Below are 144,179 nucleotides of genomic sequence, written 5' to 3' on the forward strand. Positions count from 1 at the left end.
ACAGCACCCGCGTATGTACGCCCCGTACCCCCCACCCCAGCCCCGTACTTGGACGCACCGTACCCCATCACCATACCCCAGCATCGCATATGTACGAATCGTACAACACCATTGCACATGTGAACACGACAACAACATAGCCATGGACGCACCTTACCTACGCGAAAAAGACTCGTACTGAACCAGGACACTGTAAAACAGCACAAGGACCGTCAATTCAACTCGCACAACACCACAAAACACGTCTTCAGGACAAAAAACAACTAAAAGACTGACCTGGCACATCCAAACAGGCAAACAGAGGCCCAAACTCACAACCACCTCTTATAACACACCCATCAAAAGTTCAAACACAGCCACACCCACAAATGGACCAATAAAAAGGGCCCACAAACACAAACCATGACCCTTTGCAACAGACCCACTGCTGGCAGACATCACACACAAACAACTGCACCCATACACCTTAACTCACACACCTTCACACAACCTCCTTCACACAGACCCCCTCTACACATACACACACACCTACACATTCACACCCACACACCCACAACCATGCCCACAGACAAGAATCCAAAGTTCACAACGGAGGAGCTGGACATCCTTGTCAATGAAATCATCAGAGTCGAGCCACAGCTATTTGGAACATTGGTCAGACAGACCAGCATATCCCAAAAAACTAGCCTGTGGCAGAGGATCGTCGATCGGGTGAATGCTGTTGCGCCCATCAGAAGGACCAGGAATGAATGTCAAGCCAGGTGTTACGATCTGCGCAGGGCAGTCAAGCGCAAAATGAATGAGGAATACGCCCAGAGTAACATCACAGAAGGTGGGCTGCCCCGCAGACCGGTACATTACCATCCCTCGGAGGAGAAGGTGATGGCCCTGCTTCCGCCGGTGGGAGTACACGGAGTCGCAGGAGTTCGAGAGCCTGGTGAGTACACAAACAACTCACGTAACATGGGGGAATGGCATCCACACCCCAACTACAACAATTGCACTCACCTACCCCCAAGCCCTCTACTGACACAACCACACTCTAAACAACGCTCAGGCCACTAACATGAGTATGCTCCATTTACAAAGCAAGGCCATGCCATGTCCCAGCCTACACAAACCACAAACCCAAGACAGGATGTCCGGGATGCTGGGAGGGTGGGGATCACTAAACATATTGTACAACTCAGAAACAGATACCATTGCCCTCAGCCCATATGGCCCAGGTACATACACATGCACCATGCGCAATGCACAGGGACTGGCAACGTACTGACAAGGTAGCTGACACTGGGCCCTGCTGTAGGCAGCACAAGGCCTTCCTGTGGCAACTGCAAAATCGAACACAAACACAACCAGCTCAGATATCTAGGACAGGAACTCACACTCCGTGTTCTTTGCCGCCCGCACTGCCAGCCTGCAATTCCTGACAGGGGACTCCAATCTCCATAGACCTACGCACAGAGGAGGCGCCAACATTTCAATCTCGCGCCAGGAGGCGCATAAAAGGGGGCTGGGGCTCCCGCAGCGCAGGAGTCCGTGTTTGTTTGTTCTTTGTCACCCGCACCACCAGCCTACAATTCTGGACAGGGGACTCCAATCCCCATAGACCTACGCGCTGGGGAGGCACCAACACTTCAATCACCCGCCAGGAGGCGCATAAAAGGGGGCCGGGGGTCCTGCAGCGCGGGATGCCCACGGGCATACCCGGGTGAAGACCGGGCCAAGGGTGGGCCCGTCTGCGCCCGTCAACGGCAGGAAGAGGCAGGGCAGGGCCACCCCCCTTGGTTTCATTCTATTGTGACTGACCTAACGGGTAAGCCTCCTGACTTAATGATTTTGTATTGGCTTATCACTCTGAAATGATATACATTCATTTACCTTGAAAGATCTATTGCAGCCATCTGGCCATAACTGCATTTGAATATACTGAACAGAAGAGGGGGAAAAACTCAGAGTGAGACTATTAGATGGTCTGGCCCTACGTCTTTCTCTCTTTTTCTTTTTCTTATTTCCTTAATTGTATTCCTTTCTTTCTAATGTACGAACAATTGGGAATTTTTAAGCCCAAATTTGCCAAGATCAAGGGTCTGACTGTGACGTTCAATTCGCACGTGACCACCACAGATTCGGCTGTTTATAATCAGATCACAACACAAAGCCCTATGGAGACTCAGAGAACTGTATAAGCAACTGTCACTCAAGTCCCTTTAGATGTAACAACGACGCCACCACCCCTAGAAGTCCCACCTATAAAAGCTGCACGCAGAGGGGTGCTGTAAAGTCTCTTGGGCTAACGTGAGGACCCTGTGCCTAGCCAGTGAACACTCTGAACTCGGCTTCTCTGTCTCTGCCCGCGCCTCCCTCCCGCGCCGCTTTTGGCATCCTCGTGCCCGCTGTGTGGAGGGAGACTACAACTCCCAGGCTCCCTTACTCCCTAGTACCGGAAGCTGTCATCTACCACCCGCGCCTGGAGGCGCTATAAAAATCTTTCGATCTTCAGCGGAGCGGGTGCTATAAAGTCTCTTGGGCTAACGAGAGGACCCTGTGACTACCCAGTAAACACTCTGAACTCGGCTTCTCTGTCTCTGCCCGCGTCTCCCTCCCGCCGCCGCGTTTGGCATCCTCGCAGCCGCTGTGTGAAGGGAGACTACAACTCCCAGGCTCCCTTGCTCCCTAGTACAGGAAGCTGTCATCTACCATCCGCGCCTGGAGGCGCTATTAAAATCTTTCAATCTTCCGCGTCGCGGGCATGTGCGCGGGCAGCGCCGGGCTAAGCCTGGACAAAGGGCGGGCCGTCTGTGGCCTTCCGGGGCAGGACGTGGCTGGGCTGGGCCACCCTACTAACTGACTCATTGTTGATCCCGACGGCAGGCGGGTCACTATCACGGCTCACTGTGAGTGCCTTCTATCTACCTGGTTATAGTTCTCCTACATATGATTGGACATTTTGTCTTCGTATAGCTGTCTGATCCTATAGTTTGTTCCGCAACATACGGAAAGACTAAGTCTAAGTCTACGTCTGTGCTATTACAATCATTCTCTTTGGGATCATGACCCCACATATCACCAAACCCAGAAAATCAATGGTGGGCAGCTCAGTGAGGGGGACATTGGATCTTTTCATAACTAGAGCTGCATCAGCGTTGGAGCACGAAATAGCCATTACAGAACGTCGTCTCTCTTCCGAACTTCTCTTTAGGAAAAGCTCTTCACTGGGCAATATTCAAAGGGCAACTACCCCATCTCCCGATCAAAAGAAAAAAATAGGTCAAACAGCTGCCCTTAGCATCTCTACAGACTCACAGGATTTAATTTCCCTAACCAAAAGGAATGCAGAAGACCTGCACTCAAACCCTTTATCTGAAGATATTAGTGTCAATCAGACTTCAATTATACTTACAGATGACCCTAATCCTGTAGCATCTTATAATATTCGGGAGGGTTCCGTACAGAAAAATAAAAGGAAGCGAAATAGGGTCAACCAGGCTGGGCGGCCCGCTAAAGTATCTAAAACTAATAATATTCCTTCAACTATTTCCAAACATGGGATAGGGAAGACCACAATAGATAGCCCTCCAATTTCGTCAAAATCTTTGAATTAATTAACAGGTTTGATGGAATTATTAGTGAAATCTTTGATATTGCCCCTCCTGGAGAGGGTAAAAAGAATGTCAGCTCAATTAGAGACTATGGAACAAACTCTTAAAATCAACACAGAAGTGATCAGGGCTTCCACTCAAATCAGAGATCCAATAATAACGGACACTAAACTTCCCCAAGAACGATTAGGCGATAAAATAATAAACCAACATTCCTCAGTAGAGAAAGAAGTATTTCCAATAACTCCTCACACTCATAATAACTCTAGTACTACTTCTAGAGAAGAGCGAGAGCTTGGTAAAGATAGGATTCTCACCGAACAGGAAATACCACATAAACCTATATTCAGGCCTCTCCCAACTAGCAATATGACAAAGGGTAAGGAGAAAATGATAGACCTCCCCCCGGAAGCAGCGCCTTACGTGCTGGTACTGACAGGGGTACCGGAATTAAAAGGTTCAAGGATCGAGGGACACCAAGAACTAAAGAATAAAGTGATCTATTGGTTAAGTTGCAATAGACCTCTGCCGGCGCATATCGACAGTGAAATTCTTAATGTTAGGAGACTATGGTGGCTGGGACATAGACCCAAGGACATAAGAGGTGATCTCATTATTATTAATTTTAGAGATAGAAATGTGGTCAGACATATGGGCGATTGGCCTAGAGAGAATGGAGGAGATGTAATTTCTACCCGAGATGTAACATACTTCTATCCTCATTCCATGTTGTCAAATTCTTCTAGAGCCTGCCCTCGACTTGGCTGTATCAGAGAACTACCTGGTTATAGTCTCTCCTTATCGAATAGATATTCCGCTCTATCTGGACTGGAAGGTGTGGATTGACTCTCCACCCAGGTCCGCGGGGCAAATCAGGATGACATCCAACTATTCCAAAAAATAGAAACTGGTTTACCTAATGATAAATGTCCCGTAGCCCAGCTGGGCGGAAATCACCCAGTATTATCAACGTCCTTGAAAGATCTGACAGTTTGTCCTGAACTGTCCTATGAAACCCTAGAACCACTAGAAGTCATTACATTAAATATTCCAGGATTTTTTTTTACCTCACTTAGGGCCATATGTAGGTAATGTTTATTTACCGATTCTTAAATACCGAATTTTACCGAATCGGTATTTAAGAATCGGTAAGTTATATGTAGGTCAACAATCGGTGAACATTACCGATTCGGTAAAATTCGGTAAACATGAATCGGAATTTACCGATTCGGTAAATACCGAGGTGGTATTTACCGAATCGGTAAATACCGAATCGGTAAATACCGACTCGGGAGTTCAAAAACACATGACTTGAATCAGCCAATCCTGTGCTACCTAAACCCCACCCAACCAGGAAGTGGCCACACCCAGGCAGGTGCACACAATCAGCAGACTCTGGTGAGGCTGGGAGTGCTGAGGAGAGGAACAGAGCAACAGCCTGATTCAGCCCTGGAAAGTGCAACAATGGCCAGCCAGGACACAGAGAGGGAAGGAGGGGAGAGGAAGCGAAAGCTGAAATTCAGCCAAAAGGAGCTGCAAGTACTGGTGGAGGAGGTCGTGAAACAGCACCAGAAGCTATTTGGCAAACAGTCACAGCAAGTGCCTGAGTCAGAGAAACGCAAGATCTGGCTTGGAATCCAGGCACAAGTGAATGCGATGGGAGTGACACACCGGGACATCGATGTCCTCAAGAAGCGGTGGTACGACATACGTATCATCACGAAGAGGAAGGTGGCAGATTTAAAAAAAGAGGCCAGCCAGACAGGCGGTGGACGCAACAGGGCACCAGCCCTGACAGACCTGGAGGAGCTAGTGGAGACCACCATTGAGGCAGAAAGCATCGTGGGGATTGGGGACGCTGACAGCTCCGGCAGAGGCACCTCCAAACAAGGTAAGACGCTTGCACAGCAATGTGCCGCCCCCCCTACCCCTATCCCAACTCCCCAAATGTGCAATTAGAATCCCACTCCAGTACAGGTGTCAGTGAATGCTAGCAATGCATCATGGGAGATGTAGTCCCTGCAAGCCCAAACATAATACGATTAGCACAGATTAACAGGGCATGTGACACACAGTGGTGAGAAGCTGCCAGAGGACATCGAGATACTGTTTAGAAAATGTACTGTCATGTCAGCAAATCAATGCTTCAGGTACACTTAGCTGATGTTGCTTTTCTGTCCACAGGCACTACTGCGCACAGAACAGCCCATGACAAGGGAGAGAGGGCACAACACACACACAGCGCCGAGAAGGCCACCACCAGCACTGGCCAGGGACCGGCACCACAGGCAGTCACACCACCCCAGCCAGCATCGCCGCTCCAGCCAGCATCCCCACTCCTGCAGGTGTCACCACCATCTTCACCACCTGCATTGCACAGGTTGAGGAGGCGTCCTGCTGCCAGGTTGGATGTGACAGACTCATCGTCTGAAGACTCAAGGGGGGCGGAAAGGTCCACTGTACCCCAGGATGTAACCCATGCCAGTGTGCCTTCCGACTCAGAGGGAGCAGACACAGTTGGCAGACGGCGCCGCAGGGCTCGGCCGCAGAGTCCACCTCCCCTTGGGCAGGGCCATGGAGTGTTCTCAGGGCTTGAGGGCACCATGGTGAAAATACAACGCATCCAGGCAAGGGCAATGGTGTCCGTACAGCGCCAAATGCGTGGCCTCAATAATACTTTTGGAAACATTGACAAGGGCATCAGCGCCATGGCAGGGGGCATGGCTGAGATGGCAGCGGGCATGCGGGACATGTCCCAATCCATCATGCTGCTGTGCTCAAAGTACGATGAGGACAGGGCAGCACGGCGCAGGGGACATCAGAGAAAGGATCTGACCTCAAGGGCAGTGAACCGGCTGGCGACTGCCACATCGCTGTTCTGCAGGCGCTCTGTGGCGATGCAGGAGGGCCTTGCACACTGCAGCACAGATGTGTCCAGGGGGATGGTCAGGGTCACGAGTGCACTAGAAGTGCTGCTCACCAGCCAGTCTGCAACAACTGGCGCTTTGGATGCTGGTGACACAGAAGACACGACCAGCAGGAGCAGCATAACCCCCCCTGTCCCACACACTCGTCGGAGCAACAGGCGTCAAGGTGGTGCCACTGGTACCCCAGCCAGTGAGGACGCTCCCTCAATTCCATCCCGCACTGGTGCGCGTGGGCGCAAACATTAAAGCGTCAGGCAAAACAATGACACCATTGGGTGAAGTAACCCTTAACTGACAGAATTTTATTTCTCATTGTTGTTGGAATAGGTTTCCCTTTGTGTCGTGGCGTAGTGCTGCCTGATTAAACTACGTTATGGCATCCGACTACTGGCTGTGTCCCCTTACTCATTCAGAAATAGTTGCATGTGATCTCTGCCCGTCTCACTCTCCCATCTGTTGCTGTTGGCACTCCTGCTGCGTTGGCCTCTGCCTGTGCAGACTCATCATCATTGTCCTCAATATATGTCATTTCGACCTCTGTGCCTCTCTTCGTGGCAAGGTTGTGCAGCATTGCACACGTGGCAATTATCTTGCAGCAGAGGATGGGTGTGTACTGGCGTGCACCTCCGCTCTTATGGAGGCAGCGACACCTGCTCTTCAATAGTCCAAACGTGCGCTCCACCACATTGCGTGTGGATTTGTGTGCCACATTATATCGTCTCTCACTGTGGGTTGATGGGTGTAGGTAGGGAGTGAGGATGAATGACCGCACGGCATATGCACTGTCCCCTAGGTGAGTAAAAGGGAGACATCAGTCACATGCCTCAATACACTATGATTTGCACTGAGTACTATGGAGCGTCACTGTTACTTACCTAGCAGGTATCCTTCTCCAAAATCTCCCGCAAGCAGTCGTGTGTAGATCCCACTGTTCTGGAAGATGTAGGAGTCATGGGTGCTCCCAGGGAATTTGGCAACAATATCAGTGATGATGTTCCCTGCATCGCAGATTACCTGCACATTGATGGAGTGGGTGGACTTTCTGTTTCTGTAGATGTGCTCAGTGGCAGCTGGTGGGCAGATTGGGATGTGTGTGCCATCTATACAGCCAATGACATGGGGGAACTGTGCCATGTGATAAAAGTCAGTTTTAGTTTTCTGCAGTTCAGCCTGTGTGTTTGGGAAGCTGATGTAGTGGTGCATTCTCTGCATCATGGCATCCAGGAACTTCCTGAAGAAACGGGACAGGCAACTCTGGGATACACCGCCCACCGCAGCTATCACCCCCTGGTAACTGCCAGATGCAAGTAGGTGTAGGCTGCAGAGAACCTGCACATGTGGTGGTATGGCATGCGCCCTTCTTGTTGGCTGGTCCAGGAGTGGGTGCAGGTCCCTTATCAGGTCCATGATGGTTTGGGGGTGTAGCCTGTACCTTTCATGTATCTCAGCGTCAGTCAGTTGAAAAAGTGTGATTTGCTGTCTGTAGATGCGTTCCTCCCGTCTCCATATCCTCAGTCCTGCTGCCTGTAGACGTAGCCGCCTTGCAATGACATACAGAGCGGCCATGTTGTCCACGCTGTTGCATTTTGGGATTGCTGATATGCACTGTTGATGCTTACCACCTGCTTTCTATCAGTGTTAATTACCGACTCTTAATTACCGATTTTCATGGATTTCTTAATTACCGAATTTACCTACATATCTTTTTCCGTTTTACCACTTCATATTTACCACTTCATATTTACCGAATCGGAAAATATATATTCGGTAAATTTGAAGCGGTATTTTAGAATTCGGTAAATATGAATCGGTATTTACCGATTCATATTTACCGAATATGGGTTTTTGGCCTCCTACATCTCAACTATCTAAATACCGGTCGGTAACGGGTTTTTTACCGAATTTCGGCCGTTACCGACCGGTATTTCGCTACCTACATGAGGCCCTTAGACCTTTGAAAGTTTTAACACAAAACCAGCTCAAAAGTCAGACAGAGTAAAAATTGCCTAAATTAAGACTACCAATAACATAACTTTTCTGGAATATAGCAGGTTTATCCCAAAAATAGAAAATGGTGCTGGCCCAACACTTTTTAAACACTCAAATATAATCTGCCTCCAGGAGACATGGATTACCAATCCAATACATTTTGTAGGTTATAAAACCTACTTTTCATCCGCAGTCCCTACACCCTCTGGCAGAGCAAAGGGTGGTTTAATTATCTACATTACAAACCTATTAGGAAATGTTGAAATAACTTCGGTTACTCTTGACGTACATTTCCAAATATTGAGTATCCGCTTTGCTAAAGGGGAATTGGTTCTCCTGGTTAACTTTTATAACAACTTAAAGGAGCCTTAATTAGTGGTGGCTTTGCGACAGATTTCCCTTCATTTAACAACATTGACAAAGGCATCCTCTATGGGTGCAACCATCATTTGGGGTGGGGATTTTAATCAACATCTCTGCAAAATAAATAACGGGTTATTCTGCGGGTTAACAGATGAACAAGATGAACCAATCCTCCATTTCTCGCATACTGGTGTGGGTGCTACTTTAAATGAAATGCTAATCGAAATGGATCTTGTAATTGCCAATAAAAGGAATCCTAAAATCGATTGGCCGGATGCAACCTTTATAGGCAGAGAAAGTCATTCTATTATTGACTTTATCTTAATATCAAACACCGTGGGCAATCGGGTAAAGGAATTTGACACGCATATCACTGTAATAAGTGACCATTGCGCTTTGACCATATCATTTATTCCATTATATGATTACCAAATCCAAACTCTACCCAGTGTACTAAGACAAAACTCCTTTTACCTGGATAAACTTAATGGATATTCCCTGAAATGGGAAAAGGTGGATTTGGCAGAAATGCTAAGTAGACTAATGAAAGAGGTCCCTTATGACATTGAAAAATGTCTTGATTTGCATACTACCGATCGCGAACTTTTGGTACATTTTGGGGTGATCCTGAAAGCAACTAATAATGCTTTGTTTGTGAAATAAAAAAAAATTACTCAGTCAAAAAAACCAGGCTGGTTCAATCACAGATGTATGGTAGCACTTTCTAAATTAAAAAAAGCATTGCAAAAAACAGACAGAGTGCCTGAGGAAATAATAATTTTGAGGAGAGAATATAATTCAGCCTTAAAAGAAAGAAAAACTGAACTAAAGCTGGATTTATGGGAGCAACTCCAGAAAAGCATTAAAAATAAAAATAGCTCTGCTTTCTGGACCATAGTCAAATCTCCCTTTCTTTGTAATTCGAAAGACTCTCCAATTATTGAGGTGGCAATTGACGCGGGGGCTTGGGTAGACCATTTCTCAAAGATCTTTGTAAATAATTCCGCGGAAGGGGATAGCCATGATCCCGTAGCCTTAACAACTTTAGGAACATCCTATCCCCTAAATATTGGCGTAACCATGGAAGAAGTGGTATTAGCACTAAAAGCTAGTAAAAATGGAAAGGCTCAGGGCCCGGATCGGGTCCCAATAGACCTATTTAAATCAAATATAGGATTTTGGGCCCCAATCTTGACAAGAGTACTTAATGCGGCATGTGGCGTGGGATTAATTGATTCATTGTCTTAAACAATCATGGTCCCCATCTTTAAGAAAGGAGACCGTCAAGATGTAACATGCTACCGACCAATTTCATTATTGGATTCGGTGGGCAAAATGGCGGGGAGGATTATCTTGGAACGCCTCCAGGGCTGGGCTGAGGATGGACACATTTTATCGGATATCCAGTTTGGGTTCCGGGAGGGGCTTGGGACAGTTGATCAGGCCTTAAACCTGACATTATTGTTGGGAAAATACTCATCCGCAAAAGGAGGCAATGTCTACATGGTGTACGTGGACTTGTCTGCAGCCTTCGACTGTATCAGACATACAAAATTATGGTCCATATTACGAGATATGGGAGTAGACATAGCACTATTAGATTTCCTACGTGAATTGTATTCCAATGCCTCAGCTGGGGTAAGGTTTGGGGTTAACGGAGAATTAACCGCGTCATTCGCCGTGGAGAGAGGAGTGAGACAGGGTTGTGTCCTGGCCCCCTTTCTTTTTACGCTCTATACTAATGGCCTGGAGAGAGCCATGCTGAAGGGGAGTCAGGACCTCCCACATGTAAAAGATCGACAGATTCCGGCCCTACTCTACGCTGATGACGCGGTGATATTGGCCAGAACCCCGATTGAGCTACAACAGGCATTGAATAGATATTCTGATTTTATGGGCACTTTAGATTTATGAATAAATATAAAAAAAAACATTTGTTATGACTTCTGGCCCTAGTAAAAAAAGGATGAAGGATATTTTTATGAATCAAGAGAAACTTGCCACCACAGCTCAATATCCTTATCTGGGAATCATCATTGATCACAACTTACTATGGAAACCAGCTATTGAATCCAGAAAGCTTCAGTTCGTACGAACTACAAAGGCCATTGTTAATTTTGCTATAAAGTTGGGAAAGAGACCCACTGTGGAACTTTTAAAAATATATATAGTTAAATGTCAATCTGTAGCTCTATATGGGGCCGGATTATGGGGACATGTAAAAACAAACTCATTACAAATGATAGAGAATGCTTTCTAAGGGTGGGCGTAGTTCGCGAAGTAGCACTTCGCGAAGCTACGCAAAGTGAAGTTCGCACTACGCGAGCTACGCGTAGCACTTCGCGAACTGCGTAGTAACATGTTCGCACTGTGCAAGATGTTGTTTTCAATGATTGCACAGTGCGGACAAGCAACCGGCACTGTGCAATCATTGAAAATGGCATCTTGCACAGTGCAAGCTGTAGTTTTCTGCTGCTCGAGTAGATTTTTACTCGAGCGGCAGCTTTCTCAACGCGAACTGGTAGTTTCTCATCGCGAGCGGTCGCGAGCATACGCGACCCCTCGCAATGAGAAACCTGACCTCCTCGCGTTGGGAATCTCGCCGGGAGGTTTATTTTCCATGCTCGCGATCGCCAACTTGATGTTGCTGATCGCGAACAAGGAAAAAGGCTCCCCGGGATGTCATTTTGCTTGCTCGCGGTCGCCAACTTGACGTTGAGGACCGCGAGCAAGCAAAAAATGACCGCAGCACTACGCAACACTACGCTACGCGTGTTCGCACTGTGCTACGTGCAGTTCGCGTAGTGCGAAGTAGCGCGAACTTCGCAAACTACGCGAGCGTAGCGTAGTGCTTCGCCCAGGCCTAATGCTTTCCTGAAATCCCTCTTATCCCTCCCTTTGAGTGCATCGAATTTCGTATGTCACTTGGAACTGGGGATTGTTCACATTTCAGATCTAGCTAGAATCCAACCTCTTTTACTTTGGCACCGTATATGGTCATCAGATAAGAATACATTCACACAACTAATCATCCAAGACTGTATGGAGCTGGATTCAGTAACCAAGATTGGATGGTTAACCTATATAAGATCTTTCCTAACTGATCTAGGTTTGGAAAATTAATACCTGGTTCCAACCTCGATCAGATCGCTATCTAGGAAAACATTGAAAAAGGTATCCCTTAGCCATCTTGAAGAACTACGGATGGCGAATGAAATGTCGAAACTAACTGTACAACAAAGTATGGCTGTCCAAACTACTTTTGGTATTCAGCCATATCTAACCTATGATTTTACTACCTTTGAAAGATTCCTTCTGGTTAGATTTAGGTTGAATATGTTCCATCGTTTGGTAGCCTTCCCAACAAATAACAACTGGGAAAAGGTCTTATCTTGCTGTCCCTGCGATAACACTTCTAGACAGGCAACAATCCATACAGTTTTCTTTTGCCAATTCTACAGGGACCACAGGAAAAAATGGTTAATACCGTTTCTAAAATTTATGGGATTTAGAAGGTGCCGTCCAGCATTATTGGCCCTACAGCAATTGGATGAGGAATGGATAGCAAGGTTTATTGTCAAGTTTCTGAAATGTATTTTCCGACACCGATTGAACCTGTAAAACCTAACCTATAGACCTGAAAAAATTACAGACCCTTTAGAGTATTACAGCAGCCATTTTTTAACTTATTTTATTCTTTTTAATGTCTTTTTATAAATTGTTGTTAAAATTACCATGATATTTACTTGTAGAAATATGAGATGTATTTTTATGTATCTGCTTTTATGGTTTTTATACTGACAAAAACCGAATAAAGTTTTTCATTCATTCATTCATTCACTCACTGACATGGCAGCATGAGCCATGGGGGGACAGATACATCACCTGGGAGACCAACTGCCAAATCACACTACACCCACCAGCAGGCACCGTCAATCAATCAACAATCGATCAGGGTACTTTTAAGGCGCGCTACTTACCTGTGAGGGTCTCAAGGCGCTGAGGGGGGGGGGTTCCAATACTGCTCGAAGAGACAGGTCTTGAGGAGTCATCAGAAGGCAAGTAGGTCTTGGGACAGTCGTAGGTGGGTTGGGAGGGTGTTCCAGCTCCTGGAGGCGAGGTAGGAGAAGGATCTGCTGCAGGCGGGCGTACGTTGGATGAGGGGGACAGCTGCGAGGGCGAGGATGCCGGAGCGGAGCTGGCGGGTGGGGTGTAGAAGCTGAGTCTGATGTGCAGGTAGGCTTGTCCAGCGGTGTGGAGTGCCTTGTGTGCATGGCTGAGGAGCCTACAGGTGATCCTCTTGTCGATGTGGACCCAGTGCAGGTCTCTCAGGAGGGGGATGATGTGGATGTGGTGGGGGGCGTTGACGATCACTTGTGCCGAGGCGTTGCAGAAGCGTAGTAGCCGCCGTTGGTGTGTGGATGGGAGTCCTGCGTAGAGTGCAGTGGCGTAGTCCAGTCAGCTGCTGACGAGGGCCTATGTCACTGCTCTACTTGTTTAAGTCGGGATCCACCAGTAGATCCGGCGGAGCGTGCGTAGGGTGTCGTAGCAGGAGGAGGAGATGCCGTTGGCCTGCTTGGACATGGAGAGGGAGGATGCGAGGATCAATCCTAGGTTGCGTGCGTGTTTGGTGGGTGTTGGTGATGTCCCCAGAGCGATTGGCCACCAGGAGTCATCCCAGGGTGAGGGTGTGGGTCCCAGGATGAGGACCTCCGTCTTGTCCGAGTTCAGTTTCAGATGGCCACTCCGCATCCAGTCGTCCATGGCCCTCAGACCCTCATCGATGTTTGTCTTGGCAGTGTGAGGGTCCTTAGTGAGGGAGAGGATGAGCTGGGTGTCGTCGGCATAGGAGATGTCTTAGAGGTTGTTGTGGCGGGCCACTTGTGTGAGGGGGGCCATGTGGATGTTGAACAGCGTCGGGCTGAGTGATGATCACTCACCCCTCACAGAAGCACACACCCCCGGGGCAGCCAAGGGAGTCACACACTCTCACAATGGACATGTGACACAACAAGATCAAGCCTCAGCCAAAAAAGCATCCAAGGGCAAATGCGACATGTCAAATCAGTCCCCTGCAACATACCAATCCACAAGTGAACATTGTTGTGAATGCTAGGCACATACAACTACCTGGAGGAACTGTGGCAACCAGAACATGTATGAAACATGGATGTCGCATGAAACAGCATTAACATTGTCTCTCTCTCACACACAGGGTAACGTCATGGATCTCCCCCATTGGGGGGGAACAATCACAGGCCCAGTCTCAGCAGGAAGATGATCCCACCGGTAGCGACGACTCTCAGCACTCTGTGGATGACCCCAACCAACCTGGACCCTCTGGTGGCCCAGCCCCTGCAGCACCTGCGTCAGGTACATCTGTGCCAACCACCACCCCCATTCTTGCCGCATCCCAGGAGACACCCAGGAGCCCTGCCCGCACAGAACAACTGAGCCAGTCTGACCTGGAGGGACAAGGTTCTCCGGCCACCCAGGAGGAGGCAGACAACCATGCAAATGCCATCCCTCAGGGGTAAGGTAGACCCGATGTGCCCACAACGGCAGGCCACGCTCGTGTGGGCAGGGGTGGTGGGAGTGGAGGCAGGCAGAGGCGCAAACCTGACCAGCCAGCTGAGGGAACCGGTATGTCACACATATGCCACATCTTGGAGACATACCGGCGTGACACCAGGGGCATCAGCCAGGTAGTGGGGACCCTCAACGAGATTAAGAACCAGCAGGCCGATCAACACGCCAGTCAACAACAACACCAAGGACGGATGGAGTCAAGACTGGCTGAGCTCCTGGCGGTGCAAACGGACATGAGCCGTTCACTCCATCGGATCGCCGACAACATAGGCAACCCTCCCGGTGCCACCAGGCGAAGACCAGCACCAGCCACAGGGAGGGAGGAGGAGGAGGATTCGTCCGACGGAGCGTCCCAAGCATCGTCAAGGCCTGCATCTGAGGGTCCCGCAAGGAAGGTGGGTCGTCCACGGAAAACACCGTGAGAGGCAGCGGACCATCCACATCTCCTAGGTCATCTGGCCTGGCCCTCTGGCGCAACAGCAGCACCTCATCCAATGATATTCTGTGCCACATGGACTTGCTGGTCACAGTCTGACCAATGATGACCAACACTGTGGTCTGGACTCAGATGACTCCAACTGACAAGGATGCCATCTCCCCCTGTGAACTTTGGATTCCATGCACACTGTATAGCACCTATTTGTCCACACTAAACAGGCCGCCCCACCGAGAATGAATCTCTTTTTCTACAATTACATGTTGCATTCATTTTGCATGAGTGCACAACCTACGTGTGGGGAAATGTCAAACTATGCATGACTGTTGAACTAACTCCAGCGATACATACCCTGGAATCTGAGTCTGGGACAGGACACACATGGGTCACAATGTATCATACTATACAGACATGGAGCACAATACTCATCCGTGATGGCCTCAAGCTGCTGAGGGGGCGCATGCATTACTGTGCGGACAGACTAATTGGGAAGAGTATCCTGAAGGTGTAGGGGTCATAGCTCATGTGGATGTTGCCAGGGAGGGAGTAGCAGGTATGTCTTGCCAGGTGGGAGAACTATGTACTGCATGCTGGAGTACGGTGGATGTGAAGACTGGTGGCCAGGGCAAGGTTGGATGCATGGAGTTGGCACAACAGGGTCTCGGATGACAGACGGCCAAGGTTGGTGTGGGGTCTTGGGTTGTGTCCTGCCTCCTGAGTGTGGGTGAGGAGTCTGAAGGTTATCCTGCAGCACACAGTGATACATTGCAGCTATCTCTGGTGGACGGTGATGTGGCTGGGGCGCAGGATGTTGAAGCTGAGGTGTGCACATGCAGCCTGGATGTGGACTGGTTTCCCGGGTGTTAGGATGTACTTGCTCCGTAGAGGGCGGGGCAGTAGTTGACACGGCTGGTGTCGTGCTCCTGGGGCATGGTCTGTCTTTCCCTGGAGTGGATCTATCTGTGGATCATGTGCATCATGCAGAGGGTGTTGCACCCTGAGGTACATATGCTGGTGATGGCAAATGTGAGTGACAAATCCATGATGCACACCATCTTGTGTGCGTGGCCACTGGGTGCATGTGCAGGGCTCTTGCGGGTGGGACACAAGCAGTTGACCCACCTGTAAGGGGACAATCCTCAGATGATTACCTCAGTCCTGTACAAGTTCAGCCTCAGGTGGCTGATGTGCAGCCATCCATCAATGGATCTCATGCCTTCTTGAATGTTGGAACTGCCAATGGCTGCGTCTTTGGTGAGGGTGAGGAGCACCTGGCTGTCAATGGCATATGAGCTGATGAAGAGGTGCTGTGTGCATGTGATGCCGGTGAGGGGGACCTGGACACATTGAGGATTGACACGCTGAGAGATGATACCTGGGCCATGTGCCAGATTATGCCACTATACTACATGCTGAAGGCTTGAGTCCCACTCCCATGACCTTGCTGGTGTACGGAGCTGGTGGGGAGTAGGAGGGACATTACCTGGTTGGTGTGACAGGGCCTGGAAGGCAGGGCAGCGCTGTGTAGGCAGTTGGAGTTGCACAATCATCATGCAAAGGTGTCGTGTGTGCGCCTAGGGTATGCCTGAGAGCAGGCGGTAGCTCCTTGGATGGACAATGCTTGGAGGGTGGCTGCAACATCAGACTGTAGTGTGATGTGGGTCATGTAAGGACATGAGGTTCGTGCAATGTGCACGTTGCATGCGCTGAGGGTCCAGCCTTTGGCACCGCATGGGCGCAACAGTGGCACAGACAAGCTGACGCCAGCCAAATGAATGGGTGGAGAGAGGAAGGGAGGAGCATCTTTGAGGTGTGTGTGTTGCTGAATCTGTAAACTCTCTGTGCCCCCGCTGCAGGGGCTGCAGCAGCAGGTGGCATGACCTGGAAACTATGCCACTAGTTGCACACAAAGACAAGGATGTCAGAAAGGACTACTGCAACAGGCGTATATGTAAAGGAGGAGTGTCCAGTTTCCCATGGCACACACAGAGACAATGGATGCACAATCCCCAAAGATGACTGACACCGGATCATTAAACTGAAGGACAAGCTGTGCACAAGATACACACCCTCAGCAGGTGTTGACGGTCTTTTGTGGCAACCAACATGCCCAAATACATACACAACCATGGACATCATGCACAATGGATATTCAAATCCCTGAAGAACTGCATGCATGTTGCTAAACTACACATAGACTCATATGCCCAATCTTTGACAACTATGCCAGAGATGCCGCATGCAAAGTGGCAAGAGACCAGCATTGACAGATATGAGGCACCTTGGAGGGTGAGGTACACCTTTATTACTCAGGTTCATACCTAGGGAAATGCATCAATATGAACAGACTCACAGGTCATTTTGCAGAACATGTGGGACCTACACTGGACACCCCTTCACAACACAGATGCTGTAAATCCATTGAACTGGCACACAAGGGAAGGGTGTGAGCCAAACACCCCCTGCTACACACGGAGGGGCTGCAATTCCCCATTCATCCTCTAATGGGGATGTCCCACAGTATGTCCACCCGTAGCATCCCGTATGTTTCAGAGGGAAGTTGTACACACATTGATGCTTTCATCAGAATCCACAGTACCATCACAGATCACTGCTACGAAGGGTGACTATCAATACATGGGAGTCATGCAACATGCCATGTGCCCCATGGTCAGTCGACATGTATGTATAGTTACACAACATGCACAGGAGCAGTGCCCACACATTACAAACACCTACCAACACCAAAATGCCGTGCAGCAATCCTTAACCAAATAGACTTTTCCCCATTTCCGTGCATGGGACGCTGATTCAGCAAACGTTGCAATACTCATGAGAAATAGCGGGAGGCCAACGATAACAAGAGCAGACAGCATGCAAAACTACCTGGGGATGACAGACACACAAGAAGTCAGGGAAGAGATTGTCATCCGCATGCATGGTCATTTACTCTACAGGAATAAGTGTGTCACCATGCTATATTAAAATTGAGTGTCTAAGCTAAAATGTGTGGAAGGACATCATCACTCGAGTGACACATCTGAACACACATCTAAGTCACTTAGCATACAGTCAGCTGGACACACACATTGCAACACATGCCACACAAGGCTCCAGGCGTGCACACTCAGACCCATGGACTCACCATTATGAGAAGAAGTTGCGTATGAGCTGACTCCGGATGCCGTCCTCCTCCTCCTCCTCATCGTCACTTGCCTCGTGACCAAGCCCTTCATCCTCCACGGGTGGATGTTCCTGCTCATCTGGATCCAGGATGAGTGGCACAGCCTTCTCCACTGCCATGTTGTGCAGCATGCAGCACACGAGGAAGATCTTGCAGGCCTTCACCGGTGCATATGGGAGGGACCCGCCTGTCTTGTGAAGGCACCGGAATCTGCTCTTCAGGAGGCCAAACGTCCTCTCAATCACTCACGTTGTCTGCCCATGTGCATTGTTGTAACGGTGATCTGCAGCTGTTCTGGGGTTGCGGAGGGGCGTCATCAGCCATGGCATGTTGGGATAGCCAGAGTCCCCTACATGGAAACATCATGTAAAGAAGTGGGTCAGGAGATGCCGTAAAATACAAAAATAGCACGAAACAAAGGACAAACAGAGTATACCCACCAACAAGACATGCTCGTTCGTTGTGCAGCCCCAGCATCATTTCTGGCACCCTGCTACGCCTCATGATGTAGGCATCGTGTGCTGACCCTGGAAAAAGTGCACAGACATGGGAAATCAGCATGTTAGCAAGACACACCACAAGGGCATTTATAGAGTGGTAATGTTTACGGTTGTGATAGGCGACCTCCTGTGCCTGTGGTGGTACCAAAGCCACATGTGTCCCATCAAAAGACCCAATTACATGGGGCATCCCTCCCAGGGCATAGAACTCACCCTTGACACCTGTCAACTGCTCACGAGTTGGAAAATGGATGAATTCATCCAGGTGCTCCAACATGGCTTCTAAAAAATCATGCAGGACACGGCTGAACATGGTCTGTGACATGCCACCCACATCAGCTATGGTGAATTGAAACGTACCGGTGGCAAAAAAATGTAGGGCTGCCATCACCTTCATCTTGGGGGTCAGCGCAGTAGGATACCTGTGTCGCGGTTGGAGGTGTTGTTCAAGCTTTGCGGTCAAGTTCTCAATCAACTGTTGCGAGAAGCGGTAACGTCTTATGCAGTCACGTTCCCTCATGGCAGCCAAGTCTGGCATTGGCCGGGGGAGAGGCGGTGCGCTGCAGAAAATTGGAAGGAATAACGAAGAGTGAGTACCTAACAACATCAATGTCAATGAACTGAGCACATTCTCAACTGCTACTACACATCTGCTAAATACAGAGTCAGGTCTGTGCTATACATCCAGGACACGTATGCCAGCCAGGTGATACTCCTACGACAAGCCAGCTACACCCGTTGATAGTCAAGTTCTACATGACATGGCCCGAAACTAGTTGTGGGCCAGTGTAAGTGAACAGCCAGAGACATCACAGGAGTGACATACATCCACATATCTGCATTTGAAGGATGTCATCTGATATAGACTGCTGGCGGCAATCTAGACGCACAGGTCACATGTCATTGTAAATGTACAGATCATACACATAGCGATGAAAGGGTACATGTGAAAAACGAAAACATAGATATGGATACGGCGCAGATATGTCCTCATGTCAATAAATTATCTTTGAAGCATCCAGACACACGTAACGTGTGAATCCACATGTGGCATGGTGTGCGAATATGTGTGCCATGCCAATCTACACCCAGACACATGCTGGATGCAGCAACAGAAGATGCAGTTGACAGAACAACAACAGCAAGCTCATGGGAACACATGACACACACAGGACATAGTCACATCGGGGCACGCTGGTACTTAGATGTCAGGTGTTAGTGTCCCTGTCCCTGGCATCAGGGGACATTTGCGGGTGTTGGTGACTGTGCCATACCAGTGATGCAGCGCTTGACACGTTTGTACTACATGCACACATGTGCAAAGTGGGAAGGGGAAGTGTGCCACATACTGCCCCATCACACATGACATGTGTACACAGGTCATCACACATCTATTGTGCTAAAACATGAGGAGACATGTGCCACATCATTGCCTGACACACCTAGGCCCTGCACATGAAGGACTGCAATGACTATGACTTGATGTACAGCCGTGCACGAGTCTGACACCTCCATTCCATTCGTGTGCGCCTCCTATCACCTATGTAAGCTGTGAAACGCACCGTACACACGCTCTGGGGGCGTGTGAATGGTCCATATCATCACATTGGTGTTCCCGCCGGAGTAAGGGTGTGTGTACGGACCGTACACACGTACGTGTACTACGAGTGTGTACACGTACGTGTACGAGCAGTGTGTACACGTACGTGTACTACCAGTGTGTACACGTACGTGGACTATGGTCGTACACGTATGTGTACGACCAGTGTGTACACCTACGTGTACTACCAGTGTGTACACCTACGTGGACTACGTTCGTACACGTACGTGTAAGACCAGTGTGTACACGTACGTGTACACACTGGTAGTACACGTACGTGTACACACTGCTCGTACACGTACGTGTACACACTCGTAGTACACGTACGTGTACGACCAGTGTGTACACGTACGTGTACGAGCAGTGTGTACATGTACGGGTACGACCAGTGGGTACACGTACATGTACGACCAGTGTGTACACGTACGTGGACTACGGTCGTACACATACGTGTACGACCAGTGTACACGTATGTGTAGGACCAGTGTGTACACCTACGTGTACGACCAGTGTGTACACCTACGTGTACACACTGGTCGTACACATATGTGTACACACTGGTTGTACACGTATGTGCACACACTACTCTTACACGTACGTGTACGAGCTGTGTTTACACGTACATGGACTACCAGTGTGTACACGTACGTGTACTACCAGTGTGTACACGTATGTGGACTACGGTCGTACACGTACGTGTACGACCAGTGTGAACACGCACGTGTACACACTGGTAGTACACGTACGTGTACACACTGGTCGTACACGTATGTGTACACACTGCTCGTACATGTACGTGTGCAAGCAGTGTGTACATGTACGTGGACTACCAGTGTGTACACGTATGTGGACTACCAGTGTGTACACGTACGTGTGCTACCAGTGTGTACACGTACGTGGACTACGGTCGTACACGTACGTGTACGACCAGTGTGTACACGTACAAATACACACTGGTAGTACATGTACGTGTACACACTGGTCATACACGTACGTGTACACAATGCTCGTACACGTGCGTGTATGACCAGTGTGTACACGTACGTGGACTACCAGTGTGTACATGTATGTGTACGACCAGTGTGTACACGTACGTGGACTACGGTCATACACATTCGTGTACGACCAGTGTGTACAACTACGTGTACATACTGGTCGTACACGTACGTGTACACACTGCTCGTACACGTATGTGTATGAGCAGTGTGTACACGTACGTGGACTACCAATGTGTACACCTACATGTACTACCAGTGTGTACACCTACGTGGACTACGGTCATACACGTACGTGTACGACCAGTGTGTACACATATGTGTACACACTAGTAGTACACTTTTGTGTACACACTGGTCATACATGTACGTGTACACACTGCTCAAACACGTACATGTACGACCAGTGTGTACATGTACGTGGACTACCAGTGTGTACCACCTACATGTACTACCAGTGTGTACACCTACGTGGACTACGGTCATACACGTACCTGTACGACCAGTGTGTACACGTACATGTACACACTGCTCGTACACGTACCTGTACACACTGCTCGTACACGTATGTGTACGACCAGTGTGTACACATACGTGGACTACCAGTGTGTACACGTACGGGTACGACCAGTGTGTACACGTACATATACGACCAGTGTGTACACGTACGTGGACTACGGTCGTACACATACGTGTACGACCAGTGTACTCATATGTGTACGACCAGTGTGTACACCTACGTGTACACACTGGTCGTACACGTACGTGTACACACTGGTCTTACACGTACGTGTACACACTGGTCGTACACGTATGTGCACACACTGCTCGTACACATACATGTACGAGCAGTGTGTACACGTACATGGACTACCAGTGTGTACACGTACATGTACTACCAGTGTGTACACGTACGTGGACTACGGTAATACACGTACGTGTACACACTGGTCGTGCACGTACGTGTACACACTGCTCGTACCTGTACGTGTACGAGCAGTGTGTACACATACGTGGACTACCAGTGTGTACACGTATGTGTGCTACCAGTGTGTACACGTACGTGGACTACGGTCATACACGTATGTGTACGACCAGTGTGTACACGTACGAGTACACACTGGTAGTACACGTACGTGTACACACTGGTCGTACACGTACGTGTACACAATGCTCGTACATGTACGTGTTCGACCAGTGTGTACAACTACGTGTACACACTGGTTGTACACGTACGTTTACACACTGCTCGTACACGTACGTGTACGACCAGTGTGTACATGTAGGTGGACTACCAGTGTGTACCACCTACGTGTACCACCAGTGTGTACACCTACGTGGACTATGGTCATCCACGTACGTGTACACACTGCTCGTACACGTATGTGTATAACCAGTGTGTACACATACGTGGACTACCAGTGTGTACATGTACGTGTACAACCAGTGTGTACACGTAGGTGTACGCACTGGTCGTACACGTACGTGTACGACCGTAGTCCACATACGTGTACACACTGGTTGTACACGTAGGTGTACACACTGGTCGTACATGTACGTGTACACACTGGTAGTACACGTACGTGTACACAGTGGTAGTCCACGTACGTGTACACACTGGTCGTACACGTACGTGTACACACTGGTCGTACACGTATGTGCACAAACTACTCGTACACGTACGTGTACGAGCAGTGTGTACACGTACATGGACTACCAGTGTGTACACGTATGTGTACTACCAGTGTGTACACGTATGTGGACTACGGTCGTACACGTACGTGTACGACCAGTGTGAACACGCACGTGTACACACTGGTCGTACACGTACGTGTACACACTGCTCGTACATGTACGTGTACAAGCAGTGTGTACATGTACGTGGACTACCAGTGTGTACACGTACGTGTGCTACCAGTGTGTACACGTACGTGGACTACGGTCGTACACGTACGTGTACGACCAGTGTGTACACGTACGAATACACACTGGTAGTACATGTACGTGTACACACTGGTCATACACGTACGTGTACACAATGCTCGTACACGTGCGTGTATGACCAGTGTGTACAGATACGTGGACTACCAGTGTGTACATGTATGTGTACGACCAGTGTGTACACGTACGTGGACTACGGTCATACACATTCGTGTACGACCAGTGTGTACAACTACGTGTACACACTGGTCGTACATGTACGTGTACACACTGCTCGTACACGTATGTGTATGAGCAGTGTGTACACGTACGTGGACTACCAGTGTGTACACATACATGTACTACCAGTGTGTACACCTACGTGGATTACGGTCGTACACGTACGTGTACGACCAGTGTGTACACATACGTGTACACACTGGTAGTACACGTTTGTGTACACACTGGTCATACATGTACGTGTACACACTGCTCAAACATGTACATGTACGACCAGTGTGTACATGTACGTGGACTACCAGTGTGTACCACCTACATGTACTACCAGTGTGTACACCTACGTGGACTACGGTCATACACGTACCTGTACGACCAGTGTGTACATGTACATGTACACACTGCTCGTACACATACGTGTACACACTGCTCGTACACGTATGTGTACGACCAGTGTGTACACATACATGGACTACCAGTGTGTACATGTACGGGTACGACCAGTGTGTACACGTACATGTATGACCAGTGTGTACACGTACGTGGACTACGGTCATACACATACGTGTACGACCAGTGTACTCATATGTGTACGACCAGTGTGTACACCTATGTGTACACACTGGTCGTACACGTACGTGTACACACTGGTCTTACACGTACGTGTACACACTGGTCATACACGTATGTGCACACACTGCTCGTACACGTACATGTACGAGCAGTGTGTACACGTACATGGACTACCAGTGTGTACACGTACGTGTACTACCAGTGTGTACACGTACGTGGACTACGGTCATACACGTACGTGTACACACTGGTCGTACACGTATGTGTACACACTGCTCGTACATGTACGTGTACGAGCAGTGTGTACACATACGTGGACTACCAGTGTGTACACGTATGTGTGCTACCAGTGTGTACACGTACGTGGACTACGGTCATACACGTATGTGTACGACCAGTGTGTACACGTACGAGTACACACTGGTAGTACACGTACGTGTACACACTGGTCGTACACGTACGTGTACACAATGCTCGTACATGTACGTGTATGACCAGTGTGTACACGTACGTGGACTACTGTCATACACATACGTGTTCGACCAGTGTGTACAACTATGTGTACACACTGGTTGTACACGTACGTGTATACACTGCTCGTACACGTACGTGTACGACCAGTGTGTACATGTAGGTGGAATACCAGTGTGTACCACCTACGTGTACTACCAGTGTGTACACCTACATGGACTATGGTCATACACGTACGTGTACGACCAGTGTGTACACGTACGTGTACACACTGCTCATACACGTACGTGTACACACTGCTCGTACACGTATGTGTACAAACAGTGTGTACACATACGTGGACTACCAGTGTGTACATGTACGTGTACAACCAGTGTGTACACGTAGGTGTACGCACTGGTCGTACACGTACGTGTACGACTGTAGTCCACATACGTGTACACACTGGTTGTACACGTAGGTGTACACACTGGTCGTACACGTATGTGTACACACTGGTAGTACACGTACGTGTACACAGTGGTAGTCCACGTACGTGTACACACTGGTCGTACACGTACGTGTCAAACGCAATGTGCAACTGGTGCGGTAGGAGTACGTGTGAAATGCACCGTACCTGTGTGTGGATAGCTAAATTACATAGGGACACATGAGGGACAAGTATTAGGGCCTAAATGCATGCTGGTTGTCATGGATACCGATTTTCAAGTTCAAATTTTCAATCATGTGGCCTGGAATAGGCAGTTGGCAACTAAATACAATGTTGCAAAGTGGTTGTTGACTTCACATCATGCTCAAATTTTGAACCATGCAAAGGCCCTCACTGGGGTATGTTTAAAGGGATTGGAGGAAACGTAGGATGCAAATGAGACAAACCAATCACTCTGTACTCCTGTAAATGAAACAGCCCAGCAAGGCAGATATAAGTCAGTCAGAACCCATGAGAGGGCACTTGCCTGCACTACGTTTCACTCGACACCACTGCTGCTGCTTGTGCTTCCTCTGGCACCATGTCAGGGTCTGTGGAGAGGGCCCAGCCTTTCACCCATGAGGAGAATGAGGCATTGCTTGATGTCATCCTCCCACAGTACCCCAGCCTGTATGGGAGACCAGGGGAGCAGGTGAGTGCTGACTCCACTAGCTTTGACTGTGCACCTTTTTTGTGAGTGTCACTTCTGGCATTGTGTCCAGGTGTGACAGACATGCAATGTTGTTTAGCGTGAGTCCCAGGGGGGGAATGGCTTATGTCTCCCATGCAGAGCATGATGTAGTTCCTGTGTGCACTCCTCACTTGCATTGTGCTTACTGTGACATTCACTGCATAGTGCATGGCACATTCAGCCTGCCCAATCCTTATGCCAATTTTTGTCCTATTGTCCAGAGGTGATTCCCTGCCCCCCCCCGGTGTGACAGGTGACTGTACCCACAGATGTGTATGAGTTGAGTGGAGCTGTGGTGAGAGTGTCCAAATGATGTGTACGCCCCCTGGACATTGATGTGTGTGAATGTTCCTTGTCATGTGGGTGAGTGTCTATGTGGAGTGTTGCACCTCAGCTGCATGGAGGAGGCAACAGCTCCACACATCTGATGTGAGAAGTAAGCCATGCAGAGTGTCTGACTTGCTGAGCTAGCACCACACCTGTGACACCCCACAGGCAAGTGGCACATGTGCAGAGTGAGGTTTGTATCTGCTGTTGCCAATGGCAGGTGATTGATCTGTGCCTCTGTGTGTCTGTGTACTCTGCTGAGGTTGCGTCAGTGGCCTGGGGCATGTGACTGCTTAGAGGTGCTGTCCATCAGCCTGGTGTTGCATGTGATGCACAGTGGGTGCCATGATCAGGGAGTGTGTTGCACCCCTCATGCCACCTGTGTACTTTCAATGCCATGTAGTGCATTGGGGCTTCCACATAGGCTAATGTCCCTATGACAAAGGTGCTATTTGTTGCCAGCATACTATGCCCCGTTCAACATATCAAAGATGTTCAAATGTGTGTCTCTGTGACATGGAGCAGGTGTAGTGATGTTGTCTCACTTTGTCATCCTCACAGGTAACTGCCTACGCCAAGGGGGATATATGGAAGCGGGCCGTCAGGGCCGTGAGATCTGGGGAGGGTCGCAGTCGGCGCCTCGCCCAGGTGAGGAAACGCTGGCAGGACATCCGGTGCTGGACCCGGAGGATCGCCCGGTGGCAGCTGAAAGACTCACATCCACACAAGCACGGCGGGGGCTGACGACTGACCCAACAGATGAAGCGTGTCCTGGCGGTGGTCTTCCCTGACTTGGATAGGCGGTTACAGGAGTTGCAGCAGCAGGAAGGGGGTAGGTACATGTGTGTTTGTTATGTGTCACCAGCTTTTGGAAGTGCTCAGTCACCTGGATACACAGCGAGGGTTAATTTGTGCAGTGCATATCCTGTTCCCCACAGTCAAACGTTGCTGTTCCTCCTCCCTTCCCCTAAATGACATGTGTTCCCTGGTCTGTGTGTAATCACTATTGCACATGGTCATCTAGGCTGCCATTTAATCCAAGTGCACATTGCTTTCTGCATCATGGGGGGGGGGTCTGAGACATGTGTTGTTACCTTGCCTGTACCCTGTCCTGTTCAGTCATTTGGGGGTCCATATTAGTTGGCAATGATACTGAGTCTCAACATAGGAGTGTGATTTTTCAAATGAACAGACTTGCAGCATGCATGACCGATGTTGTGGCCTCAGACATGATGTGCATGAGTGGGAGGTATGCATAGTGCTGGGACAGAAGCTCATGTTACAGTCAGATAATTCCAGGACCATGGAGCAGTGTTCCCACTACAGTACCCTAAGCTACCCTTGCATCGGATTCATGTGTGTCATCCAACACTGTGCCCATTCTTTGTGTGTTCAGCATAGTTTGGCCTCTGTGGCATAGTTCCCTGCCCTCATTTGTATTTATCTAAAGTGTGCTACATGTGCCCATTGTACAGGCTGACCCCATTTTGCTTGTGCATCCTCACACTGGGCAGTGCCTGTGTGTCTATGTACAACTATCTGTTGATGGTTTTTGGTCACAAATATGTGTTGGCAGCCTCACGAGGTGATGTGGAGTACATTTAGGAATTCTTGATGCACATTTGAGTAAACCCAGATTAGGAGGTGTCACTTCAGGATCAGTCTCAATCACATTGTCTCAGGTATAGGGGTTTGTGCGGGCAAGGCCTACATGTCCAAACCTTATGTCTCCTTGCGGGTCTGACCTGTGTGTGATAATTGTCTGGACAGACACTCAACATGCAGTGACCCAGTCATGTTGTGCTGGGTTTAATGTTTGTGCTTTGCAGCATGTGTCAAAAATGTAAATACATGGCTCATGCTCATCCATTTTTGCCACCAGGGTGTGGGTGAGATGCTACGTAGTTTGGCCTGTGTGTGCTGACATCTGTGTGGACATTCTTGCTTGCCATGAGGGTGTCTCCTCGGTGCAGGTGCTCCTTATCCCGACACATTGCAGGCACATTAGCTAATGCATTGTCCTGTGTTTGGACATGTGTGCCACTCCACATGACAGGCAGTGGGTCAGATGTGTTTCCAACTGTATCATCATGGTGCGGATGTCCATGTGACAGGTGGCATGATTCAAGTTTTTAGTCAATAAGTATTGTACTTTGGCACTCACTACACTTGTCAACATGTCTCAATTTTTCATATGCTTCTTTTTGGAAGTTGGCTGTGAAGGACAATAATATGCCTGCATGACAGATGTCTCCCAGGGAAGTGCAAATTAAAGTACTTTTACACTTTCCGTGGACACGCTGGCACATTTTACTGGAATGCACAGTTTGATTACCACTTGTTTTCTGATTATACATATCCATGTTCACACAGTGTGTTTGCATGTGTGAAAGTCCTTGGTTGTTGCTGATACAAACTTACGAGTGTCAAGTCATCCAGACCACCGTGGTGCCATGTATATGTACTTACTAATAATCAATCAATCAATCAATCAAAGACATTTCTAGAGCGCGCTACATACCCGTAGGGTCTCAAGGCGCTGGGGGGGGGGGTGCCGCTACTGCTCGAACAGCCAGGTCTTCAGCTTCTTCCTGAAGGAGAGGTGGTCTTGGGTCAGGCGCAGGTCGGTCGGGAGGGAGTTCCAGGTCTTGGCGGCCAGGTAGGAGAAGGACCTTCCTCCTGTAGTCGCTCTTCGGATGCGGGGGACGGCGGCGAGGGCGTGGCTGGCAGATCGGAGGTGGCGTTTGGGAGCGTAGAAGTTGACTCGGCTGTTGAGGTAGCTCGGGCCTTGGTCGTGAAGGGCTTTGTGTGCGTGGGTGAGGAGGCGGAAGGTGACTCTCTTGCTGACGGGGAGCCAGTGGAGGTCTCTCAGATGTCCGGAGATGTGGCTGGTTCGTGGGATGTCGAGGATGAGTCTGGCTGAGGCGTTTTGGATCCGCTGGAGTCTCTTCTGGAGCTTGGCGGTGGTGCCGGCGTAGAGGGCGTTGCCGTAGTCCAGTCGGCTGGTGACGAGGGCCTGGGTGACGGTCTTCCTGGTCTCTGTGGGGATCCACCAGAAGATCTTCCGTAGCATGCGTAGGATGTTGAAGCATGACGAGGAGACGGCGTTGACTTGCCTGGTCATGGAGAGGGAGGAGTCCAGGATGAAGCCCAGGTTGCGTGCATGGTCTGTCGGTTTGGGTGCGGTGCCCAGGGCAGGAGGCCACCAGGAGTCGTCCCAGGCGGAGGGTGAGGAGCCCAGGATGAGGACCTCCGTCTTGTCTGAGTTCAGCTTCAGGCGGCTGGTCGTCATCCACTCGGCTACCTCTTTCATCCCTTCTTGTAGGTTGGCTTTGGCGGCGGCGGGGTCGTTGGTCAGGGAGAGGATCATCTGGGTGTCGTCGGCGTAGGAGATTATGCTGAGGTTGTGTTTGCGTACGATGGCCGCGAGGGGGCTCATGTAGACGTTGAAGAGGGTGGGGCTCAGAGAAGATCCTTGGGGGACGCCGCAGATGACTTCGGAGGCCTCTGACTTGTATGGTGGTAGGCGGACTCTCTGTGTTCTACCGCCGAGGAAGGAGATGATCCATTCTAGCGCCTTGTCCTGGATTCCGACGTTGCTGAGGCGCCGTACTAGGGTGCGGTGGCAGACCGTGTCGAAAGCCGCGGAGAGGTCTAGGAGGATGAGGGCCGCTGTTTCTCCATTGTCCATCAGGGCTCGGATGTCATCGGTGGCGGCGATGAGGGCGGTCTCGGTGCTGTGATTGGCTCGGAAGCCGGACTGAGAGGGGTCGAGGGATCCGTTTGTCTCGAGGAAGGCGGCCATCTGCTTGTTGACGGTCTTCTCGATGACTTTGGCTGGAAACGGGAGAAGCGAGATGGGGCGGTAATTCTTGAGGTCGGTGGGGTCCGCTGTTGGTTTCTTGAGTAGGGCGCTGAGTTCGGCGTGCTTCCAGCTCTCCGGGAAGGTGGCGGTGTTGAAGGATGTGTTGATGATGTCTCGCAGGTGGGGTGCGATGACAGCGTCGGCCTTGTTGAAGACGTGGTGAGGGCAGGGGTCAGTCGGTGATCCGGAGTGGATGGAGTTCATCGTGCGGATGGTGTCTTCGGTACTGATCGGGGTCCAGGCGTGGAGGGTGGTGGTGGGGGGTGGTTGTTCGGTCATGCTGTGCGTTGGTTGGTTGTCGAAGCTGCTGTGTATGTCTGTGATCTTGTTGTGGAAGTATGAGGCGAGGGAGTTGCAGAGGTCTTGCGATGGGGTGATGTCGTTGTTTCCTGCGCTGGGGTTGGAAAGCTCTTTCACGATGTTGAAGAGTTCCTTGCAGTTGTGTGCGTTGTTGTCCAACCGGTCCTTGAATGCTGTTTTCTTGGCGGCGCGGATCAGCTGGTGGTGCTTCCGGGTAGCAAGCTTGAAGGAGGTCCTGTTGTCCGGTGTCGGTTCCCTTTTCCAGACTTTCTCGAGGGCTCGGCAGTTCTTCTTGGAGCTCTTGAGTTCGTCGGTGAACCATGGGGCCTTCTTGCTGCCGGGTCTGCTGGGCGCGGTCCTCAGTGGGGCGAGTTCGTCCGCGCAGTTGCTGATCCACTTCGTGAGGTTGTCGGCGGCCTGGCTGGGGTTCGCTGAGCTGGCAGGAGGGTGCTGGCTCAGGGAGGTGGCGAGCTGGTCTGCTGTGATCTTGTTCCAGCTTCTGCGGGCGGCCTGTTGTTGGTGATGGTGGGTCGGCGTTCTCTTGAAGGTGAAGTGGACGCAGCTGTGGTCCGTCCAGTGAAGCTCTGTGGCGTGGCTGAAGTCGATGTCTGTGCTGGATGAGAAGACGGCGTCGAGAGTGTGTCCGGCAAGGTGGGTGGGGGTGGACACCAGTTGCTTGAGTCCCAGGTTGGCGAGGTTGTCGAGCAGGGTGCTGGTGTTGCGGTCGTTGTTGTTCTCCAGGTGGAAGTTGAGGTCTCCCAGGAGGATGTAGTCAGCGGAGGGGAGGGCAAGCGGGCTGACGAAGTCGGCGATGTCCTCGCTGAATTGGGTGCGTGGTCCAGGGGGTCGGTAGATCAGGGTGCCTCTGAGGGTGGTGGTCGGGTTGGTGTGGATCTGGAAGTGCAGGTGTTCGGCGCTGGTCAGGGTGTTGTCGGTGCTGGTCGTGAGACGGATGGTGTTCTTGTGGATGATGGCGATGCCTCCTCCCATCTGGTTGGCGTTTCGGTCCCTCCGGACGATCTTGTAGCCCTCTGGGATGGCGATGGCGATGTCGGGAGCTGAAGAGGCGTTCATCCAGGTCTCCGTGAGGAAGGCAACGTCAGGGGCTGTGGCGTCGAGGAGGTTCCAGAGTTCGATGGCGTGTCTGTGGACGGAGCGGGTGTTGAGCAGGATGCACTTGAGGTGGTAATACGCCATTTCTTATTTACAGTGGCTTTTTTGAATTCGGCTGCCAGCTCATACAATGATGTGTAAATGTATTTTTGTGTACACATCATTGTGTGACTTCTGTCATACAAGCAGATGTGTCTTCTGTTCACAAAGTGGCACATTCACACATTCTAAACATGTACATTGTGTAAAGTGATGTGAGTCCCAAGGGATTGCAATGTTTTTGGCTATGGTTTCCTAAGTACTCACAGGTCTCAGAGTGTGGGGACACCTTCAGCATTGAGGTGTGTTATTTGGCCTTGGGTGCACCAATACTGTTTCGTTCACAGTGAACAAGAGGTGGCATGGATTCATATTCGTGCTGTGCTCAACTGTCCCCAGACACTAGCTTCTCAGTATAATTCGATATCAAGTTATTTGCTGTTGTGTCATGATCTCCATTGTTTCCAAGTGTCATGGTGGGTCAACCAACTGGGGAGTGCAGGGTTACATATGTGCGGACTATTCTAGATGTTACTCATGATTCATTTCCTGATATGCACTGTGACATTTTTATTGGGACTCATGTGTCTGTTGTATACAGGTGACTGATTATTTTCTGTCTCTTCACCTTGCCCACAGCATCATCGGAGGACACCGAGGGAGACACCTGCACGGACGTGGAGGAGGGATCCAGCACCGCTGCCACCACTGCTGCCGAGTCTGCGGGAGCAAGTGGCACGGAGGTCGAGGGGAGTCAGGCGGAGGACCTGTCTAGTGACAACACTGACTAATACGCTGACGGGTCCAATGCTGAACTCCTCCAGGGGGCGGAGGCTGCTACGACACCTGGCAGCAGCACTACATCTGTCACCGCCCCCTCCATTCCCATCACCGCCCTCCCAGTTGCTCTGGTCCCTTCTGTCTGTGCTAGGCAACACCATGTCTCCTTCGTGCCAGGCACCGCACCCCCTGCCCCTGTCGACCCTGCTGCCCTCACTGCAGAGTCTGTGTACATTCTGCGGCAGTTACAGGTTGGCCAGACATCGATGCTGAATGTCCTCCATGGCCACACCAGAATGATGACACAGATGGTGTCGTACATGGAGGGCATGTCATCAGAGATGTCTGACCAATGGATGTTGCTGAGGTCCATGGACTCTTCACTGATGGCAGCAGTGAGTCTCCTGCAGCGCTTCGTCCCCCCCTAGCCCTGCACCATCCACACTTCCCACTCCCATACCTGTCCCAAGCACACACAGACATTCACAAGCATGCACCCCACCAGACACAGGCAGCACACCACCACGTAAGGGCAAGCGCACTCCTCCTGGCACGCACACTCAGGGGGATGAGGGCACACCCACTGGGTCTGGGGCACACAGGCATACACGCAGCCACAGTCCGAAGCCGCATGGCGCACTAACCAGTCCCTCCAAAGGCACTCTCCTCGCCTCCCCTACCACACATCCAGAAAAAGAGGCCTACTTGGCTGTGCTGGACCTCAGCCCCTCTGGCACTCCAGCCCGCGAATGGGAACGGCACTCCACGGGTAGGGGAGTCGAGTCCCCCCCTGTCCCCTACTCCCCCAGTAGCGCTGCACCCCATTACTCCGACCCCCCTCCTTTGAGGCTGTGTTTTCTTCGGGTGAAGGGGAGACGCTGGACGACCTGGCAGCAGTGTGCAGCGCCGAGCTGACCTCCACCTTTGGCGCTGCCCCACCCCCTGTGGTGGAGGCGTCCGTCCCTGCACCCACCACACCTACCCTTCCACCTCCTGTCCCTGCGGTGCCTGGTCCTTCCCCACATGATGCCCCCCCCAGTAGACGAACCTGAGGGTTCTAATGTACAGGCAAGCTAGGGGAGACGCGTGGCCATGTGTCCCCCCCAAGGACTTCAGATCTGGACTGGCCATGTGCCTTTGTAAATAGTGTCCTTAACTACATTTTCATTTAATGCTGAATAAAGCATTTTCTTTTCAGTTTGAACACATTTGCATTTCAGATATTGATGTGGGTGCTGATGGTCCCGGAGTTGGGGTGGTGGTAATGTGTTATGTTTCAGGAAAAAGTTGTAGTCTGATGCTAATGGGGTGGACCATGGTAACTGCGTGCCATCACAATGTCTCTGCAAAGTATATTTGGTTGTGTGTGCTATTTGTGTTTGGATACATTTTCGCAAGGACTGTTCCTTCCTCTGTGGCACCTGACATCTACCCTGCAGGGAGTTGCACTTTTGTTGTGCTGACCTATGTCTACATTTCCTTTGTTGGTGACGGATCCCTTCAACTATGGCCATGCCTGCTCAGCAATGTCTCTGGCTGCATCGTCTGTGCCATCCTTGCTAGTCATTGTACTTGTGCATTGAGTATGTTGTCATGCCTTAATGGTGACATTCAGCATTTTCCGCACTATGCATGTGTGTTATCCCAGCATTGCATACATTTGGTACTTGTTCTGCAGGGTATTTGAGCACCTGACTGACAATTGTGGGCATTGTATCTGTGGGAAGTCCACCCTATTCCTTCCATGAGAGGCATCATCTTCGTGCCTGTCCCAGCACCTGTACATTCCTATCAGTCCTGGGATGTACGTGACAGTGTGTGTTCCCTTTGGCTCTCTTAGTGTAGTGGCCATTGACATGAGTATACAGTCTTGTGGCATGATCTCTGTGTGTGTATTGTGCTGCATCCACCAGGGGTGGGTATGCATGTGTCATTTGTCCTCACACCCACATGTGTTGTGTCATGCAGTGGGGGAAGGACATCCATCCTCATGGTAGTGGGACACTGCTGTCGGTGATGGGTTGTTATGGCACTATCAACATAGTCGAACATTAGGGATGCGTACATACACCCATGGAGTTGTGCTCGCTCATCTGATCATAATGTACACACCCCCATGACTCTGTCCACTGCTGGTATTCCTCTGCACCCACCCCTCACATGTCTATGTCCACTGCTGGGAGTGATAGGCACCCACACCTGACATGTCTCTGTCCTCTGCTGGTATTCCTCTGCACCCACCCCTCACATGTCTCTGTCCACTGCTGGGATTGATAGGCACCCACCCCTCACATGTCTCTGTCCACTGCTGGGAGTGATAGGCACCCACCCCTCACATGGCGCACCCCTCACATGTCTCTGTCCACTGCTGGGAGTGTTAGGCACCCACCCCTCACATGTCTCTGTACTCTGCTAGGGGGTGTTAGGCACCCACCCCTCACATGTCTCTGTCCACTGCTGGGAGTGATAGGCACCCACCCCTCACATGTCTCTGTCCACTGCTGGGAGTCCTCTGCACCCACCCCTCACATGTCTCTGTCCACTGCTGGGAGTCCTCTTCACCCACCACTCACATGTCCCTGTCCACTGCTGGGAGTGGCAGGCACCCACCCCTCACATGTCTCTGCCCACTGCTGGGAGTGATAGGCACCCACACCTCACATGTCTCTGTCCACTGCTGGTATTCCTCTGCACCCACCCCTCACATGTCTCTGTCCACTGCTGGGAGTGATAGGCACCCACCCCTCACATGTCTCTGTCCACTGCTGGGAGTGATAGGCACCCACCCCTCACATGTCTCTGTCCACTGCTGGGAGTGTTAGGCACCCACCCCTCACATGTCTCTGTCCACTGCTGGGAGTGTTAGGCACCCACCCCTCACATGTCTCTGTCCACAGCTGGGAGTGATAGGCACCCACACCTCACATGTCTCTGTCCACTGCTGGGAGTGATAGGCACCCACACCTCACATGTCTCTGTCCACTGCTGGTATTCCTCTGCACCCACCCCTCACATGACTCTGTCCACTGCTGGGTGTGATAGGCACCCACCCCTCACATGTCTCTGTCCACTGCTGGGAGTGTTAGGCACCCACCCCTCACATGTCTCTGTCCACTGCTGGGAGTCCTCTGCACCCACCACTCACATGTCTCTGTCCACTGCTGGGAGTCCTCTGCACCCACCCCTCACATGTCCCTGTCCACTTCTGGTAGTCCTCTGCACCCACCACTCACATGTCTCTGTCCACTGCTGGGAGTGATAGGCACCCACCCCTCACATATCTCTGTCCACTGCTGGGAGTCCTCTGCACCCACCCCCATGTCTCTGTCCACTGCTGGGAGTCCTCTGAACCCACCCCTCACATGTCTCTGTCCACTGCTGGGAGTCCTCTGCACCCACCCCTCACATGTCTCTGTCCACTGATGGTATTCCTCTGCACCCACCCCTCACATGTCTCTGTCCACTGCTGGGAGTGTTAGGCACCCACCCCTCACATGTCTCTGTCCACTGATGGGAGTGATAGGCACCCACATGTCTCTGTCCACTGCTGGGAGTGTTAGGCACCCACCCCTCACATGTCTCTGTCCACTGCTGGGAGTCCTCTGCACCCACCCCTCACATGTCTCTGTCCACTGCTGGGAGTCCTCTGCACCCACCCCTCACATGTCTCTGTCCACTGCTGGGAGTGGCAGGCACCCACCCCTCACATGTCTCTGCCCACTGCTGGGAGTGATAGGCCCCCCCACCTCACATGTCTCTGTCCACTGCTGGTATTCCTCTGCACCCACCCCTCACATGTCTCTGTCCACTGCTGGGAGTGATAGGCACCCACCCCTCACATGTCTCTGTCCACTGCTGGGAGTGATAGGCACCCACCCCTCACATGTCTCTGTCCACTGCTGGGAGTGTTAGGCACCCACCCCTCACATGTCTCTGTCCACTGCTGGCAGTGATAGGCACCCACCCCTCACATATCTCTGTCCACTGCTGGGAGTCCTCTGCACCCACCCCCATGTCTCTGTCCACTGATGGTATTCCTCTGCACCCACCCCTCACATGTCTCTGTCCACTGCTGGGAGTGTTAGGCACCCACCCCTCACATGTCTCTGTCCACTGCTGGGAATGTTACACACCCACCCCTCACATGTCTCTGTCCACTGCTGGGAGTGAAAGGCACCCACCCCTCACATGTCTCTGTCCACTGCTGGGAGTGATAGGCACCCACCCCTTACATGTCTCTGTCCACTGCTGGCAGTGATAGGCACCCACCCCTCACATATCTCTGTCCACTGCTGGGAGTCCTCTGCACCCACCCCCATGTCTCTGTCCACTGATGGTATTCCTCTGCACCCACCCCTCACATGTCTCTGTCCACTGCTGGGAGTGTTAGGCACCCACCCCTCACATGTCTCTGTCCACTGCTGGGAGTGTTACGCACCCACCCCTCACATGTCTCGGTCCACTGCTGGGAGTGATAGGCACCCACCCCTCACATGTCTCTGTCCACTGCTGGGAGTCCTCTGCACCCACCCCTCACATGTCTCTGTCCACTGCTGGGAGTCCTCTGCACCCACCCCTCACATGTCTCTGTCCAGTGCTGGGAGTGGCAGGCACCCACCCCTCACATGTCTCTTCCCACTGCTGGGAGTGATAGGCACCCACACCTCACATGTCTCTGTCCACTGCTGGTATTCCTCTGCACCCACCCCTCACATGTCTCTGCCAACTGCTGGGAGTGATAGGCACCCACCCCTCACATGTCTCTGTCCACTGCTGGGAGTGTTAGGCACCCACCCCTCACATGTCTCTGTCCACAGCTGGGAGTGATAGGCACCCACACCTCACATGTCTCTGCCCACTGCTGGGAGTGATAGGCACCCACACCTCCCATGTCTCTGTCCACTGCTGGTATTCCTCTGCACCCACCCCTCACATGTCTCTGCCCACTGCTGGGAGTGATAGGCACCCACCCCTCACATGTCTCTGTCCACTGCTGGGAGTGATAGGCACCCACCCCTCACATTTCTCTGTCCACTGCTGGGAGTGATAGGCACCCACACCTCACATGTCTCTGTTTGCTGCTGGGAGTGATAGGCACCCACACCTCACATGTCTCTGTCCACTGCTGGTATTCCTCTGCACCCACCCCTCACATGTCTCTGTCCACTGCTGGGAGTGTTAGGCACCCACCCCTCACATGTCTCTGTCCACTGCTGGGAGTGAGAGCCACCCACCCCTCACATGTCTCTGTCCACTGCTGGGAGTGAGAGGCACCCACCCCTCACATGTCTCTGTCCACTGCTGGGAGTCCTCTGCACCCACCCCTCACATGTCTCTGTCCACTGCTGGGAGTCCTCTGCACCCACCCCTCACATGTCTCTGTCCACTGTTGGGAGTGATAGGCACCCACCCCTCACATGTCTCTCTCCACTGCTGTGAGTGATAGGCACCCACCCCTCACATGTCTCTGTCCACTGCCGGGAGTGTTAGGCACCCATCCCTCACATGTCTCTGTCCACTGCTGGGAGTGTTAGGCACCCACCCCTCACATGTCTCTGTCCACTGCTGGAAGTGATAGGCACCCATCCCTCACATGTCTCTGTCCACTGCTGGGAGTCCTCTGCACCCACCCCTCACATGTCTCTGTCCACTGCTGGGAGTCCTCTGCACCCACCCCTCACATGTCCCTGTCCACTTCTGGTAGTCCTCTGCACCCACCACTCACATGTCTCTGTCAACTGCTGGGAGTGATAGGCACCCACCCCTCACATATCTCTGTCCACTGCTGGGAGTCCTCTGCACCCACCCCCATGTCTCTGTCCACTGCTGGGAGGCCTCTGAACCCACCCCTCACATGTCTCTGTCCACTGCTGGGAGTGATAGGCACCCACCCCTCACATGTCTCTGTCCACTGGTGGGAGTCCTCTGCACCCACACCTCACATGTCTCTGTCCATTGCTGGGAGTGATAGGCACCCACCCCTCACATGTCTCTGTCCACTGCTGGGAGTGATAGGCACCCACACCTCACATGTCTCTGTCCACTGCTGGTATTCCTCTGCACCCACCCCTCACATGTCTCTGTCCACTGGTGGGAGTGTTAGGCACCCACCCCTCATATGTCTCTGTCCACTGCTGGGAGTGTTAGGCACCCACCCCTCACATGTCTCTGTCCACTGCTGGGAGTCCTCTGCACCCACCCCTCTCATGTCTCTGTCCACTGCTGGGAGTGATAGGCACCTACACCTCACATGTCTCTGTCCACTGCTGGTATACCTCTGCACCCACCCCTCACATGTCTCTGTCCACTGCTGGGAGTGTTAGGCACCCACCCCTCACATGTCTCTGTCCACTGCTGGGAGTGATAGGCACCCACACCTCACATGTCTCTGTCCACTGCTGGGAGTCCTCTGCACCCACCCCTTACATGTCTCTGTCCACTGCTGGGAGTGATAGGCACCCACCCCTCAGATGTCTCTGTCCACTGCTGGGAGTCCTCTGCACCCACCCCTCACATGCCTCTGTCCACTGCTGGGAGTGCTAGGCACCCACTCCTCACATGTCTCTGTCCACTGCTTGGAGTCCTCTGCACCCACCCCTCACATGTCTCTGTCCACTGCTGGGAGTCCTCTGCACCCACCTCTCACATGTCTCTGTCCACTGCTGGGAGTGATAGGCACCCACCCCTCACATGTCTCTGCCCACTGCTGTGAGTGATAGGCACCCACACCTCACTTGTCTCTGTCCACTGCTGGTATTCCTCTGCACCCACCCCTCACATGTCTCTGTCCACTGCTGGGATTGATAGGCACCCACCCATCACATGTCTCTGTCCACTGCTGGGAGTGATAGGCACCCACCCCTCACATGTCTCTGTCCACTGCTGGGAGTGTTAGGCACCCACCCCTCACATGTCTCTGTCCACTGCTGGGAGTGTTAGGCACCCACCCCTCACATGTCTCTGTCCACTGCTGGGAGTGATAGGCACCCACCCCTCACATGTCTCTGTCCACTGCTGGGATTCCTCTGCACCCACCCCTCACATGTCTCTGTCCACTGCTGGGAGTCCTCTGCACCCACCCCTCACATGTCCCTGTCCACTTCAGGTAGTCCTCTGCACCCACCACTCACATGTCTCTGTCCACTGCTGGGAGTGATAGGCACCCACCCCTCACATATCTCTGTCCACTGCTGGGAGTCCTCTGCACCCACCCCCATGTCTCTGTCCACTGCTGGGAGTCCTCTGCACCCACCCCTCACATGTCTCTGTCCACTGCTGGGAGTGATAGGCACCCACCCCTCACATGTCTCTGTCCACTGCTGGGAGTGTTAGGCACCCACCCCTCACATGTCTCTGTCCACTGCTGGGAGTGTTAGGCACCCTCCCCTCACATGTCTCTGTCCACAGCTGGGAGTGATAGGCACCCACACCTCACATGTCTCTGTCCACTGCTGGGAGTGATAGGCACCCACACCTCACATGTCTCTGTCCACTGCTGGTATTCCTCTGCACCCACCCCTCACATGACTCTGTCCACTGCTGGGAGTGATAGGCACCCACCCCTCACATGTCTCTGTCCACTGCTGGGAGTGATAGGCACCCACCCCTCACATGTCTCTGTCCACTGCTGGGAGTGTTAGGCACCCACCCCTCACATGTCTCTGTCCACTGCTGGGAGTCCTCTGCACCCACCACTCACATGTCTCTGTCCACTGCTGGGAGTGATAGGCACCCACCCCTCACATATCTCTGTCCACTGCTGGGAGTCCTCTGCACCCACCCCCATGTCTCTGTCCACTGCTGGGAGTCCTCTGAACCCACCCCTCACATGTCTCTGTCCACTGCTGGGAGTCCTCTGCACCCACCCCTCACATGTCTCTGTCCCCTGATGGTATTCCTCTGCACACACCCCTCACATGTCTCTGTCCACTGCTGGGAGTGTTAGGCACCCACCCCTCACATGTCTCTGTCCACTGCTGGGAGTCCTCTGCACCCACCCCTCACATGTCCCTGTCCACTTCTGGTAGTCCTCTGCACCCACCACTCACATGTCTCTGTCCACTGCTGGGAGTGATAGGCACCCACCCCTCACATATCTCTGTCCACTGCTGGGAGTCCTCTGCACCCACCCCCATGTCTCTGTCCACTGCTGGGAGTCCTCTGAACCCACCCCTCACATGTCTCTGTCCACTGCTGGGAGTCCTCTGCACCCACCCCTCACATGTCCCTGTCCACTTCTGGTAGTCCTCTGCACCCACCACTCACATGTCTCTGTCCACTGATGGGAGTGATAGGCACCCACATGTCTCTGTCCACTGCTGGGAGTGTCAGGCACCCACCCCTCACATGTCTCTGTCCACTGCTGGGAGTGATAGGCACCCACACCTCACATGTCTCTGTCCACTGCTGGTATTCCTCTGCACCCACCCCTCACATGACTCTGTCCACTGCTGGGAGTGATAGGCACCCACCCCTCACATGTCTCTGTCCACTGCAGGGAGTGATAGGCACCCACCCCACACATGTCTCTGTCCACTGCTGGGAGTGTTAGGCACCCACCCCTCACATGTCTCTGTCCACTGCTGGGAGTCCTCTGCACCCACCGCTCACATGTCTCTGTCCACTGCTGGGAGTGATAGGCACCCACCCCTCACATGTCTCTGTCCACTGCTGGGAGTGTTAGGCACCCACCCCTCACATGTCTCTGTCCACTGCTGGGAGTGTTAGGCACCCACCCCTCACATGTCTCTGTCCACAGCTGGGAGTGATAGGCACCCACACCTCACATGTCTCTGTCCACTGCTGGGAGTGATAGGCACTCACACCTCACATGTCTCTGTCCACTGCTGGTATTCCTCTGCACCCACCCCTCACATGACTCTGTCCACTGCTGGGAGTGATAGGCACCCACCCCTCACATGTCTCTGTCCACTGCTGGGAGTGATAGGCACCCACCCCTCACATGTCTCTGTCCACTGCTGGGAGTGTTAGGCACCCACCCCTCACATGTCTCTGTCCACTGCTGGGAGTCCTCTGCACCCACCGCTCACATGTCTCTGTCCACTGCTGGGAGTCCTCTGCACCCACCCCTCACATGTCCCTGTCCACTTCTGGTAGTCCTCTGCACCCACCACTCACATGTCTCTGTCCACTGCTGGGAGTGATAGGCACCCACCCCTCACATATCTCTGTCCACTGCTGGGAGTCCTCTGCACCCACCCCCATGTCTCTGTCCACTGCTGGGAGTCCTCTGAACCCACCCCTCACATGTCTCTGTCCACTGCTAGGAGTCCTCTGCACCCACCCCTCACATGTCTCTGTCCACTGATGGTATTCCTCTGCACCCACCCCTCACATGTCTCTGTCCACTGCTGGGAGTGTTAGGCACCCACCCCTCACATGTCTCTGTCCACTGATGGGAGTGATAGGCACCCACATGTCTCTGTCTACTGCTGGGAGTGTTAGGCACCCACCCCTCACATGTCTCTGTCCACTGCTGGGAGTCCTCTGCACCCACCCCTCACATGTCTCTGTCCACTGCTGGGAGTCCTCTGCACCCACCCCTCACATGTCTCTGTCCACTGCTGGGAGTGGCAGGCACCCACCCCTCACATGTCTCTGCCCACTGCTGGGAGTGATAGGCCCCCCCACCTCACATGTCTCTGTCCACTGCTGGTATTCCTCTGCACCCACCCCTCACATGTCTCTGTCCACTGCTGGGAGTGATAGGCACCCACCCCTCACAAGTCTCTGTCCACTGCTGGGAGTGATAGGCACCCACCCCTCACATGTCTCTGTCCACTGCTGGTTGTGTTAGGCACCCACCCCTCACATGTCTCTGTCCACTGCTGGAAGTGTTAGTCACCCACCCCTCACATATCTCTGTCCACAGCTGGGAGCGATAGGCACCCACACCTCACATGTCTCTGTCCACTGCTGGGAGTGATAGGCACCCACACCTCACATGTCTCTGTCCACTGCTGGTATTCCTCTGCACCCACCCCTCACATGTCTCTGTCCACTGCTGGGAGTGATAGGCACCCACCCCTCACATGTCTCTGTCCACTGCTGGGAGTGATAGGCACCCACCCCTCACATGTCTCTGTCCACTGCTGGCAGTGATAGGCACCCACCCCTCACATATCTCTGTCCACTGCTGGGAGTCCTCTGCACCCACCCCCATGTCTCTGTCCACTGATGGTATTCCTCTGCACCCACCCCTCACATGTCTCTGTCCACTGCTGGGAGTGTTAGGCACCCATCCCTCACATGTCTCTGTCCACTGCTGGGAGTGTTACGCACCCACCCCTCACATGTCTCTGTCCACTGCTGGGAGTGATAGGCACCCACCCCTCACATGTCTCTGTCCACTGCTGGGAGTCCTCTGCACCCACCCCTCACATGTCTCTGTCCACTGCTGGGAGTCCTCTGCACCCACCCCTCACATGTCTCTGTCCAGTGCTGGGAGTGGCAGGCACCCACCCCTCACATGTCTCTTCCCACTGCTGGGAGTGATAGGCACCCACACCTCACATGTCTCTGTCCACTGCTGGTATTCCTCTGCACCCACCCCTCACATGTCTCTGTCCACTGCTGGGAGTGATAGGCACCCACCCCTCACATGTCTCTGTCCACTGCTGGGAGTGATAGGCACCCACCCCTCACATGTCTCTGTCCACTGCTGGGAGTGTTAGGCACCCACCCCTCACATGTCTCTGTCCACTGCTGGGAGTGTTAGGCACCCACCCCTCACATGTCTCTGTCCACAGCTGGGAGTGATAGGCACCCACACCTCACATGTCTCTGTCCACTGCTGGGAGTGATAGGCACCCACACCTCACATGTCTCTGTCCACTGCTGGTATTCCTCTGCACCCACCCCTCACATGTCTCTGTCCACTGCTGGGAGTGATAGGCACCCACCCCTCACATGTCTCTGTCCACTGCTGGGAGTGATAGGCACCCACCCCTCACATTTCTCTGTCCACTGCTGGGAGTGATAGGCACCCACACCTCACATGTCTCTGTCCGCTGCTGGGAGTGATAGGCACCCACACCTCACATGTCTCTGTCCACTGCTGGTATTCCTCTGCACCCACCCCTCACATGTCTCTGTCCACTGCTGGGAGTGTTAGGCACCCACCCCTCACATGTCTCTGTCCACTGCTGGGAATGATAGGCACCCACCCCTCACATGTCTCTGTCCACTGCTGGGAGTGAGAGGCACCCACCCCTCACATGTCTCTGTCCACTGCTGGGAGTCCTCTGCACCCACCCCTCACATGTCTCTGTCCACTGCTGGGAGTGATAGGCACCCACCCCTCACATGTCTCTCTCCACTGCTGTGAGTGATAGGCACCCACACCTCACATGCCTCTGTCCACTGCTGGTATTCCTCTGCACCCACCCCTCACATGTCTCTGTCCACTGCTGGGATTGATAGGCACCCACCCCTCACATGTCTCTGTCCACTGCTTTGAGTGATAGGCACCCACCCCTCACATGTCTCTGTCCACTGCCGGGAGTGTTAGGCACCCATCCCTCACATGTCTCTGTCCACTGCTGGGAGTGTTAGGCACCCACCCCTCACATGTCTCTGTCCACTGCTGGGAGTGATAGGCACCCACCCCTCACATGTCTCTGTCCACTGCTGGGAGTCCTCTGCACCCACCCCTCACATGTCTCTGTCCACTGCTGGGAGTCCTCTGCACCCACCCCTCACATGTCCCTGTCCACTTCTGGTAGTCCTCTGCACCCACCACTCACATGTCTCTGTCCACTGCTGGGAGTGATAGGCACCCACCCCTCACATATCTCTGTCCACTGCTGGGAGTCCTCTGCACCCACCCCCATGTCTCTGTCCACTGCTGGGAGTCCTCTGAACCCACCCCTCACATGTCTCTGTCCACTGCTGGGAGTGATAGGCACCCACTCCTCACATGTCTCTGTCCACTGCTGGGAGTGATAGGCACCCACCCCTCACATGTCTCTGTCCACTGGTGGGAGACCTCTGCACCCACACCTCACATGTCTCTGTCCATTGCTGGGAGTGATAGGCACCCACCCCTCACATGTCTCTGTCCACTGCTGGGAGTGATAGGCACCCACACCTCACATGTCTCTGTCCACTGCTGGTATTCCTCTGCACCCACCCCTCACATGTCTCTGTCCACTGGTGGGAGTGTTAGGCACCCACCCCTCATATGTCTCTGTCCACTGCTGGGAGTGTTAGGCACCCACCCCTCACATGTCTCTGTCCACTGCTGGGAGTCCTCTGCACCCACCCCTCACATGTCTCTGTCCACTGCTGGGAGTGATAGGCACCTACACCTCACATGTCTCTGTCCACTGCTGGTATACCTCTGCACCCACCCCTCACATGTCTCTGTCCACTGCTGGGAGTGTTAGGCACCCACCCCTCACATGTCTCTGTCCACTGCTGGGAGTGATAGGCACCCACACCTCACATGTCTCTGTCCACTGCTGGGAGTCCTCTGCACCCACCCCTTACATGTCTCTGTCCACTGCTGGGAGTGATAGGCACCCACCCCTCAGATGTCTCTGTCCACTGCTGGGAGTCCTCTGCACCCACCCCTCACATGCCTCTGTCCACTGCTGGGAGTGCTAGGCACCCACTCCTCACATGTCTCTGTCCACTGCTTGGAGTCCTCTGCACCCACCCCTCACATGTCTCTGTCCACTGCTGGGAGTCCTCTGCACCCACCTCTCACATGTCTCGGTCCACTGCTGGGAGTGATAGGCACCCACCCCTCACATATCTCTGCCCACTGCTGTGAGTGATAGGCACCCACACCTCACTTGTCTCTGTCCACTGCTGGTATTCCTCTGCACCCACCCCTCACATGTCTCTGTCCACTGCTGGGATTGATAGGCACCCACCCCTCACATGTCTCTGTCCACTGCTGGGAGTGTGTTAGACGGACCAGGAGGGTCGGCCGAGGACAAGGGGAGAGGTCTCCGGGGAGAGCCGTCTCCAGCGATCGTACAGATGAATAACTTCCCCCCCACAGATATACACCACACAAGGATAAGATTTAGCGTTCTTTATAGGTGATTTCTTAAGGTACGATGAAATGGTACAAGGAGGTCTGGACTCAGGGGTCCCCTCGATTCGAGTCTCTTGGTTTGGGGAAAGGGGGTAGCGGGACAGTCTGGTTACCAGTCTGGTAGCTGAGATGGTATGGTGGATAGCTCACAATCCTCGAGCTCGGTGTTCTAGCTTGGAAGGGCCGCGGCAGCGCCAGCAGGTCCCGGTGAAGATGGTCGTTACACGGTCCGCGGCAGCGCCAGCAGGTCCCGGTGAAGATGGTCGTTACACGGTCCGCTGCAGCGCCAGCAGGTCCCGGTGAAGATGGTCGTTACACGGTCCGCGGCAGCGCCAGCAGGTCCCGATGAAGGTGGTCGTTACAACGGTCCGCGGCAGCGCCAGCAGGTCCCGACGAGGATGGATGTTGCAGAAGGCCGCGGCAGCGCCAGCAGGCAGGACGATAGTTCACAAGGCAGGGCTACGGCAGCGCCAGTAGTCCGTCAAGGATGAGTTCTCTCGGTGTCTCTCGACTCCAGGATACAACTGCCTTCCTGCTCTGGAACTGCCCTAGTTATAGGTCTGGCGCCCTTTGATGTCCGGACCCTCGCACTTGGAGGTCGGGGGGTCCGGGATGAGGGAGTCCAGACACCCAGCAGGGGGTGGAGCCAGCGCCTGGGGGAGCTGGAGGGTGATCGGCACCTGGCGGGGGAGAGCCCTCGACGCTTCTTTCTCCCATTGACCTGCCAAGTGGTCCGTTCACCTCCTGGGTGGATGGTGGTGCCGGGATGTCGGGGCCGGCCAGGCCCAGGGTTAGGGTCGGGCTGAGGCCGCGCGGCCTCGTGGCGCAGTGTCCAAGATGGCGGCTGATCCGGCCAGGGGAGCCGGTAGTGGTTCGGCCCCATGATACATGGATGTCCGGGGGCAGGAGTTCCGTTGGGAGACGGGGTGCGGGTTGCCCTTGGGGGTAACACCTGGGAGTCCGGGGTTTGGGCCCTGTCGTGCGGGGAGGGAGCAAGCCCTTCATGTGGCCTGTCCAACATGCGTCCCCCCCAGCTGAAGGCGGGGAGAGTCACCCATCCTCTTGGGGACTCTCCTCGTCGAGGCGGAAAAAGCGTGACAGGCCATCTGCGTTGGCGTGGTCTTGGCCCGGTCGATGTTCCACAGTGAAGTCCATTCCCTGCAGGGAGATGGACCAGCGCAATAGTTTTGGGTTCTCCCCCCGCATCTGCATTAGCCACTGCAGGGGTCGATGATCGGTTTGCACCCGGAAGTGGGTACCGAAGAGATAGGGCCGGAGCTTTTTGAGGGCCCACACCACTGCGAAGGCCTCCCTCTCGATTGTGCTCCAGCGCTGTTCTCGGGCCAGGAGGCGTCTGCTGATAAAGGCCACCGGCTGGTCAAGACCCTCGGGGTTCAGCTGGGAAAGAACCGCCCCGATGCCGTGGTCGGAGGCGTCCGTTTGTACAATGAATTCCCGACTGTAATCGGGGGCCTGGAGCACAGGGGCGGTGCACAGGGCGGCCTTCAGCTTCTCGAAGGCCGCTTGACAGTCGGGGGTCCAGTTAATCTTCTTTGGGTGGTTTTTGGACTTGAGACCCGTGAGGGGGCCCACAATGCTGCCATAGTCCCTCACGAACCGCCGGTAGTAGCCGGTGAGTCCCAAGAAGGCTCGGACCTCGGTCTGCGTGACAGGGGGTTGCCAGGACTGGATGGCAGCAATTTTGAGTTGCAGAGGGGCCACCAGACCGCTTCCCACCTGGTGTCCGAGGTAGGTCACGGACCCTTGACCAATTTGGCACTTGCCGGCCTTAATCGTGAGGCCGGCCCGCTGGAGGGCCTGCAGGACCTCTTGGAGGTGGTGTAGGTGGTCGGACCAGTGGCGGCTGTACACAGCGATATCGTCCAGGTAGGCGGCGCTGAACTCTTCGAGCCCCGCCAAGACCTGGTTCACTAGACGTTGAAAAGTAGCTGGGGCATTCTTCATGCCGAAGGGCATGACCTTGAAGTGGTAGTGGCCATCGGGGGTAGAAAAGGCGGACCGTTCCTGGGCCCGGGGTGTGAGACCGATCTGCCAGTAGCCCGCTGTCAGGTCGAAGATGCTGAGGTAGCGGGCGGCCCCCAGGCGGTCGATCAATTCATCCGCTCGGGGGATAGGATGAGCGTCGGTCCGGGTGACAGCGTTCAAGCCCCGATAGTCGACGCAGAATCGGAGTTCAGGAGTGGTGCCGGGGGCAGCGGCTTTGGGGACCAGCACGACCGGGCTGGCCCAGGGGCTGTCCGAGGGTTCGATGACCCCGAGCGTGAGCATCTTGGATACTTCCTCTTGGATGCAGGCCCGCACCCGATCTGGTACGCGATAGGCCCGGTGCCGGATAGGGGGACTGTCCCCGGTGTCCACGTCGTGCAAGCACCAAGGGGTGATCCCTGGGGTGAGGGAAAACAGTGTAGCAAACTGCAGCAGGAGGTCCCGGCAGCCCTGGCGTTGCTCTGGGGTGAGGGCATCGGAGAGCCGGACCCCGTCCACGGAACCGTCGTTCTCCTGGGTCTTCAGGAGATCAGGGAGGGGCTCGGAGTCTTCTTCCGCCCCACTGTCTGTAGCCATCAGGAGGCTGAGTTCCGAGCGCACAAAGTGGGGTTTGAGTCTGTTGGTGTGGAGGACCCGGAGGGGGTTCCGGGGGGACTCCATGTCGATGAGGTAGGTGACGGGGCTCTTGCGTTCGACCACTTTGAAGGGCCCCGTCCACTTATCTTGCAAGGCACATGGTTCGGTGGGGGACATCACCCACACTTGTTGACCAGGTTCGAATTCGACGGAGGAGGCATTCTGATCGTACCATTTTTTCATGTCCTCCTGACTGGCCTCGAGGTTCGCTTTTGCCATTTCCCTGAAGCGCCGGGTCTGATTGCGTAGTGCCAGGAGGTACTTGAAGACGTCTGGGGGGGTCTTTAGGGGGGCCATCTCCCAACCTTCTTTGACTAGGCTGAGGGGCCCTCGCACAGGGTGCCCGTACAGGAGTTCGAAAGGGCTAAAGCCGAGGGACTTCTGGGGAACTTCTCGATAGGCGAAGAGGAGGCACGGGAGTAGTACATCCCACTGGCGACGGAGGGGCTCTTCCAATCCCGCAATCATTCCCTTGAGTGTGCGGTTGAATCGCTCAACTAGTCCGTTCCATTAAGGGTGATAGGGGGTCGTGAATCGGTAGGTGACCCCGCACTGTTGCCAGAGGGACTTCATATATTTCGAGATAAAGTTTGTGCCTCGGTCGCTGACGACTTCTCGGGGGAAGCCCACCCGGGAGAAGATCCCCATTAGGGCCCGGCCGACCACCGGAGCTGTTACAGTTCGCAGGGGCACAGCCTCGGGGTAGCGGGTGGCGTGGTCCACCAGTACCAGGATGAACCGATGTCCTTGTGCTGTGCGGGGGTCCAGGGGCCCCACAATGTCTATTCCTACCCTCTCGAACGGGGTGGTGACCACTGGGAAGGTTTGCAGAGGGGCTTTGAGCTTACGGCCGCTCTTCCCGCTGGCCTGGCACGTGGGGCAGGACCGGCAGTGGTTGAGGACGTCGTTCCGCATCTTCGGCCAGAAAAAGTGGGTCACCAGGCGACTGTAGGTTTTGTCCTGGCCCAGGTGTCCAGCCAGGGGAACATCGTGGGCCAAAGTTAGTAGGAAGTCTCTGAAACGGAGGGGTACCACCAGCACTCGACTGGCCCCTAACTCCGCGATTCTTTGTTCACTGTATAGCAGGTCGTTATCCCAATAGACCCAATGGGTTCCGGTGGAGTCCCCTGCGCTCTGGGCGCTGGCTTGCTGGCGGAGTCCCTCGAGGGAGGGGCAGGTCTTCTGTTCCTGGCGGAACTGTTCCTGGGTGGGCCCCCCTTCTTGACGCCACTGAGCCAGGCCGGGAAGGTCCTGGGGCTGGGCGACCCCTTCGGGCGTTGGCTCTGGGGGGTCGGTATAGCCGTTGTCCTCTACTGGAGCGACCGGGGGAGGAGGTGCTGGCCATTCTGGTTCTTCTGGTCGGGGGACGGCACGGGCGGCCATGGACCGGGTGGTTACGCAGGCCCAGTCCGGGAGGCCCAGCATCCCCAGGTGCTCTCTTCTTTCGACGGCAGCCCACGGGGAACTCTCAAGGTCATTCCCCAGGAGACAGTCCACGGGGGCATCATCCCGGACCGTCACCTTCAACATGCCGGAGACCCCTCCCCATTCGAAGGGGACGCAGGCCATCCGACACAGACTTTCGGAATTGTCGGCTGAGCGGACGGGGCAGAGAATGTTCGGCAGGATCTGCTCTGGTTTCACCAGGTGACAGCGGACGGCCGTCACACTGGCCCCTGTGTCACGTAGGGCTTCGGCCCGGCGCCCATTAATGTTCACCCACTGGCCATATTTCCGGGTGTTGGCGGGTAGGGGAGCCCGCGGGACCATGTCTTTTCCCCCTAGGCACGCTAGAACCATGGCGGCCGGTTCCCACTCTTGTTGTGCCTGCTCATATTCTTCCTGTTCCTCGGAGATTTGTTCTCCCCCCAGGGCGGCGGCAGCTACCTGGCGGGGCTTTGGCGTTTGGTTCTGCGGGCAGCTCGGGTCATTGGTGTAGTGGCCGACTCGCTGGCATCAGTGACACGTGACGTTGGCTCGGAACCCCGGGCGCATCGGGGGGTTGCCCCGGCCGGCCGGGGGCGGGGTGCTGGCCGCGGGAGTGGCCGGGATGGTGTCTCTCCCTCGCCCCTGGCCTCCTCCTCCTCCTCGGGGACGGTGCTGACCTTGGTGGTTTCGGTTTTGCTCGTGTGGCCCTCTCCGGCCCACTCGGGTGCTTTCCCACCGGTCAGCTTCGGCGGCGAGTTGCCGTGGGTCAGTCAATTTACTGTCGAGGAGGTGCTGCCTGAGCTCGACGAAGCAGTTGTTAGACAGGTGCTCCCACACCATAAGATTAAAGAGTTGCTCGTAGGTCGTTACGTGGCTTCCCTTGATCCAACCCTCGAAGGCTCGGCTGAAATAGTTGACGTATTCCACCCAAGTTGTACCCGGGATCCGGGTGCAGTCTCGGAACCTCTGGCGGTACATTTAGGGTGTGAGCCCATATCGGGTGAGGAGGGCAGCCTTCATGTGGTCATAGGATGACATCTGATGATCTGGGAGCTGTAATAGGGCATCGCGGCCTTCGTTGACGAACCTCCCCCATAGGCCGGCTCCCCAGTCACTCCGATCGATCCGGTGGGAGGTCATGGCGATCTCGTAGGCTTTGAACCACTGTTGTATGTCGTCCTCTCGGACATACTCTCGGACAACATCCTTGGGGATGTGGACTTTCTTCTCGGTTGCTCCCGAGGTGTGCGGTCGCTCAGGCACCCCCGGTTCTTTATTCTGTTTCCGAAGTTCTATTTCCGCCAGTTTGCGCTCGTGTTCGAATGTTAGTCTTTTTTCTTCGAGCTCTCTCTGCCTCTGTTTTTCTTCCCATTCTTCTCGGAGCCGCAGATGTTCTAGATTTAGTTTTTGCTCGGCTAACTTTAGTTCACCGTCCATCTTGAGTCGTGCCATTTCCAACTCATGTAATCTGGTTCTTTCTCTTTCTTGGATCTCTCCCTGCGAGAGGCCCGTTCCTCGCTCCTCGGGAGCTGTGGCGTTCCCCTCTGGTGCTACACCGTTTTGGTCGGGGGATCCGGCGACCACGGTTTCCGCCCACGACTCAAGGGCGTGCTTCAAATCGTCTTTGGTACTCAGGCCGGTGGTAGCAATGCCTAGTTCCATGCAGAATTGTTTAAGTTCGCGATGGCTATACTCTTCCAATGTATCCATCTGGAATTTCTCGGTGGAACCGCTCTCTTTGGTTGACATCGTGGTTTTGTCGTGGGGTGAGCTACTCTCTGTACGATTACGCGTTGATTCGGATCGCGCCGCTGGCCACCAATGTTAGACGGACCGGGAGGGTCGGCCGAGGACAAGGGGAGAGGTCTCCGGGGAGAGCCGTCTCCAGCGATCGTACAGATGAATAACTTCCCCCCCACAGATATACACCACACAAGGATAAGATTTAGCGTTCTTTATAGGTGATTTCTTAAGGTACGATGAAATGGTACAAGGAGGTCTGGACTCAGGGGTCCCCTCGATTCGAGTCTCTTGGTTTGGGGAAAGGGGGTAGCGGGACAGTCTGGTTACCAGTCTGGTAGCTGAGATGGTATGGTGGATAGCTCACAATCCTCGAGCTCGGTGTTCTAGCTTGGACGGGCCGCGGCAGCGCCAGCAGGTCCCGGTGAAGATGGTCGTTACACGGTCCGCGGCAGCGCCAGCAGGTCCCGGTGAAGATGGTCGTTACACGGTCCGCGGCAGCGCCAGCAGGTCCCGGTGAAGATGGTCATTACACGGTCCGCGGCAGCGCCAGCAGGTCCCGATGAAGGTGGTCGTTACAATGGTCCGCGGCAGCGCCAGCAGGTCCCGACGAGGATGGATGTTGCAGAAGGCCGGACGATAGTTCACAAGGCAGGGCTACGGCAGCGCCAGTAGTCCGTCAAGGATGAGTTCTCTCGGTGTCTCTCGACTCCAGGATACAACTGCCTTCCTGCTCTGGAGCTGCCCTAGTTATAGGTCTGGCGCCCTTTGATGTCCGGACCCTCGCACTTGGAGGTCGGGGGGTCCGGGATGAGGGAGTCCAGACACCCAGCAGGGGGTGGAGCCAGCGCCTGGGGGAGCTGGAGGGTGATCGGCACCTGGCGGGGGAGAGCCCTCGACGCTTCTTTCTCCCATTGACCTGCCAAGTGGTCCGTTCACCTCCTGGGTGGATGGTGGTGCCGGGATGTCGGGGCCGGCCAGGCCCAGGGTTAGGGTCGGGCTGAGGCCGCGCGGCCTCGTGGCGCAGTGTCCAAGATGGCGGCTGATCCGGCCGGGGGAGCCGGTAGTGGTTCGGCCCCATGATACATGGATGTCCGGGGGCAGGAGTTCCGTTGGGAGACGGGGTGCGGGTTGCCCTTGGGGGTAACACCTGGGAGTCCGGGGTTTGGGCCCTGTTGTGCGGGGAGGGAGCAAGCCCTTCATGTGGCCTGTCCAACAGAGTGATAGGCACCCACCCCTCACATGTCTCTGTCCACTGCTGGGAGTGTTAGGCACCCACCCCTCACATGTCTCTGTCCACTGCTGGGAGTGTTAGGCACCCACCCCTCACATGTCTCTGTCCACTGCTGGGAGTGATAGGCACCCACCCCTCACATGTCTCTGTCCACTGCTGGGAGTCCTCTGCACCCACCCCTCACATGTCTCTGTCCACTGCTGGGAGTCCTCTGCACCCACCCCTCACATGTCCCTGTCCACTTCAGGTAGTCCTCTGCACCCACCACTCACATGTCTCTATCCACTGCTGGGAGTGATAGGCACCCACACCTCACATATCTCTGTCCACTGCTGGGAGTCCTCTGCACCCACCCCCATGTCTCTGTCCACTGCTGGGAGTCCTCTGCACCCACCCCTCACATGTCTCTGTCCACTGCTGGGAGTGATAGGCACTCACCCCTCACATGTCTCTGTCCACTGCTGGGAGTGATAGGCACCCACCCCTCACATGTCTCTGTCCACTGGTGGGAGTCCTCTGCACCCACCCCTCACATGTCTCTGTCCATTGCTGGGAGTGATAGGCACCCACCCCTCACATGTCTCTGTCCACTGCTGGGAGTGATAGGCACCCACACCTCACATGTCTCTGTCCACTGCTGGTATTCCTCTGCACGCACCCCTCAAATGTCTCTGTCCACTGGTGGGAGTGTTAGGCACCCACCCCTCACATGTCTCTGTCCACTGCTGGGAGTGTTAGGCACCCACCCCTCACATGTCTCTGTCCACTGCTGGGAGTCCTCTGCACCCGCCCATCACATGTCTCTGTCCACTGCTGGGAGTGATAGGCACCTACACCTCACATGTCTCTGTCCACTGCTGGTATTCCTCTGCACCCACCCCTCACATGTCTCTGTCCACTGCTGGGAGTGTTAGGCACCCACCCCTCACATGTCTCTGTCCACTGCTGGGAGTGATAGGCACCCACACCTCACATGTCTCTGTCCACTGCTGGGAGTCCTCTGCACCCACCCCTTACATGTCTCTGTCCATTGTTGGGAGTGATAGGCACCCACCCCTCAGATGTCTCTGTCTACTGCTGGGAGTCCTCTGCACCCACCCCTCACATGTCTCTGTCCACTGCTGGGAGTGCTAGGCACCCACTCCTCACATGTCTCTGTCCACTGCTGGGAGTCCTCTGCACCCACCCCTCACATATTTCTGTCCACTGCTGGGAGTCCTCTGCACCCACCCCTCACATGTCTCTGTCCACCTGCTGGGAGTGGAGGCACCCACCCCTCACATATCTATATCCACTGCTGGGACTCCTTGGGAGACAGCCACCCACCCACCCGCACCCTTGGTGCTGTACACTGCTGTCCTGGCCATGAACACACCCCAATATACTGGTTATATGCTGCACCAGGCCCTAAGCCAACATTTGTGGCGTGTGTACGCCTTGTATCACTAATGTACTGGTGCCCTAGAGGTACGGGTGATGTGGTCCGTACCCCCGCTCTGAGGGCGTGAGTACGGCCCGTACCACCAATGTAGTGGTGATGTAGGTGTACGTGCCATACCCACGCCCTCAGAGCGTGGGTACGGCCCGTACCACGCGTACTCCTACATCACCACTCCAATGGTGGTACGGGCCGTACCCACGCTCTGAGGGCGTGGGTACGGCATGTACCCCTACATCACCACTACAATGGTGGTACGGGCCGTACCCACGCTCTGAGGGCGTGGGTACGGCCTGTACCACCATTGTAGCGGTGATTTAGGAGTTCGCATGGTACGGGCCATACACACGCCCTGAGGGCGTGGGTACGGCCCGTACCACCATTGTAGTGGTGATGTAGGGGTACGCGTGGTACGGGCCGTACCCATGCTCTGAGGGCGTGGGTACGGCGTGTACCCCTACATCACCACTACAATGGTCGTACAGGCCGTACCCACGCTCTGAGGGCGTGGGTACGGCCTGTACCACCATTGTAGTGGTGATGTAGGGGTTCGCATGGTACGGGCCGTACGCACGCCCTGAGGGCGTGGGTATGGCCCGTACCACCATTGTAGTGGTGATGTAGGGGTACGCGTGGTACGGGCCGTACCCACGCTCTGAGGGCTTGAGTATGGCGCGTACACCTACATCACCACTACAATGGTGGTATGGGCCGTACCCACGCTCTGAGGGCGTTGTTACGGGCCGTACCACCATTGTAGTGGTGACAGGTACGCGTACACGGGGATTGGTGGACACGCCCCCCGAAGTGACCAGACCCTGGAGGTAATGTATGGCCAGTATATGGTATTTTAAAAATTAGGTAGAGGTTATGTTTCCTGCCCCTGGCCCCCCCTTTGCCCCTGGGTGTTGTGCTGACCTTCTGCGGCGTGCGCGACGGTTTTGGTGCACCAGGTAATAGGCTAGGAGGGCCGGGATGACACGTAGGATGGGTTCCATGGCTGTCCGTCGCGTACCGCAGCTCCTTCTTCGCATCGTCCACAATTTCCCGGGAGTTTTTGGCTGCCGTAAAAAATTATCCGTGCAGAGTGACGTAGGCACGAATCGTACTTGCTGGTCTGTAGAACACTGCCTGACTCCGTCCGGACGTCACGTACGCGATGTCCCGGATCGGAATTATGGGTATTTTCTCGTCGCACAGTGTTTTTTTACGATTCGTACGGAAATGGTATTTCTGTACGAATCGTACTTGCTGATTTGTAAGGTGCATTTCCTGGGTACGAGTCGTATGGAGAACACGCGCCGTACGACCATTCGTACCCGGGTTTTACAGGATCGGAATAGGCACCTTTATAATCAAATCTAATAATTATTTGTTAATATTATAAAGTTAATATATATATATAAAACAATTAGTCATGCATCTTTAATATTTTTTAACATTACATTTATTATTTATTAATTTGAACAATTTTTAATTAATTCTAACTATGTTTTATTTAATTAGATTTATAATTTAATTCATTTTATATTATTTTTATGACATTAAAAAAAATCGATATTTTATATAACTATATTTTTAACGATATTTTGGTATTGATATTTTGGTACTTACCTTTATGGAGATATTTTGTCCATTGATATTTTTACACGATATTCTGGTACCTCGATAAACTGACGATATTATGTCAGTGATCCTCAGTGACAGACAACGGTGTCCAATTTTTGGATGAAGAATTTAGTGCATTTTTTAATAAATGGGGTGTGAATCATCTGACAACATACCTGTACCAGGAGCAATGGATTAGTGGAAAGGTTCAATAGGGAAATAAAGGACAATATACAGTTGTCTTGAGTGTGGCTGCAAATATACTAGCACATCTGTGGATAAATGGACTGGAAGTTTTAGAGGAGAAGAGAGCATGTGTTGAGGTGAGGTGAGAATGTGCTCAAAGCAAATATGTATCTAAGGACAAAACACATTGCTTGGATGTTAAGGCAGGGGATTGGGTCAGAGTTAAGATACCTGATATTATTGCTAAAGGATATTTGAGGTTTTCTGATTGAAAGAAAGTGGAGTGTGTGAAGACGAATGTGGTTAGGTTAGGAAATGTCAAAAGGTGGATTCCAGAAAAGTTGTCTGTGCAAGGAGGACTAAGTATGGCTGGAGCGGTAGGTGAAGCAGTGTTTAAACCAGCAATACATGCAAAACCAATGGTTGGGATTTCTTGTGACAAGGATCACCCATGCACAAGGACTTCTGGTGAAATGAAGCCACCTGTGTGGGTGGGTGTTAGACGGCGACCTCAGAGGAGCCCGGAAAGGGGTCCTGACTACCCTGAGACCCACCCTCAAAGTATCGTAGCCGGGCACTGGCGGGAGATTCCCCAGGGGGAGGACTCTCGCAACTAGGATCGTACTTCTGGCACCACACGACACAGAGGGACCACACTGGGTATTCTCAGAACAAGCTTTATCAAACAGGTATCACTGCAAATATGTACAAGGTGAGCACGGGCTCAAGAGTCTCGGAAAGGTAGGGGGTAGCGGGACTGTCTCTGGTAACGGTTCAAAGCAGGGACGTACCCGGCGCACAGCTCACAATCCTCGAGCTGGGGGATACGTGGTCGGAGTTGGGGTCCGGCGGGACCGTGAGAGTCTGGGGGAGCCGCGAGTCACTCAGCAGGGCTCAGGTACAAGTTCGGAGGTCTTACGATCTTCAGGGAGCCGCGAGTCACTCAGCAGGGCTCAGGTACAAGTTCGGAGGTCTTACGATCTTCAGGGAGCCGCGAGTCACTCAGCAGGGCTCAGGTACAAGTTCGGAGGTCTTACGATCCTCAGGGAGCCGCGAGTCACTCAGCAGGGCTCAGGTACAAGTTCGGAGGTCTTACGATCTTCAGGGAGCCGCGAGTCACTCAGCAGGGCTCAGGTGAGTTCCAGTTCCAGGAGCCGCGACCACGTCAGCAGGCTCTCGTTGTTCCAGCGTCGAATCTGCCGGACAGCCCCAGAGCACCCCTTGTTATAGTTCGACCCCTCTTTGATGTCCGGAGTCTGTGCAGGCAGGGGTCTTGTCACCTGGGGGTCGCTTGTCGGGATTTCCTGCTATAGTCTTTTGATCCTTTCAGGGCCGGGTCGGGAGGAGTCCCAGACACCCAGCAGGCGTGGAGCCAGCCCTCAGGGAGGCCGGAGGGCCGATCGAAACCCATCGTCCCGGGGGAGTTCAGAGGTGCGATAGAAACTGCTCCTCCCTCTCTCATCCCCTGGAAGCGTGATGTCCTCCAGCCGGAGTGGCGCCTCTATGCCCGGGTCGCGCTGGGGCCGGGCGGCCATCTTGGTGCATGAAGTGGGCACGCGGGCCCGGGGTGGCCGAAAGGGGAGAGGCCAGGGACGGGGATGTCCGGGTCGGTGCGTGTGTCCTGGTGGGGAGGTTCGGCTGGGCCGGGGGCTTGGGCTGTAGGTACCAGGTTTCGGTGGTGCGGGGGCACGGAGGGCCATTCTACGAGGCCGGGTCCAACACGCGTCCCCCCCAGCTGAAAGCCGGAGAGAACTGCCCATCAGCTTGGGGGGTTCTCTTCGCTGAGGCGGAAGAACCGGGAGAGGCCGTCAGCATTGGCGTGGTCCGTACCAGGGCGGTGTTCCACGGTGAAATCCATCCCCTGGAGGGAGATTGACCACCGCAGTAGCTTGGGGTTTTCTCCTTGCATCTGCATGAGCCAACGTAAGGGCCGATGGTCAGTTTGGACTCTGAAATGGGTGCCAAACAGGTAGGGTCGTAGCTTTTTGAGTGCCCAGACCACGGCAAAGGCTTCGCGCTCTATGGTGCTCCATCTTTGTTCTCGGGGCAACAGCCGCCGACTGAGGAAGGCGACGGGCTGGTCTAGGCCTTGGTCATTTACTTGGGACAGGACGGCCCCAATGCCATGCTCGGAGGCATCGGTTTGGACTATGAACTCCTTGGCGTAGTCGGGAGCCTGGAGGACGGGGGCAGTACACATGGCCCTTTTTAGGGCATCGAAAGCTTCCTGGCAGGCAGCCGTCCACTGCACTTTCTTTGGCTGTTTTTTAGACGTGAGTTCTGTGAGAGGGCCGACAAGGCTGCCATACCCCCGAATGAATCTTCGGTAGTAGCCCGTGAGTCCCAGAAAGGCTTGGACCTCCGTCTGGGTGATGGGTGGTTCCCAGGCCAGGATGGCGTCGATCTTTGGCTGTAGCGGGGCGACCTGGCCACTCCCGACCTGGTGCCCCAAGTAGACCACGGATCCTTGCCCGATCTGGCACTTGCTGGCTTTTACTGTGAGGCCTGCCTGGCGCAGGGCGATTAGCACCCTTCGGAGGTGCTGGAGGTGCTCACTCCACTCTGAACTGAAGACAGCGATGTCGTCCAGGTATGCCGCGCTGAACTGTTCTAGCCCGGCCAGGACTCTATTCACCAGTCGCTGGAAAGTGGCCGGGGCATTTTTCATCCCGAAGGGCATTACGCGGAAGCGGTAGTGCCCATCGGGGGTGGAGAAAGCGGACCGCTCTTTGGCCCCTTCGGTGAGCGCAATCTGCCAGTATCCGCAGGTGAGGTCGAATGTGCTGAGGAACCGGGCTGCCCCTAGTCGGTCAATGAGTTCGTCGGCTCGTGGAATGGGGTGGGCATCGGCTCGGGTAACGTCATTGAGCCCCCGGTAGTCCACGCAGAATCGGAGCTCGGGGGCGACACCGGGGGCCGCTGCCTTCGGGACCAGGACCACGGGGCTGGCCCAGGGACTGTCAGAGGGCTCGATCACCCCCAGGGTCAACATCTTCGAGACTTCCGCTTGAATGCAGGACCGGACCCGGTCAGGAACCCGGTAGGCTCGGTGTCTCACCGGCGGGCTGTCCCCGGTGTCCACATCATGAACACACCAGTTGGTGACCCGGGGGGTCAGGGAGAAGAGGTCAGAAAATTGTCTTAGGAGCTGGCGGCAGTCCGCTTGTTGCTGGGCAGTGAGGGCTGGGGAGAGGTTCACTCCTTCCACGGAGCCATCCTGCTCCTTGATACACAGGAGGTCCGGGAGGGGATCCGACTCATCTTCGGCCCCGTCATCGGTGGCCAGCAGGAGGCTCAGTTCTGTCCGCTGGAAGTGAGGCTTGAGGCGGTTCACGTGCAGGACCCGGAGGGGATCCCGAGGCGACTGGACGTCCACCAAGTAGGTGACTTGGCTCTTCTTCTCGACCACTTTGTAGGGCCCAGTCCATCGGTCCTGGAGAGCGCCAGGCTTCACGGGGGCCATGGCCCACACCTGCTGGCCCGGCTGGAACTCGACCAGAGTAGCATTCTGGTCGTACCAGCGCTTCATTTCTTCTTGACTCGCCTCCAGGTTGGCCTCGGCCAGTTCTCGGAACCTCCTGGTCTGGTTCCCGAGGGCCAGGACATATTGGAACACATCTCGGGGGGTGGTCTGGGGTGCTGCCTCCCACCCTTCCTTAACTAAACTGAGGGGACCTCGGACGGGGTGCCCATAGAGTAATTCAAACGGGCTGAACCCTAAGGACTTCTGGGGGACCTCCCGGTAAGCGAACAAGAGGCAGGGGAGCAGGACGTCCCACTTACGCCGGAGGGGCTCTTCTAGGCCAGCGATCATCCCTTTCAAAGTCCTATTAAACCTCTCTACTAGGCCGTTCCCTTGGGGATGGTACGGGGTGGTGAACTTATAGGACACCCCACATTGTTGCCACAGGGACGTCATATACCTGGATATAAAATTAGTGCCGCGATCGCTCACGACCTCGCGGGGGAAACCCACCCTGGAGAAGATCCCCATCAGGGCCCGGCCCACCACGGGGGCCGTAATGGTGCGTAGGGGAATAGCCTCTGGGTAGCGGGTGGCGTGGTCCACTAGGACCAAGATGAAACGGTGACCTTGGGAGGTGGGGGGGTCCAGTGGCCCCACGATGTCGATCCCGACTCGTTCGAAGGGGGTACTGACGACCGGGAAGGGTTGGAGGGGAGCCTTGCGCTTCCCCCCGCTCTTCCCACTGGCTTGGCACGTGGGGCAGGACTTGCAGTGGGCCTCTACCGCTGCTTTCATCTTAGGCCAATAAAAATGGGTCACGAGACGGCTGTAGGTCTTGTCCTGACCCAGGTGACCAGCGAGGGGGACATCGTGGGCTAAGCCCAGGAGGAAATCCCGGAAGCGGAGAGGTACCACCAGTACCCGTCCGGATCCCAGCTCCACTGATTTCTGCTCACTATACAGGACGTTATTCTCCCAATAGATTCGGTGCGTTCCGGTCTGGTCACCTGCGGCTTGGCCCTCGGCCTGGCGCCGCAGCCCGACCAGGGAAGGACAGGTGGCTTGCTCCCGGCAAAATTCTTCTCGGGTGGGCCCGCCCTCGTGGCGCCAATGGGCCAACTCGGGTAGATCCCCCAACTCGGGGACCGGGGCGGGGTCGGATGGTGCGGGTTCGTCGCTGGCGACGGACCCTTCCGATGGGGGAACGGGAGGACCCTCGGCGGGGACGGTGCTGGCTACTTCGACCGGGGTGCTCTCGATTTCTCTCCGGGGAGTGAGTCGGGCTGTCATAGATCGGGTGGTGGCACACACCCACTCGGGGAGTCCCATCATTCCTAGGTGGGCCTTGCGCTCTACGTGCTTCCAGGGAGAACTCTCCAGGTCGTTCCCTAAGAGGCAGTCGACCGGCTGGGAGGTTCTTACGGCCACCTTGAGTTTACCTATCACCCCTCCCCACTCAAATGGCACCAGGGCCACCTGACACATACTTTCCCTATTGTCTGCAGATATTACGGGGCAAAAGACATTGGGGAGGATCTGCTCCTCGGGAACTAGGTGCCTGAGGACACCGGTGATACTGGCCCCGGTGTCCCGCAGGGCCTCTACCTGGTGGCCATTGATCTTGACGAGCTGCCCATATTTCTGTGTGTTGGACGGTAGGAGGCTACCAGGGATCATTTCCCTATCTCCCAGGGATACTAGGGCCATCGCGGCTGGTTCCCACTCCTCGGCTTCCTCAACCTCCTCCCCTAGGGCTACGTTGGCTATCTGTCTCGCAGGGGTGACTTGGGTGGCCATGGGGCACTCTGGGTCATTGGCGTAGTGCCCGGGTTTCTGGCAGCGGAAACATGTGACGGTCACCCGGTGTCCCCGTCTCCCAGGGGGCCCTGTTACTGGTGGGGGGGGCGCCGGGAAAGGTGGAGGTGGTGTCTTCGGGGGGCTAGGCTGGGACTCCCTCGGCCCTCCCTGGTTCCCTCCCCCTCTCTGGCGGGGTGGTCCCTGACTGGTTCGGGGGTACTCTCCTACCATGCCCCGGGAGACCCGGGTGTTGGTCCAGCGGTCGGCCTCCACGGCCAGCTTCCGGGGATCTGTGAGCTTGCTATCCAGCAGATGTTGACATAGCTCTACGAAGCAGTTCGCAGCCAGATGTTCCCATAAAATGAGGTCAGTGAGTTCGGCAAGGGTGGTGACTTTGCTGCCCTTGACCCACCCATCGAAGGCCCGACTAAAAAAGTTTACATACTCCACCCAGGTGGTGCCCGGGATCTTCCTGCAGTCCCGGAACCGTTGGCGGTACATTTCTGGGGTGAGGCCGTATCTTGTGAGGAGAGCCTCTTTCATGTGGCTGTAGGAGGTCTGCAGGGAGAGGGGTAGGTCGAGCAGGGTGTCCCTTCCTTCGCTCAGAAACTGTCCCCACAACCCCGCCCCCCAGTCCTTCTGTGGAATCCGATGGGAGGTCATGGCGACCTCGTAGGCCCGAAACCATTGCTGAATGTCATCGTTTTTATAATATTCTTTGACCACATCCTTGGGGATGTGGACCTTCTGTTCCGCTGGGGGGGCCGTCTCTCGGTTCCCCGAGGGCCTCCCGTCCTCATTTCGGGCCTTGAGCTCGAGTTCCTTTAAGCTCCGTTCGTGCTCCAGTTGGAGCTTTCTTCCTTCGTGCTCCCGTTGGAGCTTCTTTTCTTCCAGTTCGCCTTGTACACGCATTTGCTCTACTGCTAGCTTCTTCTCCGCTAACTTCAATTCGCCCTCGATTTTGAGTTTGGCTAACTCGAGTTCATGACTGCGGCTTCTCTCTCTGTCCGCGAGCTCTTCCGGGGATAGGCCCCCGTCTGGTACGATGCCTCGCACCTGATTGCTACTGCTTTCACTTTGGGGGGGTTCGGCTTCGTCGGGGCGCTCCCCCGTGCCTTCCGGGCGGGAGGCCCCGGTCTCCACCCAAGTTTTCAGTGCTTTCTGCAAGTCTTCCTTAGTGTTGAGGCCAGTGGTAGCGATTTTAAGTTCTTTGCAAAATTGTTTTAGCTCTTTGTGTGTGTATTCTTCCAGATGCTCCACCTGGAACACTCTGTTGGCGTTGGTTTCTGCGGAGCTCGTGGCGTTTCCTTCTGCCATCTTTGTTGGTCGTGCGTCCGTCGTTTACTGTACGATCTCTAGGTGATGGGCCCGAATCCCGTCGCTTGCCACCAATGTTAGACGGCGACCTCAGAGGAGCCCGGAAAGGGGTCCTGACTACCCTGAGACCCACCCTCAAAGTATCGTAGCCGGGCACTGGCGGGAGATTCCCCAGGGGGAGGACTCTCGCAACTAGGATCGTACTTCTGGCACCACACGACACAGAGGGACCACACTGGGTATTCTCAGAACAAGCTTTATCAAACAGGTATCACTGCAAATATGTACAAGGTGAGCACGGGCTCAAGAGTCTCGGAAAGGTAGGGGGTAGCGGGACTGTCTCTGGTAACGGTTCAAAGCAGGGACGTACCCGGCGCACAGCTCACAATCCTCGAGCTGGGGGATACGTGGTCGGAGTTGGGGACCGGCGGGACCGTGAGAGTCTGGGGGAGCCGCGAGTCACTCAGCAGGGCTCAGGTACAAGTTCGGAGGTCTTACGATCTTCAGGGAGCCGCGAGTCACTCAGCAGGGCTCAGGTACAAGTTCGGAGGTCTTACGATCTTCAGGGAGCCGCGAGTCACTCAGCAGGGCTCAGGTACAAGTTCGGAGGTCTTACGATCCTCAGGGAGCCGCGAGTCACTCAGCAGGGCTCAGGTACAAGTTCGGAGGTCTTACGATCTTCAGGGAGCCGCGAGTCACTCAGCAGGGCTCAGGTGAGTTCCAGTTCCAGGAGCCGCGACCACGTCAGCAGGCTCTCGTTGTTCCAGCGTCGAATCTGCCGGACAGCCCCAGAGCACCCCTTGTTATAGTTCGACCCCTCTTTGATGTCCGGAGTCTGTGCAGGCAGGGGTCTTGTCACCTGGGGGTCGCTTGTCGGGATTTCCTGCTATAGTCTTTTGATCCTTTCAGGGCCGGGTCGGGAGGAGTCCCAGACACCCAGCAGGCGTGGAGCCAGCCCTCAGGGAGGCCGGAGGGCCGATCGAAACCCATCGTCCCGAGGGAGTTCAGAGGTGCGATAGAAACTGCTCCTCCCTCTCTCATCCCCTGGAAGCGTGATGTCCTCCAGCCGGAGTGGCGCCTCTATGCCCGGGTCGCGCTGGGGCCGGGCGGCCATCTTGGTGCATGAAGTGGGCACGCGGGCCCGGGGTGGCCGAAAGGGGAGAGGCCAGGGACGGGGATGTCCGGGTCGGTGCGTGTGTCCTGGTGGGGAGGTTCGGCTGGGCCGGGGGCTTGGGCTGTAGGTACCAGGTTTCGGTGGTGCGGGGGCACGGAGGGCCATTCTACGAGGCCGGGTCCAACAGTGGGTGATTAGTATGTGAGATGAGTTATTTCATTAAATGACGGTTTTTGTTGTATATTGTGTAATAATGTATAGGAGCGGGTGTGTTGGGTCTTAGCGTTAAGGAATGTGGAATGTAGAATGTAGAAAGCAGGTGGGGGTTAGCATTGTTTGAAGCTCTGGCAGTTGCTTTCTTTATGGCTGCCACACTGGTTCTGTTACATGAACTTGAAGGAATAATAAAAAATGAAGACACCTGTATGTGTCGGCCCTTCTTGGAAAACCGGAACATTGCATGCCTACAGATTTATAATTCAGCAACAGCTTTGCTTAGGAAGAATGAGCCCCACACACAGGAAAATACATCAAAATTAACAATTATCAAGGCACATATGGTTTGTACAAAGGTCCTCTAAAACACATATCAATGGCTGAAAATATATTGTGAGAAATCTGGTGTTCCTTAAGAGGAACTTCTTAAAGTAGTACAGGTTGGGCTTCCTCTTGTAACCACTATTCTGTTCAATCTCTCTGATAAACTCTCAACTCAAAATGATCCCCACTCTTCTGAGGAGTCTTTGGAACCAGAATACTAAATATCCCATTTCGAGAATGTCTCTAGGGAAATAGCTAGGCAGAGTGAGCTCTTCCTCTCTGCCTATGAAATGTATTGCTGTCTATGGATGGCATGTTTTAAAAGGCCTGTGTCCCAGTCCCATTAGCAGGTATAGCATCTACACTTTTGAGCATGCACTTCACCATAATTTGTAATGTAAACCGAGTAGACAGTTCTTCAGTTATCCTTTCGAAATAGATCACATTTTATTTCTTGGGCTATGATTCAGTACTTCTCAATCAACCATACATTTAATATAATTACACTGCACCAAACATCAGTGGGCATAGAATACATGACCTAACTGTCCGCCATCATGTGAGTAGTCATTAGCTCCAAGCTATTTCACACTAGATGACTGTTCAATACCCACCTATCTGACCCCAGAATGCCAACAACATGGGAAGCAGGGCAGATCAAGGTCAAATGGTTTATCCAACCACCATCTCACAAGTGGCCAAATAGGAGCAGCCCAATAGTTTCCAGCCGAAAGCCTTCGTTAAACCATGCCATCCCAACCCCAAAAAATCCCATCAATATCAGCATAAGGCCTTCAGAGTAAGCTCCTGTGTTCTACTAGACCACAGACTCTCCAGCTGCTGATCTCAAGAAACACTTGATTCCCAAGCAGCACATTTCTTAAAAACATGCCAGCTGTGAGTGTCCTGATCATTGTGCCAAAAACAATGGGTGTACAACGACCAGGGTTTCCCATGATTGGGCTGGTGAGTACTAGCCTAGAAAGTACTTCATGGCTGCCACAACGGTTGCATCTTGCTTCTTGCACCTCAAGCAGGATTTTTGTCTAAGTTAGACTTTTGACCTAACTTTACGGATGTGAATCAGGCCCTATGTTAAGACCTGAAGTTTAAGGGCCTGGTTCTGTTGCAGGGATTCTGCGTATGCACAGAACTATGCGCAGGAAACCAGGACCTCAGAGAATTGTGGTGTACCAGAAACTCCCCTCAGAACCAAGAACCCCATATCCGACTAGCTTAGTGTCCCATTCGTTAGCCTAGATCTAGCTAGGCGGTCCCAATGTATAGACAACCCAGAACATGCGACTTAGATATTTCTCAGGAGTGGTGTGCATCCGAAATACCGGTTTGTACTTATTTAACAGTCCACAACAGAATAATACAGACACGGTAAAGTTTAAAGAGTTGATTTTATAAACCTCGCGTCCTAAGATGCAGAATAAAAGGAGCAATCATAATAATAATGACAGTGGTATACAGCCACACTCCTTTCTCTAGCAACTAATAAATTATTATTAGACTAATAGAAGGTCTCATAGGCTAACAGGGGGGACCCCATACCGTATAGATCAGCTTAGTAGAATCACATCAAAGGATCAGCTAGCTCTCTCATGCATCAGCTCTTCTGTTCGAATGAATTCTAAAACATTCTGTACGGTAATATTAAAGGCACTTGTCCTTCAGATATTGGCAGCTGCATGTATGATATGTCTAAAAAGTGGTACGATCAATCTGAACACAACACTCTGCACCATCTAGTGTCCTAGCCTTGTTCTTTACATGATGTACAGACGAAGGTCTCAGCACACTGTTAAGAATGTTAAACAATAAACTATTATCCTGTAAGGCAAAGTCCAGTAAGCATTTCTAAAATGAATAACATATAACAACAGTGTCGCGTGCAAAGCAGCAGAAACGGCAAGCTGGCTTTCTAACAGTTAACTCGGTTATGCTAACTTAGTGTTGTAAATAGGGAGTGGCTAACCCATATAACACCCCCCCCTTGATCGAATCACTGACCACTAGGGGCGCACTTAGCAAGAACGCAGAGTTCAAGTGATATAGAACAGAACCAAGAGCATGAACTATAAGTCCATATAAGGTAAGTGTAAAGTTCGAGAAAAAAAGAAGAAAAAATCGTGTTAAAAATAGAAACGATGTCCTATAGAAAAAACCATCAAAAAAATAATAATTTGATTAAAAAAAATTGACATCTATGGATGCATCCTGTCGTGACTATATGAAACAGTCAATCCATCAATGTATATGCACCATAAGTTGCAACAGCTTCCAAGAGGAAATCATTGGAGCGTTCCGCAAAAGTATCTGCCATCCAATTTAGTAAGGGAAAGGAACACACGTGTTCTTCAATAATCGGAGCATCCAGCACCATAACAGGACAACTGTCAGCGTCCTCGAGATAACTTCGTTCAAGGAATTCAATAGCGGCCTCTCCGATATCCTAGTTACCAAGGACTCCTTGTGTAGCACCCAAAGCCATGAACCCAATTCCAGAACAAGCAAACTCATGATCCAGTAACGGACACATCAGTTCATCAAAATCCGGGTCAGGTAACACCAAGTTTGACAGACACAAGTCCAGAGCCCATTGGAAGGGACAATCTAGGCAATGAAAGACAGGCTGCACACAGGTAAAATAAGCAAACCGGAATGACAATCCATACTTGACGCTTAAGGTCGCCAGCGGTAAAGTGCCATAGTAATCAAACATCTGGCTATGAAGATGTAGCAGGCGGAGCATTCTGTCTTGTAACCCCAGGCGTGCAGCCATAACGAAAAGCGCAGATCAACAAGAGGATCCTGGCACCAAGAGCCAGTAGCAAGGGAAACCCTCCGAAGATACTTGAAAAAATAGAATGTAAAAACGCGGGGATCACACCAAAAATAGTTTGGAAAGAAGTCACGAGGCCTGAGCCGACAATTTTAAAAAAATGAACAAGGCCAGTCGTAGACGAAGCATTAAAGATAGTCTGTATCAACATTCCAAAATGTAGGGGGAGGTCAGTATTTAAAAGAGCTTGTACTTCAGTGCGTGTTGTTTGCTATGCGAAGAAGAAATGTTTCACGGGACGAAGTCAAAGAAACTTCTCTTTGAGACAAAAGAGCTCTTATTCTACTCATCCTATTAAACTCTGCGTTCAAGGTTGGAATCGCCGGCCAGATGGATATATTGAGCCTGCCATGCGGGGGTGGGAAAAGGACGTTATTACAGCAAACCACCCTTTGCGAAACGGTGACTATGTACGGAATACCCACGAGCATCCCACAGCAAGCTTCATTATTTAAAAGCAAATAACTCCCGTTGGCAAGCAGCTTAAAAGAAGATGTTATAACTGGCACCAGAATACTTTTTAGGACACAAGCTAAATTAGGAGCGTGTATATTGCAAGCGCCATGTAATTGTATATGTCTACAAACCCCAGAATGATCAGGAGCTGAAGTACATTCTTCACCATTCAAGTACACTTCCTTGCCATCTCTCACGCATCTATATGTGAAAGGAAGTGACCAAACTTCGTGCAGGAAGGCATTACCAAGCTGTTCATATCTGCCTATGGTATAATGCTTCATGCACGAACTGAACTTAAACCTACTGAAAGGCAACGTGATCAATCCGTGTACAAGCCACACAGCCGAATTCAACTCAGCAATAGAAAAAGGTAATGGTTCTAGTTTTTCAATGTGCTGTAATGCGTAAGTTGCGTCTTTCATGGACATGAACTGCTGTTTATCGGTCAAATTAAAAGGAAGGAATAACGAAGACGTATTCATGTAATCCCAAGGGACTTTCCCTGCCTTTAACGTTTGCAAGGTCCATGCAAACTGCATAATTGAACGCAACTGATTTTGACCATGATATAACACAGACACTTCATCTTGCACAATGTCTACGACAGATGAAACAATATTATCTAATGTATAAATTCTAGAAGACAAGGTGTTAATACTATTATCTATAACAGCCAACACTTTCTCCATATTGGCCTGGTCAATAGCACGTAGCCTGGATGCAGCTTCAATTTGCGAGAACTTCCAAACTTCATTGTAAATAGCATAAACCCATCTCTTGGACCTGCCACTCGCAGGACCTTTAACAAAATCATTCAAATCTATTTTGTCATTTAACCGTGATAAATGAAGCTTAACTGAAGCTAATGTGGAATGTTGCAACCATGACTGGCATAACTTACCTACCGAGTAGGTAGTTACCGTGTGTGATGATGGAAAACGAGGATCTACTCTCAATTGTGTATACCCTGGTGTCAAATTCAGAAACCGACGTTGACAGGAATCTGAACCCGTCTGCCACACCAACCATCCCTCAGGATCAATTGCTGAAATATTGAAGGTGGTGTTGGAGACTAGGGACTGCAACATAGTAAGGGACAGATCTGTGTGATTCGCCCAATTAGGATAAGCACCCAGATCCGGGATTGTGGGGGAATTCAATTTTTTAGATATAGCCAATCCAAAACAGGTGGTCTGAAAAATAGTTGAATTCGAAAAATTACATATGATTTGGGATAAGACAGGCACGATGCAAAGCTTCTGTTCCCTGTACCTGCCACGGTTTAGTTCCCCACACCGATTTAAGATCAACAGTAGCTTTCCAGAGGTCATAACCTCCAATAGCCAATTCATCCATAAAGGATTTAGAAGGATTTAGAATATAATAATTTGGTGTGTGTCAGTCTAACCTTAGAAGCTGGTTCTACCGCCACCTTAAAATAAAAAGAATTAGGGTCAGACACACTAAAATCCGAAAAGTAAGTTAATTTTTTCACTAAAGTGGCAGAACTGCCACTCATACGGACAGGACAATGTTCCCACTGAGTGAAATTAACAAAATTCCGAAAGGTATTTGCCCTGTGTAGGAAATGTGTGCCATAATGTTGATAGCAAAATTGTTCATCATAATTTGCAGTATTTAAATACAAATCCTCAGCATCAAATGCAGCATAATATTTCAAATCAGAAAACAGTGTTTCTATCGCTTGCACATCCCAATCATCTGATCGGATGTTCTGTTTAACTACATCACCCATAGAAACACGAAAAACAGTTGGCACATTAATGACTTCGGTTCACAGCATCCCAAGCAATTCCATCACGTACAGGCCAGGCGGTGATGTTCACAAAAGTCTGGTCCCTTTTCATGATGTGTGATGAGGAATGGGGGGCCAATGTTCCATCAATTAATCAAATTATAGATCGTTCATTCAGGTAGTGTCCATTTATCAATTTAAAAAACACTACCACAAAGCCAATGGACATGAACAAAAAAATACTTATTAGCACCAGCCAGATGTAAGTCCAAGGTGCAACCAAAAAATGTCTCTTGAACCAAGCAAAAAATTTTGAAATTTTGGAAGGGGCAGTGGAAGTCAATGATTCAGTTTCAAAGGAAGAATGTGGCTGGGCAATTGTTGTTGAATGTAATAGAGGCAAAGGTACTTCTGTTGGATAAGCATACTCAGGATCATCAGGTAGACCACCAGCATTAGATGGCACAGAAGGACCAGTAACTGCACGCTCAATGGAAACTTCAGGCAAGATGTTAGAGGGTGGCACCACAACAGAGTTTCTCAGCATTGAAGGGCAAGAAACTGAAGGTGTCATACTATGGAGAATCGGCCACCCGCTGTAGCTTGACATTGTCAATCGAGATGTACCTGTTATCCTTGCGACCAGGAAACGGAGGTAAAACAACTGTACGCGTACCCAGGACTCCAAGCACCGGGACCGGTGCACGATAAGAGGGGCCGAACTCCTTCTTGTTCTCCACCTACTCACGGACCAGGTCACCAACTCGAGGTAGCCAGCCGACTACCGGAATCTGGAGCGCAGCTTCTGATGTAGAGGGTACGTGTCCTTTTGCTAGAGTGTCTCTGGCTTCTTGTAGATTCTGCAATACAGTACAGTGGTCATCTAGGTCAAAAGGGGCGGCTGCTGCTACCATGTCTAGACCATCAAGGTCCGGAACAAACATTCTTACTCCAAAGAGCATCATGTACGGGGTCCTCCCTCCCAGAGACCTTCTAGGGAGATTATTAAGTGCACGTTGTACGTCATACAAGTGGGAGAGCCAGTTCCGGCCTGTACCTACTACCCTCGCTGTCAAAGATTGCTTTAGGTCACGGTTCATCCGCTCCACAACACTGTTGCCCTCAGGCCGGTATGGAGACGAAAATTTGACTTGGACCCCCAAATCTCTCATGGCCTCCTTGTACGCCCGTGAGGTGAACGCAGGACCCTGATCAGAATGAAGGGTACCACATGCAAAACTCCCTACAAAGACATGCAAATCCTTGATGACAGTTCTGGCATCAGCACGCCTTTGTGGCCATACCCACAGGAAACGTGTGCACGAATTAACTGCAACCAAGATGTATTTGTACGCAGTATTAGAGGTAAAAGGATCGCAGTGATCTAAATAAACGCACGCGAGTGGTTGATTAGATATATGCAACTGTGTTTGTGGTGGACGCGCTGCAGTGGAAGGTTTAATCTGCTGGCAAATTTCACAAGTAAGAACATATGCCCGTGCTTGTTTGTACAAACGGTACCACCAGTAACGTTGTTGCAACAGAGATACAGTAGCCGACACTCCAGCGTGCGCAGACGCGACACCTTCGTGAGCTGCTGATATCAAAGACCATCTACGGTCCGCGTTGGGAATCACCCTGTCACCAACGTCGTTAATCCTCACTAACGGGACGTTATCAGGACTTAAACAATAATGGTATCGAGAAGGGAAGCCTTTCGGAAAAGTCGTCCCTTTCTCGGAAGCAGCAATAGCTGCCAAGATGTCATCATCGATCTTACTTTTGGATCTTGTAACTGCTGCTCCTAGAAATGTTGCCACTGCTGTTTTTGCTGCCTCGTCAGCCAAACTGTTACCGACAGCATGGACACCAACTCGTTGGTGACCAAGAGTGTGAATTACATTCATGAGTGGTAGCAGTTCTTTAAGTGCTGCCACTCGAACCCAAAGCGTTTTATGCTTTATTGTGCTACCTTTGGAATCATGAAAATCATTCTGAATCCAAAAATGTAGATTGTCATTGTAAGATTGAACACAATAGAACGAATCACACACCACTAGAGTGGGGATTCGAAGATCAGCGTACTCCAGCGCAAGCAGGCACCAGAGCACGAACTTCAGCCAACTGCGCGGTACAATCACCCAATGTCTGTGTATGCACAGCTTCAGATTGGAACTCTCCATTCACGAAGGTACCCACCACAATTGCGCAGGCAGCTGAATAGGCGTGCTTTGATCCAGTAGCGGGTTGCGCAGACCCATCAGTGTAAATGACGCAACGGTACTCCTCAAGTGGGCGCAATGTCGAAGGAATCGGATGAACAAATTCATAATCCAAGAACTCCTGAGACTGCAACGCCGCGTCAAAGATATATATGACGTCGTGCGAAGCTAAGGAAGTTGCCCATTGTATCCACCTTGGATGCAAAGCCTTAGAATTTGGTACACTAGCTTTAGTGACTGCCTCAAGGGCAGGGTACGGTGTTACCACCAGCATGTGCTTTCCTTGTGATAGCGCTCGTTCTTTCAAGATCGCCATCTGAACTGCTGTCAGTACTTTTTCGACAGCGGAAAAGCGCAGCTCAGCTGATGTGTACAGATGAGATTTGTAAGCAATTGGAACGGTGTTGCCCTCATTGAACGTTAAGTACGTGAAACCCACCGCCTGGTACAATTCTAATGACCAGGTTAGTGTGGTTATCACGAGTTTGTAAGTATTTAGAAGCAAGAAGATCAGACTGCAAAGTTTGTAATGCAGCTGTATGCTCTGGCAGCCAGCATGATTTGGTAAAAGTAGGTTGTACCAAGGCATAAAGCGTCTTGATACGCTGGGCATAATCAGGAATGTAGGTACGACCGAAATTCAGAAAACCCAGCAATGATTGTAATTTTTTCAGTGTTGTAGGAGTACAAAGGCATGCGCACTTCTCAAGGAAGTGCGGAGCCAAGCCGCGACCCTCACTATTGAGTTCGTACCCCAAGAACAACACTGTGAACTCGGCGATGTGGCACTTCGCAAAATTGAATTTGTATCCAAAGTCTGCAAACGTAGTAATTATGCCATCCACGCGAGCAAGGTGTGGGAGCAACTTGTCATCTGTTAGATAGATGTCATCGACATACGAGTATGCATCCGGGTCTATATACTCTAGGAGCGAGACCACTCGGGCAGCAAAGACCCCAGGGCTGTTCTTCTAGCCCATAGGTAGCCTTTTAAACTTTCTTTGTTTACCGCCCGAGGTAAAAGCCGTCCACTCACTACTCTGAGGGGACAGGTTATGGCTGTAAAAGCCATTGGAAATGTCAAGTGTGGTTTTAAACCGTTTTCTCACAAGACTATCGACGAGAGCCGAACTGTGAGTATTCTGTACCGCGCACGTCCGGCAGTGAGAGTTTAAGTGCCGGTAATCCAAAACTAGGCGGTACGACCCGTCAGGCTTCGTCACAGTGAATAAAGGGTTATTCATAGGTGAAACACAAGTTTCAATCACTCCCTGATATTCCAATTGTTCAAGGATAGTCGCGACGTGAGATCTAGCCTCGCGACGCATGGGATTTTGGGGTTGAGGCTGGGGATCGGACCGCAACAGAATCGTATGGTCGGGAGAAATTTTATCCCAGCCCACTTGATTGCGATACAACGCAGGCACTTGCACCTGCGCCCACTCCCCGGCCAACCTGTTGGCATGTTCCATAGGCACTGTGTGCCCAAAGGAGGGGAGGATCACCACCTCTCCTCTAGGAGCATCTAAAATGAAAGCCGGAGGCCAATTAGGCCTGGGCAGTAAATTCCGTTCCGCTCGCGGAATTTGCGGAATTTCGGTAATTTCGCGTTCCGCGGAGAACGCGAAATTGGCCAAAATTCTGCTTTCCGCGACTTCGCGAAATTTTTTCATGTTCGCGTTCTCAAAATGCGTGTTCGCGAGATATTTCTCCCCGAGCACGCAAACAGCAACTGTGAACAGGAAAAAAGCATCGCGAACATGCAATTCCGCGTGTTCGCGGAATTTCTGCATGTTCGCGGAGATTTTTTACCGTTTCGCGGAGATTTGCGTAACGCGATTACGCGAATTCCGCCCACCCCTAAGGCCAATCCTCTTCCGCTAACAGAATGTCATAAGTGGAGGACAAATTATCCCAAAAAACTACTCTAATTCTACGATGTATGTCACCCTCTATTTTGAGGATTATGTCAAACATCCTTTCAGGGGTTTTTTCGTGAGTATCAGCAGTTTCAACACTCACATATGTATCAGTTGCTGTCACCTCCAGATACGGACGCAGTGCTTGCCGCACTACTGTAACTTCCGCCGCGCTGTCTAACACCGTTAGAGCCCATGTCCGGTTCTGAAGCAGTGTCCGTACCATCTGAGGCATATCTCGCAGTTAGAGCAGCAACCTTCTTTTTCTGAAACGGAGGTCTTTGACGCGCAGCGTCGTCTTGCTTGCCTTTAACTTCAGTCTGGCGGGGTTGTTCACGACCTTGAGCACCCCTTCCTCTTCCACGGTCTCCGCCACCGGATTGAGAAGCCGATGTTTCCTGTGAAGAACGAGGAGAGGGTTCAGAAACCTGAAATCTGTCAGGTGACTTAATATTAGAACGATCGCGCAAATCATATTTGCGTTCAGTAGACGACTGAACTGGCGAGGCAGAACGCGACCTACGCTTCTGTTGCTGCTTTCCCTGTTTTTTGGTACGCCAACTTTCCTTCGGAAACTTGGGCTTTTCGTCTTTTGTAGACGAACTCACCTTAGTCTGCTGTACTACATCAGGAATCTTAACGGTGGGTTTCACGCCTAAGGCGCTACGTCCCACCATTCTGTAGGCTTTTGCAATAATTTTTGCAAATTCCCTGGACTTGTCGGCAGGAGCCACAAGTTCCAGCATATTGCCTACTTGGAACTGCAGAGCATCTCCTTTTAGGTTCCCCATCACCATGGAAGAAACCACATCGAAGCTGTCGACAAGCCTCATTCCCAATTCAATGGCCGCCTCTGCACCATGATTTTCCTGAACTTTCTTGATGACAGAGGGTAGTACAGACATAGACGGATTGCCATAGCACTTCGAATAGGTCGCAGCAAAGACCGTGCCCCAATTGTTACAATCGACAATATCAGGTACCAAATCCTTCGGCAAAGTAATGGTGAGTATCCTGTGTTTATCCACAGGAGAAGTGTTTGGAAACACGGCTTCCAAACTTTTCGGCAAGCCAGTAAGGAAATTCATCCTTATTTTGGGGGCGCTTGCCTACAACCGCATTAACCATTACGGGACTAATGACCACAGCTCGGTGGTCAGTCGTGTGACCCGCAACTGCAGGTGCCCCCACCTGTATGTTGCAAGACACGTACTGCACTAAAGCTCTATGGACCGTAATCAGGGCAGTGTTCAGTACTCGTAAATCTGCCACCCCAACCGTCATGTAGTTTGGATGGGGTGTAAAACCGGCAAGCACCGGCCAATCAGCCCCTGCAATTGACAAAGGGCCAAGTCTTGGCGGTGCTACCGTATGGGGAAGGGTGCCATTAAACCAAATAGTATGCTGCCAGGCAGAAATAGGTATTTCTAGTGTCCTATACGGAGCATAAGCTGCAGGTACTTGTGTGGCAGTATAGTTGTGGAACGTATCATCTTCATCCACTTCTGGAAAAGTCACCCAAGAGTAAAACAACTCATACGGGTGTGCTGCGTCAGCAGCTACCACAAAGACCACAGCCAGCCCGTCATCAGGCACCCCATACATCCGCAAATGCTGACGTAGAGGAACCCTACTATGTGCGGCTATATTCACCGCCATTAGGACACACTAAAGAATAACGACAAGTCTTACAGTAGCACTTGGGTTCAGTAAAAACAAATCTTTTTAATTGTCAAGCATGAATGAACCTCTAGTCGAAACGCAGGTAGATTAAGCCGTCACTCCCGTTATCCGGAAACCGGAGTGAGGGCGTTGTGGACTAATAAAAGTACTACAGGCGTATCAGAACTTAACCACGTTGGGCGCCATGTTGCAGGGATTCTGCGTATACACAGAACTATGCGCAGGAAACCAGGACCTCAGAGAATTGTGGTGTACCAGAAACTCCCCTCAGAACCAAGAACCCCATATCCGACTAGCTTAGTGTCCCATTCGTTAGCCTAGATCTAGCTAGGCGGTCCCAATGTATAGACAACCCAGAACATGCGACTTAGATATTTCTCAGGAGTGGTGTGCATCCGAAATACCGGTTTGTACTTATTTAACAGTCCACAACAGAATAATACAGACAAGGCAAAGTTTAAAGAGTTTACTTTATAAACCTCGCCTCCTAAGATGCAGTACTTTGGCTAACACTAGCAGACAAATGGTTAAGATCAAAACCAACAGCATTGTTACAATACCATACAGAATAAAAGGAGCAATCATAATAATAATGACAGTGGTATACAGCCACACTCCTTTCTCTAGCAACTAGTAAATTATTATTAGACTAATAGAAGGTCTCATAGGCTAACAGGGAGGACCCCATACCGTATAGATCAGCTTAGTAGAATCACATCAAAGGATCAGCTAGCTCTCTCATGCATCAGCTCTTCTGTTCGAATGAATTCTAAAACATTCTGTACGGTAATATTAAAGGCACTTGTCCTTCAGATATTGGCAGCTGCATGTATGATATGTCTAAAAAGTGGTACGATCAATCTGAACACAACACTCTGCACCGTCTAGTGTCCTAGCCTTGTTCTTTACATGATGTACAGACGAAGGTTGCAGCACACTGTTAAGAATGTTAAACAATAAACTGTTATCCTGTAAGGCAAAGTCGAGTAAGCATTTCTAAAATGAATAACATATAACAACAGTGTCGCGTGCAAAGCAGCAGAAACGGCAAGCTGGCTTTCTAACAGTTGACTCGGTTATGCTAACTTAGTGTTGTAAATAGGGAGTGGCTAACCCATATAACAGTTCAACGAGATAAAGTTAGACCAAAAGTCTCACTTAGCTTTGTGAATACTGAAATGTAGTAAAGTTAGACTTTTGGTCTAAGTTAGATATTTGGTCTAACTTTACCTTTATGAATCAGGCTCTACATTTCCAAAACACATTTCAACTGCAAAGCTTAAGGAAACTAAACAGTTTAGTGAAACACATTGGGGCCGATTCCGATCCGGGTTGGAAGGGCACCTAACGAGATCCGGCTGGAAAAACTATGAGCCGTACGCGTGTTTTCCGGCCGACTCTTACAGCTGTACGAGCAAGCCAGTACGATGCGAGCTACATGAAATTCACTGACCGAGTCGTTTCCGGGTCCGAACCGCACCGTACGTCTCAGTCGTAAGCTAACCGTGGCGTGCAATGGATGCGATTCACCACCGAGCCAGTACGATGCACGCGTCGGACAGCCTGTACAAGCCGGAGTGTCTGGCACGCAAAAGCTCCCGGAGTCGGATTTTGGGGGTCCGCGTCGGACCCCCCGACACCCGCAACCGTACGACTGGCACACAGGGGGAGACCAATGGGTCTCCCCAACATAGGCATGTACGCTGCGGATGACACCGACACATACCCACTGTAGGGGGCGCACTTGTTCGAGACGTACCCATGTACGCGTCGTACAACTGGCTCCCATTGACTTCTATGGGAGTCCGACCGAACCGAGTCCGACAGCATACGTGCGCATCGTACTCGCTCGATGGGACTGTAGGGGTCCGGCTCGGTCGGAAAACACTCCGGATCCGACTCAGTCGGAGTGCTTTCCGACCCGGATCGGAATCGGCCCCATTGTGAACAAACGTCTCCGTTGCATCTATTCTATGTGAAGTCACCTGGCCTTCAATAAGAAGCTGACAATTCACTTCCTATAGTCATTCAGGAACACATCCTCAGATCTGGAGTTCATAGAGATGATTCAGCACCAGGTGTTTTGAGGCAAAAGTCAGCTCGTTTTTTATTGATTTGCTCTTCCGTTCACCCATACACTCATTTTTGTGTTTATTCATTTATTCAGGAAGTGTGGCATGGGGCTCTTGCCAGAACACATCTTGGGCCTAAGGTTGAGATCATGATCACCTTACAGACATAGAAGAGAACCTTACTGTACAATTAAGATTTGAAGAAAGGGGTTGAAGGATCAAACATCACAACTTTAAGCTAATGCAAAGAATGATATAAACATTTGTAAAATCAGTCAAGCTGGTTCAACTTAGTGGGGATTGTTCTGTCTTTATTCTCGTTCAATTCCATTGCTATGAATACTTCAGGGTGAGCAGCTCTTGCTAGAAGAGTGAACAGGCCTGAGTTATTGGCAGTGGTTAATATGTGAAAGAAAATGCTCTTCTCAAAAGCTGAGGGGCGGTGCAACTAAACGTGGTCACGCCGAAATCCAAGGCTTGTCATTAATCCCTTCCGTGTACCTTTTTTCTCGCTCTTTCAGGCCCCTGTTTTCTCTCTTTGTTACGGTTTTGCCGTCTTTCGCTTTCTCTTTCCGATCTTTCTTTCACCCGCTCTTGCGCTAGATATATATTAGGCCTGGGCTAAATTTCCGTTCCGCTCGCGGAAATTGCGATAATTTGACATTTTCGCGTTCCGCGGAGAGCGCGAAAATGTAAAAATTTCCGCATTCCGCAGCTTAGCGATAATTTGGTTCTTGCTCGCGCTGTAAAATAATACATTCTCGTGCGCGCGCGATCGCCTTACCTGAATCTCCGCGTTCGCCGACAAGTTTTCCCGATCTGGTTGCGTTCTCCACGAGATGTTGGATTGTTGGTAGCCATTTGCGCTGTCTCGCGACAGTTCGCGCCCGCAGTAATGTCATGCGTCGCGCGATCACGTCTGTCTTCTCGCGATCATGCACCGCGAGAAGAGTGAAAACAAGATGGCTGCGCCCGCAAGCAACCGCATGGGTAAGTTGGCGAGCCGCGAACACGCAGAAAATACCGCGAACGGGCGGGAAAAAAACTTCTGCATCTTTGCGATATTTCCGCGTGTTTGCGGAGATTTTAAACATTTTCGCGATAATTTGCGAAAGTCGCTTTCGCAAATTCCGCCCACCCCTAGTATATATCCGATGCAGGAAATAAGTGCCGCTGTCCAAAAATAAGTGCTAGCCATCAATTGCCTATCAATCTTTGGGTAACCTATGGTGATGTCCAGAAAGTTGTCAGGGATAACTATATTTTCAATGAGTAGGTTTGGGATCTTAGACTTTTTAAAGCAGAATCAGCTCAGGGGCTTAGCGGACATCATAATAAGAAGATTGTGGGCTAGTTTGCCTCCTGTTTTAATTTTTAAACAGTTGGATTTGAAGCGAGTGAGTAGTGTGTTTGTGTGTGTGTGTTGATGTTGAGAGTTTGAAATGCATGTGCATTACAAAACGGGGTCTCAGCTGGCTACCTTGGGCAAAATGACTATTGCTGCCTTGGTCAGAAAAATGTGAGTGCGTCTTAATTTGCTTGTAAGGTTCCTTGAAATCCTGTTTTCATCCCCATGAACTTTCCTGCTTGAATTTATTAAACACACGACAGGGTTCAAGACTTGACCAATGGGCGTACTTTCTGGTAGTTACAAGGTGGCGACTGTTACTACTTTCTTAGGGGCATATCAACAAGGCGGCGATACAAAATTATCACTGCTTTTGCGGCCGTTTTCGGACGAAAAACGGCGATAATTTTATCGCGTTATCAGCAAGATCACGCTATCGTGTGAATCTTTGCCTTAGCGCCCTTTCCGTAACGCCCACCTTTGCATCTCTAATGAGATGCAAAGTGGGCGTTCCGCCCACAGCTCTCCCGCATTACTTTGAATAGCAAAACAGCTACTTGATGGAACATGGAGACTGTTTTTTGGTTGTGTAAGTTCTAGACATTGGTTGCATTTGTCTGTTATCAAATGCCATGTGTAAATATGATGAACTAACACCCATTCCCCAAAGAAAAATGATGAAAAAATATACAGAACATTGGACCATATTATCATGGAACGGCGATAACATTATCGTCGCTTTAGCAGCAGGACACTGCAGCTAAAGCGGCGATAATGGGCTTGATAATGTGCCCTTGTGAATTCCCATAGAATGTTATCGCCGTTCCTTGATAACATGTCCCGTTGTTCTGTAAACTAGTCCAAATGTCATACAGAGTGACTCCGCGTAATGCCCTCGTGCACCAGGGGGTGAGTGATGCATTTTCTCCACTCCAATAGTTAGCTGAAATGACGTCCCAGTCCACTGCTACCAAACTGCTACCAATGTGCTCCCTCCTTCAAAGGACACCTGCCATTCTAAGGCCCTCATGGTGGGAAGATGTTAGTGGTGTTAGATGCAGTGACAGCAGTCACAATTGTAGTTTTGCGATAAGAATTAGCTGGTCCAACCTGGTGAATTGGGGGGTATATTAGCAAGACCGGCGATAATGGGCTTGCTAATATGCGTTATAGAATTCCAATAGAAGTCCAGGTTAGATGTCCTGCACATCTAACCTGGGCTTCTATTGGAATTCTATAATGCATATTAGCAAGCCCATTATCGCCGTTTTAGTGGCAGTTTCCTGCCGCTAAAACGGCGATAATTTTATCGCTGGTTTTGCTAATATGCCCCACAATTTGTGAGAAAAAAAAAATCCCCAACATTAACTCGAACTTCCGGATTTTGGTGCAACATGCAACCATCAAAATCTGCATGTTATTCCATCAAAAAACATAATTCAGTAGTATTGATCACACATGAAAAATGATAGTTCAATGCAGTCGGATTTTATCGGGTATAATAAACTTAATACCCTTTACTGGGCAACTCATTATAAGGGCCTGCGTTCCAAAAAGGAACAGTAATTGTTCTTTTTAGGAAGTTGAATGATCAAAAAAGTAACACAAATCATTTACTTTCTGGAGCAATATGTGTAGAGGTAAATTAAACCTTCCATCTTGCAAAACACACATTCCTTCTTCATTGTGGTGCGCCTTTAACCATATCCAGCATCAATTTAAATGTTTCTCATAATTCGTTTTTAATCTAGTAATTAAGCTCAAATAAAACTGGCCTAATATATTAATTATGGCGAAATTACTTAAAGATATATGAGATAACAGTGGTGCACGTATGCTAATTAGGTATGGAAATATCATCCCGATAAAGTAATTATTTGCTAATTAATTAGGGCAATCAGCCACAATGGCAACTATTAAATTAAAGGTTAAAAATGGCTTCCTTTTGGTGGGAGTAAGTTAATGTTTCCAAAGAAGTAAAAGTGTGCTGAAATAAAATTTAAAAATATAAGATAAAAGGGGTTTGTACTAGGAGGGGTGAGAACTGGCGCTCCCAGGGTCTCGTATCTTCGAGCTGCAAACCAAATCCTCAAGGGCTTTACACTTGATCATCGTGCTATTAACCAAAACAATATCATTTTACATTTCCAAGACTCATTACATATACAGAGATTGCAGCAACCATTTTAATTATGTTTTGATGTAGAAGTTGAGACTAAGGGGCTAGGGATGCTGACTTGGAACCAGGGGAACCAGATTCGAGTGACAGCCTCGGTGCTTGACTCCCCATGGTGTAATTCTGGGGAACACGCTTAATCTCCCGGTGCCTGGAATGTATGTGCGAATTGTTGTGATGTCTTGTGGTGCGTGGTAGTTAGGAACTTTGGTGCTTTGGACTTACTTAAGAACTCTCCTCTATAAATCTGAAGGACTGTTCTAACAAGTGACGGTTGGAGCTAAGGCGGTGGCTGGCATACAGATAATAAACTTATCTGAACGTTTCTCTGTCCTACCAGCATAGTCTTGTCCTAAGCAGCGTTGTTCTACATGAGTGTGGACCCTTTAAAATTTTGCAATTGTATTTGTACAGTCCACACTTGATGTGCACGACCTTTCAGACTGTCTCAGGTGTCATTGGAAAACGGCTACAGTAACAGGTTGAGGTACACTGGATAGCCACCACCAACATGATCATTACCACCAAATTCTTCCTGTCCTCGTCCCACTCATTACAAGTGAGATAGCCCTATCTCACCAACAGAGAAAAAGAACGAAGGAATGCTGGACCCCTACCACACCCCCTCCCACCGGGAACACATAAGTGTACTTACCCAGTATTGCTTTTTTCTTTTTTTTCTGTCTTAAGACAGAATGCGAAGAGTCAGATGCTGGAGCTTCTGACATGATAGCTCTCCACTTCAGGGCGTTGGGGGAGTTGCTGGCTGGCCATGTCTCCCTCTCTGCTGGGTTTGGAGGGAGACGTGTGGGGTTCTCCTTTGGACCACTTATTTACTGTAGTTTCCTCTGCTTTTTGCAGACCCCGCATCCTGAGTTGATGGGCACAACGGGAGGCGCCTGGTTTCCTGTAGAAGCTGGTTCTGTATTCCCGGGTAGCTAGAGCACTTCTGGGTCCTTTTGCCTGACTTCTGGTGGTGGTTTCAGTCCAGGAAGTCAGGTGCAACGATGCCGGTCAGGTGCACGGGGCGATGGGGGTTGAAGGTCCCGGTTTGTTTCTTAATCTGGCCGCAGATGCTGAGTACGCCATAGTGGGTTTGATGTATGCTGTGCTTGGTCCTTTCGACGGGGCTGCTCCTTTGCTTCTGTTGTTTGCCACTTTTGCTGGTGCACCTTTTCATGTCTGTGTGCCTTCCAGGGGCTGGTGTTTGTCAGGATGTGCAAACACTCCCATAAATGCAAGCATGTGGAGGATTCTTCCTCTACCTCTTCTTCTCCTTCTCCAGTGCAGGCCAAAAGTCTTCTTCTTCTCCCAAACGCCGTATGGAGGGAGACGATATCTGGATTAAGTGCCTTATTAAGAAGAATTTGCAGGAGATGGGCAGGTGCTTGGCTCAAGAGCTCTGCCTCGAGTCTGCCCTTTTTATTATTCAAGTTCAGATGATGAGTGGATGTGGGGGGCAAGGGAAAATATGTGGATAAGGACATGTTGCCTGAGTTCCTGAGTCATGATAAATCCAATATGGGCTTCACTGAGGACAAGGCACCCAGCACATCTCTGGGTTCGTTGCTTTGACAGTTTCAGCAGCCATGGTGGATGAACCTGTCCTTCCCTACATACATGAAGTGTTGAAGTGGAAGTACCCTGATTGGATCATGTTGCTCCATTTCATGGCGAAACTGTATCCTCTCCAGGACATGTCCAAGGCCTATGCAGACTCTATTCCCATCAATTTATTTGTGGCTTGTCTAGTGGGCCGGACCTCACTGGCTGAGGACGCTGTTATTAGGGATCTTGTGGATAAAAAAGTTGATGCATCCCTCAGGAAAGTTTACTGGGGTTCTCATCTGGCTCTGAGTACTGGGATTTATGGGACTTATGTCGCTCAATCCTCATTTCCAATGTCAAAGCTCTTTATCAGTCCCTGGATAAAACGTCAGACTGTTCTGGGCTTTTGGATCATATCAATCGGCAGGTAGAATTTCTATTGGATGTGTCCTTTGATGTGGTGAGGGCCTCAGCACTTTCAGGGGGTGCTTGTGTAGTGGCTCGCCGCAGTCTGGTTTTGAAAGATTGGCAGCCCTTGACCCTGTTTCAGGCTAGGCCGCTCCCCCGCCACATCAGCACACCCTGCTGGTGCCCTGTCCCTGCCCCTCGCTACTGCTGCTACTGCTGGAAGTTCGAGGCCCCCTCCACCCGCAGGCTACCGCCTGCGCCTCATCCCTGGTGGCCCAATGGTGGGCTGTAAGTATTGTAAGTATTGATCTGCCTGTTACTCTATGCTTTCTCTCTTTTTTTGCTCATGTGTGCTTGCTCTGTCCATCCGATTGTTTTCTGTCTGCTTTCAATCTCTCTGCTCATCTGTGCTTGTTTTCTGTCCATCTGATTGCGTTGTGCTGTCTACCTCGCTTTCTTTCTGTTTTCCATGATCCCCCGTTGTGCTGCCTCTGCTCCCCTCTGCTTCCACCCCCTGAGTGAATAAAGTTGCCCCCGTGACTTTTTTGCTTTTTTCGCCGTCCTTTCCTCCTTTCCCCGCCGCCCGCTTCCCGCTCTTTCCCACCGGTGCGTCCCCTGCGGCCCCGCCCCCCTCCCTCCCATTGGCTCCCACTACCCGCCTCCCAGCTGCTCCTCCCTCCCTCCACCCCTTCTTAATGCTGGCCGCTGGGCTGCCGCATGAAGCAGGCGAGCCGCTGGAGCGCTGGAGGCGCGCCAGAGGCAAACCCGTCTGCGCCTGTCCGCGCCTGGACCGCGCACAGCACCAGAACCCCTGGCCCCCGACAGGCCCACCACGCATGACGGACCTTCGATGCCACCACCCTCCTCGCACTCAACACCGGCCGCTCGACTGCCTGCTACCAAGCCACCCCGAAGCGCACTCACGGACCATTCTCCTGCTGAAACTGCCGCTACACCAGGACCCAAACCACTGCCTCCCACACCAGCCCAGGAACCAACAACGACCTCAAGTGCATCCTACTCAACACCCGCTCCATTCACAAGCACGCCATAGAACTCTGGGACCTCCTCGACTCAACAGCCCCGGATGTCGCGTTCCTGATGGAAACCTGGATGAACGCCTCCTCGGCCCCTGACATCGCCATTGCCATCCCGGACGGCTACAAAATCATCCGGAGGGACCGTACCAACAAGGCCGGAGAAGGAATCGCCATCGTCCACAGGAACACCATCAGAGTCACGTCCAGCACCGAAAAAACTCTCAGCACCGCCGAGCACCTACACATCCAGATCCACACCGACCCCAAGACCCCCCTCAGAGGAACACTCATCTACAGACCACCGGGTTCACGCCCACAATTCAACGAATCCATTGCCGACTTCGTCAGCACGCACGCCCTCGCCACCACAGACTGCATCCTCCTTGGGGACCTGAACTTCCACCTGGAGAACAACAACGACAACAACACCACCATCCTGCTCGACAACCTCTCCAACTTCGGACTGAAGCAACTAGGGAACACCCCGACCCACCACGCAGGCCACACGCTGGACCCCATCTTCTCCGCCAGCACCAACATCATGGTCAGCCACACCACCACTCTCCTCTGGACCGACCACTGATGCATCCACTTTTCCTACAAGAAACTCACCGCAAACATCCAACTGCCGCAGATCCCCCGAAGATGCTGGAGCAAAGTCACCACTGACCAGCTGACTGCCGCCCTCGCCCAGGACCCCCGGCCAATGCCTCGGACACCAACACCACCACCCGAAACCTCACACAGTGGATCAGCAACTACGCCAACACCCTCGCCCCTATCAAGAACCCTCCGAACAAGCACAACAGCAGGAGAACCACCTGGTTCACCACAGACCTCAAGGACTCCCGAAAACCCGCTGAACTCTAGAGAAAGCCTGGCGCCAAGAACGGAATGTGGAAAACCTCGAGGCCTTTAAGACCGCCACACGCAAACACCACCAGATCATCCGCATCGCCAAGAGAACGGCCTTCAGAGAGCGCATAGACAACAACGCACACAACAGCAAGGAGCTCTTCAGCATCGTGAAGGAACTCTCCAACCCAAGCTCCAACTCCAATGACATCCCCCCTCACAGGACCTCTGCGACTCCCTCGCGGCCTTCTGACACCGCAAGATCGCCGACATACACGACAGCTTCGCAAACCAGACGCCTCCACCAGCCGCAGAACCAACGCCCACCACCGCCCTCCTCAGTCGCTGGACCCCCGTCAACACCGCAGACGTCACCCAGATCATAAACACCATCCACTCCGGCTCTCCATCCAACCCCTGCCCTCACCACATCTTCAACAAAGCAGACACCATCATCGCACCCCACCTCCGAGACATCATCAACAGCTCCTTCGAATCTGCCACCTTCCCTGAGAGTTGGAAACACTCTGAAATCAACGCCCTCCTTAAGAAGCCGACAGCAGACCCCCAAGGGCCTCAAGAATTTCCGGCCCATCTCCCTGCTCCCCTTCCCGGTGAAGGTCACCGAGAAAGCAGTCAACAACAACTGACCAACTTCCTCGAAACCAACGGCTCCCTCGACCCATCCCAGTCTGGCTTCCGCAGCAACCACAGCACCGAGATCGCCCTCATCGCCGCCACCGACGACATCAGAACCCTGCTTGACAACGGAGAAATCGCAGCCCTCATCCTCCTAGACCTCTCAGCTGCCTTCGACACGGTCTGCCACCACACCCTAAAAACACGTCTCCAGAACACAGGGATCCAGGGAAAGGCCCTGGACTGGATCTCCTCCTTCCTCACCGATAGAACCCAGAGAGTCCGCCTACCCCTGTTCCACTCAGAGGCCACCAAGATCATCTGCGGCGTACCCCAAGGCTCATCACTCAGCCCGACGCTCTTCAACATCTACATGAGCCCCCTCGCCGACATCGTCCGCGCACATGACCTCAACATCATCTCCTACGCCGACGACACCCAGCTGATCCTCTCCATGACCAGAGACCCAGTAACCGCCAAATCCAACTTCCAGGAAGGAATGAGGGCCGTCGCCGAATGGATGAAGATCAGCCGCCTGAAACTGAGCACAGACAAGACGGAGGTCTTCTTCCTTGGACCATCCCCCTCTGCCTGGAATGACTCCTGGTGGCCCGCCGCCCTGGGCACAGCACTGACACCCACCGACCATGCACGCAACCTAGGGTTCGTCCTGGACTCATCGCTCACTGTGACCAAGCAAGTCAACGCCATCTCCTCCTCCTGCTTCAACACCCTACGCATGCTACGAAAGATCTTCAAATGGATCCCCACAGAAACAAGAAGGACTGTCACCCAAGCCCTCGTCACAAGCCGGCTCGACTATGGCAACACACTCTATGCAGGGACAACGGCCAAGCTACAGAAAAGACTGCAACACATACAGAATGCCTCCGCACGCCTCATCCTTCCTGGACATCCCTTGCCACAGCCACATCACCGCCCACCTGAGAGACCTGCACTGGCTCCCCGTCAACAAGAGGATCACGTTCAAGCTCCTCACCCACGCACACAAAGCGCTCCACAATGCCGGACCCAAATACCTCAACAAACGCCTCTCGTTCTACGCCCGACTTGCCAACTCCGCTCAGCCAGCCTCGCCCTCGCCACCGTATCACGCATGAGAAGAACAACAACAGGTGGCAGATCTTTCTCCTACCTCGCCGCCAAGACCTGGAACTCCCTTCCCACCCACCTCCGACTGATGCAAGACCTTCTCACGTTCAGGAGACACATCAAGACCTGGCTGTTCGAGCAGAGGCAGCACCCCCCCCCCCACCCTCAGCGCATTGAAACCCTCACGGGTGAGTAGTGCGCTCTATAAATGTACTGATTGATTGATTGATTAAAGACTGATTCTGCTCAAAAGGCCTCTGCTCTGCATTTGCTTTCCAGGGGACTGTGATGTTTGAAGAGGAGTTGGAGGGCAAGTTGCACAAGCTTTTTAAGGAGAAGAAGCACTCCTCTTCTGTGAAACAGTCCTCTATTGGTAAGTGGTCATTGAAACCTAAATCCCCCTTTCATCCACCCTCTAGGAAGCAGTTTTCTAAGGGTCATGGACATTTTTTTCTGGCCAGGGTAGGGGCAGAAAGGCAAAGTCTCTCCAGCCTAAGCCTAGTTCCTGAGTATATGGTGGATGACCTAGGATTATTGGTAGGATAATGGATTAATCACTTTCTTACTGGCCATCTTCTTCAGATGTGTGGATGTTGGACATTGTGTGCCAGGGATACCGCATCGAGTTCAGGGAGCCTCCTCCGGATTCTGGGGTTTATCCAACTCTGTGGCCCTCCTGTCCATCCGAGTGAACAAAGTTGTCCCTGGGGGTCGATTCTCTCCTGTGAAAAGGGGCAATTCAGGTGGTACCGCCTCTGCAGAGGGGGAGGGGATTTTATTCTCTCAACTATCTTGTGGCCAAGTTGACAGCAGGTTTCGGTCTGGTGCTGGACTTGATGGCTCTGAACAAGTTTGTTGTTCACCTTGATGAATACAGGCCTCAGCTAGGCCCGCAGGACACAAGGGTTCGCTCTCCTGCAATGGAATCTATAAGGAAGTTGGCACGGAAACTGCAAAGTACAAAGACAAAGTTTATTAACCCTTAAGGGTGGTCCTACAATCCATACAATACCCTTCAGTATTGCATAGAGTAGCACTCAGAACTTGCGTACACGGTCCCCTTTTATACACAACAGAGGGGCTCATAAGTGGGAGGATACAACATGAGGCAAGGAATGTTACCTTTTATGGACATTTTCGATACAAGATCAATATGTGGGTGGAGCTGACATACTCCTTGAGCCCGCGAAAACATGGTCAAGCAAGGACTAACTGATAACAGATGTGGTCAAGCCTGGGCATGCGCCAGGCGGACAAAGGAACTATTTATAGACTGTTACTAGGCAGATTACAAGAGCAACTAACACGGAGATAGGACTCTTCTCGTGTTGAGCACGTGGAGACATGACAATACAAAATGGAGTCCAAACTTCAGTCAACATAACGAAAGAGACATGTCTAAGGGAGGAGAATTCATGTCTTTAGTAAATGCTTAATCACATCGTGGTTTCAATTTACAACAGACGACCCTTTCAGCATTTACTGAAGACATCCGGTTTGTTAGGATAATCATCGTATATGTCAATTGTCATCATTCCTTCTACTTCCTTAGCTAAACGTTTCTGATAAGTGACATTGGCAATAGCTTTCTTATCGGGAATACAGAATGATACACATAAGGAACAGAGCAAAGGACCACATTGGACACAGATGCAGCAAGAAAACAGAACTGCTATAATTATACAGAGACCAGTTAAAACCTTCCAACCCCAAGCAGTGATCAATGCCCAAAACCATCCAGAAAAGGACCAAGTGCCGATTTCTGTATGGATTTCAGCTGCAATTTTATGCAACCTGTTGATTGCATTATAGACTGACGGTGTGTGGTCAGGGATAAACACACAGCAACTACTCCCGATAATTTTACAAGCTCCACCTCGATCAGCTAACATAACATCTAACACCATACGATTCTGCAATGCAACAATTCTGGTAATCTGCAATTCTTCCGTAAGATTCCCAAGAGCAGCAGCGGTTTGGTTTGTCACAGCCTCTACCACTCTTGTTAATCTTCGAACTTTCCTGCTATTTAGGGCAGCTCCAACGAAGAAAAACAATCCTAAATTAAAATCAATGTACTGCTGCAGACTGGTGTCAGTCTGATCCACGTCATCAATTGATAGAGTACGTTTATACCTATTTACAGTCACATTATTTAACAACTTCAAATCCTTATGATAGGATGCAGGTGCCAAAAATACAGGAGGCAATAGAAATGCTACATAACATACTCCGGACCAACCGGCTGGCAAACGGTAATAACCTTTATTTCCACATACGAAGTATGTATTATGGGATGCTAAGAAAGTACTGTTATTCAACCCGTCGATGTTTAATATGGTAATGCAATCACTAACACCAACAGGAATATAACCCACACTCTGGACACACAGGTCCGCTTGAGCTTGTGCCACTTGAATCACAAATTTGTCTTTTCCCACAGTGTCTCTGGTGTTCGTGAAAATATAAGGAATCGATTCATTGTCTGGTCGATACTCTTCCCATTCCCAAATTGTCCCATTCGCTTGCGGATATCCATCTTTATCCTGATGACATTCTTTATTGAGTCTGAAGAGTAATCGTCCCACTGTGGGTTTCTGGGTGGCAAAAAGCAAAGTGTACCATGCTCTACAAGAGCCATTATGAGAGAAAGGAAGAGGTATGAATGGCGTTCCTCCTTTCTTCTGATGAGCTGGCATCATACCACATATCCAACAGTTCGTAGCATTCGTGGCAACGTGGGTATGATGCAACATCTGGATGAAAGTGTTCTTCAAATAAGACTGACGATGCTTCAATTCTTGGTACGGAAGGGTATAGAAGTAGTGCTCCTCAGGCACTGGAGTGGTCAACACAAGTAACTCTCGAGCAGGAGTCACATCCTCCACAAACCATGTGGTTATCCCAACAATAGCTACTGTGAGCATAAAACCTGTTGCACAAAGGATCTTCTTCTTCTCCATGTCAAGATAAAGAATCAATATCTTCCTGAAACTAAAAGGTTTGTCAGAACTCTTCCCCTTAGGCAGCGGTCGATTTCTTCACCAACGGGCCAAGACGGGTGTCGCTACACTAATGCAGGGCTGATCCCCCCCCTTGCCTCATTGGCTCTCCGTTTCACTAACCCAAGGGCCGTTCTGACAACATGTCCCGATACTGAAGGATTCACTTTCTTGGCCTCAGATGATATCGCTTCCCTCCAGGAGTCGCGTGGTCCGGAAAGAGCTCCTCAGCGTCGTTCGATTCCACAGCACGGCCTTTCTCTGTGGTCAGAATCTCTCGTTGATCGGTCAGTACAGCAGGCTCCACCAATCCGGGCGGTACTTTGCGGCAGTGCAGGGAATGGATCCAATTCTTTCTGTTGGAAACTCGCACAGCCGTCCTCGTTGCAAGTAGGACTTGCTCAGGACCAACCCATCTCGGCTCCAGGCTGTTCGTCCTGTCAAAGATTTTTACCATGACATAGTCGCCAGGCCGGAGACTATGTCCTTCACCGGTGGACCGATCAGGGAGCGCCTCCCGGACCTGTTGATGAATAGAAACCAAGTTATCCGTTAACTGTGCCAGATAATCATTCATCATTACACAAGGTACATCATACACAGTCTTAGGTTTTGGTGGACCCCAAATATTCATTGGACGTCCAAAGACAATCTCGTACGGTGTAAGACCGGTTCGAGAGTGCGGTACCGATCTAATTGACAATAACGCCAGCGGTAAAGCATCTGGCCAAGTCAAAGACGTCGAAGCTTGGATTTTAGCGATCTTAAGCTTCAGTGTACCATTATACTTCTCGACTAGTCCTGCAGATTGAGGGTGAAATACTGCGTGAAACTTCTGGGTGATGCCCAGACCCTTCAAAACATACTTTATAACATCCGCTATAAAGTGGGGTCCGTTATCACTCCACAGAAGTCTACAAACGCCATATCGAGGGAAGAACTCCTTCAACAGCATCTTGGCGGTAGTCATTGCAGTATTGTCTTTCGTAGGGTATGCCTCAACCCATTTGCTAAAGGCACAAACCACTACTAGAACATACTTCAAATTGTTACAGCGCTCAAGCTGGATGTAATCCATCTGCAGAACCTCAAAGGGTGCAGTAGGTGTTACAAATCCTCCTGCTGGAGTTCGAGTACCCTTTCCTGGGTTGTACCTCAGGCAGATCATACAGGTCTGCACCACCCTCTTTGCCGTGCTAGCAATCTCTGGATGCTCCCAGACTTGGGTAAGCAATTTTACAATTGCGGAAGCTCCAACACGTGCTAGCCCATGTGCCATCTGAACCATAGGTTGTACAAAAGCCGTGGGTAGTTTCCATCTATCCATCTGCTTATTTCTCCAGCAACCCTCATCATCCAATTCTCCCTCACTGGACCATTGCTCCCGCTCTTTATCAGAAACGGTCCTCTGTATTTCTCGCACTTCTTCCTTCGCATCATGCCATCTTTCTACTTGCGACTTCACTACATACATGGCAGTAGCACCAGGCTGCATCGCAGTCTCCCGTGCCACCCGGTCTGCTAACGCATTCCCTTCTCCAACTTTATCGACTACTTTCCTATGGGCGCTACATTTAATGATGGCAATTTTCTTCGGATATGTCAATGCAGTTAAAAGATTATGAACTAACTCCCCATGCATTATTTGTACTCCATGTGACGTTAAAAACCCTCTCTCCTTCCAGAGCAGGCCGAAATCGTGCGCTACTCCGAAGGCATACCGGCTATCTGTATAAACATTCACACACAATCCTGTACTGAGCTCACATGCTCGTGTTAATGCTATCAGTTCCGCTGCTTGAGCTGATTTCTGTGGTATGCGTGCTGCCTCCACTATTGTTTGCAATGTGGTAATTGCATACGCTGCTGAAGTCGTACCATCTGGTAGCTTCAGGCATGACCCGTCCACCCACACTTCTCCATCTACATCTGGAAAGGGCGTATCCTGGAGATCAATACGACCCTTTGTTTGTTCCTCAGTCACAAGAATACAATCATGTGCTTTCCGTGCTTCAGACTGAGTCTCGGGGTATGGCAATAATGTGGCCGGATTTAACGTCACGCACCTCTTTAACGTAATATGAGGAGCCAAAAGCGTCAGCTCATATCCCGTTAAACGGGCACTGGTCAAATGCTGCGTCTTTGTCTGATTAAGCAGGGCATCAACAGCATGGGGGACTAATACCAACAGCTTATGAGATAACACAATTCCCTCGCTTTAGCGTATTGACACAGCTGTCGCCGCAACCGAGCGAAAACAACCAGGCAATGCTCGGGCAACAGGATCAAGTACAGCCGAAAAATATGCACAAGGGGGCTGCTTGTCGCCGTGCATCTGCACTAAAACTGATAATGCACATCCATCTTTCTCATGCACATACAGCGAAAAAGGTTTGGTATAATCAGGAGTCCCTAACACTGGTGCTGAACAGAGGGCCTGTCGCAATTTCTGAAAGGCAGTGTCACACTCATTCGTCCAAGGAAGCGGAATAGGTGTATCTTTTGTCAAAAGGGCTAACAATGGCTTAGCTATGTGTGAAAACCCTAGTATCCATTGCCTACAAAACGAAACAAGACCCAAAAATGCACGCACGTCCTTCTGCGTGGACGGCGTCGGTGTGTCCAGAATTACTTGGACACGATCTGGTGTAAGTGCACGCCCCTCCTTAGACAAAAGGTGACCCAGATAAGTCACCTTTGGTCTACAGAACTGTAACTTTTTCCGAGATACTTTGTGATTATGGGATGCCAAAAAGGAAAGCAAAGACAACGTACTCGTTTCACACAACACCGGAGTGTCAGCCGCCAGCAAGATGTCATCGACATATTGAATGAGGGCGACACCCTCGGGCAGAACAAAGGAGTCCAATTGTCTTTTCAAAGCTTGACTGTAAATGCTAGGGCTTTCCGTGTAGCCCTGAGGGATTCTACAAAGTCAGTAAGACCTATTATTTAGAGTAAAACCAAAAAGGTATCGACTATCAGGATGAATAGGAATTGAAAAGAAGGCATTTTTCAAATCAATAACTGAAAACGTGGTCGCCGTAGGCGGGACCAAAGTAAGCAACGTTGTGATATCAGAAACCACTGGGTACTGAGGTATCACGATCTTGTTCACTTCTCTCAAGTCAATTATAAACCGATAGACTTTGGCATCCGTATCCTTTTTCAAAATGGGTAAAATCGGGCTATTACAGACGTTATAGGGAACTTCTTCCACTACTCCCACCTTAATCAAATCCTGCACTATCTGTATAAGAGCTCCTTCCCCCTCCTGCGAAATACGATACTGTGGAAGGCGTGGTAACACCGCCCCCTCCTGGACACTAATGTGAACAGGCGGAATCACCATCTGTCCCACATCAGTATCCGAGGTGGCCCACAGAGCACAAGGGAGGGTAGCTAACACAGCATCTTCTGCAACCACACACATCCGTTCAGACAGGGGGTAATTGTCATTTAATATCACCCGCACTCCAGCAGGGGAGCAGCGGATCGTAGCTCTGAAGTGCTTCAACATATCAAGGCCCATAATATAGTCCGGCGTGAGCGGGGCAAGCAGAAACGGACAGGGTGCAGAAAAAGAATCAACCTGAAATGTGAGGGGCCGTGAAAGAGGGCTTCGGGAGAGTGTACCATCAAACCCTACCGATGTAACCATTAAGCCAGATGGGGGAGCCCTCGGAACCAATTGTTTAGACAGCGCACTACGAGTCGCTCCTGTATCCACTAGGAACTGATCAGTAGAACCCAAAACCTCAGCTGATACGTAAGGACCCTTCTGATCAACCTGCACCTCAACTGATTCTAACCCCCATCCAACGCATTCCTATGCATGCTGAGAATCATGGTACCCAGAACGGTCAATCCCCGACACTTGATACTGGTTTTGTCGATCGAAAACATTAGGCCTATCACGTTGCTGCCCGGCAGGGTCAAAACGAGCGTGATCGTTAGAATTCCCTCTAAAATTCGAGAAACCCCCTCTACCTCTCGGGCCACCCTGATTGTGTCCCTGACGCGAAGCATGCAACGCCGGGCAATCTCTAGCCCAGTGTCCCGATTGCTTACAATACGCACATTGATTCCTGTTCAAATCAGATTGGCCCGAGGGAGGACCATAAAATCCTCCCCTTCCTCTATTTACACCCCGTCGGGGCGGACCATATACTTGTGCTAACATCACCTTCGTTTTTAAATCCTTCGATTTCTTCTCCTCCTGCCCCTTCGCTTCTTGCTCCTGGCGCTCATAGTACTGAGCTATAGTCAGGAGGGCTGTCGGGGTCGCAGTGGACCAAGAACTTTCACACGCTTTTAGGCGGGCTGCGATCGCCGGTAATAAATTCGCCACATATTTATCAGCAAAGAGGTGTCGACCCGTATCATCCGTAAGTGACTGACCACTAAAATCATGAAACGTCTCCTCAAAGCGCGTAAAGAAATCTGCAACTGATTCATCGACTTTCTGCTTGCACGAGGCTAGCATATTCCAGTCAATCTTTTTAGGGGGAATGATTGTCTTCAACTTAGCCAGAATAGCAGCAGGGAGATCTAAGATAACCTGAGGTGGTTTCTGCGCGGGCTTCCTCTCCCTATCCTCATCCTCAAGCTCAGACCACCGAGCCTTAAAAGCGGCAACATCATCCACCTTCCGCACAGATCGCCACATATCTGGTGGTAAAATAAGCCCAAAGAACAAATCTATATCTGCTAAGGTCATAGTACAAGAATTCAAGGCCCCCTCGACTTCTTCGTAAAAGGCCGCTGGATTCTTGCGGGGATCAGGTAACGCATTCTTTAACGCCATGACGTCAGCCCTGTGCCAGGGAGTATAAACTAGGGGTGGGCGGAATTTGCGGAATTAACCTTCGCAAATTATCGCGAGAATGTTTAAAATTATCGCAAACAAGCAGAAATATCGCGAAGATGCGGAAGTTTTTTTCCGGCATGTTCGCGCGATTTTCTGCATGGTTGCGGGTCGCCAACTTACCCATGTGGCTGCTTGCGGGCGCGGCCATCTTGTTTTGAGTTGTTCTCGCGGTGCATGATCGCGAGAAGAAAGACGTGATCGCGCGACGCATGACGTCACTGCGGGCGCGAACTGTCGCGAGACAGCGCAAATGGCTAAAAACAATACAACATCTCATGGAGAACGCGACCGGATCAAGAAAACTTGTCGGCGAACGCAGGGATTCAGGTAAGGCGATCGCGCGCGCGCGAGAATGTATCATTTTACAGCGCGAGCAAGAAACAAATTATCGCCAAGCTGCGGAAACCGGAATTTTTGACATTTTCGCGCTCTCCGCGGAACGCAAAAATGTCAAAATATCGCAATTTCCGCGAACGGAACGAAATTTTTGCCCAGGCCTAGTATAAACCCAATTATACACAAAATATCCCTTAGCATCGGCGGAGGTAATATCCGAGCTAGTCCCCGCTCCTTTAGGAGGAACATACAAGGGCGCCGCCTCTCGCATTGGTTTAGCATGCACTAGGTCGCTCTTATCTGACTGAGAGGTGGATGAATGGCCATCTCCGATACGCGAATCCGACCGCTTCTCCTCCTCAACTTGTTGGCGTGCTTTCTCTTTAAGGTCCCTCGCCGCATCCCGCAACGCAAATAGTCGCCGAACCGCATCAGGCGCCTTAGAGGGAGAGAAAACACCATTACGCAATGCTTTAGCATCTAATACCACATCGTCAGGTTCAAAGACACTGGAATATTTCCGGAAAGCAGCAATCACTTCCTCAGAAAAGTGGCCCAAAAAATACAACCTTTCTCTATCCTGCCACAACTCCCAAGAATTCAACAACTCAGCAAGGGATAACTTGCCCTTGAGTGCACGATAGGAAACTTGCCGAAGCTCACCCATTCGGTCAGCCGATAACATGGACCGCGTGTCCACCTTACCCGAACCCGATCCAGAATCTTGCGGCCTCGGGGCAGACGCGCCGACATAAGGAGGCGGAGAACGATCTAATAAATAAAAATCATCGTCATGATTATCAAGGACAGGATAAAGTGACTGACGAACAGCATATTGACCCGAGACTTGTAACCTACGCTCTTTCTCTTGCCTCTCCGTCTGTTCTCTTTCCTCCCGACGCTTTGCTTCTTGTGCTCTCACATGATCATTCTTCCGTTGCTCTTTATCAAACAGCGCTTTATCACGCTTCTCTCGCTCATGCACTTCCTTCACCCATAATCGCACACATTCAAACATGTCTTGACGAGCACGCCGCTTACACATACACTGTTCCACATACTCAATCTTACGCATATCAAACGACCCATACAACGGCCACCGTAACTCAGGATCCTTTCTGGTATATTTCCTTCATACTGTGCTGTACATTATGGAAGAAAGACCATGCTTCACATACATATCCCTATTAGGAGTCCCCTCTGGGGGAGCTGGAGCAGATTCCTCGAGGTTTAACCGGTTTCCAAAGCAGCAGCACCACTTACGGAGTGCGCTAAAAGCAGGCATGCTCAAAAATAATGCAGAATATGCAGTATTATCAAAAAATGGCACTTAAACGTTGTGCCGTTCAAAGTTACACAGTTCCGGAGAAATATCTCCACATTACCTGCCTATATGTGTTGCAACGCATATATTCTCACAATAATCAATACAAGATATGACCGGTCATCACAAATCAAACTCAAATAGCCAAACCAGGCTTCAAAAACTCGGGGCAAGTACCGTACAACGGTTCTTACCAATCAAGAGTCCAGATTCCAACTGCCAAGCTCCCAAAATTCACCCAAACGGCTGTCACGGCAGGACCGACAGAAGAGGTCTCAGTCGAGGACCGGCGCCACCCAGATGGTCAGGTCGGAAGGGAAGGAATAAAAACCTCGGGATGCCAGGACTAAAGTGCCTCTGGCAGTGATCACATCCCCGGCCAAATTCCTCACCTTCGTCGCGACCAATCCTTCGAGCATCCGAGTCGCCGATGAGCCCCACGTTGGGCGCCAATTGATGAATACAGGCCTCAGCTAGGCCCGCAGGACACAAGGGTTCGCTCTCCTGCAATGGAATCTATAAGGAAGTTGGCACGGAAACTGCAAAGTACAAAGACAAAGTTTATTAACCCTTAAGGGTGGTCCTACAATCCATACAATACCCTTCAGTATTGCATAAAGTAGCACACAGAACTTGCGTACACGGTCCCCTTTTATACACAACAGAGGGGCTCATAAGTGGGAGGATACAACATGAGGCAAGGAATGTTACCTTTTATGGACATTTTCGATACAAGATCAATATGTGGGTGGAGCTGACATACTCCTTGAGCCCGCGAAAACATGGTCAAGCAAGGACTAACTGATAACAGATGTGGTCAAGCCTGGGCATGCGCCAGGCGGACAAAGGAACTATTTATAGACTGTTACTAGGCAGATTACAAGAGCAACTAACACGGAGATAGGACTCTTCTCGTGTTGAGCACGTGGAGACATGACAATACAAAATGGAGTCCAAACTTCAGTCAACATAACGAAAGAGACATGTCTAAGGGAGGAGAATTCATGTCTTTAGTAAATGCTTAATCACATCGTGGTTTCAATTTACAACAACCTGCCTTCAAGATGAAGACTGTTCAGAAGGTGATCCCGTTGAATCTTCTGTGGCATTTCCTGTGCACCATGGATCTGCAGGATGCTTACTACCTGTCGTAGGTTCCTGAGGTTTTACCTTCGTGGCCATCAATTTCAGTTTTGTGTCCTGCCATTTGGCTTTCGGTTTGCCCCGAGGGAGTTCACAAAGGTGTGGCTCCATTGGCGGCTTCATTGTATCTCCAGGGGATCCTGCTTTACAATTGAATAAATGAATGAATATAAGCTTTATAGAGCGCGAACTTAGCCCAGGGGCGTCAAGGCGCTGCGGAAAGAGGTCAGAAGAGCTGAGAACTGAGGTGCACCTATGTACCAAGCTTACAGAGTAGAGAGAGTGAAAAGCTAGATCTTCAAGGCTTTGCAAAAGTGAGCATGAGAGTCCAGAACTGAGATAGAGAGAGGGAGGGAGTTCCAAAGCTTAGCCGCAGACACAGAGAAGGCTCTGCCTCTCCACCTAGCTCTCCTAAAGCTAGGGACAATCAGCAAGTTCTTGTTAGCCGATCTTAAGTGCTTGGTGGGGACATATCTCTGGAATAGTTTCTTAATGCCTTGTGACCCTGTGTTATAGAAGGCCTTATTGACAAGGCAGAGGGCCTTGAATACAATTCTCTAATCAAGCGGAAGCCAGTGCAGATTCCTGATGGTGGCCGAGACTGAGTGATATTTGGGAAAGCCCATCACCAGCCTGGCGGCGGCATTCTGCACAAGCTGAAGTCGGTGCACTAGCCCCTTACTGATACCCAGATAAAAGGCATTGTAGTAATCTAATCTAGACGACACAAGGGCTACAGTTGCCTGTTTTAGGGCAGCAAAGGAAAGACATTGGGAGATCTTTCTAAGAGTCCTTATCATCCCAAAGCAGGTAGAGACTGTCCTCTTGATTTGGGGGCCCAAGGAAAGAGAATTGTCAATTATGATGCCCAAGTTTTTGGCACTGAGGCCGGGGCAGGGGCAAGGACCAAGTGTGTCCAGCCACCAGGCATCCAACCAGATGTCCTGATGGTTTCCAAAAATTAAAACCTCCGTTTTTTCCCCCATTGAGTCTTAAATAGTTCTCTACCATCCAGGAGGCTACTGCCTGCATATAGTTTTTAAAATTTGCTGCTGTTGCTTGCACACTGTCGTTGATAGAGACCATAATTTGAGTGTCATCAGCATAAGATAACACTTCTAGCCCAAATGATCTTACCACTCTGGCAAGAGTGGCCACATAGATATTAAAAAGGGTTGGGCTCAACGAGGACCCCTGAGGAACACCACAGAACAACGGATTGGGGGCTGAGTAGAACTGGCCCATCTTGACCCTTTGTGACCAGTCCATAAGAAATGAGGTGAGCAGATCCAGGGCAGAGCCCTTAATCCCAATTTCCCTAAGCCTACCAACCAATCTTAGGGGAGAGATGGTATCGAAGGCTGCTGTGAGGTACAAAAGGATAAGCAAAGTCCTGTGACCGGCATCCACTTGACTTCTGATGTTGTTAAGTACGGAGGGTAATGCCGTCTCAGTGCTAAGCTTACCCCTGAACCCATGCTGCAAGCCATCGAGCAGTTGATGTTCCTCCAGGAACGCAGTGAGATGGAAGTTCAAATGATTTTCCAAGATTTTTGCTGGTACAGGTAATAGGGAGATAGGACGGTAGTTTTTGAGTTCATCTGGATCCAAAGAGGGCTTTTGTAAGAGGGGTTTAAATACTGCAGTTTTCCACGTGATAGGATACTGTCCAGCTGGAATGACAGTATTAAGAAGTGTGGTAAGGTAAGGAACAATATCCTCTCTACCCAATTTCCGAATTTTCAAAGGGCAGGGCTCCAGTGGGGAACCAGACTTAATTCCATTTAACAGCCGCTCTGTATCCTCTTGCAAAAGAGGGGGGAACGACCAAAAATGACCTTCTTCCCACGGTGCTGCGCAATACTCCCCAACCGGGGAATCCAGAGGAGGATCTATGCTGGATTCTCCAGCATTGAGCATCTCCAGTGAGGAGTGTTTTTCCTTAATTTTATCTTGGAAAAAAGCACACCATTTTGTCACGCAGTTCCTGTGAAACGTCAATGCGAGCAGTGTCTGAGGGGGCCAGAAGAGAGTTGATCACAGTTAAAAGTTCCCTTGGGGACTACAGCGATTCAGTCATCTTAAAATAGAATAATCCCTTTTCCTCAATAATGACGGCTTTATACTATCTCAATCTAAGCCTGTGCAAATCCCTTTCAGTAGGTATGAGCTCGCGTTGCCATTTCCTTTCCTGGAGTCTGCAACCCTGTCTAAGCTTTCTCAGTCACTCTGAGAACCAAGGGGCAGAGGGACGTTTTCTAGCAGTGTAATGCTTCTTAAGAGGGGCAAGGGAGTCCAGAGCTGCCGAAATCCAGTCCGAAAAGTCTGAGTAGGCTAGATTAACGTCAGGGTGGGAGGGCTGTACATACTCCCTAAGTGTGTTAAGCAGAGCCTCCTTATTAATAAGGTTAAGGCTTCTCTTCAACTCCACCCTATTCTTGATGATGGGACATGAGCAGCTCCAATTTGCAGCAAAAATGGAATAGCATAATGATCGGACCAAGAGAGTTGAATCGGTTCCTCCACTTTAATCCGCAGGTCATTAGAAAAGATGCCATTCAGAGTATGTCCTGCAATATGAGTGGGACTCATGACCAGTTGTGAGAAACCACAAGAATCCATATTTTCTAGAAATGTTTGCGTCTCGGTACATGTTGTTTTCTCTAGGTGAAAATTAAAATCACCTAAGATAGTAATGTTAGATCTAGCCAGATAGGGCTCTATCAGATTGCTAAACTCCCGACTGAACAATGTTCTAGGTCCAGGAGGCCAATAGGTCACTACCCCAATAAAGCTTTCAGTGGGGAGGACCTTCAGGGAAAAGTATAAGGCATGATAGGGATCCGAGGGGGTGGTAAGTGGCTGAGTAAGGCAGAAATTTGTATCTTTATATAGAATTCCTATACCTCCACCTATCTTTCCTTCCCTATCAAATCTAGAAAGGACATAACCGGAGGGGATAGCCTCTACCAGATCGGGCCCAGAGCAATCTCTGGCCCAAGTTTCAGTAATAAAAACCCAGTCAGGCTTCCGAAAGGACACACAATCCCTAAATTCTATCTTGTTCTTAATTAATGATCTGGCGTTTACAAGGTAGTCCTTAAAGCAATGTTTTAAAAACAGAGCGTGGGGCAAATAACCCTCCTCTGGGGGATTACTCCCAACACCCAGCGGAATGAGTGTCTTCCATACTGTGCACTCGTCCTGGCAACCTTCAAGAGCCTCCAGACATATAGACCTACAGTGCAACTCCCCTGTCCTTGTAGGTCAAGAAGCTGCCTTCTGGAATAGCTGAGAGGTTTACCAAGATCTGGGGGCAATCGTCCCGGGTTTATGGCGCAAGGCGCAGACTTGGCTCGGATGGGCTCAGACGGGCTTGCCCCTGGCGCGCCATCGGCGCACCCGCTGCACCCGCTGCACGTCCGGCCTAGCATGCTGAAGAAATAGGCTGGGCCGGGAACAACTAGAGCGCCTTCCCCCAATGCAACTGGAAGTGGGAGGGAGGAAAAGCACAAGAAATACTCACTTCCCTCCACTCAAACGGCAAGCCGCGGCGGACCGGGGAAGGAGTAGTCCCTTACCTTAATGATTGGCTGATCCATGCCCATCTCGGGATCCGCTACTGGTCGATCACAGGGTGGTGTGTTCAGAATGAGGGATCATGGGTTTCTGCTGAATCTTCCCAAGTGTCAACTGGTGCCCTCTCAGGACTTGACGGTTATCGGTGCCCGCTTTCGCACAGATCTGAACTGGGTGTTCTAGCTAGACTCCCGGGCTTTGGCTTTGGGCTCCCTTGCTCTGTGCTTCTTAAGGGGGTTCTCATCTCCAGTTCAGCTCTGGTTGCGGCTTCTGGGGCTCATGGTGGCAGTTGTATTTATGGTGCCTTGGGCACGCTTTCATCTCCAGCCTCTCTGGGTGCATTTGTTGGCCTATTGGGCTCTTTTGTCTTTGGATCTTAGCCTTCTGGTTCCAGTGTCTCCATCCCTCCTCCCAACTCGGCGCTGGTAGATCATGTCTACCAATATTTCCGGAGGGGTTGCCGTTGCAGCCCTCCCCTCTTATGGCCCTGGTGACTTATGCCAGTGCTTTGGGGTGGGGGGTGATGTTGGAGTTTGGCTCACCACAGGGACGTTGGTATCTCCAGGAGGGGAGGTGGTCCTCCAATTGGAAGGAGATGATGGATGTTTCCAGAGCTGTCCTCACATTCCAGCGGCTGTTGTCGTGGAGGAATGTGGTTGTACGAGCCAACAACATGGTGATGGTGGCCAACCTGAATTATCCGGGGGTATTAGGTCCGGGTCTCTGAATGCTGTGGTGGTTCCCTTATTTCGTTGGGCATAGGAACACCTATTGTCTCTGGTCGCTGTTCACATCTGGGGGTGGACATGGGGTGGCAGATGCCCTCAGTCAATTCCCCTCCTCTCAAGAGTTGTCTCTGTCTCCAGAGGTCTTTTGGGAGGTGTGCAGAAGGTTTGGGCTTCCCTTCCTCAACCTGTTTCTTCCTGGTACAATCCTCAGCTTCCTCGATTTTGTTCCCGAGTTCGTCACGCGGGGGCTTGGAGGGTGAATGCTCTGACCTTTCCTTGGCCTACCTGGCTGTTGTATGCCTTCCTGCCCATTGCTTTGATCCCCGGTTCCGTGATTCCCTGGTGCAGGAGTCTCTGAAGATGGTGGTAGTGGTGCCCTTTTGGCCTCGTCGGTCTTGTTTCCCCACTCTGAGGTTATTGGCTGTTCAGGGGCCGTGGTTGATTTCCTGCTTTCCAATTCCCCTGTGGTCGCCTTCCATGTTGCCTCTCATGTGGCTGCAGCTGTCAGTGTTGAGGTTGAGAGGTATGGGTTCTGGCGTAGGGCTCTCCCCAATCAATTAGCTTTGGCTATTCAGCAGTCTTGGTGGCCTTCGACTATGAAATCCTTGGGGAAATGTTCAGCGCTGGTGTCATTCTCTTGAGTTGCCCCCCCGGAGTGTTCTCTGATGGTGGTGCTACAGTTTATCTGGGAGGGGTTCGAGAAAAATGTGACTGTTTCCACCTTGCGGGGTCAGTGGGCTGCAATTCAGGCATTTAATTCCCCTTGGTGGAATTTGTTGGATGTGAACGACTTGGTCTCCAGGTTACTGCAGAGTTTTTATTTGTCCCATCTTTTGGTGAGGGCCTTTTTCCCCTTGTGGGACCTTCCAATTGTGTTGCATGCTTTAGTGGCAGCTCTGTTTGGGCCTTTGGCTGAGGTGGACATTAAGATTGTCGCATTGAATGTTTTTTCTTTGGTTGCACTCACTTCGGCCCGGCACCTTGGTGAGTTGGGGGCTCTGATGGCGAGTGAGCCCTTCCTGTCCTTTTTTGAGGATGGGTTGGTCTTGCATTTGGATTCCTCTTTTGTCCCGAAAGTACCTTCAAAGTTCCATCATTCCCAGGAAATGGTTGTAACTGCTTTGAGTGTGGGTCAGGTGTCTGGAGATGATCTTCCTTCGTCGTTACTGGATGTCAGTCATGCATTGCGTGTCTATCTGTATCAGACTCGTCCTTTCCGGAAGTCAGACTCCCTGTTTGTGTCTATTGGGATTTCCTATTATGGGGAGAAAGCCTCTTCTTCATCCATTGGCCGTTGGTTGAAGCAGGTCATTGAGTTGGCTTACTCCCTGTCTGGTTCTCCTCCTCCGGCTGGGGTGCAGGGATGTTCTACTTGTGGTATACTGGCATCCTTGCCAGTGTTGCAAGGGTTTCCCTTTCCGAGCTCTGTAGGGCTGCTTCATGGGTGTCCTCTAACACGTTTGTGAGGCATTATCAGATCCAGAATTTGCAGGGTGATGATGGTAATTTTGGGTTGGGGGTGCTGCAGGCTGTGAGCTTCTCACTTCTTGCTTCTGTGTTCCAATAAATCACTGGGTGTTGCTGTCTTCCTTGTGTCCTGGTGGTTTGTTGTTGATGAATCTTGGTGCGTTGCTTGGGTATACTCATTTGTCATGAATGGTACGAGGACAGGAGGGACTTGGAGGTAATGCCCTATTACTTACTGGCAATCTTTATTACTCCTGGTCCCGTTGTCCTCGTCCCATTCATTACTCACATCCCTCTCTCCCGGTCTGCTACCCTTCCTCTTGGGCTTGGTAGTTTAGAGGGAACGCTGGGTAAGTACACTTATGTACTCCCAGTGGGAGGGGTTGGGGTCCAGCATTCCTTCGTTCTTTTTTTCCGTTGGTGAGATAGGACTCTATCACTTGTAATGAATGGGACGAGGACAATGGGACTAGGAGTAATGAAGATTACCAGTAAGTAATAGGCATTCTCTGTGGCTCCCCTTTTCCCTCATTGGTCCTAATTGGCATTTGCTTAACACTCTCTATTGAAAACTTATCAAACTGACACTTTCGTGCCACTTTCAGGAATACCATAGCCTATGTGCAGCTTTTACACAAACACACAGTTGAGAGGATTTAGCAAATTTGCTGTGTAAAAATGATTGAACCATAATGTATGCATTATGATTTTGATTGAATTTGTTGAGAATGTGATTTGAGAGCGTAAACCTCTAGACATAATGGATTTTTAGTGAAATAAATATGTTTCAGATTAGAAAAATAATGGAATGCAGTTTCGAGGATGCTGTGCTTAAATTATGTGGGATATAATGCAGCTTAATCTGTTCTTTAGCAGGGAAGATGATATATTCTTAATGAAATATTTCTCCCTTGAGTCATGTGCCTTTGATTACAGACATATGTCATTACATAATACAATTTTCTCATCATTAGTTTAGATAGTAAAATTAACTGTAAGATATGAATCAGTGTGAGGCAATTGAATTAGACGATTTTAGGAAGAGGTCTTTTGGAATGTACGAGGTGCATGCAATAGAGTTAGGAGAAGCAACATATATAAACAAAGAAGCATACGTGAATAGTTGATTTATGGATTAAGTTATATATGATTTAATTTTAAAGTGTTGCAGGTTTTGTATTTTGTCTTCCAGAATGGTGCTATGAATATTAACCTTGTGGGCTCGAAGAAGAAGCGATTTTATGGAATGAAATATGTTTTGGCCAGTTTTGTGTATATGAATAATGTTAAAGATATGTTCTGAGATACAAAAATTGGTAAGTGGCACTCGTGCATTTTGAGAATTGCTTGTATGTACATTATAGTAAGTGGGCAGCCTAGTATAGAATGAGGAAGCAGCAAAATAATGCAGAATTTTGCATACGCTCTTTTTCTAATAGGCTTGGGTGTATAGGTGTTATTTACTGCACCTGGTCAATAATGATACTGCAGGGTAGGTTATTTATCAGGTGTGATACTTAGCAAATATTCCAAGTTTTTGGGGAAAACATACAGATTTTGGTGCGCAATGCTGAAATCAGTAAGACCCTATTGAGTGGTACTCCTGCCCATGTTACATACCATCAGTATTGTAGGAGTATGTGAGGTTTACAGAGAAATGGATATATTGTTAAAGACAATGGGAAAAAATCATTTAGGAAAAAAAACACATTTTATTTTAATCTCTTGAAAAATCTTAAGAAAAGATTTAAAGTATGTAAAAATAAACCTAGTTCCGAATAATGGATAGCTTTGTAAACTGATAAAAGGAGTCTATAAACAATCAGTAGGAATCTTAAGTATGGGCTATTAACAATAGCCATGCAAAAGTGAGATATCAGATTATCTAGTTGAGAGACACAGAATGAGCCTGTAGTACTACTGCATGATCCCATACCTATTTGCCAAAGTGTCTAATGATGTCTACAAAATATTAGAAGAAAAAGAGGAAGAAATACAAGATGTTTTCTATTTTTCAGTTCGAGGATGTCAGGGTGCACCATAGTTCACTTCTAGAAACCATGCAACACGAGGCATGTCAATAATGTACTGGGAGAGGTGGCGGGCAGCGATGACATAAGCAAGCAGAGTGAGTGTAATGAGTGTAGGTGAGTAGGAGTGTGACAAGTGACTTCCTGTCTAACAGTGCGACAAACACTAGGGCACAACAAGAGGCTGACACAATGACATTAAATTTACCACCCTTGATGGAAACTTGCTACCTACTCTGCTGATCCAAAACACTGGCTCAGAACGGTCAGGCATGCAGTCTAACCATCACCAGGGATTGAACAGCGACTGACTATGGAGCAAAGAGCCACAGGATCTGAGCATGTGCCCTGGCCTGAAACAGAGGGCCCTTCACCCAGTGAGGATGATAGTGATGGCCTGTTGGATGTCCAGCCTGATGTCGTCCTGTCCCTTCAAGAATACTCTTGTCTTCAAAGAGAGGATTGTGTCAAGATTCATACACATTTCACCTAAACTTTCCCAAAGCACAGGATAACCCCCAGAAATCCCAAGAATATTTGCAAACTGTTTTTGAGTAATGTAATCCCAGCTGGACTGATGTTAATCAATTGTTTCATATAATTATGGAATGCCAGAATGCTGATGATGTAATCTATTGGGCAGCAGCAAGCAGCCACAAAATTGCTTCTCGAATTGCAGCTAAATATTTTTTTATTGAATGGTAATGGTGAGTGTGTCCCACTAAAACTGATTCGACCAAGATTAATATTTGTAAAAACAACACAGTGGGAACACTTCAACTGGTTACCTTCATCATTTGAAGGATGTATTAAACTGATATTCTATTATAGTGAAGCTGTCAAGCTGGCTCAAAAATCAGCAGGAGCCTCACTTGTATAACAGTTATTGCCCACGCTAGAAGGGCCATTAGGAACCCTATACATTGGTTGGCAAAACAAAAGTCTTTGTGAATTGGCTTCTGTAGCAAATCCACCTACGTGGTGGTTAAGGAGAATAAGAAGAAGCTACTGAAACTAAATGTCATTTCAAAAAGAATCTTTCCAAAACACAGCCAGAGGGTTTGGTCAGCATGTAATGGTGAGACAGGGTGAGCAAGGAGGTCAGGGTAGGTGGAGCGAGGGAGATGGAAAATTGGAAAAGTCGCCAAGGCAGGCAATATTATAGAAGAGCTTGCTCTAGCTGGAAACTCCTCATTTTCACTTTGTGTCAACTAGAGTAGTGGAAGTGAGATTGTTTAAAAGTACCCCTGGGCTTATATGATCAATGAGAACCATCTAATGTATCTCCTTCCCCACAGACTCACATTCTTTGTGGATGAGAAAGGACCTGTTACACCTGTCAGCCTTAGAGTGGTCTTCCACCAAACGTTTTGCCCATCCTATTTTTGCTGAATTCATTTTAGTTGGCCTTAGGACCGTGTGCACTTTACCACTGCTGACCAGTTCTAATTTGCTTGTGCTCTCTTTTTAAACATGGAAAAATTGGTTTACACCAGATTGGCATATTCCATTTACTTACAAGTTCCTTGTAGAGTGGTATATCATATAACCAGTGCCTGTAAATATCATGCTACTAGGGGGCCTGCAGCACTATTGTGCCACCAACTTCTATAGCCCCTTAAAATATGCCTTAGGTTTGCCATTGCAGCCTGAATGCAATTTGAAGTGAAAATTCGACTTGGCAAAATAACCCCCTTGCCAAGCATTAAACTCCCATTTTATTGCATATAAGGCACCCCTAAGCTAGGCCCTAGGTTGCCCACAGGGCTGGGTGCATTATACTTAAACATTTTAGATGTCCTGGTAGTGGAAAACTCAAAAATTCAGTTTTCACTACTATGATGCCTACCTGTCCCATAGGAACAGTGGGTTGCCTTATTACATTTAATATGTGCTAAAGTTTGATTGGGATCAGGTGAAGAATTCATGTTTAGTGTCTGACAAATTGTAATTAAAAGTTCTCTTTAATAGTAAAGTTGGATTTTAAGTTACTATTTTGAAAACGCTACTTTTAGAAAGTTGGCATTTTACTACCCTAGACTGTTTGGTACCTGCAGCCTCCCCTGGGTCACATGACTGGAAGTAGTTGTCAGTTGGAGTTTGGTTATTCCACCCAGACAGTCACACAATAGAGGGATTAGGTGTGCTTGGATAGTCCATCAAATGGCAAGATGTAGGAAGCAGAGCTGGGGACAGCCCCACTTGCAACTGAACAGGCTGTGCACTGCCTTCACACAAATGATCTGTCACCCCTGCATTGTTCATGCAGCCAGTCAGGTGCCAGGGCAGCAGAGTCAGGAAACTTAAGCAACTCATAGGGAATTTTCTAGAAACTTCTACTTCAAAGGAGGCATAATGAATACAAAGTGGACCTTCAGACCCACTCTTCAGTTCATGTTCTGGATCTGTGGAGGAACTCACAGAGGATTGCCTGCTGCTGTACCCTGCTGTGTACTCCACAAGACTGCTTTGCTGCACTTGGAAGGACTATCTTGCTTCCCTCAGAGGTTTGCTTTGCTACTTAAGCCCTGCTTCATCACATGGACACAGGACTACTAGTGTAACTCCATGGGCTAGTTTGCTGGCCTCCTGTCCAGATTCTCAGTGACAGAAAAGTCAACGACCAACTTGAACCTGCACCTGGACCTAACCTGAGTGAGTCCTAACCCCTCAAGTGGTGCTGTGTACTCCAGAAGACTGCATTTCTGCACCTGGAAGGACTGGCCCTTGGTGGTGGTGCTAAAGGTGCCCAGATAGCCAAAGTCCAAAACCTGGGACTTATATGTTTTTGGTCTGACTTCACCGCAGATCCAACTGTGTTCTTCTCTGCAGCACAAAATCCTGTTCAGTGGTCCCTAGGTGAAGAGGTATCCAGCATCCTGGAACTGTGGTTAGCTACAGCCTCCAGCTTTGTCCCACAGAAGATGTTTGACTTCCAGATAGACTAAGTCCAAACACAGAAATCTTCACCATGACTTTGTCCAGCGGCTCCCTGACTATGATGCTCCCTCCTCGGACACAGCCTGCAGCCTTTCCTCGCTGAACTCTACCTTCTCCTCTAAGTCCGAAGGTAAGCACTGACCAGGTCTAATTCACTCTTTGTGTCCGAACAGTGCTCCATCATTGTCAGACATATTGTTTTACTTCAACCCGAACTCATGCAAATAGATGTCCGCAGTTGGTACTGTGATATTTCAGGTGCTAGATTCAACAACAACAAAAAAAGTCATAACTCCGGTTCTGTCAATTTTGTCAAGTTTGTGTCAAATAATTTTTACACAATTTTTTTAACTTGGTGTGGAACTTTCTTGTATGTGTTTTCCTTTTATTAAAGTTTGTGTACTGCATAAATACTTTACTCGCTGCCTCTAAGTTAAGCCTGGCTGCCTTTTTGTGCCAAGCTAACAGAGGGTTCAACACAGGTTAGTCTAATGAATTGGGTGTTTCACCCTGACCTGGATTGTGGCTATTGTTTGAACAGGGGTCCCCCCAATTCCCCAATCCCACTTCAACCAACAACCCAATTTCTCACAGGGGCATACATATGATGTGTCATGAATGGAAGACACATTTCATGCCTTATTGGTGCTGTGGCTAAATAGCCCTAAAACCTCTGAATTTCATACACTTTCGGGCAAAATAATTGATGAAGTTAACACTTCAAACTACTGATGCTTTAGCCATTTCTTCAGGTACGATCAGAGATCAGCATGCATTTCTCCTGAAAACCACCCCTCCATCAAACCTTTTATGGACAGACCTTCTGTGTGAACTGGACTGTGATATATTCTGAACAAGTGATGGTGTATTTTTGAAGGTGCTTTTTGAAAATGAAAATACTGTTTTAGCTGTGCTATGTTGAAAATTCCATTGCTCTCTTGCTCATGATACCAAAAACACCCCAACTCCAGAACACGTCTGATATTTCAAGTCCGTCATAATTTTGATCTAAAAAACTAGTGATGCAAGTTGGATTTTGATTGCTGAATGGGTAAAAACAAAGTTAAACCAATCAGGAAACTAAATCGCATACCTCAATACATAATGCGTCCCAAGGTGGAAGCCAGAATCTGCCAAGTTTAATATATGTGTCAAGGCTTCTTCTATATGTCATTAATGTTAGTACAATGCAAGCCTGGTTGCATGGTCCATGTTTTAAAGACTCCTGCTGACATTTTCATTCACTGATGAACATACGAAATGTGACTGCAAGAAAAGATTAACTTATTTATGTGTATGTATATGTGTGGATCCAAAACACAGGAAACCCAATTTGAAGTAGAGCCACACGAAGGTAATTTGCGCTCGCATTTATTTGTTAGACAGCCTGCCAGCAGGAACCATCAGAGGACAGCAAAGTTCAATAGTTTCTACGCCAGACGCGTTTCAGGGGTAAACCTTTCTTCAGTGGCCTTTGTTGCTGAATGACTGGAAATGCAGCTGAGAGCACAACTTCAATTTACATCACCTGCCCCGGTGGGCGTGCCCTTCCACACGGCCTTGTGGGTGATGTAGTGCTTTCGTGGTTATCCCAAGTGGGTGCATAGTCACAGTCCAATTGCAAAATATTTGACACATGTCCAAGGCGGGACCTGCCCCGCTTAGTGGCTGCCAACCGGAGCTTCGAACCAGCTCCCTCCCTGTAAGGGCTCCAGCTCGCCTTCGTTCAATTGTGGCAGCGCCAGCGTGGTGCTGCCAGAGACCCGCACGCAGCGGTGGGCTCCTCTTCGCGACCGGGTAAGGGCCGCCTTTAAATCCAAAACACAGGAAACCCAATTTGAAGTAGAGCCACACGAAGGTAATTTGCGCTCGCATTTATTTGTTAGACAGCCTGCCAGCAGGAACCATCAGAGGACAGCAAAGTTCAATAGTTTCTACGCCAGACGCGTTTCAGGGGTAAACCTTTCTTCAGTGGCGTTTGTTGCTGAATGACTGGAAATGCAGCTGAGAGCACAACTTCAATTTACATCACCTGCCCCGGTGGGCGTGCCCTTCCACACGGCCTTGTGGGTGATGTAGTGCTTTCGTGGTTATCCCAAGTGGGTGCATAGTCACAGTCCAATTGCAAAATATTTGACACATGTCCAAGGCGGGACCTGCCCCGCTTAGTGGCTGCCAACAGGAGCTTCGAACCAGCTCCCTCCCTGTAAGGGCTCCAGCTCGCCTTCGTTCAATTGTGGCAGCGCCAGCGTGGTGCTGCCAGAGACCCGCACGCAGCGGTGGGCTCCTCTTCGCGACCGGGTAAGGGCCGCCTTTAAATCCAAAACACAGGAAACCCAATTTGAAGTAGAGCCACACGAAGGTAATTTGCGCTCGCATTTATTTGTTAGACAGCCTGCCAGCAGGAACCATCAGAGGACAGCAAAGTTCAATAGTTTCTACGCCAGACGCGTTTCAGGGGTAAACCTTTCTTCAGTGGCGTTTGTTGCTGAATGACTGGAAATGCAGCTGAGAGCACAACTTCAATTTACATCACCTGCCCCGGTGGGCGTGCCCTTCCACACGGCCTTGTGGGTGATGTAGTGCTTTCGTGGTTATCCCAAGTGGGTGCATAGTCACAGTCCAATTGCAAAATATTTGACACATGTCCAAGGCGGGACCTGCCCCGCTTAGTGGCTGCCAACCGGAGCTTCGAACCAGCTCCCTCCCTGTAAGGGCTCCAGCTCGCCTTCGTTCAATTGTGGCAGCGCCAGCGTGGTGCTGCCAGAGACCCGCACGCAGCGGTGGGCTCCTCTTCGCGACCGGGTAAGGGCCGCCTTTAAATCCAAAACACAGGAAACCCAATTTGAAGTAGAGCCACACGAAGGTAATTTGCGCTCGCATTTATTTGTTAGACAGCCTGCCAGCAGGAACCATCAGAGGACAGCAAAGTTCAATAGTTTCTACGCCAGACGCGTTTCAGGGGTAAACCTTTCTTCAGTGGCGTTTGTTGCTGAATGACTGGAAATGCAGCTGAGAGCACAACTTCAATTTACATCACCTGCCCCGGTGGGCGTGCCCTTCCACACGGCCTTGTGGGTGATGTAGTGCTTTCGTGGTTATCCCAAGTGGGTGCATAGTCACAGTCCAATTGCAAAATATTTGACACATGTCCAAGGCGGGACCTGCCCCGCTTAGTGGCTGCCAACCGGAGCTTCGAACCAGCTCCCTCCCTGTAAGGGCTCCAGCTCGCCTTCGTTCAATTGTGGCAGCGCCAGCGTGGTGCTGCCAGAGACCCGCACGCAGCGGTGGGCTCCTCTTCGCGACCGGGTAAGGGCCGCCTTTAAATCCAAAACACAGGAAACCCAATTTGAAGTAGAGCCACACGAAGGTAATTTGCACTCGCATTTATTTGTTAGACAGCCTGCCAGCAGGAACCATCAGAGGACAGCAAAGTTCAATAGATTCTACGCCAGACGCGTTTCAGGGGTAAACCTTTCTTCAGTGGCGTTTTTTGCTGAATGACTGGAAATGTAGCTGAGAGCACAACTTCAATTTACATCACCTGCCCCGGTGGGCGTGCCCTTCCACACGGCCTTGTGGGTGATGTAGTGCTTTCGTGGTTATCCCAAGTGGGTGCATAGTCACAGTCTAATTGCAAAATATTTGACACATGTCCAAGGCGGGACCTGCCCCGCTTAGTGGCTGCCAACCGGAGCTTCGAACCAGCTCCCTCCATGTAAGGGCTCCAGCTCGCCTTCGTTCAATTGTGGCAGCGCCAGCGTGGTGCTGCCAGAGACCCGCACGCAGCGGTGGGCTCCTCTTCGCGACCGGGTAAGGGCCGCCTTTAAATCCAAAACACAGGAAACCCAATTTGAAGTAGAGCCACACGAAGGTAATTTGCGCTCGCATTTATTTGTTAGTCAGCCTGCCAGCAGGAACCATCAGAGGACAGCAAAGTTCAATAGTTTCTACGCCAGACGCGTTTCAGGGGTAAACCTTTCTTCAGTGGCGTTTGTTGCTGAATGACTGGAAATGCAGCTGAGAGCACAACTTCAATTTACATCACCTGCCCCGGTGGGCGTGCCCTTCCACACGGCCTTGTGGGTGATGTAGTGCTTTCGTGGTTATCCCAAGTGGGTGCATAGTCACAGTCCAATTGCAAAATATTTGACACATGTCCAAGGCGGGACCTGCCCCGCTTAGTGGCTGCCAACCGGAGCTTCGAACCAGCTCCCTCCCTGTAAGGGCTCCAGCTCGCCTTCGTTCAAATTGTGGCAGCGCCAGCGTGGTGCTGCCAGAGACCCGCACGCAGCGGTGGGCTCCTCTTCGTGACCGGGTAAGGGCCGCCTTTAAATCCAAAACACAGGAAACCCAATTTGAAGTAGAGCCACACGAAGGTAATTTGCGCTCGCATTTATTTGTTAGACAGCCTGCCAGCAGGAACCATCAGAGGACAGCAAAGTTCAATAGTTTCTACGCAGACACGTTTCAGGGGTAAACCTTTCTTCAGTGGCGTTTGTTGCTGAATGACTGGAAATGCAGCTGAGAGCACAACTTCAATTTACATCACCTGCCCCGGTGGGCGTGCCCTTCCACACGGCCTTGTGGGTGATGTAGTGCTTTCGTGGTTATCCCAACGGAGATTTCACCTACCTGCGAGTTGGCTCTTCTAAATGGGGTAACTTTGTTGTTGGATTTGTTTACGGCCTGATCCCGGTCGGGGAAGAGCCCTGCCACATAAAAGTGGACCGAGCTGCAGTCACCTGGCAAGCAGTGTTAAGGGCAGGAAGGCCGTGGTGCAAGTTTTTAAATATGCAGCCCAGAGTCAGAGGAACGATTTCCAGACCCACAGTGGTTTTATTTTTGAACATTTACATTTCAAGAGAGCAGCTCACTGAAGCAAAACGAATGAAAACTACAAACACCAGCAGGCTCTGGGAGAGCCAACGCCCACTGGGGCAGGTGTTCAAGATTTAATTAACCAGTGCTCCACGAGATGTTCGCAAAAGCCTCTGAAGAAATGCTCGAGAAGCATGAAACGCGTCAGGCTCATCAATGCTTTTGGACTTTGCTTCCCTCCACTGAGCTGACAAACTGCATAATAAACGGAGATTTCACCTACCTGCGAGTTGGCTCTTCTAAATGGGGTAACTTTGTTGTTGGATTTGTTTACGGCCTGATCCCGGTCGGGGAAGAGCCCTGCCACATAAAAGTGGACCGAGCTGCAGTCACCTGGCAAGCAGTGTAAGGGCAGGAAGGCCGTGGTGCAAGTTTTTAAATATGCAGCCCAGAGTCAGAGGAACGATTTCCAGACCCACAGTGGTTTTATTTTTGAACATTTACATTTCAAGAGAGCAGCTCACTGAAGCAAAACGAATGAAAACTACAAACACCAGCAGGCTCTGGGAGAGCCAACGCCCACTGGGGCAGGTGTTCAAGATTTAATTAACCAGTGCTCCACGAGATGTTCGCAAAAGCCTCTGAAGAAATGCTCGAGAAGCATGAAACGCGTCAGGCTCATCAATGCTTTTGGACTTTGCTTCCCTCCACTGAGCTGACAAACTGCATAATAAACGGAGATTTCACCTACCTGCGAGTTGGCTCTTCTAAATTGGGTAACTTTGTTGTTGGATTTGTTTACGGCCTTATCCCGGTCGGGGAAGAGCCCTGCCACATAAAAGTGGACCGAGCTGCAGTCACCTGGCAAGCAGTGTTAAGGGCAGGAAGGCCGTGGTGCAAGTTTTTAAATATGCAGCCCAGAGTCAGAGGAACGATTTCCAGACCCACAGTGGTTTTATTTTTGAACATTTACATTTCAAGAGAGCAGCTCACTGAAGCAAAACGAATGAAAACTACAAACACCAGCAGGCTCTGGGAGAGCCAACGCCCACTGGGGCAGGTGTTAAAGATTTAATTAACCAGTGCTCCACGAGATGTTCGCAAAAGCCTCTGAAGAAATGCTCGAGAAGCATGAAACGCGTCAGGCTCATCAATGCTTTTGGACTTTGCTTCCCTCCACTGAGCTGACAAACTGCATAATAAACGGAGATTTCACCTACCTGCGAGTTGGCTCTTCTAAATGGGGTAACTTTGTTGTTGGATTTGTTTACGGCCTGATCCCGGAAGGGGAAGAGCTCTGCCACATAAAAGTGGCCCGAGCTGCAGTCACCTGGCAAGCAGTGTTAAGGGCAGGAAGGCCGTGGTGCAAGTTTTTAAATATGCAGCCCAGAGTCAGAGGAACGATTTCCAGACCCACAGTGGTTTTATTTTTGAACATTTACATTTCAAGAGAGCAGCTCACTGAAGCAAAACGAATGAAAACTACAAACACCAGCAGGCTCTGGGAGAGCCAACGCCCACTGGGGCAGGTGTTCAAGATTTAATTAACCAGTGCTCCACGAGATGTTCGCAAAAGCCTCTGAAGAAATGCTCGAGAAGCATGAAACGCGTCAGGCTCATCAATGCTTTTGGACTTTGCTTCCCTCCACTGAGCTGACAAACTGCATAATAAACGGAGATTTCACCTACCTGCGAGTTGGCTCTTCTAAATGGGGTAACTTTGTTGTTGTATATGTGTGGATATAAATTTTTTTATTTATATATATATTTATTTGCCATTTATTTACAGGAAAGACTGTGGATTCACACAGGCATGCAAAAAGTGCATGTATTTATTTATGTGAATGGCACCATGTTCTCAGTGATCAGGGCTCGTGTCAGAGCTGTGCTCACATAAATAAATGCACTTTTAGCAGCATCACTGACTTTGTTTCAAATAAGCGCTCATTTTGTGTGTTAGGGTTTCCATCCACACTTTAAGGTGTGTGTGCTCTTTTTTTAATTCCGTGCCAAAGGTAGTTTTCTTTCAAAGGAATTACTAGATCTATTATCACAATTCTATGGAGACATACTAGTGTGCCATGCCGTCTTCTTTTGAAAATAAGTTTATGCAATTAGGAAACACATTTTGCTGTGTCTTTGCATTTTACTGCATTATTGGAAAACATCAAATTGAGCACTTGATTCCTTGAGCAAACTACCATTGTCATTAGAGAGTAACCAATATGAATGAAGTACTTTGTTATCTGATTGGTGTGTATTAATATCTAAGGTACAGGGGTACAATTACTAAATATCAGTAGGGGGCCTCAAATTCAGGCCAATGACAACTGATTTCTCAATGTCCTAGAGGACAGGCATCACAGGTTTGCAGTTTCATTTTCTTATTATTTTCGGGGCCAGTACATCCAAGCATGTTTTCAGCTGAATAACGAACACTAGTTGAAGATTACCATCATGACAAGGCATTAAATGACAGTTTCGCTTCAGAGAGGAGTGTCCTCACGTTGCATGCATTAAGCACCTTCTAAGTGTGATATATTGATGATTTAAAAGTGATTGGAACTGTAGCTATATCTTGCCTAGATGTTTACAAGGCTGATGACCAAGAAGCTACTGAAGTTATGGCAATTTAAGTCTTTGACCTTTCTGACCAACTAAACTAGGCAAGGTTTTTCGGCTGATGTTCCCAGACTGTACATTCTTCTTCAATGAAGCCCTAACATGTGTTGTGTCGCCATGCCTGACCCTGTCCATGACTTCCGAGTCAGGCATGGCAGGAAGAGGAAGGAAAGTGCGAGAGGAAGAAGCGCCAGTTAGGGGCACAGAATTGATTGAATAAAGAAGCATATAATCTGAGCTCGCGTCAGTGTATTCATTTCAAGCAAGACATGAAACCTGGCGACAAGGGTGGGATGCGAGGAAACCCCCCTCTTGAACCACACTTGAAGGAGACGCTACTTGAGCGCTTTTGTGACCGCTGAACAGAGCGCGTCACCGGCAAAGTGAGCTGAGCGCTAGTGTGACTGCCGAACAGAGAGCGTCATCAGTGAAGTAATCAGGAGCAGAACTTCAGCTCGCATTCCCTGCCTGCCACGAGAGCGCCCATGAATCAAGCCCCTGGAGCTCTTCTGAGTCAGCGGTGCATCTGAATTGGGGTAAGAACGTTTGATCCCCCACCATCAGAACCAGCCCATAGAATTTAAGTGTGGCGGCCATCTTGAAGTCAGGCACACCTCATAGGAAACCATTCTCACCAGCCTGGTGGCCATTTTAAGGTCAGGCAAAGAGCAAAAAGACATTCCTGAGCCCACAAACACATAATTAGAAACCTCGCGGACGCTGCTGGGGGTGTCAGAGCAAGAAGTGAAGTCATTAGTGCCCTACCATGACTACCCAGCCTGATTCGTCACAAAACGCGCTGCCTGAGCCAGCCCAAGCCATGCCACAAGGACCCATTCTAATGGGGGCTTCGTTCCTGCGTCCCCCCGAACCACTGATGTTGACCTCTGGAAATAGCATGGGTCCCAAGTGGAAGAGCTGGATAGAAGACTTAAAGGATTTCATGAAGGGCTCATAGGTCAGCAACCTGCGCTTCGTCTAGGAATCATTGAAGGGTGCCAATCAGAGTCACTCCGACGTCGGCTGTTGAAGAAACATTACTGACTCAACAACATCGAGGAGCTCACACGAATCAATGATCAAGCTGAAGACCACACGAAGAAGATGGAAGCTAGCAAGACGGAGAAGCGAGAACAAGCCTTCCGAATACACTCTCAAGCAGAGGCAAGACGTCGGCCAAATTATTGGAAGTCTGAAAAGACTTCAAGTTCTTCCCATGGCATAACAAGAAGCTGCAACACTCGGAAACCAACACCACAATGCTATCGCTGTGGCCTGGATTACCCTCACGTGGGCCCCTGCCCAGCCATGGGACAACAATGTCACCGATGCCGGAGAGACAACCACTTTGAAGCAATGTGCCAAACTCGTCGGAAAGAAGCTGGATCGACCAAGCGAAGCGCTAGATCACGCCACCACGCGAGGTCAGTGCAAGGGAGAAGAGACCATTCAACTAGCTCATCCAGATCCTGCACTCCATCACAAACGTTATATCGATCCCGACGATCAACGTCAAGAGAATCGGGATCTTCTGCACTCACTCCTATATCACAAAACAGTGACGAATACGTGTTTATGGTAGCTGACCAGGACCAGCTAAAAAGATACCCCCGACTACATATCCGAATAGGCAATCACTCTGCCAAGTTCGTTCTAGACACCGGAGCATCGCTCAACTACATCTGCACGACCGAATATAAGAGGATGTGTCCAAAGCCAAAGTAAGAACCAGCCGCAGTGCGTGTCTACACATGGATGTCCAAGAAACCGCTGATATACTTAGGACGATTCCACACATCACTGACCTATAAAGACAGAACAATTCAGGCTCAAATTCATGTAATAGAAGGCTCTGAAGCTACTGACTGCCTTCTCAGCCTACCTACAGCGGAACGCCTGAAGCTTGTAGAAATTCTGTTCAAAGTTGATGATTCACCTGACATAATAAACAAGTTCCGGAAATTATTCTCAGGCCTAGGCAAATTGGCCCATATCAAAGTCAAATTGCACATCAATGAACAGGTGACGCCCGTGGCTCAGCATCCCACGAAAGTGCCAATCCATCTCCAACAAGCAGTTGATGGTGAACTCCAAGACCTGTTGAGAGCGTACATCATAGAAAGGTCAACCGGACCTACTCCATGGGTGTCACCAGTAGTAGTTGTACCCAAACAAGGACATGAGAACAAAGTGCGCCTATGTGTGGACATGCGAGTCCCAAACACCGCCCTCAAGCATAAACGGCATCCAGGACCTCACATCAGTAACATGATCACTCGTCTCAATGGAGCGACAGTCTTCTCGAAACTAGACCTTAACAAGGGATACCACCAGCTCGAACTCCATGAAAAATACAGATACATCACCACTTTTACCACACATCAAGGACTTTTCAGGTACAAGTGCCTCAACTTTGGTATTTCTTCAGCGGCGGAGATCTTTCAAGAGGCAGTTTGGCAAGTGATCCACTACATCCCGAACTCATTCAACTACAGTGACCATATCCTCGTATTTGACGCGAGGACCATGACAACGCATTGGATCGTGTGTGCCATGCCCTTCTCAATGCCAACCTCACACTCAACCGAGACAAATGTGAGTTCCATAAATCAACTCTCAAGTTCTATGGTCACATCCTCTCTGAAGACAGCATGCGACCTGATCATGACAAAGTCTCAGGGCTGGCTGACACTCCACAACCCCGTGATGTCAGTGACGTTCGATCTTTCCTGGGCATAGCAAGTTATTGTGCTCGATATTATCAAAATTATGCAACCATCAGCTACCCGCTGCGGGAAATCACGAGACAAGGCCAAAGTTTCCACTGGTCCCCACATGTGAGCATGCTTTTCAAGAGATCAAGAATGCTGTGGGTTCTGCCTGAGACCTGGCCTACTTCAACCCTCACAGAAAGACCAAGATCACAGTCGACACCAGCCCAGTCGGGCTTGGCGCCATCCTGGCCCAGTATGATGACAACAGAGATCAACGAAACATTGTGGCCTATGCCAGACGCAGCCTCACCGACATCAAGAAAGCATACTTGCAGCCCGAAAAGGAAAGTCTGGCAGTTGTGTGGGCCTGCAAGCATTTCCATCTGTTCGTGTACGGGAAACACTTCATGCTCATTCCTGACCATCAAGCCCTCATCACCATATTCGGCAACCCTCGAGCAAAGATGCCTCCACGGACTGAGAGATGGGGGATTAGCTTAGGAAACTACACATACACCATCATTCACAAACCGGGGTAGTCGTAGAATCTGTGAGACTACATATCGCAACACCCCCAAACACCGCTACAGACACGCTACTTGCTTGCCAAAGAATACCTCCATTTTGTCATTGCTCAGGCATGCCCACCTGCCGTCCCACTGGAAGGCATTGTGGAGGCCACCGCCAAAGATGCCACACTTCAGGACGTCATGAGACGCATCCGCACAAATTCCTGGAGGCACCTGGGAGGTCCGCAACCCAATGTTGCCATCGACACAGAGGAACTCTCATCCTTTAAACACGTCAAGGATGATCTCACGATCAGTGTAGACGGACTACTGCTGAGAGACAGAAGAATTGTTATTCCTCACCAACTAAGACAAGGGACCATCAATCTAGGCCATGAAGGCCACAGAGGTGTAGTAGCCATGAAGAAAGTGCTGCGAGAGCGAGTCTGGTTCCCGTCTCTCGACCAGATGGTAGAAGCCACACTTCAAGACTGCCCACAATGTCAGCTAGTAGGGTGAGAAGAATCACACGCCCCACTGCAAATGTCTGATCTCCCAGACAGCGTGTGGCAGCACGTAGCAGTCGACTTCTTCGGCCCATTGAAATCCGTAAAATACGTCATCGTCATAATAGACAAATATTTCCCATTTCCCCATTGCACACCAGATCTCATCCACGAAGGCATCCACTGTCATACCTGTCATGGATTAAGCATTTGCAGCATGGGGAATCCCCAAGATAGTGAAGACAATGGACCTCCTTTCAATGGACATGAATTCACAGAATTCGCAAGCCTCCTGAACTTCAAACACAGAAAGATCACTCCCTTGTGGCCCCAAGCCAATGGGATGGTTGAGAGTTTCATGGCCACCATCAAGAAAACAATACAGCAAGCTGGACTCACCCAATGTGACATCCAACCAGCGCTCAATTAAGTATTGCGAGCATACAGAACCACATCACATAGTACCACCAACAGATGTCCCACCACTCTGATGCTTGAAAGATCCCTGCGCACTAGGATACCGACCTCAGACACAGCCATGCCGTCCAAGTCCCCAACCTCGGACCATTAGACCCTGGTAAATCTTGATAAAACCAAGATGAAAGAATATGCCGACAACCGTCGACATGCCAAGGTGACTGGCATCAAAGAAGGGGACTGGGTACTGGTGAGGCAAGGACAGAAAACCAAAGCTGATAGTCGCTACCATGCCCACCCACTCGGAGTAATGGAAAAAAGTGCACTATGATCACAGCTGCCTCTGGAACCCAGAGGATCACGAGAAACGTGTCGCACTTTAAGAAGTACAATCCAGCGGCATACGCGCGGGAAGAAGAACCTGACTGGGACATGGACATATCAATTTCAGGAACGGACGATCAAGAAAAACATAATTGTGTGGTCAATACTAACGAAGTGAGAGAAGGGCGTCTTCCTTGCCGACCACAGAGAATCATCCGGAGGCCAGCTCGACTCATCCAAGAACTCGAAAGGACCAAGGGACAGATGACAAATCAAACAAGGGGGGAGATGTGTCGCCATGACTGACCCTGTCCAGGACTTCCGAGTCAGGCATGGCAGGAAGAGGAAGGAAGGGGCGAGAGGAAGAAGCGCCAGTTAGGGGCACAGAGTTGATTGAATAAAGAAACATTTCATCTGAGCTCGCGTCGGTGTATTCATTTCAAGCGAGAGATGAAAATATGCATTCACAGTTGTTGAAACTGCTCGATTGCCAATGAGGGATATTCAGCAGGCTCGGCTGTCAGACACCCTTTGCCAACAGTCCACCTACAAAAGGACAACATGCTTTAACAGCGTCGGAACACCCACCCTATTTAAGGACAGGCTTACACTGCTGTGTTTTTTCACTTTTTCGCAGGTGCCATGGTCGCAAACATGACAATTTGGTATTGAACCACACACACTGCGAGAAACCTCAAAGCGCACTTTTCCCAAATAAAGCTTAGAAGATCATATGTCAAGTGAGCACAGCTGTTGCCTCCGAGAGTCACTTGAATTTGCATCTCAAAATCATGAAGCACGTCAATTGGCAGAGGCTGCTGAGTCACGTCAAAAGTTAAAAAGAGTCTCTCCGATGAGAGACATAAGTTCCCTTTCAGTGCAGTTTCATTAACATGTTGAACAGTCCTTTGGAAATTGCTCTGTCGCCTCCTCACACAAGTAGGTGGAATCACATGTTCCTGTGAACCTTTGATGAGCACAAATGCAGAGTAGCTGCACGATGGAGAATGGCAGCTAATTAAACCAACTTGTTCCAAATACCTGTAATGCCGTTAATGTGAGGCAATCTGATATTCAATCAGGATAGCTTCACTTTCTAATGTTTCTTTCCAATTATGCGTGCCATGAGGTATCCTCTTAGAGTGCTGAATACTGCCAACCAAGTCTGTTTTGGGCTAACAAAGAAGCAATCACTGTAATGAATGTGCGGCTGTGATGTGCATTTCAATAACCCTACAGTGCTAAGAAGAAAGCCCGTTCATAGGTGAGCGTGAGTGCCGGGATGTGCATGTTTGATGGCTGCAATTCATTGATAGTACAAATATATTTTGTTTCTACTTGTGACATGTTGAAACTATTGGTGTAAGTTTGCACAGGCAATATATGTATTTTGGAAATATCAGTGCAAAATTGCATTAACACTAATGCAATAATATACCTCTCTTGTGGGATCATGTCATCAAACAGCTGTATTTTCACTCCTGACACTGCGTGATAGCACATGAATTATAAAGTCTTGGATTAACAAATTTGTGGTATTTTATCTAAGCATGAATTCATTTTTTCTGCTTTTTTTGAAATTTTTTATTCATATAAAAATCTGTTGGAAAATACCACCTTTGTGTGCTGTACACTCAGGTTTTTGCCTTGACTGTTTTTTCTGGCTATAGAACTTTGTGCACTTTATCCCTGCTAACCAAAGGTAAAGTGCCTGTGTTCCTATTTCCAACATGATCAAACTGATGACTTATAAGTCCCCAGTACATGGAACCCAAAGTGTATCCAGTGCCTGTAAATTAGATATCACAAGTGGGTTGTAGTAGCCATTGGGTCACCCATTGTAGTAATGGGGCAAACATGACTGCAGGCCTGCCATGTGTAGAAAAGCTGTTCGGATTTTAACTGCAAATTTGTCCTGTAAAATAACCCCTTTTGACAGGCCTAAACCCTCCTTTAAAATATTTATATATCACCCCTAAGTGGGCCATCTTGCTCATAAGGCAGGGTGCATGGCAGGGGCGGTTTCTGAGCTAGGACGTCCGGGCTCCGCTCGCTTTACTTTCACTCTCTGGGTCGGCCATTATCAAAGTGAAGGCAAACTGTTTAAATATGTTTGGAAAAAATAATTTACACACGCCTTTTGCTTGTGGCCAGCTGCCATTATTGTGATGATCAGCCTCATGACACACTGCCCTCTGCTGCCAATGGACTGCAATAGTCTACAGTATTTGCCGGGCTGACAATCTCACAGCCCTGAGGTCTGTGAGGTCATCAGCTCGGCAAGACACTGCATAAACGACCAGTCTCCACCCCCTGATGACGTGGGGGTAAAATTAACCCAGAGTGTTTTAAACTGAAGCCCTATAGCAGTGGGGCTGCACGTCAGTCACAGGGTGGAGAGGATGGTCACCCCACCCTTTTCCTGCTTATCACAGGGAGTCGGTCCCGCCCTGTGATGAGGTGGGAAAGGCTGGGGTAGGTGAGAAGCTGAGAAATCGAGTCTGCGCAGTTTGTCATCAGGACTGGTGAAGACACGCTGCACAGACTCGAGGTGTCTGCTTCCTGCGCTGCTATTAATTGCAGTACAGTGTGGACAGCCCTGTATGCTATGATTTGAGCTCTGGTGTCTGTGTATCACTAGGCCTGCACTGGCAGCCAGGAGCTGAGGAGCAGACAAAGTGGTGCGCACTGTAGGTGCGTGTCGGCATCACCTTGAACCTTAACTCACCAGTAACAGACCCAACGGTTCCCGTGCCTCCAACACTGCAAGTGGACCACAGCACTAAGTGCAAGGTAAGTTAAAAAATAGCTTTGCTGTCGGCCCAGCAACACTCAAGTATTGGTACAGGCACTGGCATACGCTGGATTCACTGTTAGAGGCATGCAAAGCACTACAGTAAAAATCACAGGCAGCGTGTTGCTCTGTATTGTTGAACCGGAGTACTCCATAGTTTGCACTTCGCAGCCCATGAGCTCATTTATTTTCAAGGATGGAGTTGAAAACAAATACATTGTGTAGCAAGTAACTTACTTCTGAGGCAGAGTACGAAGAAAGTAACTCGCTGCGGAGGCAGAGAACGAGGGGGCATATTATCAAGACAGGCGATAAAATTATTGCCGCTTTAGCTGCAGAAAACTGCAGCTAAAATGGCGATAATGGGCTTGATAATATGCTCTATGGAATTCCAATTGAAGCCCATGTTAGATGTTAAGGACATCTAACCTGATCTTCAATTGGAAGTGGCGTGGTGGCCCTCTACAACACCGCCAAACTGATAATCAGGCCCTAAGTCCGAATGTAGACAGCTTTACAGGGCATCTACGTGAAAAATATTCAGCAAGCAAGGGGCCTTCCCTGGGTGTGCAATTCAAATTTCCTCCACTTGCATCATTCTCACCACAAATAAACGGCTTCCCTAAGACTTTGTTAATCGGCTATCCAATTACGTGGAGACCTCATCAGCCTTGGCCTGCTGCCTTGCCACACTGAGGAGTTTTTGACGTACATTCCAGAGAATAAATATGAAGGTAAAACTTTTTCTAGGGACAAACCTGATTCTGTATCTGACCAGCTTCATCCCTTTCGGCCTTAAAATGTATCCTTGTGCTGGTCAAGCACAACCAGATGACCGCAGTTGGCGTTTAACGTTTTTGGTGCTATTTTAAACCCTCAATTAAAAAGAATCATATATTTGGTTTCCTTTAATTAATGTTTATACTTTTTGTGTCATTTCATTTATTGAATTGGACTCTATTGTTCTAAATTGATTTTGCATTTTTTGTATTGTGGTTTGACTTTCTTACTGTTTGAGTACTGCATACTGCATACTTTAAACATTGACTCTAATTTAAGTCTGTCTGCTCTGTACCATAGCTATCAGCTGGTTGAGCTCAGGTTAATTTAGTGACTTTAAGGGTTCACCTTGACATGGACTGGGGTCATTATTTGAGCTGAATATTCATTCCACTCAAGTGATTCCCCACTTTCTTACATAATCTATACAAAAATGTAATTAGAGGATTATGATATGAATGCATCTGTACATTCAACAACACTGTAACACCAGTGTACAATTTAACATTGCCCAGGTTAATCCAAAATGAGGTAAATTTTCCATCATAATGAGCATACCTTTGAAGAGTTTCTCCTCAGAACCATACTCACATGGTCGACTACTAACCATAAGTACATTCAAGGGCATTCTAGTAATGCATTTTCTGGCAAGCTAGGAGTTCATATAATTAAAGTATCTTAATTGCCCGGTGCTTTGATTTCTACATATTGCCTAAGTGGGCTCAGTGAACATTTAGCTGCCAAACTATGATAGCTTGTTGGAATTTTAACACCTCAGACCCATTGTACCGATGCCTCAACAAATAAGGAGCTCTCCAATTATTGATAAAATGCATGGCAACTTTCAACTAAGTACATCTTTACATGACTGGGAAAGAGTGAATTTTATTTGGCGCATTTGACAAAATAGAATTATCACTGTCTCGCTGTGCAGTTTTAAAGTGACATGTTGCAGCAATATATTTTAGGAGCAGTTTTATGCTCAGCAGCTCTCTCTTTTCTACCTGCCACATTTCACTCTGATGCAGAATTATGTAATTAAATTAAGAGTTTCACAGTACAGGAGTGCCAAAATGATGGGGTCTGGAATCACTGATTCTGGCTAGTAATTGCACCCCGGCAATGCGGAATTGCAAATTTTTATCCCTGAAATGGCCATGCAGACCCAGAATTAACTGGCCAAAACCTGTATGATTCTCCCTGAATCTAAATCCATCTTTGCTCCCATTTGCAACCTGTTCCGGAAGATCTGGGTCCTGGAGTTGAATGGAGAGGCGGTTGGAAGGGTGTCAAGGGGCTGGGCAGACTGTGGACTGGCAGAGGGGATCGGTACCATGCTGCTCTTGTGCCCACAACCCGAAAAAAGACTGGCTTAAAGGGCAATCAGTCAGTTCCCTAGGGCCTGAAAGCTCAGTGTGTGGGCAGGTTTTTGGTCGGTTTGTGGGATGGCTTTACGCTCTGGTAGGCCGGCTTCAGTGTTGATTTCTCTGATATTATCACAAACATTTGGGCAGATTTAGAAGAACTTTGCGACACTTGTATGCCGTCGCTGCATCACTTTTGTGACGCAGCAACAGCATAAAAAATGCACCACGTTGCGACACATTTACAACGTGATGCATCTAGGGAGATGCATCACGTTGTAAAGCCACATTATATCTGTCTCAGGTATAATGTCTGCAGGGTGGGCGTTCCGACGCAAGAAAGCCTTGTAAAAGTGATGCAGTGAAATCTACAAGATTTCACTGCTCCACTTCTATGACACCACTGCGTCAAATCCTTACACCTGCTTGAAGCAGGCGTAAGGAGTGGTGCAGCACAATAGGAATAGGAATTCCTGAGCATTGCTGGAGTTGTGTCGTGCTTGCGACACGACTCCAGCAATGCGTTACCTTTAAACCAACAGACGCGTGACGCATCTGTCAATCCTTGCGCCATGGTAAATTGTAAATGCAACGCATCCATGGTGCTGCATGGGGTTTTTTGAGTGACGCAAGTAAACCAACACATCTCTACAATAAGGCAGAGATGTGTCATTTTCTTGTAAATCTGCCCCATTGTCTGCAGCAAGCACAGCGTGTCTTTACAAGTTATAAACGGTCCGATTTGCAAATGTAGGCCACTTTTTTACCTATCTGATTCGCTAATGGGGGCCCTTTTGCTTTGGTGCCCAGGCCTATTTTCTCTCCCAGTTTGATCCTGCCCCTGAACGACCTGCATGCGATCTTACTGGCCTGCTTTTTCAGCCAGTAAATCGGACCCATTATTGCTGCACTTGGTGGTGGTGCATGCATGAATATGGGGCCTCTCATGTTTGGACCGAGTGGCTTCCCACAAGCTATACAGATCCCCACTGACGAATAAGTGGGTTCATTGTGGTAAAAAAAAAACCTTAAAGCACTGTGGTACACAGTGCCTAATTTGTGCCGGTGCTTTCAGGTACTCAGCACTGGCAGTTATTTGCCTCACCGAGGCTTATGACTGTCTGCCACATGGTAGTGGTGTCTGCCAATTTAGGTACGAGCACAACAACTTCTGTTTATTATTTCAATTTCCAATTATTAGTATTTACCCCCAAAGCCATTCTTATAGCTTTGGGCGCCTGTAATAGTATGAATTGTCACACTTGTAAGAGTGGGATGATTAGTAGTGTGTCGGTGCAGTCATTGGCATTGCTGCCAGGGGCAACGGATGGTGCAAGCTCTAGTGTCCTCCTGTCGAGGGCCCCGGCAAACACAAATTAAGCACTGGTGGTACAGTTTATAATTAATATTTGTAATAGATACAAGTAAGCAGGGCCCTGCCCTTTTAAATGATAAATTGTCAAGAAAGGCAAGAGACTATTTACCATATTTAGGAATTGGCAACCTCACATACATAGCGACGCTCTAATTCACTTTTCGCATCCATTAGTGACGAGTGACTACTTCATCATCCCTTTGCGAATTTCAGTAGATTTGAGATGAAAAAGATTATAATTCTCCAGATTTCTTTGTAGTCTATTAATTTTAACTCATAATTCTTTTGTTGTGTATAAGGAGGTTGCTTTGTCAGCACTCAGAGCGAAACAAGGCATCTCATTTAACAAAGTAACTGCTTTGAGCTCATTAGCTGAATTCACTCCTAGAGATGGTTTGGACATGTTCTATTTTTGTTTCCAAAAACTTGGGGGCATATCAGCAACAACCGGCGATAATTATCGCTAAGCGCACTTAGCACTAGGATAATTATCGCCGGCTAGCGTGGATTTTTATCGCTGAGATAGCGTGCTATTAGCAACTCTTATCTCAAAAGCGATAAAAATCCTCACGCTAACAGCCTAACGTGAGATTATCGCTGGAAACCCAGCGATAATCTCACGCAATGTGGCGTTAGCTTGTTGATAGGACCCCACAAACTTAGCCATGATATCCACCTTCCATAGGATATCAGGGCTAAGTCAGTCCTGAAGCAGGCGTAAGGAAAGTAGCGATAACAGGGGTTATCGCTACTTTTCTTGCCGCTATGCTTCATAGCGCGGGGCTTGATGATAGGAGAAATGTCGCTTAGCGACATTTCTCCTGTCATGTCAGGTCAGGAACGCCCACTTTGCATCTCATTAGAGATGCAAAGCTGGGCGTTAGGAATTCCTAAGCTAACGCAAGTTTTCACGCGTTAGCGTGAGCTTGCTAATTAGGCGATAAAATTATCGCCGATTTTCGGCCGAAAACGGCTGCAAAAGCGGCGATAATTCTATCGCCTAGCCTTGCTGATATGCCCCTTGATTATTCATTTTGATACCATCCTGAAATTACTGCGTGGAAATCTCCATTGCTGACGAGCTTCACTTCTTTTCGGAAACGGTACCAACCCTCTGGCCGGATTTCATCGCCAACTCCTTTGAAGTGTGTTCCAGCTCGCTCCTCTTCCCTGATCACATCACTATAGGCACCAGCACTTGTTTTACTGCATAGAAATAATACAAATATGGACATATACAAATATTAAAGACCCAATATTTGAAACCCAAAATATCGCCAACTCTATACTTAAAATTAAAATCATAAAAATATCAGCATCATGATGCAGTTATCTTAAAAAATCGAGTTTCTGAATATAAAGAATATTAATGTAAACTTTATAAATTCACATTGAAAATACCAAAATATAGATTTAAAAGAAGATATATTTCTAAAATAGTAAATAGCCTAAACTCGCTAAACTGTTCTCTATAGTACTCCACAGCTGGAGGGGAGTAGTGTAGAAAGCACCGAAGCATTTGCTGTATGCCCCAGAGGCAGGTATTTCACTGGCCGACGGCTGCAGCAGTGGAAGGAGAGGGTCTTCACACTGTGGGCGATTGCTTCTCAGGTGGAAAACTTTTTGAGCTATGCTCCTTGACTGACAAGGACGGCCAGCCTGACTCTCAATTTCTGGTGTATGGGGCGATAGTAAGATTCCTGCGAGCCATGTGGGAGGACTACCTTCTGGAGCCAGAGACACAGGAGGTCTTGCAGATATTATTCACATTTGGAGGTCATACGATCAGAGAAGTTTTAAGGCATGGGCAAAGTGGATTCTGGCCCAGGACCCCAGCCTTTCAGAGAGGGCCCCTGAGAGATTCTTGCCCTGATGACCTTCAAAAATGTTTTTAAACAGATTGTTGTAAATAGCGTTTTCTTTTAATCTATTTTTAATGTGGATAATGTATGAGAGTCTATTACATATTTTTCTGACAAATGGTGGGTTTATGTTTCATGTAACATCTATAAAAAAAGTTTCTTTTAGCTCAAAAGAGGACCTCACATGTGAGAAATGGGAGGGGGGGTCACAGAGAGCATTTGCAGTGACAATAGTTTGCTGCAGCTGTATTACAATCTTGAAAACACTGTTCACTATCCTTGATTGGAACATTGGAATGTACATTTAGAATTTGTACCAGTGTGCCTGTGCATTTTCAGTGACCTGGCCAAAGAGGACATGACAGAGTTGAAACTGGATCATAAATTCAAAGCTGTATGAACAAGGGCCCCCAAAACATGTTTGGTCCGGGCCCCCAACATGCGTAAAACATCCCTGCTCAATCAATCATCAATCAGGGGTTTATAAAGCGCAGTACTCACCTGGGAGGGTCTAAAGGCGCTGGGGAGGGGGGTGCAGTTCTGGATCAGTTGAAGAGTCAGGTCTTGAGGCTCTTCCTGAAGGTGTGCAGAGTGGGGGAGCGTCTGATGTTGACTGAGAGTTCATTCCAGGTCTTAGCTGCGACGTAGGAGAAGGCTCTTGCGCCTGCTCTGGTTCTGCGGATGCGTGGGGTCTCTGCCAGGGCAAGGTCATCAGAGAGGTTCCTTTTCGGTACGTGGAAGGAGACTCTTTCGTTGAGGTAGTTGGGTCCAATGTTGTGGAGGGATTTGTAGGTGTGGGTGAGTAGCTTGAAGGTTACTCTCTTCTCAATGGGGAGCCAGTGGAGGTCTCTTAGGTGCTGGGTCATGTGCTTGTGTCGTGGGGTTTAGAGGACGAGTCTGGCTGAGGTGTTTTGGAGGGTTTGGAGCTTGTGTAGCAGGGTTGTGTTGATTCCGGCATAGAGGGCGTTGCTGTAGTCCAGTCTGCTGGTTATGAGTGTGTGAGTGATGGTTTTTCTGCATTCGGGGGGGATACACTTGAAGGTCTTGCGAAGGATGCGGAGGGAGTTGAAGCAGGTGGAGGTGATTGCGTTGATCTGGAGGGTCAAGGTGAGAGAGGAGTCTAGAATAGTGCCAAGGTTAGGGGTGTGGTCCATGGTGGTGGGTGGGTTCCTGGGGGCAGGGGGTCACCAGGAGCTGTCCCACGCAGTGGGGGAGGGTCCGAGGACCTCTGTCTTCTCCGAGTTCAGTTTTAGGCAGCTGTCGCTCCTTCAGGCTGCGACGTCTTTCATTCCTTCTTGGGAGCTGAGTCTGGTGTCTTCAGGGTTCCTCGTGAGGAAGAGAAGATGAGCTGGGTATTATCGGCGTAAGATACCATGCTGAGCCCATGCTGTCTGACGATGGCGGCAAGGGGGGACATGTAGATGTTGAAGTGCGTGGGGCTGAGCGAGGATCCTTGGAGTACTCCACAGTTGATCTCTGTAGGTTTGGAGAGAAAGGGAGGGAGTCTGATCCTTTGGGTTCTGCCAGAGAGAAAGGAGCAGATTTAGTAGAGGGCGGTTCCTCGTATTCTGGTGTTGTGGAGTCTGGCTGCGAGAGTGCGGTGTGAGACGGTGTCGAAGGCTGCGGTGAGGTCTAGTAGGATGAGGGCCTCAGTGTGGCCCTGGTCGAGTAGCATGCGGATGTCATCTGTGGCAGCGAGGAGGACGGTCTTGGTGCTGTGGTTGATGCGAAATCAGACTCGGAGGAGTCGAGGATGGCGTTCTCTTCCATGAAGGTGGTCAGCTGGGCATTGATGAATCTCTTGGTGACTTTGGCTGCGAGGGGAAGGATACAGATGAACCAGTAGTTTTTCAGGCCTGTTGGGTCGGCTGAGGGTTTCTTGAGGAGGAGCTTGACCACTGCCCGCTTCCAGTCATCGGGGAAGATGCCGGATTCGAGGGAGGCGTTGATGGTCCGGCCTAATTCGGGTGCTATGGCTGCAGCGGCTCTGTGGAAGATGAATAAACTCCTTCACTAATTGGGCTAGGCTCTCTGGCCCGCTGACATTGTTCCTACTTCCTTTGTTTCTACATTTACCATTACACTTTTTTGTCATACTGTGTCTCACTTTCGTTATTCTGTTCTATTGTTTAACATAACTTCCTTTTAGAATTTTCATGTACCTTATGATCATTTGCGTTTTTTACTTGTTGTTGTTTACATTATTGTCCTAATTCTAGTTCGATTGTAAAGTGCACTGATATCGTTTGGGGTCTGGTTTGCGCTATATAAAACTTTATAAATAAATAAATAAAGATGTGAGGTGGGCCGGGGTCAGTGGGTGTTCTTCATGGTCGTAGTGGTGTCTCCAGTGGTGGCAGGTTTCCAGGTGGTGATGGTCGGCTGGTTATCGGTGGTGGAGATAGGGGTGGTGTCTGGAGTCTGTTCGTTGAAGATGTCGTAGAGGGCCCTGATTTTCAGGTGGAAGCAGGAGCTGAGCTTGTTGCAGAGGTCCTGAGATGGTGAGACGTCTGTGGTTTCACATGGGGGTTTGGTGAACTGCTGTATGATGTTGAAGAGTTCTTTTGCGTTACTTGCGTTGGTGTGGATTTCGTTCTTGATAAAGGTCCACTTGGTGGCTCTTATGCACTGGTGGTATTCATTCATGGCGTTGCTGTAGTTGTTCTGGTCTTTGGTGGTTTTCCTGTTCCACCAGAGTTTCTCGAGTTGTCTGCAGGAGCGCCTGGCTTCTTGGAGGTCGGTGGTGAACCAGGCGGCCTTCATGGGGATTTGTTTGATGGGGTGACGGAGGGGTGCAAACTTGTCAGCGCAGCCGGTGATCCAGCGTTGTAGTTCTTTGGCTGCAGAGTTGGCCTCGGTCGTGGCTGAGGGGGGGTCATGAAGGAGGGTTGTGTTGAGGTGTTCCTCTGTGATCTTGCTCCAGTTCCTTTGTGGCAGACGCAGAGCGGGTTTGGGTGTGGTGGTGGTGAAGGTGAAGTGTACGCAGCGGCGGTCTGTCCACAGGAGCTCTGTGGTGTGGCTGAGGTTGATGTTAGTCCTTCCTGCGAAGATGGGGTCGAGGGTGTGTCCAGCTCTGTGGGTTGGGGTGGTGACGAGCTGCTTCAGCCCAAGGTTGGCAAGGTTGTCAAGGAGGGTAGTGGAGTCGGGGTCGCTGCGGTTGTTGAGGTGGAATTTCAGGTCTCAGATGAGAATGTAGTCCGTGGAGGTGATGGCGTTGGGTGCGACGAGGTCGGCAATGGTGGTGGCGGAGGAAGCGCGAGGTCTGGGGGGTCTGTAGATGAGGGTCCCGCGCAGCGTGGTTCTTGGGCTGGTTTGGATCTAGAAGTGGAGGTGTTCTGCATGCGATTATATCCTATTTATATACGTCTCTTCAAGCAATGCCCATGACAGCCCGAAGGATCTAATAATATACTGAGAGAGAAAGATATGTCTTAACTTAAGGGATAAAAAGTGGGCTTCCATCTTGGCTCATCCTCATCAAGTAGCCGGGAACACCAGATTCAGGTACATTCAGATTATTTGCATATATAACCTACCTCATGCCATATAGGTTGAATTGTACTTCTCAGACTACTGATAAAAAGTGTCTCAGATGTGTGATACATGACGCAGATTTCCTACACATAACATTGACCTAATCAGTCATGACAGGGTTTTGGCTGACAGTTACTTCGACTACACATGCTGCGTGTATAGAACTTGCTAATGGCAGAAGAATGTTTACTGGGTCTGTATGCCTGCCCAAAAGATGAAAGGGTGAGTGCCAGATTCACTGCCCTGACCCTAGAATTTGCCCGAAGCACCATAGAGGGCCTCCCCAGTGCAGATGGAAGGCAGAGGTAAGGAAAGGGGCAGGACAGAAGGCACTGCCAGGGTCGGCTTTAGGGCCGTGCGACAGGTGCAGCCGCAATGGGTTCTGAACTGTGGAGGGGTGCTGACCTCAGGTGGGGTGCTGTGTTTAGCAATAACTTATGATTGGAGAGATGATGGGCACTTCTGCCTGATGGTAGTGAGAGAATCCGAGGAGGCAGTCATTGGGTGTGAAAGCACCAAAAATGATTGGCGCACCCGGTGCCATCAGCATTAAAGCCGGCCCTGGACACTACCATATATAACAAGGAATGCTGGGGCCAACACGAACACCCTGTAGGTGACATCTGTGAGGAATTGGTAGGTCCCTGTGATGGACCTACTGCATAGCACAAGTCTTTATGTCACTCTTTGATTGTGGTGCTGTGTTGCCCTAATGGACAGGGGTTGTTTCGAAATGGACCGGATGAGTTGTTGGATGGCAGTAATTTACCATTTCTTAGTTCTTTATGCTAGCACACACACTGAAGAGGCGATCAAATTTCATTGTTAAGCTTTGCATTTTTTTCTTTTTTCTTTCATTTGTTCTGATTTTGTAGTAAACCAAATGGTTTGGTACAAGAGTTTCATGTGACCTCAACTCCAGACAATCCGAGTGTGCGCCAATAATGAGCTTTGCCTCTACTCACCATGGAATCGGTTTGACAATGGAAGAGAAGTGGATGCAGGAATACTATGAAAATCAACCAAAGAATACTAGATACTAAATATAGTTTATTATAATTATTTTTAAACTTAAATTTAACTTACAAATGTATTTATAGAATATATTATTATAAAATTGATAAAGTAATTATTATATAAAAAATAAATACATGAAAATATATTGGAATACAGAAACTACATATTTTAGAAAAGGGTCAAAGAATTACACAAAATTAATATATCTATATATAGAAAACTATAATCACAATTTTATTTAAATTAAAAAAATAAAAATTAATTTATATAAAATATACAAGAAATATACAAATAAATTAAAGTATTTTTAAATAAAACAAGATATATTTAGTTTGTGGAAGCATTATTGTCTGTAGGGGAATATATGTATATATAGGTATATATATATATATAAATATATATTTATATATATATATATATATATATATATTTCACCAGATCGCTACTTCGGCAGTCCCCTTCCTACAGCGTTGGCGCCGCCCGTGGTAGCAGCAACCACTTATTATACGTAAATTCCTTAATCCACAACTCGTTTGGTTATGAGTAAAGAGGCGGCACACCAGGAAACAGCACAACGATTTATTGTGCACTAGAAATCCAAGGACGATGCGTTTTGGCGTTAGCCTTTGTCAAGTTGCTTCCTGAACCTCTAATTCCCATAGAAATAGACTCCAATGTTACTAAACATGAAAGAAATATTTTGCGCTTTTTGAACAATTCAGTATAAAACTTCATCTAGAAAATTATTTCAATGCGTGTTGCGAATTACATTATCATCACTGCTGTTCACTCCAAATTAATTAGAATCAAAAACAATGCCGCAAAATAATATTATACAATATTCTGCAATGTTGTACATTTTGCCTTGCACAGTGTTGGTGTCCGTAATGGTTCAATCAGAGGGACACAATCCCATATATTCCGATAATCGTAGCAATATATAATTCCTCAAAGACTGATTGCGTTATTGCTGAATTCATTAATGGTACTCTACAATTATTGTCAGTCCTATATTGAATAAAAGATTAAATACCTATTTCCATTACTCGCACAACATCACCTATACATGGCATAACATCAAATCATCATTTTATATACATTGTGGTGATGCTACAATGAGGGATCTTGTAGCATAATATTAAAGCGTAATTCCACATATATTGATTTCAGAATTCATATCATTCCAACTATTGCACACTTATAGCGAGGTACAGATCACATCCTATGTAAATTCAGGATATGGGGTAGTGAAAGGGAAGTGATAAGTGAATGTTTTGAGTTCTCTTCAATGTGATTTGGTGTTAATTGTGTAAAAGGATACAAATTTAAATTATAGCAGTCGGAACCACTGGTGATCCCATTTCACAGCTTCCACAATTGTGGTTATTGCTCACTTTTGTTCCCAGCTAGGAATTACATTGCTTTACATAAATGTTATCCTGTGTATTCCCATTAAAAGTGAATAATAATAAAAGAAAACAGGACAAGTAAAATAAAATAAAATACCAAAATATGATTCATTTGGGAAGAAAGCATACTACAGCTATTCAAGAATACAGGAAATTATCGGCCTACATGTGTGGCCAGTTCTTCGCCACTGTTTAGCCCTCTGGGGACCTTACTATCTAATTCCAGAGTGAATCTGGATTCAAGAATCCTGAGATGTCTTTCGTGATCACCTCCCCGTATGTGTTTAGTATATATATTTTGATTCCAACGCAGTCTGGAACATTAACAACGCACACCTCTGTTGGAGCTAGCAGTGGGGGTAGACCGAGACACATCTACTTTAGAACAAAGGCCGCTGCAATCCAGTCTCTGGTAAAATCCACAAACTTTTATTTCATGTAGTTAACAACACTGTGTTTGCTACGTGAAATAAAAATTTCTGGATTTTACCGGAGATTGCTCTAAAGTTGGTGTGTCATATATATATATATATTTGGTGAACTTGCCTTTTTAAATAAACTTGCCGAAAGAAGACTGGGACTTGCGTGGTTTTTCCTCGTTGCTGCCTGCCTGGTGGTTCTGTGGTGAAAGACTTCTGTTTGCGCATATATATATATATATATATATATATATATATATATATATATATTCGCAATCCTCCAAGTGGGTCATTCCGGGATTGAGCCCGAAGTCAGGTGGTGCGTTTGCCGGTATGCCCTCGCCGGTAAATAATCTTTTATCCTTTTCCAAAGTAACACGCACTCTCGAAGTAAATGCTTAGAAGGAAGCCAATTTATTGTTTGCTGCGCAAACAATAAATTGGCTTCCTGCTAAGCATTTACTTCGAGAGTGCGTGTTACTTTGGAAAAGGATAAAATATATATATATATATATATATATATATTATCTACTGGCGGTCGCCAGTAGATAGTTATAGTTAGGACCGTGTTTCCATAGGAAATCTGAAAATTCTATTCTTAGGTACCGGTTGACGAATCCTCGCAAAATTTTCAAAACTAATGGGGCGCTCCGCTCAGCTCCTACCCTGAAAGTCTCGAGGTGATTCGTCAAGCGGAGGCAGAGAAAAAAGGGGGTCCCAAAACGCGTTTTCCCCATGCATTTTCCCATAGGACTTTTAGTCGAAGGTACAGCCCAAACGGCTGAACAGAATTACTTGAAATTTGGCAAAGAGGTAGTCCTCAGGTCAGGCATGTGCCTTTTCCATATATGGTGTCAATCTGTTCAGTAGTTCCTGAGAAAATTGCATTTAAAAGCACATAAATATCTATAAGCGTGCACCGTGTGCGCACGGTGCGCGCACCATTACGTGTGCGAGCGTAATTCTGATTGGTGGTTACATGTCTGTCAACATTCGAATCGGTCGAAATCAGGAAGTGTCGGCCGCCATTTTGTGTGTTTTGTGTGTGACAGTGAAAAAGAAAGGTGGAGAACGTGAAAAGGGGGCAGGGTAGAGAGTTCCTGAACCCCTAGCCTTTGTCAGGGGGCCCCGGAAGGACCCCGAAGGGTGAAAAAAACATTTTATTTTTTTTTCAAAAAATCGCGGGGTGCGCGCACCGTGCGCGCACCGTGCACGCACGGTGAAAAACCTTAAAAAAAAACATTTTAAACGAGCCATTCCATCTTACAGGATACAGTCAATCTATAACTATATACATAGGTAGCTTATTGTAAAATAAATATATAAAAAATATAATAAAACATACATAACTTAGCATTTAAAAAACCTTACAAATTCACTTAAAAAACCATAGGTTTCACAGTTATAGTTAGCTGGACATTTCACTCGTAAAAAACCATTGAAATTCCCCCGTTATAGTTAGTTCAGATAACTATAACTCGCGCGACCGCAATCCACTGCTGATGACGTCACATATTACATCACTCATGACATGGTCAGTGACATCACTCATGACATCACTGATGACATCATCCTTGTGATAGAGTGGCGGTCGCGCGAGTTATAGTTTATTACAGACTGCTGAAAAAACTCCAAGCACAAAAGAAGATCATCATTCGCCAGTCTGATAAACGGGGCAATATTGTATTATGGCCACAAGAAATGTATATGGAGGAAGCATTAAACCAATTGAATGATAGGGATTGTTACAAATGGAGTAATATGCAAATGGTAACTGCAGCACGCTATGAATTTTATAACAAACTGGTGGCATGGAAATCGTCAGGTTTACTGTCCAATGATGAATTCAAATTTTTAAAAAATTACCATCCTAAAATCCAGCCATCTACTTCATCCTGAGAGTTCATAAATGCTCATCTAAACCCCCAGGCAGGCCCATTATATCAGCCTGTGGGGGTTTACTGGAGAACACATCACGTTACGTGGATTTCTTCCTGCAAAATCATGTAAAAAAACTCCCCTCTTTCATACAGGACACAGGGGATTTCCTGAGAAAATTGAGTGGAGTTAACTGGGAAGAGGACTGTTTGTTGATATCTCTGGATGTTACAACATTATACATGAGTAACAATCATCGTGATGGTGTCAAAGCAGCAGAACTTTATCTGAATACCTGACCTGATGTCATGCATATGCACAACAAAATGTTATCTACCATGATTTTAACCTGTCTTGAAAATAATTTATTTTTATTCAACAATCAGATTTTTAATCAGATCAGAGGTGTAACCATGGGGGCCTGTTTTTCTCCCAGTTATGCCTGTCTACATATGGGGCTCTGGGAGGAACAGGTCCTGAGGTTTGAATATGAAGAGATTTTGTTAAATCAGGTTTTATGTTGGTATAGATTTATTGATGACATTTTTTTGGTCTGGAAGGGAACTGATGAAAGTGCTCAGAAATGTGCAGAGTGTTTCAATTGTAACAACTTGAATCTAAGTTTCACAGAACAGATGAGCAGAGAGAATATGTGTTTTCTGGATGTGTAAATCTACATTGTTAATAATAAGATGGAAACAAAATTGCATAGGAAAACAACTGCTGGAAACACAGTTCTGCATGCCACTAGCCACCACCCTGCCCACTTGATTAATAGCATCCCTCTGCATTCACAGAATATGCAGCACAGAAAGTGAGTGCAGAGTGGCACAACTGCAGAGCAAGGACAGGTTCCTGGATAGGGGCTATTCTGAGAAAATGCTTAATAGACAAGACTGCTCACCTAGATCAGCTTCAAGCACTCTCAAAACGTAACAAACCAGAAAATACACAGAATGTGCCTCGCACCAGACTGATCCTCACTTATAATCTACAGCACAAAGCCCTGCGTAGAATTATCAATAAAAATTGGGTTTTGGTAAGTAGTGACTCTGTTTTAGGTAGCCAGACCACTAGATCCCCTTGTATTACTTTTAGGAAGGCTCAGTCAACGAGCAATGCCTTAGTAAAAAGTAGTCCGAAAGTGGTGATGGCCAAAACGTGGTTGGGTCCTAGGAATGGCTTTACACGCTATAGTACATGCAAAGCGTGTAAATATGGGGTAAATAGCTACACAACACCTTTCAAACCCAATCCTGTACCAATCAATAAAAGTTTAAACTGTAAAACAGAATATGCAGTTTACGTGCTGGAGTGCTCGTGCAACCTGCAATATGTAGGGAGCACCAAACTGCAGGTGCACAAACGAGTGCTCCAGCACCTGAGAGCAATCACAAATATTGATGTTACCTACCCGGTTGCCTGTCATTTTAAGGAGTATCATGACAGTAAGCTGGACAACCTGAAATACTTTGTCTTAGATACGATACTTCCTCAGAAATGTGAAGGCAACCGGGAGGCTATGCTCAGAAAACTAGAGACTAGGTACATTTTAGAACTAGATAGCAAGATACCCCTGGGTTTGAACTCGAGTGAGGATTTTTATACATGCCTGTGATTGATTCCATTTGCTTTTAAATTAGATTTTAGGTAAGATCTTAGATCCCTTTAACCGCTGCCTCCATGATAATTCTTTTTTTTAGCTTTCATTTTTTGCACATTTGCCCTTTAGTAGGTCACGGCTGTGTCTACTATAGGTGAATCTACACTTTAGGCAAAATGTAATCAGAGATATCTTTGTAACCAAGGCCCACTTGGGCAGGATTCTGCTTAAATTAATGTGTTTTTTGCACTTCCCATTTGTTATTTGCACAGTGGTATTCCTAGACCTGGAGTGATATCTATACATGGTCTGCAATATACTTTACGGTTTATTACCACCGCAATGTTTTAAGACCGAACAACTGGTTTTTATTATTCAAGGTTCATGATATGCTGAACTGATTACATGTGGAGACCGTTTTTAGCAATGCTATTTTTTAACTTTAAAAACTCTCTGCTATATATCGACTTTGGTTTTATAATATTTAAAACATGGAATATTTTGTTTTAAATGTTTTTCCAATAAATGCTATTTTTAATGCTATATTTATGATGATAACATTTATTTATCTCTATTTATATATGCATTTTAGGGAAGTACAATACTCTTTTATGCGACAGGATTACACATTTCTTCTATGTCTACTATGCCTATGCTTTGCTTTGTAATTACCATGTGCATGCACTGTCAATTTAAATATTTGAGAGCACTCCACATGCGCGTCATGTGATCAAGGGCACTGGGTTGCCAGAAACGTGTCATGGCGATGGTGCGGGGCATCCACTAAATAAAATCGAAAATTGCACCGATTCTGGGTCTACGTTCGTCATGCTTTTGGTATACAAGTGTTACCTGGTCGCCAGTAGGTAGTTATAGTTAGGACCTATTTTCCATAGGAAATCCGCAACATTCTATTCCCAATAAGTCTGACGCCGGTTGATGAATCTTCGTGAAATTTTCCAAACTTTTGGCCAGCTCCGGTCCGCTCCTATCCTGAAAGTTTCGTGGTGATTCATCAAGCGGGGGCAGAGAAAAAAGGGGGGTCCCAAAATGCATTTTCCCCATGCAATTTCCCATAGGACCTGTTGATGCAGCTACAGCCCGAACTGCTGAATGGAATTACACCAAATTTGGCAGAAAGGTAGACCTTGGCTCAGAGTCATGCCTTTTGCCTAAATGGTGTAAATCCGTTCAGTAGTTCCTGAGAAAATCAAAAGTAAAATCACATATATATCTGGGCGGAGCCTAACCACACATCTCATCGTGAGATCTGATTGGCTGTCAGCACTTCATCCAAGAAGTGTTGGCAGCCATCTTGGGACCAATATACATGATAGTACCTCATTAAAAAGCATTGCAGTTAATAGAAGGTTTTAAGACTTTAGTTACATTATAAATCATTTGTTGATGGTACCATACTCATTTTAGGAATTGTGGTATGTTCTAAGGTGATTTTACCATGTGAAAAAGCCTTCTGCTGGGATATCATGAATCATGTTTGAGAGAAAACTATTTTCACATGCTTTTCCCACAGGGGTTTGGAAGGGGATCTATGAGCTAAACTGAGAGCATATTTTCTGTAAATTCACATTATCTTTCTTAGTCATGTGAGAATGAAGTCTGACATTCTCAGTAAAACATTTACATCCAACAAGGGCAGAGACTGTCAGTTGATTCCTTTGTGTTCTACTGCAGCTTCCCAGAGTGTTCCAAAGCACAACCAGAGCGCTAACACTCCTACTTATGATAAACGTATGGCACAACTGAAGCCATCTTGATTGGAATAAAGTGGTAACTCTTAAAACATTTAATTTAAAAAGGAACAAAATGAGGGGGTTAATTTTGCCATAGAATGTATGATTAATGCTGCAGAAAAAAAAATTAGGGCACGTTTTGAGTGACTTCTCAAATCCTCTTCTATTTCATTAAATAATTCTGACATGCAGACTGAAACATGCACTTTGAATACCAGCAGCAGACTTCCCTGGTGAGCAGTAACTTTACTACAGTGATCTAATGAGCAACTAGAGTGCTAACATTCTGAATTTATGGCAAATGTGTGACACATCTGAATGCCTTCTTCATTGAATCAAAGTAAAAAAACTGACTATGCCTACTGAGGAGACTGTAGTAAATGAGGAAATTAGGAAACTTCATAACAAGTCTCCCAAGATGGCCACCAGAGACAGAAGAGCCCAAATGTAGCACAAATATCACCGAGATGTAGCCCAAGTATAGCCCAATGACAGAATGTCCCAGAGTGTTTTAAAGAACAACTAGAGCGCTAACAGTCTTACTTATGACAAAAGTATTGCACACCTGATGCCTTCTTGATTGGAATAAAGTGATAACACTTAAAACATTTAATTTGCAAAGGAACCAAATGAGGGGTTCATTTTGCCATAGAAATTATGATTAGTGCTGCAGAAAGAAAGATTAGGGCACATTTTGACTTCTCAAATCCTCTTCCATTTCATTAAAAAATTCTGACATGCAGACTGAAACATGCACTTTGAATACCAGCAGCAGACTTCCCTGGTGAGCAGTAGATTTACTACAGTGATCTAATGAGCAACTAGAGTGCTACCATTCAGAATTTATGGAAAATGTGTGACACATCTGAATGCCTTCTTGATGGAATCAAAGTAAACAAGCATTGAAAATGCAATAGGTCTTGCCCTCGTTTAAGTTAAAGCAATTCTGTTTGTAATTAGGTGGCTTTTTAGCTTTGCTTGTATTAGAGTTTTTCAAACTTTCATGTACATACCATGCATGTGTATGCATATATGTATATGTTTGCATGCATTTATATTTATATAGATATGCAGATTATATTTACATGTTTATATATGTATATATATATATACACATACATGTATATAAATGTGTATGCATATATATGCATATATATATGTGCATATGTGTGCATGTACAGAGAGGTAGAGAGGTAGAGGTGTATAGGTAGAAGTGTAGAGGTAGAGAGGTAGAGGACGAGGGGTAGAGAGTAGTAGAGAAAGTATCAGAGAGTGAGTAGTAGAGTGAGTAGTAGAGAGTGAGTAGTAGAGAGTGAGTATTAGAGAGTGAGTAGTAGAGAGTAGTAGAGAGTGAGTAGTAGAGTGAGTAGTAGAGAGTAGTAGAGAGTAGTAGAGAGTGATTAGTATAGAGTAGTAGAGAGTAAGTAGTAGAGAGTAGTAGAGAGTGAGTAGCAGAGAGAATTAGAGAGTAGTAGAGAGAGAGTAGTAGAGAGTGAGTAGTAGAGGCTAGTAAAGAGTGAGTAGTAGAGAGTAAGTAGTAGAGAGTAGTAGAGTGAGTAGTAAAGAGTGAGTAGAGAGAGAGAGTAGTAGAGAGCAGTAGAGTAGTAGAGAGTGAGTAGTAGAGAGTGAGTAGTAGAGAGTAGTGGAGTAGTAGAGAGTGAGCATTAGAGAGTAGTAGAGAGTGCGTAGTAGAGTGAGTACTAGAGAGTAGTAGAGAGCGAGTAGCAGAGAGCAAGTAGTAGAGTGTGTAGTAGAGAGTGAGTAGTAGATAGTAGAGAGTGAGTAGTAGAGAGAGAGTAGTAGAGTAGTAGAGAGAGTAGTAGAGTAGTAGAGAGTGAGTAGTAGAGTGAGTAGTTGAGAGCGAGTAGTAGAGAATGAGTAGTGGAGAGTGAGCAGTAGAGAGTAGTAGAGAGTGAGTAGTAGAGAGTAGTAGAGTGAGTAGTAGAGAGTGAGTAGGAGAGAGAGAGTAGTAGAGAGTGAGTAGTAGAGTAGTAGAGAGTGAGTGGTAGAGAGTAGGAGAGAGTAGTAGAGTGAGTACTAGAGAATAGTAGAGAGTGAGTAGTAGAGCGAGTAGTAGAGAGTAGTAGAGTAGTAGAGAGTGAGTAGTAGAGAGTGAGTAGCAGAGAGTGCAGTAGAGAGTGAGTAGTAGAGAGTGAGTAGTAGAGAGTAGTAGAGAGTGAGTAGTAGAGAGTGAGTAGTGGAGAGTGAGTAGTGGAGAGTAAGTAGTAGAGAGTGAGTAGTAGAGAGTGAGTAGTAGAGAGTAGTAAAGTGAGTAGTAGAGAATGACTAGTAGAGAGTAGTAGAGAGAGTAGTAGAGAGTGAGTAGTAGAGAGAGAGTAGTAGAGTAGTAGAGAGTGAGTGGTAGAGAGCAGCAGAGAGTAGTAGAGTGAGTAGTAGAGAGTAGTAGAGAGTGAGTAGTAGAGAGTGAATAGTAGAGAGTAGTAGTAGAGAGTAGTAGAGAGAGAGAGCAGTAGAGAGTGTAGTAGAGAGTGAGTAGTAGAGAGTAGTAGCGAGTGAGTAGTAGAGAATAGTAGAGAGTGAGTAGTAGAGTAGTAGAGAGTGAGTAGTAGAGAGTGAATAGTAGAGAGTAGTAGAGAGTGAGTAGTAGAGAGAGTAGTAGTAGACAGTGAGTAGTAGAGAGTAGTGGAGCATGAGTAGTAGAGAGTGAGTAGTAGAGAGTGAGTAGTAGAGAGTAGTAGCGAGTGAGTAGTAGAGAGTGAGTAGTAGAGTAGTAGAGAGTGAGTAGTTGAGAGTGAGTAGTAGAGAGTGAGTAGTAGAGTACTAGAGAGTGAGTAGTAGAGAGTGAGTAGAAGAGAGTGAGTAGTAGAGAGAGAGTAGTAGAGAGTAGTAGAGAGTCAGTAGTAGAGTAGTAGAGAGTAGTCAGTCAGTGTCAGTCAGTGTCAGTCAGTCAGTGTCAGTCAATCAGTGTCAGTCAGTGTCAATCAGTGTCAGTCAGTGTCAGTCAGTCAGTCAGTGTCAATCAATCAGTGTCAGTCAGTGTCAGTCAATCTGTGTCAGTTAGTGTCAATCAGTCAGTGTCAGTCAGTCAGTGTCAGTCAGTCAGTGTCAGCTAGAGCAGCTCTGCTGACCTGGTTCTCTCCCTCTAAAGCAGCTCTGCTGACCTGGTTCTCTCTCTCAAAAGTGACTCTGCTGACCTGGTTTCTCTGACTCTACAGCAGGTCTGCTGACCTGGATCTCTGGCTCTAAAGCAGCTCCGCTGACCCAGTTCAGTTCTATGGCTCTGAAGCAGTTCTGCTGACCTGGTTTTCTGGCTCTAAAGCAGCTCCGCTAACCTGGTTCTCTGGCTCTAAAGCAGCTCTGCTGACCTGGTTTCTCTGGCTCTACAGCAGCTCTGCTGACCTGGTTCTGTGGCTCTAGAGCAGCTCTGCTGACCTAGTTCTTAGGCTCTAGAGCAGCTCTGCTGACCTGGTTCTCTGGCTCTACAGCAGCTCTGCTGACCTGGTTTTCTGCACTCACGATGCACGCACCCGACTTCGCAAAAATATATTTAAAAATAATATAAGTTTATTATAAGTACAAATATATTATTTTGATGAATATCTTACATAATCTCTTGCCTTAATATGTATATTAAAGACACATACATATCATTTTGGAACATACATTTTTTTTTGCGGGAGTCGCGCACCCAGCGCGCCCCAGCACATGTATGATGTCACGCGGGTTCCGCAACCGCGCAAACATCTCGTACCATAATGTGCATGTGTCGCGAATGTGCGGAAGCAGGAGTCGCAGACTGGTCGCATACCAATCGCGCATATCACGTGATATTAAATGTATATGATGTAACTGAAAAACACGCAGCCGTCGCATACCATATGCGGATCCTTCATGACTTTTCTAAAATGGCGGCTAGAATGTGCGCACCCACCGGGATGTGTACACTTTGAGTGCGCGACTCCAAAAAAATATTGGAATTTTTAATTAAAAAAAATGTTTTTGTGTAATTTTCAGAGAAATATATAATGTTATTTAATTAATAAAATATTTATCAATAAACAGTTAAAAAGTTGAAGAAAATCAGTAAAAAAAATAGATATAACTACTATCACTCTTAAAAGTTAGCATTTAAAAAACCTTTGAAATTCACTGAAAAAAACCATAGCTTTCAGAGACGTTATAGTTAGAAATTAGCATTTAAAAAACCTTAGAAATTCACAGAAAAAAACATAGGTTTCAGGGGTGTTATAGTTAGCTGCCCATTTCACTCATACAAAACCATAGAAATTCCTCCGTTATAGTTAGTTCTGCTAACTATAAGTCATGCGCCCGCAATGCACTGCTGATGATGTCACATATTGCATCATTCATGACATGGTCAGTGACATCACTGATGACATCACTGATAACATCTCAAATGACATCACTGATGACATCATCCACTTGACAATCTGATACACCTCATCATACACTAGTATAACCTTACATCACTCACTGTAAAATACAGAGTACCATATTTGAAACCATTGACACACCAATACCAGTTACTACATACCCACTCACTGATTCCTAAGTCTACACACACAACTACCCATTCAAAAACAGAATCATCTATACATGCAGTCATTAATTAATAGAACACTATCAAATGCACTTATACACATATATAGACATTGACACATCAGCAGTCATCTTAGTTGGTTATGCAGTCATCCTACTCACTCATGAAAAAAATGTATCACACTTAAATTTACTCACTTACACAATTATCCAACAACACCTCATTTATTCAAACACATAGTAACTCATCGTTTAATATGTTAAAAAAACACCATTACAATTATACACTCATTCATATAGTTACTCTCACAATCACTGACTCTTACACATACTTATTTATATACACCAACTCTCACATACAATGCCTTTTATTTTTTTACTTTGTTGAAGATGTACAACTAAAACATATATTCGCTCACCAACACACAAATAAATACACTCAGTCACCCAAACAACTGTTTCCACATGCACTCTTAAACCCATACACCTAGTTAATCAACCATTCACACATCTATGCATAGAGTTACACACACCCCATCCAACCACACACAAATGCAGTGTCCCATGCAAATACTCACCCAACTAATCAATACCTAATATACACACTCATGTAGTTAGGGACCAACTAATGCAGCATGTTATACAACAACAGAGACAGTGCTGCACATATTCACATAGTTTAGTTACTAATCCATGTATTAAGTGAGACACTTTTAATTACTCACTTAAAAAGACAGTCAGACAGCTACTAAATCCTCCATCCAGACAGTTATATATCCACTCAATCTTCAATACAGATTGGTATATTAATACATATTTAAATTTCAAACTAAACCACATTCAGTGGATGATGTCATCAGTGATGCCATCAGTGATGTCAACTGACCATGTCATGAATGAT

The sequence above is a fragment of the Triturus cristatus genome, chromosome 9 (genome assembly GCF_964204655.1).
Source record: "Triturus cristatus chromosome 9, aTriCri1.1, whole genome shotgun sequence".
Taxonomy (NCBI): domain Eukaryota; kingdom Metazoa; phylum Chordata; class Amphibia; order Caudata; family Salamandridae; genus Triturus; species Triturus cristatus.